At 40.8% G+C, this 115,504-nt stretch overlaps 2 protein-coding genes and 1 long non-coding RNA gene across 4 annotated transcripts; 1 reads left to right on the top strand and 2 right to left on the bottom strand.

Annotated features, from left to right (window-relative positions):
* Positions 1-16,113: 16,113 nt before the first annotated feature.
* Positions 16,114-19,134, bottom strand: LOC143155966 (uncharacterized). Its single transcript, XR_012994526.1, has 2 exons — positions 19,043-19,134; positions 16,114-16,541 (listed from the first exon to the last, which is right to left on the bottom strand). It is a non-coding gene; the product is annotated as an uncharacterized LOC143155966 (long non-coding RNA).
* A 12,805-nt stretch (positions 19,135-31,939) lies between these two features.
* METTL21C (methyltransferase 21C, AARS1 lysine) lies at positions 31,940-40,528 on the top strand. The gene is made up of 5 exons (XM_076361434.1): positions 31,940-31,989; positions 36,281-36,444; positions 37,627-37,769; positions 39,326-39,443; positions 39,722-40,528. Exons 2-5 carry the CDS (start codon positions 36,291-36,293, stop codon positions 40,114-40,116), a joined length of 810 nt encoding a protein of 269 aa, XP_076217549.1. The 5' UTR covers positions 31,940-31,989; positions 36,281-36,290; the 3' UTR covers positions 40,117-40,528.
* A 15-nt stretch (positions 40,529-40,543) lies between these two features.
* On the bottom strand, positions 40,544-97,027 carry TPP2 (tripeptidyl peptidase 2). 2 transcript variants are annotated; one of them, XM_076361424.1, is made up of 30 exons: positions 96,840-97,027; positions 90,219-90,347; positions 88,970-89,065; positions 88,444-88,548; positions 87,657-87,781; positions 86,772-86,935; positions 84,551-84,705; positions 83,425-83,501; positions 82,798-82,925; positions 80,821-80,920; positions 78,501-78,649; positions 78,252-78,367; positions 76,464-76,632; positions 74,344-74,501; positions 72,916-72,992; positions 71,867-71,973; positions 70,898-71,052; positions 69,655-69,771; positions 67,965-68,065; positions 65,837-65,933; positions 65,427-65,564; positions 63,361-63,605; positions 63,084-63,162; positions 61,110-61,148; positions 53,825-53,976; positions 53,638-53,734; positions 52,618-52,748; positions 51,157-51,364; positions 42,043-42,162; positions 40,544-41,391 (listed from the first exon to the last, which is right to left on the bottom strand). In XM_076361424.1, the coding sequence occupies exons 1-30, from the start codon at positions 96,999-97,001 to the stop codon at positions 41,302-41,304; spliced, it is 3,786 nt and encodes a 1,261-aa protein (XP_076217539.1). In that variant the 5' UTR covers positions 97,002-97,027; the 3' UTR covers positions 40,544-41,301. The 2 variants fall into 2 exon arrangements, with proteins under 2 accessions (XP_076217539.1, XP_076217544.1); XM_076361429.1 differs by lacking the exon at positions 61,110-61,148.
* Positions 97,028-115,504: the final 18,477 nt, after the last annotated feature.

Raw genomic sequence — 115,504 nt, forward strand, 5'->3', positions numbered from 1 at the left:
AGATTATATGACACAAATAAGTTTAGAAGAAAGATGAAGCACAGGACTTCATCCATGGAGAGTACTTCAAAGATCCTGTAGCATCACACGACTTTTATTTATGTGAGACTGGTCATCCCAGTTTTAACCTTTGAACTTTGGGACACGCAGCCTTGCCTTGATCACCCGGTTACTTCAACAAGCAAAGCCTAATCATTTACTTTGGAGATTGGATCTAAGATCACAGGTCTCTCACGTGTCTGTTCTGCAATTAATCCCATTAGCTGAAAAGCAACCGCAAAAAAAAAAGCTCATTGCACTTCAGCCTTCTGGGAAAATGCTAAGGATAGTAACATTACACTCAGAAGTTGGAGGACTCGTTTCCACAGGGAATTTGTCGGTCTTTGCCAATGGCAGCAAATCAGACTGAGGGGATGTCTGAGCAGTGACATCAGGCACACCGTCCCTGGAGTCAAGAGGCAAGTTGGTGATAAAGTCAGAAGGAGGCAGGCTTGGCAAACTGCATCACGCCTGTGCCAGCTTGCGCCGGTGCAGACGGCAAGGTTTTGGCCTTGTGCTTTATAGCGTGATGGACAGGGGCAGAGCTAATGAAAGGGGTGGTAAAAAGGGGACCTAGGGAAGGATCATCTGCAGGATGGAATTGATGGTGCTAATTGTTTTGCGGTTTAATTGCAAGGACTGAAAGCAGCAAATTTATACGCTCCAAAGGGAATATTTACTCCCTGTGGGGTTGTTTTGGTTTAGGTTTTGTGGGTTCGGGGTTTTTATTTTCATTTTCCAAAGGGAATGACTGCAGGGTTTCTGGGCAGTGAGTTTAGAATTTTGACCCTTAAGAAAATGAATCACGTCCAGATTAAGGGAGATATATCAGCCCTCAGTTTGGATCAAGATCAGATTTAGTCCAGTGTTGTACTGTGGCCAAATCAGTCTTAGGTGGCCAACTGTGTTTATTAACTTGTCGTTCTCTTGGAAGCTTGGTTCGCTTTGAGCTCTTGGCCTTGTCTAAATGCTGGGCTGAGATTATAGGCCCTCATGGGGTCTGTACCCTGTCTAAACTAGAAGTCAGGTATGAATTTGTGTCAGCAAAGAAGGAGGTCAGTTCAGTTGATTTGTCAAATAAGAGTTGGAAGAAAATAATGATTTTGCATCAATTTTGCATTAATGCATCAAGCTATTAAAATTCTTAAAATCTTTCTTTCACTATATATTAGTGGGATCCCACGGAAGGAGATGCAGCAGAAATGTATCTCAGTAGATGCTTTAACATCACTGCAGTTATGTATCTTGTAAGTGGTAGGGCATTTTCCTGGGACCGTACAAAATAGAGAATCAGAAGGCAGGCATGTCATCTAGTCCTATCCCTGCCAGTGCAACATTGTATGACGTTCACTATGGTAGCTGCTGAGAACTTTTAAGACTACATTATGGCAGCAGTCCTTGTGTTTGCGGTGACACAGCCCCAAATAGGGGAAGGAAGAGGCTGTGCCAGTACAAACACAGCAGGTAATCTGTTTAGTCCCTTTAGCCCTCTCACTCCCTGTAAGCTTATACCTACATTAAAGAATATCATTAACACCAGATGTTTGTCCTCTCCCCCTCTGCCAAGGGGAAGCGTGCAACCAACCACGTATCTTCTTTTGAAACATATTGCTTGTTTTCTGTTTGCACACACAGTGCAGGTTAGTGCATATTTATTTTAATGTTCATATGACAAAGTATTTATGTGCAAAGTCCCAGTTGCAGGGCTTGCCTGTATAATACCGACTACTGTCTCTTAATGTTTGATACTGAACTGCACTTACAGTTTCATACCGTGTTCATTCAACTACTCGCAAGAACGTTTCTCCTTTCTTTTGGCAGGGCAGGCAAATTTTCTGCAGACTGGCACAGTTTGCGGGCACCCCAAGTGGCTTGGCCTGAGCAGATTGTGCTGACTTGAGACTAGGCAGGGCTTTCAGGTAACTACAGGTGAAGCCATCAGGAAGAAGTTGGAGGATGTTACATGCAATTTTGGGACGTTCTCTTTCTGGGCTGACCTCTGTCTGTCCTTCTCTCTGTCCTCTTTCTGACTTTGTTCAGTGGAGGATTGTAGAGGAGAGTTTGTTTTCTACAACTCTACCATTCTTTGACTCTTGCAGACTCACCTCCACATTTTAGGGTAGCAGAGTGGTCAGAAATGCCACATTGTTATCCCTCAGATATGTCCCAAGGAAACTGATGGGCCCCAGTTGTTTGTTACAAAGGTGGTGAAACTGGATAGCCAATAGTTGAACAGTCAGCAGCCGAGAGCAGCCAGCTCTGCTGGATATGCGCATAAGCGTGTGAAACCGAGCGGTGACTTGCAGACCTTGCTGAGAGGTCTCGTCACTAGCCTGCTGGCTAAACACCCAGAGACTCTGGGGAACCTGAAGATGGAGACTTCACAGTTTCATGAAGATGTACTCCTTTAAGTTCCTGTGCTTATGGGTTCTTGTTCTGGCCACCTTTCGCAAGTTTTCTAGTTTATTGTTTGAGGCTGACAGTACCTCAAATACATCAAGTGTTGCTTTTTCTCCTCCAGTAGTTACATCCCTTTCTCTACTTTTCCAAGTACACTCTCCTCAACTTTCCTTCCTTCTTTCCTTCTTTCCTTCTTTCCTTCTTTCCTTCTTTCCTTCTTTCCTTCTTTCCTTCTTTCCTTCTTTCCTTCTTTCCTTCTTTCCTTCTTTCCTTCTTTCCTTCTTTCCTTCTTTCCTTCTTTCCTCCTTCCTTCCGTCCATCCATCCGTCTGTCCGTCCCAGAACTGCAGGGGCCTAGTAAGTGTAGACTTCCTCCTTCTTCATCTTAGAGATGGTGAGAAACTGCTGAGAAAAGCAAGGGAAGAAAATGACAGAAACATTAATGAAAAAGGTGTTCTATTTCCCAGTCCCAAAGCAGCTGTAAAAATAAGACCACATCTTTGGAAGATACATGGGCACTTATTACACCATTTGTATGACAGCAGGCAAGTCTTGACTAACCTACAGGCAATTGATAAAAGGATTTTCCAAGCCACAAGGACTGGTTAGAGCATCTTGAGCCTCAAGGGACCACAGGGATCATCGGTAACACTTTCTGTCCAGTGCACTGTGGGTACACATGGAGACCTGCAATATGTACGCATCAGTGGGCTACGTTCACAGTTTTGGAGCTTCCCATTCTTCATTTGCAGTGCTAATGTGCTTATTGCAGACAATAAAATATAGCAGGAAAAAAACACAGCTCTTCTCATGTTTATATTTGTACCATTTAATCTTTGACTAGAAACTTCATGGGGTGCATTCTCAAATACCAGCACAAGGGAGTACCCACAAAAACATACAGTTACGCATATGCACATGTAAAACAGCACTTTTTACTTATACCAGAGGTGCTTTCAAGTTCATAAATATTAGGCCTGCAGGATGAAATAAACTTCCCTCTGGAAGGTCTATCACAAACTCAGCATTTAAGCCTTGTTAAGGCCTGATTTTGAGAGCTTAAATAGTGTTAAATGTTGCAGGAGCCTCATGCCACGTCTTTGTAAGGGGAGTGGGTAGAGTTCATTCACTGTGAAGTAATGCTTGTGTTAATAGTTACAGGTAGGGTGACTGGGAATCCATGCCTGGAAAACCTGTGATCTTGCTGATTTTAGTGCCCTCTCTGGCATCCTGTGAAAAATCTCACATGACAGCTTTGAGGGTGGCTGGATCCCTTGCCAGTCAGCTGCTCCCTTCAGAAAATTCTCCAGATATTCCCCAGACAGCAGAAATCCCCATCAAAGCACCCATCAGAAGGGAAGGAGCAGCGGTGCTGTGAAAACAGCTTGAGGTATGTATGTCTGTAGTGCCCTCATTTCAGATAAGCCCGTTAAAACCACTTTAGGTCGGTAGCATCAAACCAGTAAAACGTTGCGGCATGGAGCTCGGCTTGAGCTGTTTTGTTCATTTGTGGGGTAGGGTTTGAAGCCTAGACTGAACCCCATGCTGCTGTGGGTAGCTAGCCACCAGTGCTTAGGGTAACGAGCTTGAAGGCGCATCCACGGGGCAGAAACACATACTGAGTATCTCCCTGACATCCCAGTCCTTTGGGATCAATCAGTCAGCAATATATAAATAAGTCTTTGTGCAAAGGACACCACATTTACGAAAGGCGTCTGGTGTGCGGCTTAGGCAAAATGTGCGTGGCTAATGCCACGGGGGTGAGGGCAGCACATCCTCGCATGCACCACGGGGCTTACGAGTAACCTCAGAAAATGCCTGCATCTGGGCAGGGCTGCGCATGTTGGCAGCAGTGTCCTCCTCGCCCTCAGCATTCAGATGCTGCAAGATCAATGTCCCCCGGGGAACATGATTTTCTAGGTGTGCTCCTCAGGCCATGCTTGATACACATAGCGTTAGTAGGCAGCCCATGAGGCAGCTCTGCGAGCAAGAGGTAGGCAGGTCAGTGAGTTCGCTCTGCAGATACAAGACCGTGTCTGAGGCCGTATTTGACACAGCAGTGGTCTGGGTGTAGCACAAAGCTCTTCTCAGGGCCTACTTCCCTAACTGCTTGCAGTGTCTAGCCCTGGAGGAGCCTCCCACCCTACTGTCACCACGTCCCAAACAGTAATTTCAGGCTGCCTGGCCTAGCAGAGACTTCGAAATGATGCCAGGATATGATTAATAAATTGCCAGGTGCCTGCAGGAAGGGCAAGGAAGACGGCGCTGGGAACGATTGTGGAGGAGATTGCCAAAAGCATGAGGTGACCTCCCTCGCGGCTATGCCTGGGTGTCCCCCCAGGCAGCAGAGAGGTACCCGCAAAATCCTGGCTGGATCGTGCCCCACAGCTCCCGTTCCCTGGATGGACTCTCCTTTTCTGGGCAAGTGAGCACCGCTGTCTTGTCCTCACCAGCCCAAAGTCAGGAGAGGTGACAAACCTCTTGGCAGCAGGAGGCAGCCCCGGTATGGCTAGAGGCCACCGGGCCGGACTGTGGAGGAAGAGGTGATGGCTGCTTTTCTCTTTGTTTCAGTCGCTGAGGAGGAAGGACTCTCTGCCTGCACCCTCCTGGGGACCGGGCAGCGAGTTCACGGAGGGGCTGTGAGCAGGGCTGGACTTCCTGCTGCTGAAGCAAGTCTTCAGCGGTTCATCTTCTTTCCGTTTTCTTCTGACTGCCAAAAGTCACAAGCATGTGGTGCAGCCCCTGTTATGAGACAAGATGTCCACATCCCATTGGAAGGTGGACATGTGAGGTTATACTCCCTTTAACTTCGCTCCTTCCCCTGTCAATGTCTGCCTGGCCCTCCTCCCACTCTCCCCTGTATTCCTTCAGTGAGTTCCTTTACGATGCTCCCGTAGAAAGTCTTGCTGCATTCAGGGAACTGAATGGGCAAAAAGCTGGAGAAAATTATTCCCTGTTTTGCCCCTGTAGGGTTAGTTTCCTGCCCACCCTGTTTCCTGCATCAGCTTCCTGCGGGGTGACGGGAGCGGGAGGGAGCAGTGGGAGCGGCCTGGCCCCGCAGGTGGCACTTCGCCATCTCATCGCTGTCGCTGCAAAGGGACCGCACAGCCTCCGCCACCCTTGGGGAGCATGTCTTAAGCATCTCCCAGTTCCTCCCGGGGTGAGGGAAGGAACCGCAGCTCGTCGAGGCAGGGACACCCCAAGCCTGTGTGGGAGAGTGAAGAGAGCAGCTATGTCTGCGGGTACACATGGCAGATGTTCTTTCGTTGCTGCTTATTATGGAAAGTTGGGAAGTGGACTGTTCCCAGGGTGTTTTTGACCATGAAGGCCTTCTCACTCACCAGTAAGCTAATCCCCACAGAGGCAGGGGGATCCTAAATACTAACGTGCAGAGGGTAGTGTCTGGTGCCATTCTTTGCATCAGCCTTTTTAACTCCCATAGCGGCTCGCCACGGACCCTGAAAACAGCAAGCATAAAAACCCATGCCAATGGACATGTAAAATGAACAGAATAAAAATGGAGAAAAGTAAATTGTGTTTCCAAAATTTAGTGAGGTCTCAGATGTTGATCAAGATAACTTTAGTTTTTGATAGTGCTAAACAGTTTAATTTCCCCATTTTCATACATTAGCAAAATCTTTCTGTGTACAACGTCCCTTGTTCTTTGGAAGAATGTCTATGCATTAAAAGAACCCCTTGTTTTCAATTTAATGGAAGCACATTTCACAGTAATATTATTTATTTCATACTTGACAAAAAAAACCCTCTCTCCCAGGAACAAAAATCTCCCAGGACAACGGGAAGGCAGCATCAGTTTTTCCCTTGGTTGCAGAGCTGATCTTTTCCTGTAACTGGATGTTAACACCCCTGATACTATGACAGATATCAGAGGCGACGCTCTGGCACCATCCCGGCGGGTCGGTAGTTGAGGCAATGGCAGGGCTGTAACGTGTGCTTCTGACTTCAGGTTTCAGTTTCCTGGGGAAGGACCATGCCAGGATATTTCCTCTTTCCTCGGAGGTGTGGGGAGCAGAATCAGGAGAGCACGGGCCTGATGGTGCCCGGCCATGTCAGGTATCCAGCTTCAGCGTATTTGCCGGTGACGCAGGGATCCAGCCGCAGAGTTAAAGATCCAGATGTGTTTGGGGCTGCTTGAAGTGAGACGTGTTCACCTGGGTTCAAAAAGCTCCCTGCATGTTTTTAAATAGGTGTGTGTCAAAGGCTTTGTGAGGTCTTTTTTTAAAGAAATGTGTGTATGCATGTATGTGTGTAGAGTCCATGTACACACATATGGATATATGTATTTCAACCTAAACTTAATTTCTCTTAGGTATATGTATAGTCAGGAGCATTGAATGGGATAGCGGGGCTATTCCACGAGGGTTATACATCTTAAGTGCGCTGAGATAAGGGAACAGATTATTACCAACACTTTCAGGATCCTTCTATACAGTAAAGTCAAAGGATTTTAGGAAAAGTTGCTGAGGGAAGCTGGGAAGCTCCAGGATATAAGAATAATTACTTGTGAAGAGTTGCACCCTCTGATAGAAATAAACACTCCCAGGCTCTTTTAAAATAAGAAGTAATCTTAAATATGAAGACCCCTAAATGCATCTGCAGCTTATTAAACAGCTGCTTTCCAGGCCATATTTAACTGAAGAAGGGATTACTTACAACTACATCACATCCACATCAGATCCAAAGGAGTTTGCTGCTGGGGACCAAGGTCAAACATAAGCTCTTAAGCACATCCATAACTTGAGCACGTCATGCATTACTTGAGGCTTAGAGCTACACGTGCCCGAGTGATAAGCCAGATCTGTGCCACCGTGAACTTTATTGAATTAGAATTTGGGGTGCTGGCTTAGTGAAATAAAAACATTGAATTAGGAGGCCTAGTTTGTATAGTGAACTTCATTCTAACAAACAGGATGGTCTTTCCATTCCAGCACAAACGTGTCCCACCACGCTAGGCGGCTTTGAATCAGAGACGTTACAGCACGTGTATATTAAAGTCTGTAATTCAAAGGATTCATCGCCTCCCTATTCTCCTTCCCTGTGTCTGAAGGAGGAGGTGAAATCCCTGTCCAGATGGGACATCTGCAACTGCATGGGACAAAAGGACACCCGGCCGCGGAAAGCTCGCTATGCTGAGTGCTTTATAGGCAAACAGACACGGTCCCCACTCCGGAAAACTCAACACTACTTGAGTCAATAAGAGAAAGTAACTGACTGTAGAAAGGTGAAAATAAATAACGCAATTGCTTAGTTACCAATTCAGCAGGCTTCGAAAGGCCAGAGTCTCTGGTCTGCTGAGGCCATCTTATTGTAGATGCAATAAATACTGCACTTGGGCACTTTTTAGGTGTTTAAATTACTTTTTGACTAGTTCTTGGTCATGGCTTTCCATCAGGGAACCACAGTTCCCTTTCCACAGGGAACCGATAACCCTGATGCCTGGATTCTCAAGCCACCTGACAGAGGTGCCTGGGTAAGGTGGTGTGACCGCTTCTCTCCGTGGCCCGGCAGCCCGGCAGAAAAGGCAGCCTGAGTTACTCACTGTCCTCTTGAACTAGAAATGCCATAATAGCCACGACAACTAATTAGGCACCTGGTCAGAGGTCTAAATGCAGGTCTTTAAAGCAGGGAGAGGACAAGATTAGAAAAGCTCCTACTTCCGTGAAAGGAGTCTTTGCTCATATAAAACTGCCAGTGGACTTTCCTAGCCAAGAAGTGAGGAGAGCGTCCTGGAAACGCAGCAGGGTAAGAGGGAGGATGGGGAAACAAAGGGCGAGAGAGGTGACTTATCAACATCTCTGTTGCTGTCCATGTACAGTGCAAATGTGCTGGATCCGGGTACTCCTGAATCTGGCCGGAGAAGGGGCAGCTGCAGCTCTCCTGCAGAGGACAAGCCCTCAAAACACAGGCTTCATTCCTAGTGTGCGAGTACCCCATTGAATTGATTGAAATGAGTCAGCTGCAGGACTCTTGGCAGGGTGGGAGCCTCCGTGCCAGCACAGGACAGTGTGTGGAAGCGAGAACATGGTTCCTCTTCTTCCTCCTTCATCACAAAACATCCTGCTTCCAGTGAGGGGGAGCTGCCGGCTGGCTGCACCGAGGGTGTCTACTTCTTGATGTGGAGATGGGTGAGCAGGTGGGTGCTACGCTGCCGAGCTCCCCGTGAGCCCTGGCTTGCTGGTGGGCCCCTCCTCGAGAGCTCTTGGGAGCCGGCTCAGGTGCCCGTGCAGGCTGTCCCCTCCCCTCCCGCAGAGGGTTGAGTAGGTCAGATCTAGGATTGAGTGATTGACGTTGTGATGCTTGACTCAGGAGAGTCTCGGGGCTCATTGGAAACTCAGCCTGAGCTAATTAGGCCTTGAAGAAAGCAGGTCAGAAATATCCCGTCTGGCTCTGGGTGGCATGGCCGGAGACCAGGAAAGCTCACCTTTCCCCCTTCTGCGCTTGGGCAGCTCCTCACCTGGCACACACCACGAAGTTTGTGTTAGCCATCTCGAACCCCGTCCAGGTGTTCCCTGCCCAACCCTGCCTTGTCTGCTGAGGGGTGACAGAGGAAGGATTTCCTGGATGCTTTTTCCTAATTTATTTTGACTCTGCCAAAAGGCCTGTTGCTTTGCGTTTGGCTCCTGTCATTGTCCCTCTGGATTAATAACCGGAGCAGGTTCTCCCTGCACGCGCTGGGCACCGTTGGGGTAACCCCACGTGCTCAGCCAAGGTCAGCTCTGGCCGCAAGGGCAGCGCCTGCGAGGGTCATAGCCTCGTCCTTCGTATCACCAATGGGGACGCAAAGCAAGGCACCCCCTGGCCTTTGCTTCTCTTCTGTCCCACCTTTCAGCAATGCTGCAGAGCCCCAAATATATCAAAGGGACCTTTCTAGAGACAGGGGACACCAGTCATTTAAATGTTTCCAATAAATTGGTAAGAACTGGAATGGGAAAAAATGAATACCACATTTGTATTCAGAGATCGGAGCAATGGAACAAGCACAGAAGCTCTCTTATAAAACAATCATCTGCCCAATGTTATAATTGGTATTATATATGTGATATAAAACATTATACATATATATCATTATTTCCCTCTTATACTTAACAGTTAGTTTCTGATTTTTCCTCCCCTGGATGAGGCAGGCTGTTGCTATCATGCTATCTTTATGATTTCTAACTTGGCTTCTGCAATGAAATAAAAAACCAGTCCTCACTTTGCAAACATGTGGTCATGCTTCTTAAATGAAACGGTGTGATGCTCAGAGTACCAAGGCTGTAATTCAAGTTGCTGATCACAAACTGCCAAAGTAATTTTTCTTTCAGGATATTGCCTTGCACTGAACCTGAAGATTGACTTACTTACAATTTGTTGGACCATCCAGGGTATCGGTTACTGTTACGAAGAGTGATTAGCGAACACTGGCAAGGCATTCTCCTAAATAATAGGTCACTATTACTCACTGGTGAATTTAAACGAAAAGATAAATATTACACACGACAAGCTTAGCTGTATGCATGTTTTTCCTCTGTTGTTTATTATGTATTGCTTAGTAGCAGGTAAGAATTTTGATGTTTTGTGAGCTGTAATTTAAACCCAACAAATCGAATCCTTATTAAAGGAGCTTTTGAGCATAGAAGCGGGTCTTCTCCTAATCAGAACAGCATAGCTAGATGTTAAATTAGAAGTGCAGAAGTAAGCCTTTAAAACTCTGTGAGTCAAGTAGTGCGTTTGCAGAAATTGTCCCCTTCAACGGAGGCTATATTGTTTTGTCAATCATTTAAAAAAATAATTGAAAGTGCTATTATTTTTAAGGGCTTTCATGCTGCTTTGGCTACTTCCAGTTGACTCCGATGGCTTTGGCTATTGCTGTCCTTGTCCCGGATAGCAGCTGGCTGAAAAGAGCTGCGCTACGATGCTCAAAATAGTCATGCCAGCACTGCTCTTTGAAGATGCATTTTATCACCGAGAACTAAGGCAATGACCGACTGGTCCCAAATTCTCCCATCAGTCGAGCGGCAGAGAAACGGTTGAGAAATGTTTTTCTGGGCAGACAGCACACAAACCGGTGATCTGGCTTTATACAGGAGAATGGTGGCAGGTGCCACAGAGAATGCTCTTAGGCAAGTCTTCCCGCTTTTACAGGTGCGCTACAGCACATGAGACCCGTTAGATGGCAGCCTTTAGAAAAGAGCACTTGGCAGTTGGGTGTTGAAGGGGAGGGCTTGAAACGATGGAATAGCTTGAGTGTGCGTGGGGGAGTTCACAAGAGGGAGTGGAGGCAACCTTACCCTCATTAGCAACATCTTAAACCACAGAGAGAGAATGTCCTTTCTCATGTTTCCTGCACAGGTGCCGGAGATAATTCTGAGTCTATAAAACTTTTCTGGATATAGCTCCGTTTGCAGGATCTCATTCCAGGTTTGCGGGGTGAGTACAGTCTTGTCCGGTCTTCAGACTGATGCAGTTCGGAAAAAAAACCATGCCAAAGCGAAGTTTCCTTCCCTGTGGTCCTCTGTCAGGATAGATGTCTGCACCAGTGGGTGACAGACACACTTTCCAGTTTAGAAATAGTTTTGAAATTTAGTGGAGGTGGGAGTAGAGTAGTGTTATCTGTCTACCTGTGCTATTTATTCTCTTTAAATGAGCATTTGCCCTGTAATCTCGCCAAGAAGCACACTTTGACTCAGAGGACACTCAACACTTACTGTTCCCTGTGAAACTTGTTGGCTCATAAGGGGTTGGAGCGACTTCTTGCCGTGTAAGTCTCAGCCTAGTGAGGCACCAAGTGATACGGTAAGGTGGCAAGTAATCCCAGCTCACGCTCAAACACATTTGCAGTTGTCGTTCAGCAAAGTGCTTACATATATTTTTCAATTTAATCTTATAGGATTTAATGGGATTTGGAATGTCCTTAATGACTGTGCTACAGCTGAGTGATCTTCTGACTTGGAGCTTCAACCGGAGGCTGTACAAAAACAAACCGTGCAAACCTGCTCTCACCCTTGCACCCAGGCCCTGCATCTGCAATCCACTGCTCATCACACACCTCAGTAAAATGAAGACTGCGTCTTTTTGGTGGTCTTGAAGAGCAAACATCTGCCAGGAATGGTTTAGGTATAGTTGCTCCTGCCTTGGGCTGGAAGAATGGCCTTCTACAAGCAATCGCAACCCAATTTTCTGAGATTTCTAGGAAATTATGCTACATGATGGTTAGATTATTACATGGATGACAAGTACAGCTACTAGTTAGTAGCCAAAATTAAAAAAAAAAATTATATTAATTATGCAGATTTTTCTGTAGCTCTTAAACCTTTTTAAGTTTACCTAGATATCTTCCCCAAGAAGAGGAGATTGGAGGAAAGAGACTGTTTTCCTTTTGGGAAGAGAATTCTTTTCAACTTAACTGATTGAGAGGACATGCTTTCCTTCCCATTTTACCTGTCATTTCTCCCAAGGGTTGACACAGACAGAAAAAAGTCTAAATCATAAATGGCAATCGTAAGCCCCACTTGGGCAGCTAAATCCAAAAATGTATATCCTGTGAATTCCACCCTAAGCTGCCGCTTGGCTCTGGCAAAATCTACCCTGTAGCTCTGTTTCCGTGGTAAAATCTCCATCTCGTCAGTTGCTGGCCATAGTTACAATTAGTCAAATCCAAGTGCTGTTGTCCAAGCGCAAGACCCGATGGATTTCCCAAAAAGATGCTTTCCCATCTATTTCACCTTGCAAGGGGAAGACCTAAGTTTAAGTCTGCCCCTCGCCTCATGTCATACTTTGCGGCTGACTGCCTGGTCGAACGCGTTGGCACCCTTCTCTGGGTAACAGGGGATGATCCGGCCTCTTCATACCAGGGGTACAGTTGCAACAAGAGGGACTGTGAAAAACTCACTTAAAAAGAACCATCAGCCTGTAAGCTGGACCGCTGTTTTGGGAGGTAAGAGAAGGGTGGTACAGAGACCACCCATAAATCATCTAACTGCGGATAAAAAGGGGCTTTCAGTGTCCCAACTCTTGTGATTTTGTCAGTGAGATAGCTTTATTTTGGGGAGTCAGGCTTATATCTTCTCTTAAAATTTAGTATCTTGGCTCCTACTATAATCAGCAGAGATCTGGTTGATACAGTCAAAGGAGCCTGGAGGGCGATTCGGATGGCCTACCAGCACGGATGGACTTTCATTCCCTTAACATTGGCTCCTCGCGCCATTTGATACTCCAGGGCAGATGAGACACACGGGGTTGGCAGACACGACGCGAGGTGGAGGAAGCCCATGTTCTTTTTGGTGCAGCAACAGGATGCCAACCGGGATACTCCACAACACCTAAAATAGCATTAGACACCTGCTTTTAGGCAACTGAATCCCGGTTTTAGAGAGATTAATTACTTCTAGATTCATAGATTATACAGAATATATCTCCGTGGATAGGAGTGAACCAAACTCCCATGTTGATGCCTGAATTTAGGTGTTCTCACCTGGAATCAAATGTCCTCCCCCAGCAGGAATAAGTGGCCGAAATATGGGCGTCTAGTACAATCTCGGGTACCCCACCTGGACTCCAGCCACTGCTGCAGGAGGGTGAGGGTCTCCCAACAGTGCCGTGTCTTCTCTGCCAGACCCACACAATTACTCTGCACATGCCGAAGTGTCTCAGAGGGCTTTGGGCACCCGTATTTAGGCCACTGCATCCTGCCCATAGTGTCTTGAAGATGGCTGGGAGGACGCTGTCAGTATGGTCAGCGCCAGGGGCACTCTGACGTCTCTGGGAAGGGGAGAGCCAAAGTCTGCACTGATGTTGTTCACAAGACTTTTGTCACGTCTGCTGGCTGTGGTGGCTTCACCACCGGCTCGCAGGGGCAGCACCGATTCACTCTGTGCTGATTTTGCACCACTGTCATGGTTTAACCTCAGCCGGCAACTGAGCACCACACAGCTGCTCGCTCACTCTCCCCCGCTCCCCGGTGGGATGGGGGAGAGAATCAGAAGAGTAAAAATGAGAAAACTCGTGGGTTGAGACAAAGACAGTTTAATAATTGAAATAAAATAATAGTAATAATAATAATAATATACAAAGCAAGTGATGCACAATGCAATTCCTCACCACCTGCCGACCGATGCCCAGCCAGTCCCCAAGCAGCGGCCCCCCCGGCCAGCTTTCCCCCAGTTTATGTACTGAGCATGACGTCACATGGTATGGAATGTCCCTTGGGCCAGTTGGGGTCAGCTGTCCTGGCTGTGCCCCCTCCCAGCTTCTTGTGCACCTCCAGCCTTCTCAGTCAGTAGAGCATGGGAAGCTGAAAAGTCCTTGACTAGTGTAAGCACTGCTTAGCAACAACTAAAACATCGGTGTGTTATCAACTTTGTTCTCATGCTAAATCCAAAACACAGCACTGTACCAGCTGCTAGGAAGAAAATTAACTCTATCCCTGCCGAAACCAGGACAACCACGTACCGCTTTGCAGCTTGAAAATGTATTGGAGGCTAATGCTGAAATTTCCATTTTCTGTCCTACAGTTCCCTGACCTGGTGATCCTATCAAAGTAATGCAAGCTGCGCCCTCTCACACTAACAGCGCCCATCACGGATCCCCCAGCGCTTTCCTATTAGCTAGAGCTGCGCTGCTAGGTTTTTGTGTTTTTACTGCCAACCCAGTCTCTCCGGGAGAGATTTGTGAATTTTACTTCAATATTCAGTGGTTTGAAATTCTTTTTTGGTATCAGCATAGACTTTGCAGAGTGGCACCATGTGCACCGAGAGTCTGAGTAATTCAGGTAAAATTTATCATTGGAGTACACAGGCTTTGTCTGCCGGCCTTTCTGGCTGAGAATGAACTCTACTGTGCTTCTGTGCAGCAGGGACAGCAGACAGCGAGAGAAATCTTGACCTGCACTGGAGACGTGGCAGGAGGGACTAGACTGAAGAAATTAATGAGGACTGTCCTCAGGTGGAGGAGAGCATGAATGTCTCGCCATACTTAATTGTTGTTTACGGTGTCTTCTCCGACTTTGCAAAGAGATTGGCTAGCGAATATACAGAATTGTCTTTGCATGTAAGCACTCTTAAACACTCCTGCTTGTGAGCATGTCTTTCCATTGTGAGACAGCAATTCATGTAGTTCCGATCTCTTATTTTATCTCAGTGAGCAGATGTAAGGGTAACAAACTCCCTTCCAATAAACCCCTAATGCCATGTTGCTGTTTCGTGTCAGGCGAGGAGTAGCAGGGAGAAATGGAAACCTCGGTGCCGAGATGATGAAAGGTTTCCATTGTCAGCTCCAGACACAAGCACGTGAGCCATATAGGAGAGCAAAGATGACACCCACGCTCAGACTGGTTTGGGTAAACCTGTTATTTGAGATCCCTGAACCCCATCCCAGCTGTTTCAAAAATGGAAGCTTTAAATTAACAGTGCGCAGGGACAGGCAAGGAACATCTGGAGCATTTTTATATTTGCGGATAAATGCAAACTTATCTTCTCTCTCACTAAAATAATCATTTAACTTAAGGGGATAAATTCTGCTCCCCCTTAGCCAGCTTTCAAACTCAACTCACCATGTGTAAGCCAAGGGATTCCCTGGCATCAAAATTCAGAAGCATCATTAAAAAAAAAAAAAAAAGGCACAGAAACACCCTGCATACATGCAGGCTTTTTGGGACAGCAAATTGTCTTTCCCTGGTACTCGATTCAGTTGAACCAGTTCACTTATCACTGGTTGGGAAAAAAAGAAGCAGCAACTCCTTTAGACAAAAAAAAAAAAAAAAGAAAAATCCTTCATTTGGTGTTTCAGAAACTTTTTATAGCTATAGTGAGATACTTGTAAAGGGCTCCCTTTCCCCTTCAAGTTGTAGAAAGGAGATGGGGACAGAAGGATTTATACACGGATGGTGCAAGGGTACGGATGCTTCCAGAGCCCGAGGCACGAGCCTAGACCATCCTTATTCCCTGGTTCTCTCAGCTTCTCGCCAACACTGAATTATCCATGCTCAGCACATACGTGACTTCCAGCAGGATGAGTCTGCTCACAGTGTTAAGATACTGAATTTCTTTGTTGGTGGCGCTTAAATATAAGTTTAAGATTTAGAGCACCATGTATTGCCCTGAGGCCAATCAGGGTGGTCCCTGAAGAGCATCCAGTTCCTCCTGTCACTGTGAGTTACCAACAAATGCCTAAAAAAAGGCCCTGCCGGAGGGGACATGAGCAGCCACTCCTGTCGCCAACCTGCAAACCTGGCACAGAACCAGCAAGGTGTGAACATCACCGTGCTCTCGCGTCCTCCCCAGCGCCTGCGTGACATTGCAGGATCTGGTCAGCAAGGACTGAAAAAAAATGTCGCAAGTGCCTTTGCAATAGATACCTCTGTGAGCGCACGGCAGGAGGAGCAACAGCTGGGCGAGAATTACGTCCACCAGCAACGGGCAGGCACACCAGGCTGCTCGCCGCCTCCCGAAACCCGCAGGTGGAGGAGGAAGCCTCGGCTTCCAGCAGAGGAGGAGCTTTATTGAAGGACATGCAGGGTCCAGCACTGACCATGTTCAAATCCAAGTGATAGATCAGCGATGCCTCAAGCACCCGCCTACAAACATCTCGCTCAGCATGGGAACAATAGGAGACTGCAGTGAAAGAGGGTAGAGCTGCCTTAACTCACGCAGACACTGGATATACCCACAGTAATTAATATTACAGAAATAATGTATTTAAAAGCCAGTGTTACCACACAGAGTTATGCAAGTTACAATCACACAGTTTGCAAAAAGTTGAGCCATATTAATTACAACAACAAGTCTTGTTCATAGTAGACGATGTCTCTTGTCTCTGTTCCTACTTGTCTCTGCTCCCGTCTTTTCCTTTTGGCTAGATGGTGTTTTGGACAGACTTTGCTGAAGATTGAGCTGCTACCAACTGAACCAAGATGACTGTCTGGAGTTGCTGAAATGTTAGACCAAGGACCTGGGCCTAAGAAGACGTGTTATGATAAACGAGTCCAATACTGCAAAGCTCAGTTCTTGTTTATTCATTTTTTAAAGTCATTGTAGTTGGCAGTCGTTGCAGGGAAAAACGGCTCAGCTCACATGGTACTACCACTAACCACATTCTTTAGAAGAGCTGCATTGCAGAACAGGTGATAATTAAAACCAAAATAAGACTATTATTTTTCTAATTGAATTTCATAACTCATGCATGGATAACTGCATAGGAAAGCATTTACTATATAGCATCCACAGTAACTGTTTCCATATGAAACAGCTGGAGAGCGCTCCTTGCAATCTTAGCAATACATTTCAGTATTTGATCAGGAAGAGAAAGAACATAAAAGCATCCATACAACGGCACAGTGTTCTCGAGGAGATACGTGAATAGTAATTTCCCTGCAGAAAGGCATCACCCAGAGCAGTGACAGAAGAGGAGGTCACCTCTGTTCACGCAGGCATGAGCATCGCTCTCCACCACCCAAGCACGCGGGGGCAGAAAGGCAGCGTGCCTGCCAGCGACAATGAGCTTGCAGACAGGCAGGTTAGAGCTCTGGGACAGAAGAGAGGATGAGTAAGGGACACAAAACCGGGTTTGTAACAGCAGATGTAATTGCCTGGGATTGCTACCGCTGTAGTGCTGGATTAGCCCGTGCTCTGTGGCAGGATACTGTTACTCAGGGCATACATTTCACTTGATGATAATTTCCTACACAGCACGGCCACCCCTCCTCTGAGCTTCTGTCCGTGCTGAAATGCTGCAATCATGGTCCTTCAACAGCTTTTAAAGTAATTGTCTTTTTCCCCAAGTAGGCTCGAATACTGACACCCCGTCTCTCCGTCTGGGACCGCGGAGGGGAGCAGGCCGATAGAGTATTTGCAGGGCCCATTACTGGCTTAAAATGCATGAAGCGACCCCTCGTCTTTTTGGTGGTGCTGGTAGGGAATAGTTTTAACCTTGCCGTAATAGTCATCCCAAAATATCTTTTCTGAACAGCCTTACGAAAGCTGCCAGGCAAATCTTTCATAGCTTTAAGTATTACTGGTACTTTCCAGATAACGTAATTCTGCTTTCTCTGGGCCATTCCTAACATACTTCACGCACACTGCATGACTGCGGAGGCAGCAGGACAACAAAAGGTTTGCCAAGACTGACTACTTCCCTGGAGCCAAGCTCCTGGGACTTCTCGCCTCTCACCTCCACAAAACACACCGATAGGGTAGGTGAAGCTGAGGAAACGTGCCAAGATCCGAGTGTCCCTCTGACAAAAAAAATGCCAAAACTCCCCCTGCAAACAGTCAAACTTTGCTTTATATCCCCAAAAGGCAGCAAAGCCCAACCTGCGTTTCTGCAGACCAAAACCAGGAACTGGTTTTGATGCCCTAAAGAAATCATGAGGGGTACATTGCCAGCAGCTCCCTCTTTAGTGAGCTAGGAAGGGCTTAACGGTGACTTCCGATTGTCAGAGGAAGAAAGCTGTTTCTTAAATATCCAGGTTGTGATCCCTTTAGACTTTTACAGAGCGAAGTCAGCATCCTATTCCTACTCCAGAGACAGCCAGCACAGGTTTGCCTGTGAAGCAGGTGCACAGCAAGATACAGCAGGTAAGTCAGTACTGAATTTACAGCCCATTTATAGCTCTGGAAAGCAGTTACAAAGATGCAATGGTAGATGTAGGAGCTTAATAGATTTTTTAAAAAAATAAACATTAGTAGTGACGCAGGATTAAATTCTGCAGTTCTTGCTTAGACGAGCCTGCTGAGCTTTCAAACATATTGCATACTGCAGCACGCAGACGTTGATTAAATCCAAGTGAAACTGGAGGCTTCAAACTATCCCTTCCGCACCCAAACTCATTCTATAAATGGAAAAAAAAAAGCAAAAAAAAAGGACAATACCAAATGCACAAGAGCCCTCTTACAGCTAAACCTGAGGAAATGATGAAATATTGTATTTCTTGCAGTCCAAGACAAAAATCCCACTGACTCCAATGACATAGAAATTTACCTCATGGTCACAATCTGACATTTTAACTATGGTTTCAATAATGTCATTAAGCCTGAGGACTAATTCAGGCACAGAGCTACTTTGGTTTGCATTAGATTTTTGATCTGCATGCAGAATAGTTAAGGAAACAGACCTTCTATTGCCCTTTGTATTTGTACAGTTAAGCTCACAGAAGGCCAGGTTTGTTAAAAAACATTGCATTAAGGTGGCTGCCAAGTCAATAGACACTCTTCCATACGATGCTTTTTAACGAGGTCAAGTTACTTCTAATAATAGTCTGCAAAGACTAATTTCTAAATAATTCCCGCTGCAAAACTAATTGCTTAGTTGTAAATGTTGCTTGAGCTACTCATTAGTCATTAATCTGAAATTACTTTAAATCCATTTTTATCTTCCTTTTAGAGAAATACCAGATTTTTCACAAGTGGAGGAGAAGCAAGGAGACTCTTCAGTGGGATACCGTTAATCAGATCTTGCATTCTTGTTATTCAGCCATTTGATCATCTCCCACCACAACAAAACTCTCCCTGCCTTCAGCAGAATTTAATCCTAGGCAAATGCTATTACAACAGGGGACAACTAAGTGTCCCACACGAAAAAGGCTGTTAAAAAAGCCCTGCCAGTTTTACCTCTGTGTGGTGGTAACTGCGGTCAACCAAAGCTGTAGCACTGAGTGGCGCGTTCATCCTTAACACAGGCAGCTTAAGTTGGTCCCTCATTTGTGTGTATAGTAACCAGCCCCAAACAGATCAAGTAAAGGCAGCCCTGCTGTAAAACTTCCAGTTCGGTACATTAAGACCATCACAATCTTTGCTCTATAAAAAGCCCCATGGAATTAGTTCAAGTCCTCTTTCCTTGCCATAAGGAAAAAATAGCAGATGGCATCGAGTCCTTCCCCGAGCAACTGGCTGAGAAATGGCAGAGGGACCATGGGAGGTAAGACAACACCCCATGGAAGGGCAGAGGGCTCCTTAGCGAAGAGGTAAAATTCTTCCCAAGCTTTGAGAGACTTCAGATGAAAGTTCAGCTTTAATGACTTCTTTCCCCAGGGAGCAGCGGATCTCCAAACAGGCGGGGTGAAGAAGCAGATGAGGAAGAGGTGGCACCAAGGGAAAAACGTGTCCCTATTAAAAACAGTGCTGTCCAAATACAGACGAGAACGAAGATTAATGAGGAAATTCAAACTAAAACAATCCCTTGAAGGCAAGCAGCTTCACATTTTGAAAAATTAAGTACAGAAGGCTTGAAGACATCCCCGAAACTCATTGCTGAGGGGAGCAGAAGCATGTGGCTTTATAATAAAACAGGAGTTAATCAGCTGCAAAAAAAAATCCATGGGTGTGTTATATTGCCTCTGCTGTCAATATGTGAATATGAGGGCAAAGGATCTGGTTCACCTGTGACTTCACGCAGGCAAACGCACCTTCCACATCCAGCGGTGCCACGTGGTGTGCCTCCCCGTTTCCTCCGCTGCCTTCCCCCTGCAGTTGTACCTCTCTAACCAATCTCCTCATGCAGGTCCATGGTACCTAAATGACCTGTGTTCGTTTACATAACAGGTCTTTGCCGTGATAGGAGACTGTCGTGGTTTAACTTCAGTCGGCAACTAAGCACCACGCAGCCGCTCGCTCACTCCCCCCCACCCGGTGGGATGGGGGAGAGAATTGGAAGAGCACAAGTTAGAAAAACTCGTGGGTTGAGATAAAAACAGTTTAATAATTGAAATAAAATGATAATAATAATAATATGATAATAATAATAATAATACACAAAGCAAGTGATGCACAGTACAATTGCTCACCACCCGCCGACCGATGCCCAGCCAGTCCCCAAGCAGCGGTCCCCCCCGGCCAGCTTTCCCCAGTTTATGTACTGAGCATGACGTCACATGGTATGGAATGTCCCTTGGGCCAGTTTGGCTGTGCCCCCTCCCAGCTTCTTGTGCACCTTCAGCCTTCTCAGTCGGTAGAACATGGGAAGCTGAAAAGTCCTTGGCTAGTGTAAGCATTACCTAGCAACAACTAAAACATCGGTGTGTTATCAACTTTGTTCTCATCCTAAATCCAAAACACTGTACCAGCTACTAGAAAAGAAATTAACTCTATCCCTGCCGAAACCAGGACAATATCCACCCCTTATTCTATACCATCTGCGTCATGCTCAAGTCTCATATTTTCCAGTACATTTTCATTAATCACCACCCCTTTATATATATATATATATATATATACACACACACAGAGATATCATTCCCTTCGTCTGTGGGCCATCCCTCTAAAATGTTCGGTGAGTTCATTTAGTCCATGACTTCGGGCTCCATCTGTCATAATAATCTTTCAGGGCAGGAAAAATGGAGATGGTATGTGGTGTTGGATTGTTCCATGTTGAAGTCAGTTCTGGTACCATCATCACTGTGCTTTGCTCGGTTTCATCAAAGTTGTTCTTCATTAATCTGGGTGATTCTTATTGTAATAACATTAGTATGGCATATAATATTATTAGTATTATTAGTATATCTGTGTATTATTAGTATAACTATTATAACTACAATTAGTACTTAACATCACATAATTCAGATCATTGGTTATTCTCACCCAAAATCAAATCCCCTTGAGGTACACATCGGACTTCCCCATCCTCCCGCATTATCCACCAAGTGCACCCAGGTCCTTGAGCAAAAGCAATCCCATGGATGGGTCTGCCTCTGCCCGAGGCAGGAATAACCCAGACTGTCTTCCCCAGCATATTTTTTATGTGCACTACAGGGACTTTATTCCCATCTACAGTACGTAAAAGTTCTGACTGGGCAGGGCCAGCTCGATTGGCAGATCCCCGAGTGTTGACTAACCAGGTGGCCTTTGCTAAATGCGTATCCCAATGTTTGAACGTCCCACCACCCATTGCTCTCAGTGTAGTCTTTAACAGTCCATTGTATCGTTCAATTTTCCCAGAGGCTGGTGCATGATAGGGGATGTGGTACACCCACTCAATGCCGTGCTCTTTGGCCCAGGTGTCTATGAGGTTGTTTCGGAAATGAGTCCCATTGTCTGACTCAATTCTTTCTGGGGCGCCATGTCGCCATAGGACTTGCTTTTCAAGGCCCAGGATAGTGTTCCGGGCGGTGGCATGGGGCACGGGATATGTTTCCAGCCATCCGGTGGTTGCCTCCACCATTGTAAGCACGTGGCGCTTGCCTTGGCGGGTTTGTGGGAGTGTGATATAATCGATCTGCCAGGCCTCCCCATATTTATGTTTCAACCATCGTCCTCCATACCAAAAAGGCTTTAACCGCTTGGCTTGTTTGATTGCAGCACATGTTTCGCATTTATGGATAACCTGGGCTATAGTGTCCATGGTCAAGTCCACCCCTCGATCACGAGCCCATCTATATGTTGCATCTCTTCCTTGGTGGCCTGAGGTGTCATGGGCCCACCGAGCTAGAAATAATTCACCCTTATGTTGCCAGTCCAGATCCACCTGAGCCACTTCAATCTTAGCAGCCTGATCCACCTGCTGGTTATTTTGATGTTCTTCAGTGGCCCAACTCTTGGGTACGTGAGCATCTACGTGACGGACTTTTACAAGCAGGTTCTCCACCCGGGCAGCAATATCTTGCCACAATGCGGCAGCCCAGATGGGTTTGCCTCTGCGCTGCCAGTTGCTCTGCTTCCATTGCTGCAACCACCCCCACAGGGCATTTGCCACCATCCATGAGTCAGTATAGAGATAGAGCACTGGCCACTTTTCTCGGTCAGCAATGTCTAAAGCCAGCTGGATGGCCTTTACTTCTGCAAATTGGCTCGATTCACCTTCTCCTTCAGCAGTTTCTACAACTTGTCGCATAGGACTCCATACAGCAGCTTTCCACCTCCGATGCTTTCCCACAAGACGACAGGACCCATCAGTGAACAGGGCATATTGCTTCTCATTTTCTGGTAGTTCATTATACATTGGGGCCTCTTCAGCACGCGTTACCTCCTCCTCTGGCAATATTCCAAAATCTTTGCCCTCTGGCCAATCCATGATCACTTCCAGGACCCCTGGGCGATGGGGGTTTCCTATTCGAGCCCGTTGTGTGATCAGTGCGACCCACTTACTCCATGTAGCATCAGTTGCATGATGTGTACAGGGGACCCCCCCTCTGAACATCCAGCCTAGCACCGGCAGTCGGGGTGCCAGGAGGAGCTGTGCTTCAGTGCCGATCACTTCTGAAGCAGTTCGAACCCCTTCATATGCTGCCAATATCTCTTTTTCAGTTGGAGTATAGCGGGCCTCGGATCCTCTGTATCCCCGACTCCAAAACCCTAGGGGTCGACCTCGAGTCTCCCCTGGTGCTTTCTGCCAGAGGCTCCAGGTAGGGCCATTCTACCCGGCTGCGGTATAGAGCACATTTTTTACCTCTTGCCCTGCCCGGACTGGCCCCAGGGCTACTGCATGAACTATCTCCCGTTTAATTTGTTCAAAAGCTTGTCGTTGCTCAGGGCCCCATTTGAAATCGTTCTTCCGGGTCACTTGATAGAGAGGGTTTACAATCAGACTGTAATTTGGAATGTGCATTCTCCAAAAACCCACGACGCCTAAGAAAGCTTGTGTTTCCTTTTTGCTAGTTGGTGGAGACATGGCTGTTATTTTGTTGATCACATCCATTGGGATCTGACGACGTCCATCTTGCCATTTTATTCCTAAAAATTGGATCTCCTGTGCAGGTCCCTTGACCTTACTTTGTTTTATGGCAAAACCGGCCTTCAGCAGGATTTGGACTATTTCCTTCCCTTTTTCAAAAACTTCTGCTGTGTTGCCCCACACGATGATGTCATCAATGTACTGCAGGTGTTCTGGAGCTCCACCCTGTTCTAGTGCAGTCTGGATTAGTCCATGGCAAATGGTAGGGCTGTGTTTCCACCCCTGGGGCAGTCGGTTCCAGGTGCACTGGACGCCCCTCCAAGTGAAAGCAAACTGTGGCCTGCACTCTGCTGCCAAAGGGATTGAGAAAAACGCATTAGCAATATCAACTGTGGCATACCACTTGGCTGCCTTTGACTCCAGTTCGTATTGAAGTTCTAGCATGTCTGGCACAGCAGCACTCAGCGGTGGCGTGACTTCATTTAGGCCACGATAGTCTACTGTTAGTCTCCACTCTCCATTAGACTTCCGCACTGGCCATATGGGACTGTTAAAGGGTGAGCGGGTCTTGCTGATCACTCCTTGGCTCTCCAGTCGACGAATCAGCTTATGGATGGGAATCAGGGAGTCTCGGTTGGTGCAATAATGCCGCTGGTGCACCGTGGTGGTAGTGATTGGCACTTGTTGGTCTTCGACCTTCAGCAACCCCACAACAGAGGGGTCCTCCGAAAGACCGGGCAAGGTGGACAGCTGTTTAATTTCCTCCATCTCCAAGGCAGCTATACCAAAAGCCCACCGGTACCCTTTTGGGTCCTTGAAATACCCTCTCCTGAGGTAGTCTATGCCAAGGATGCACGGAGCCTCTGGGCCAGTCACAATGGGGTGCTTCTGCCACCCGTTCCCAGTTAAACTCACTTCGGCTTCCAATACAGTTAGCTGTTGGGATCCCCCCGTCACCCCAGAAATACAGATGGGTTCTGCCCCTATATAGCTTGATGGCATTAGGGTACACTGTGACCCGGTGTCTACCAGAGCCTTATACTTCTGTGGGTCTGACGTGCCAGGCCACCGAATCCACACAGTCCAGTAAACCCGGTTGTCCCTTTCCTCCCCCTGGCTGGAGGCAGGGCCCCTCTAATCCTCATCACAGTACTCATTTCTCATTTCTTGTACGTACAAGTCAGAAGTTTCTTCATTAAGATCAAGAGTAAGATCAGCCCTTCTACTCTCTCTGGGGAACTGCCCGCTGGAAACTGGAGCAGCAATTTTCCTGGAAGAACCTCTTTCTGTGATTGTTTTCCCTTGCAATTCGCGTACCCGTGCCCCTAGGGCTGCGGTAGGTTTCCCATCCCACTTCCTCATGTCCTCTCCGTGGTCACGCAGATAAAACCATAGGGTGCCCCGTGGTGTGTACCCTTTATATTCTCTCTCTTGAGCAAAAGAACGCTTACTTCTAATAGCCGAGATACTGGTCCGTACAGGTGAGGAGTAGGACCTATCCTCTCTGAGTTGCTGGATCTCCCGGGACAGTTTTTCGGACAGTTTCTCCACAGCCGAGACGATGGAGGAAGAAAGACTTTCCTCGTATTGCCGGAGTTGACTAGCCAATTCATCCACTGTTTGTTCCTCTCCATCTTTCCAGGTCATCACTGCCAATGAATTGGCGTATGACGATGGTGAGCTCCTTATAAACTTCCGCCACATGGGTCGTGTGCACTTGACTTCGTCTGGATCTTTGGATAGTTGTTTATTGTTCAGGTCACCATAAATCACCTCCAGCACAGCTAATTCTCTCAGAAACTGGATACCCTTCTCCATGGTGGCCCACTTGCTTGGGCAACATATGACATCTTCCTTAAAGGGATACCTTTCCTTCACGCTTGACAAGAGTCGCCTCCAAAGGCTGAGGATACGTGTCCCTTTTCCAATTGCTTTATCAATGCCCCCTTCCCTAGAAAGGGATCCCAGCTGCTTGGCTTCCCTACCCTCTAATTCCAGGCTACTGGCCCCATTATCCCAGCATCGGAGCAGCCAGGTGACAATATGCTCACCTGGACGACGGCTGAAATCTTTTCGTATATCTCGCAGCTCACTCAGGGATAGAGATCGGGTGGTCACTGCCTCGTTTATGAGTTCTTCCTCTTCCTCCTCCCCGATCAGCGGCCGGGTCTCCTCCTCCCGTTCTCGTGATGGCCCTTCTCCAGGGTAGTCGTACAGTTCTTCCTCCGGTTCCCTTTTAGAAGAAGCTTCTTCCTCCCTTACTAAACGAGCCGACTTCCGCTTCCAAAATTTCTTCTTGTGTACAGGGGCGACTGATACCGGCACAGGCTGGTTCTTTGGTTCAGCCACAGGGCCTGTTGCCGGGGTTGGAGTGGCCGCAGTGCAAGTGCATGTCACCGGAGTCCGAGTAGCCACAGGGCCTGTTGCCGGGGTTGGAGTGGCCACAGTGCAAGTGCATGTCACCGGAGCCTGAGTGGCCGCAGTGCATGTCGCCGGGGTCTGAGTGGCCTCAGTGCATGTCGCCGGGATTGGAGTGGCCGCAGTGCATGTCGCCAGGGTCTGAGTGGCCGCAGTGCATGTCGCCGGGGTCTGAGTGGCTGCAGTGCATGTCGCCGGGATTGGAGTGGCCGCAGTGCATGTCGCCAGGGTCTGAGTGGCCGCAGTGCATGTCGCCGGGGTCTGAGTGGCTGCAGTGCATGTCGCTGGGGTCTGAGTGTCCGCAGTGCATGTCGCCGGGGTCTGAGTGGCCGTAGTGCATGTCGCTGGGGTTGGAGTGGCCGTAGTGCGTGTTGCCCGGGTTTGAGTGGCCGCAGGGCCTGTTGCCGGGGTCTGAGTGGCTGCACGGCCTGTCGCTGGGGTCGGAGTGGCCGCAGGGCGCGTTGCCCGGGTCTGAGTGGCCGCAGTGCGTGTCGTTTTACTGTCAGAGCCAGAGACCTTCCCTTCCCTTTGAGGGCACTGAATGGTGTTGAACAGGGCTCGGTAGGCATGGGCCAGGCCCCAGCACGTTGCAATGAGCTGCATCTCTCTGGAGTTGCCAGGGTGACAGCATACTTTTTCCAAATATTCTACTAACTTTTCAGGATTCTGCACTTGCTCAGGGGTGAAGTTCCAAAACACTGGGGGTGCCCATTGGCCTAGGTACTTGCCCATCTTGTCCCACACACCCTGCCACTCATAATTATTCAGCCTTGGGGCAGATCTCTGGATGATATTCTTAAATTGCTTACCAACTTTAGACAAAACCGAAACAGTATTCCCAAGAAGTATTAATAGAAGTATCTTAACTGCCCAAGGATGTTCAAAATACTGAAAAATTACTGTAATGAAGGAGGAAACATTATAGAAGAAGGTAGTGACCCTGCCATTCTGTATTTCCTCCGTAAAAAAAATCTCAGAAAAGTTACTGCAATTGCTAGTTGTCTCCACGAAATGGTCTCCGTGGTACAGTAACGGCTTCATTGCGAAGTTTACATACCACACTAACGTCAAGGTCAATGTTCTAAAAACAAACCTCACAAGCGAGACATTACTATTCACTGCAGACCACAGCAAACTGCAAAACCCAACACCAATCTTTAACATGTACAGCAGGAAAAAGAGCGCGATGCAGATTATACAAATCAATATCGAGAACAGAGAAACCAACATTGTGACCCAAAACTACTAACAGATATAAGTTCTTTAATACACTCCGGTTAACCTGTTATTATCTCAAACCCTTCGAGCCCCACGTTGGGCGCCAAAAAGGACTGTCGTGGTTTAACTTCAGTCGGCAACTAAGCACCACGCAGCCGCTCGCTCACTCCCCCCCACCCGGTGGGATGGGGGAGAGAATTGGAAGAGCACAAGTTAGAAAAACTCGTGGGTTGAGATAAAAACAGTTTAATAATTGAAATAAAATGATAATAATAATAATATGATAATAATAATAATAATAATAATAATAATAATAATACACAAAGCAAGTGATGCACAGTACAATTGCTCACCACCCGCCGACCGATGCCCAGCCAGTCCCCGAGCAGCGGCCCCCCCGGCCAGCTTTCCCCAGTTTATGTACTGAGCATGACGTCACATGGTATGGAATGTCCCTTTGGCCAGTTTGGCTGTGCCCCCTCCCAGCTTCTTGTGCACCTTCAGCCTTCTCAGTCAGTAGAACATGGGAAGCTGAAAAGTCCTTGGCTAGTGTAAGCATTACCTAGCAACAACTAAAACATCGGTGCGTTATCAACTTTGTTCTCATCCTAAATCCAAAACACTGTACCAGCTACTAGAAAAGAAATTAACTCTATCCCTGCCGAAACCAGGACAGAGACACATACAGAAGCTGGACAAAAACCTCAACAAGAAGGAAATTACTAGGGAAAAGAAAAAAAAAGCAGAAACTGTTACTTCTGGTATTACAGAGTGTGTGCTTAAATAACGCTCCAGGGCTCTTCGCTTAAAGACAAGTGAAGGGAGGTCCTACTCAGACCACCCAAAGCCAAATTTTGACTCACCTGTCTCCTTGCTTTTCCTGCAAGGCAGGAAGAGCACTTGCTCAACAGATCCCACAGATGGGCACAGAAAGTACAAAACACATCTATTCTCACATAAACGAGGCTCTTTAGCCTAATCCAGAGCAGCCTAAGTCACAGAGGATGGTTAGATGATGGAAATCAACACTCAATTTATAGTCCCATTCCTCACCATCTTGGCTCTTGCAGTGAGCCCAAGTGACACAGCACTCGTTTCCCCAACAGCTTTGCTACCGAGCTGCAGCGCTTGCACTGCCAGGGGAGGACACGGCAGGCATTAAACAAACGACACACGGCTAATGGCAGTCAGGAGCTGCTGGCGAGGCGGGCGCAGCCCGGCGTCCCTCGTCTCAGCATAAAATCTTGGAGCATTACTTCATTCTTCTATGCTCCTGAACATGAAGATCCCCTATGTGATAGCACAGCTTTAAATAATTACTTATCTGGCAATGCTCTGCTTTGCTCCCTTCTTTGAGATGTGTGTCATCTCATTCTATGCGCAAAGAAGGTTAAGCCCGATTAACTTAACATGCAACATTAAATCAATTAAAGAAAAAAAAGAATGCTTTTGTCAAGGATTGGAACAAGCTGCCCAGGGAAGGGGTTGAGTCACCATCCCCGAGTCACCTCAGCTAGGTGAGCAAAAGAAGGCCTGTACCAAGGAGAAAGGATTTCTCATTTTAAAAATAATGAAAACAGTGGGTTTGGTTTGAGGATCATATCCTGTGTTGCTCTACACCTTCGGCTGCCGCTAGTCAGGAAGGCCACCAGTATTACCTTTGGGTATTAGTGACTTTAAGCTGGGGATTCATCCCACAGCCATAAGGAATAGGAAGAAAAAAAAAAACCCAAACACTGAAGATGCTAACCTGGAACAAATTTCACCTTGCAGTTGTTTGTACTTCAGCAAACGGCGCAGGCCCTGTCAACACCATGCTGTAGACATTTAGCTGGCTGCTGACAGCAGTTAAGAAGTCCCTGCCATTTGGAGAATGCAAACATGCTTTCCACATCCAGGAAAGTCCAGCAGATGCCTCCAGCAGTAAGGATGAGGAGAATCTGCTCTAGAACTGGGAGTCTGCCATTATTCGTCAGTCATTCACCAGGCCGCCCAGGACCTGCGGCAAACCCTGCAGGAGCTCTGAGACCCTGAATGTTTTAATCGAAGACTTGAATCACACACTGAACATGCGAGACAAACTCTGAATTCTAGAGTGGAAAAACAGTGTTCCTTTTTTGTTTTGGTTTTTTTGTTTCTTCTTAGACACAACAGTCTCTTTATGTTTTTGATTACTGATATGGTTCACAAAGGTTTTTTTATATAGCTGTCTCTGGTGCCATGAAGATCTCTTTCCTAGGTGGTACTGAGTTAGAGGCTGTCCCTGTGTAATATATTATACTTGTCAGCAACGAATTTCATTTATCATATTATCACCTCTCAAAGTGTCAGAGATCCTTCTGGAACTCTCCAGCTTATTTTTGTTTTCACCATCTTGAATAATTCTACATTATTGTCACCACACTACTTTCTTCATTTCCCATTAGCTTTTAGGAATACACCCAGTAGCCACGGCTCCCCATGGGACATTGTAAACCTGACCATTTATTGCCTCCTTGCTGTTAACAAATTATTGAAACAAAAGATAACTCCCCCTTCTTACCCCAGCAATGCTTCATTTCTGTAGGGATCTTTAGCGAGTGACCTCACCAAAAGCTTGTGGAAATCCACGTACGCTGTATTAACTGGAGGCCCCTGAACCACATGTTTGTAGGCACTTTCAAAGAACAAAACAAATACAAAACCTTCTTCCTTTTCCACACTGTGCCTCATTATTCAGCAGCTAACACTAATGCTACCCCATTCCTCTCAGTTTAACTAGCACAGATGTCAGACTTACTGGCGCACAGTTCCCTAGACCCCTCCCAGGCCCCCTTAGAAATACGCCTCACGTTTGTACAGCCTCCTGCGCTCTGGTATCAAGTCTACTTTCAGCAGCAGGCACCACGCTCTGGTTCGGAGCTGGTAATTTCACTGCAGAGTTCTGGGTAATTACCATCTGGTCCTGGTGATTTGTGACTATTAATTTCATTGATAAGAACACCTTTTAACTTTTCTGGTCTAACTCTGCCTTCTTCTGGCACAAATCTGGCAGGCTTCTTGCTCCTGATGGGTTCAGAGAAGACCTTAATGTTTTCACACCTATTTCTCACAATCTTTTAATGAAGGTTTTAGCAATTTTACACTGAGCTCGCTACTATTAACAGCAGAGGAACTTTTAAATTTTTTTTAAATTTAAATCACTCTAATCTATAATCCAATAATATGAATATAGTTCTACTCTGCCTATACACTGAAGAGGATGCTACTGCTGAGTTCAGTGACAGGCAGAGTTAGGAAGAATACTCTTCCCAGCTTTCCTGGTAGTTTGATAGCACCGAAAAGGAGAGACACCCACATCACCAATTAGATTTCATATAAGCAGACTTAAAAACCCCAAAACCCAAGCCACACGACTCACATTAAAATTAAATACAGTCTAAAAATATTTGAAGTTTGATTTACTTCATCACATTTGGCAGCCTGTTGCGTTTTGTCTTCCACAAATGGTCTAGATCACAAAATTCCCATGAGCATTTACAGAAACAGAAAAGCCAACCGAATAATTCAGAGCTTTGTGGAATTAATAACTGAAAACCACCCTTTTACACACAGAACTGAGGTGCTGTACTCCCCTCAGCCTGCCTATTCACAGAAGCCTAGAGAAATTTTAAGTCCATGGGGCTACACCTCCAGACAACGCTCATTTTCAGCAAAACAAGAAATGCTTGGAGATAGACTGTAGCACAAGAAGCATTTATAGAAACTATATAGTAAATGTGTGTCAACAACAGCTACATTTCAGAGTATCAGTGTTGGTTCCTGTATCACTTATAAACAAGAAACAATACCATACCTACATGATTTGTAAATCAGCTGTAACGCCGTCCCTACAGTTGCCAGCCTTTTCAGTTGCTTACACAAGAGACACAATATAGAGTAAGCCAGTTCCTCTGATCTGATTTAAAAATAAGCTATTTACCTTCAGCATCAATCCCACTGCCAAAGCTTAGGACAGAACTTTTAACAGCAGCACCAGTCTGAGCTACGGTCACCCCCGGTGACAAATACAATAAATATGACAGCGGGAACGTGCCTGCTAAAAAGACCATGTCTTTAAAAAAAGGTATGGCAGTCATCCCAACAGCGGCATATCTGCCTTTTTCTTTCTAATAACAGCTACTGACCTAGCTCAGGACCGCTCATTTGCACTACTTGTAAAGCCAGGTGGACCTGTGAAATGCAACGTTTAGGTATCAACTTAATACAGTTAGTATCTCAATACTAGGTCCCAAGTATATTAAAAAAAAAAAAAAAGCATCTTTTAACTATCAAATTTCAGAGGAAAGAAAAACTGGTGAGCATTTGAATGAGCAGCCAAGTGTTTCCTATAGTTGGTGTGACTGCTAGAGACACGCAGTAGCTAACGTGAAATACGCAGCCAGCCGCAGTGACAGAAAAGGCTCATTTTTTCCTTTGCCACTCTTCAAAAAAGCATTACCTGAATTCAAAAGCTGTTCATCCAAAGATGCAAATGCCTATAAATTGAGTTAAAAATCTACCCCCCCCATCCCCCTTATTTCTACCGCCAACCTTCAGTTGTTCATTAATTAGCCAGGGTTTTTTTTTTTCTAGCTTTATGACTTTTAAAGTTCCTTTTAAATTTTTCTGCCCTCTAGTTGAATTTCTTGCTACAGAATCTTTTCCAAGAAGAAGGGAGGGCAGAAGGGCAGCAAAGCGGTAAATGCATATAAAACTCTCAAATTCTTGAAATGTGTAAGGAATACATATTTGGTTTAGCTCCAACATCTATAATATCCATCTGTTTTAAAACAAGCAACTGCAAGATTTTCTGATGAAAGTGTGATTTTCATGTTTGCACTCTCTCTTTCAGTAGATATAATATTTCCTACGGTTATGAGCTGCACTAAAGACGACGGGAAAGCTGTTATTTCCTCAGGACTGTCGGTTCTCCATACCCTCCCTGACTCGGGGCAGGGGAGGGTACCCAGAGCTGCCCCAGCCAGACGCTCAGCGGGGCAAGGAAGACTTGACCTTCTCCTGTCAGTAGGAGCTTCATGAACTTTTCTCTGTGTTTGGGCTACTGCCAAGTGGCCACACACATTATTTATGCACGAGTTTGCCCACGCTAAGTTGCTTTTTTGGGTCAGCACTGCAGATCGTAAGGTGAACGCAGGGAACACTTAATCTGCAAAAACGGAACAAGAGGTTGGAGGAAGCCAAGATTTTATTTCCGAAGGTTGGTACGCTTGGGACTTCAAAGCCCAAGAGTGTTTTCATTTTGTACTGCAAATGTGGAAGAGTTTAGTGTAACACGGTAAGTTCTTCGAGCGCTGCCTGGTAATGTTACTCTAAATAGCCTGCAATCCGACTGGTCGGAGCAGAGAGTTACTCCTTCCAGGTGCACGCCTGTATAAAAACCTCTGAAGTGTGCATCCACCCACAGGAAACTTCCAGCGCCCTCTGTCACAGCAGGTAACCACACAGCTGTCCAGCTAACCTCGTCTGACTCGTCTTTGTGTTCTCTGCTAACTAACAAAGGAAAGACGTTTGTCTGAATTCTGATATTTCAGGTCAGTGTGTTAGCCAACGAAATCCAGCTTACCTAGCCCCTACTATTTCGTGAGGAGCGACTATCATTGCTGGTTGTCAGTACTTGGATGCATTTACCTTGTGGACTCAAATGTCATATAATAAGTTTACTATAGTGATGTTCCTAGCGCTGATGTTGCCTTTACTTCCTAGCATTTATATTCATCCTTTTATAATACTTTTCTTTATTTAGTGCATGAGAACATGAGAAAACTGCATGAGCTGTAAGATTAAACACGGATGTCTGTGTATGGTATGAGTGCATGGCTAAGCCCTATCTCGCACAGAACACGCTGCAATTGCATTTCCCATGTGAGCACATGGAATTGGCTTTTGCACAAATAATTCAGACTAAAACAGACTATGCTGAGTAACTTTGTGCAGAGGTGAGAGAAACACATTTCAGCAGAGTAGCAGAGTTGTGTTTACAGCTGAAGACCCAGTGACACAGTACTGCTCACTAACCTACTTTTTTTTTTTTGGGGGGGGTGTGGGGTGTGGGGTGGGGTGGTGTCCACATAGCTAGATTTGAAAAGCTCTTTCCAAGCAATGGATTTTGAAAAGCTCTTTCCAAGCAATGGATTTTGGAAGTTAAGAGGCACAAAATTTATTCTTATAGGGGATAAGCTGTTATGTTAAGGTTTATAATCACCTTACAATTTGCCCTTCAGTGTTTAATTACCTTGTTAATTCTATGTGGCATTGTCAAATAGATATAATTTTGTGAATTATTCTTTCTTCCTTAGGTTCTGAAGAAATCAAATGTGATTTTTTAAGTTGTTTTATTCACAACAGTTTAAGACTATTAATGAAGTCAATACGGGTTTAAAAGCTTTGGAAAGCACAGAATTTAATGATTATTTCCCTTCAGGATCATTTTGCAAAGAAATCAGCTGCTAACGTTCAGAAAGAGCCAACATTTTCTAAGGGAACAGATTTTGGTTGCAATATTATTATATTAAATCAAAATGCTTTTAGAGATATACCATTTTCTGTGAAATATGGATCAGAAAAATGTCAAAGTATTAAAGAAATGTCAGTATTTACAATTCTAGAAGCACAGCAGCAACTTGACCATATTACACATAGGGTATGTAATAACGCAAACACCACCTATTTGCAAATAGCTTACTCAACACTCCCTTGTGTCTGTAGTCTTCAGGTACAGTTTGTCATTTAAAATTATAAAATAAAGCTGTGCACCATTAAGGCCAAGATACTAATATACTTGAATTCTTGAAATTATAAGACTAAATCTGTCCTGTAGATTGCAGCTAAAAAAAGCCTTACTTTTTACTCCAGTTTATGATACATATAATTAATAGTTATGGCAGTAGGCTCTCTCTCTATATATATATTAAAAAAACCCAAACCAAAAACCAACTCCACCTTTCTCTTTTGCAAAAACTACACCTACGAAAAGCTATTATTAAAGCATCTAGAAGCCCCAGCCATAAACCAGAGCGCAGTGTGTTAGGTGACATACCAATGCAAAGTGCATAATCTTTATCCCCCCAGTTTACCATCTAGGAACCCGGGCAACTGATGGACTTAAGGGCCACACCAGTCTCACCACAGTACCAGTGTAACCACTAGGCGTCTTCTAGACCTCCTGATCATTTTAAGAAGGGATTTAATAAAAACAACAAAGCATCTTTGTAAATATTTAAGCAGACTCCTCTTTTAGAGGAGCTCAAAGGACAAAGCACAAGAAAGCATAGCAATTTTTATTTTGAAAATTTGATGTAACATGTCTAATTTAATTTAGAATTCACTCTGTACTGAATGCGTGATAATAGGGTATATATCTATTATGATCAGATGCAATTGTATTTACTGCAAGTACTTAACAGTGGTTCAACAAATATATATTTACTAAGCTTGTTTCCAAGCTATTTTGTGGTATGCACTGAAATTTTGACCTGTTGCACTTATCTAAGCAAAGAAAAAAAATACAGAAGGATCGCTTTCTACCCAAACTGACAAGTTGAACAGCTTACTCATTAAAAAAGCTTTTCTGTTTTTTACATATAAGGGTACTGGACAATGCTAAGTTTCCCCCTACTTTGTAATTTCAGGATCAGCCTTTCACTTAAATAGTACAGATTTCATGCTACAAGAGCCTTACCAAATGAAAAAACAAAAAACCCCAAACAAACCCAAACTTCAAAAAGGTAGCGCTTTGCATGTTTAAATGTGAAATGTTCAGAACGCTGGGTCTTCACGTAAGTGTTTTCTGGCTGTAGCCATCACCAGTTCTGACATTCTTCTCTCTTCATTACACACCTTGCCAATTACACAAGTCTCAATATATTTTTCCAGAGATGTCCTAAATCATTAAAACATGACCAGACATTATTCTAGCTGAAGATATAAAAAAGAGGCATTGCTGAAAACTGCAAGTATACTTTTGATTACATGAGATTGCATAGAAACCATTGCTGTTGTAAGGAGGCACACTTTCACATGTGAAATGTGAACACGGATGCATTCACTCGTATGTCAGGGAATGCTTAACTGTAGCACTATCTTCAGTCTCTTACCATCATCATATCTCAAATTATACACAAAAGGTGCATAGCCAGAACTTGTTACCAGCTAGATGGAGGCCCTCTGAGGAAAATAAAATCAGAATTAAAAAGCCCCACATCTGCAGAAATCAGTTTACTTTAAAGCACTCTCTTTTCTGAAACAGTACAAAATCACTGCCGAGACTGAACAAACGCAGTGCGAAAGCAATTAGAACACAAATCCCGTCCTTGTGAATAAACAGAGCAGTAGTAAGGAATGAATCAGTTATCAGTAAAACTGCAATGGTGTCAATATCATGTGTGCAAATCAACCACCCACACAAGTCAGCAGTCACTCTGCTCCTTAAAAAACTACCTGCAGGCATTGCTGAACCTCCCGGCCGCTGCCAAACCTCTCCCCCTTCTGGCCAGGATATCTAGAACAGCCGCCTGCAGTATGATGCAACCCCAATTATACAACACTTTGTCTGCAGCGCATCTGGCTGCAGAGGGCAAACACATATGCATCCTCAAAACCGAATGGAGTAAGGCCAGTCATGGACAACGTAGCACACTCCAGCCATCACAATACGTGGGAAGGGTGAACCGGTACAGCCTCTGGCCAGAGCAAGTTAGGAACCTTTTTTTTTTTTTCTCTTTATACATCTATACATGTGTGAGTACACACACGGATGCGCATATACATAGGTGCTATCACTGAAGAAAACTCTAGTTAAACGAAAAGCTTCACTGGCATATTTCTCCCCAGGCAAATTTAGATCCAGTCCTACTCCTGCTTTTACTGCTTGTTAGCTGCTATCAAGCAGTTCCTTCTTATGTCGGGTGCTGCCCTATACACTGAAGATACAGTCATTCGTAACACACACAGAGTTCTCCAAAAAAGCTTACCGATCCAAACTTCCCACTGCAACGATTTCCTGACCGCAATCTGCATACTCTGCAGTTCACTACATTTCAGGGCAATTCAATTAGCTGTTCTGCAGGAAAAGGCAGAGAAGAGAAGGCAACTGTATACAAGGAGACAAAATCGAGAGTACCGGCTGCAGCAAATTAACCAGTTTTATCATAGGAACGCCAAGTCCCAAGTTCTTTGGGAAATGGTAAATTACACAGATAAGAAGTCACAGACATTAAAAGACAGTTTGTCTTTCTCAGCTGTTGCTCCAACTGATAGGGGTACCATGCAAGTAGCTTACTTTTCGTACCGATTAGTGGCATCCATTTAGTGACATAATGCTAAGATTTTGCAGAAATGATAAAATAAGAACTCTGATAGTATTACTGCGTTACCAGAAAGTGCTCGCATCAACTTCCAGTGGAGTGGGGACGTCACCTCTCATCGTGGCTTCCTGACCTTTCAACCTGTCATTGAAAAAACCCAAAACCAAAGCCTGCCCAAACTACTCACTGTCTTCTTCCAATCATATCTCATACAAGAGAGTGCCCCCAAGCTTTTACAACATTATTTTCCCCCTTCCATTTCAGCTCTTTTGCCATGATCTCTGCACAGCAGCCACCGTTCCCCAACAAAATTCGAAGAGTAATGGACTGCCAAACTGAGGAAGAAGAAACCTGCGAAGAGCAGTACGACTCTGAAAACTGCACTTGCAGCTCCAAGCGTGCATCATCAACAGCAGAATCCAACTCAGGTTTAATCCGACTTAGATACTGCAATTGCCACGGCATGCTAGCATTTCATACTTTCACTTTTCTCAGTCTTCAAGTAGTAGATGTCACCGTGTCACTTTTCTTTTTGATCTCTATTTTTTTCCACCATTTCCCCTTATGTCTGTATTTAGTATCAGACCAAATCTACAAAAAGGACTATCTCCATAATTAAGATGTATGTTTATAAAGGTCTCTGGATTTTATTTAGACAGCTAAGAATTATTTCTCAATTACAATCAGAGATACGACTATAAGATGCGTTAATTGGACTGGCACTGTTGAAGCTGTGGTATTACAAGTTTCAACGGGCGAAGCTGCTCAAACACCTACCGAGGACTCCAGACAGGCATCAATTAAAATCCATGCAAGCCAGAGCACAATTTTTCTTTGCGGTAAAAGACGATTTTGTATCACCTACGCATACCTTGCTAACAGGCTTCCAACAACAGCACAGTCATTCAGAACAGTGTCCTTGTTTTCAGTGAGATCAGATGGAGCAGTTCAGCAGAGCTCTCCTGAAAAATCTCATCCTCAAGCCTGCTCGCTATGATGAGACATGCTAGCACAACTGTAGTACTCACACTTGCTGAACAGCACTGTATATGTCAACGTAAACTTAAAGAGTATCTTACAACCCTCCTTTTGTAGAAGAATGGTTAAAAAATAACCGCTAAAAAGAGCTAGGTTTTCTTCAATGTTAGAGATAAATCCTAAAGCCTTCTTTTGTAAAAAGAAGCTTAATGTTCCAGATCTCTTGGCCCCACAAATGAGAACTACAGCACACACCCCTACATGGCATACTCTGGCATAGTACGAACAACAGCATACCCCAAAATACAAGCTAACTTGGTCCTGAAAGTCTTCTAGCTGTTATTAGCAAAGTTATAACATTTGAATTAGTAGATTTTTCCAAAAGGCTCAAATCTATCTGTAAATTGCCCACGCAAACACTCAGAATGGCAGGAAATGACCATTGCTCCTTTCACGCCCTGGCCAGCCAGATGATCCGCACCTGGACAGCAACCAGTCTCCAGGCTGATGGCCTAACGGCTCTTCTAGTCCACGTGCCTACGTACTATCTTCACAAAATACTTTTTACTCTTTAACAAGTTGCATATAAACACCTGCATATGAAAATACAAATTCTGTCTTTTCTCTCACAGATTCACCAGTAACTCTTAAAATGCTACAGAACTGGGCCCCTAGAGTTTCCCACTACTTTGATAAAGAGCACTACACATATGCTGGCCACCAGATCGTCATTCAGGAGTCCATAGAACACTTTGGAGCCGTGGTATGGCCAGGGGTAAGTACGTGATACGGCACCCAGAAAGCTGACAGGACAGAAGAGAAAACCCTGACAGTGGTACACAAGCGTTAAGGAAGCTTTCTTAGATGACACTTCTGACAGCAGACATTTCCCTATGCAGAATGAAGTTGCGAAGTACTTCAGCAGAAAGCTCTGCCTTATGCTAATTTGCCAGTTCACGCCAAAAGCACTGTGGCACCCAGGTATTTGTAAATTGCATGCAGATATTGAAAAAAAATTAAGAAAGGGAACTGGGGAAGAAGTGTTCAGCTTCTTCCATGTTTCCAGTCAGTCACTGTTGGGAAGCAATCAATCAGCAGTACAAAAAGGAGGCTGAAAAAGAAAATTATGAGAGATTAAATAAAGGAGTTTAAAACAATTAAATATGCTTCTTTTAAAGAACAGGCTGGAACAGTTCCATTGCAGTATGGAAAACCATACTTCCAAACAGTTCTTCTCCAGTCTTTGCTTCTCCTGCTCTTAAAAACAGAATTTTATGTGGACTGAGAAAACTGCCTTTGAGGGAAGAGAGGGTAAACCGACAAAGACATGAAAATTAGGATTTCAAAATTTTTCAGATCCACATTTATTGAAAAAGTTCACAGAAAATGGCAGTCAATTTCAAAACAATAGAGAAAAAGAAAGCGTATGGGTGGGTGAAACAGTATCTTATTTTGAAATGTCAGATCATCAGTTCACACATTAGTCAGGTGTCAGAATGCAGACGGTAAAACTTTCCAAGAAAATCGAGAGGTTGCACAAACTGGACTGGTGATTCATTAGCTGTCAGCTTTCCCAGAGCAGGTAGCCAGTGTTGCATTATGAAAAGCACAAGAGTTAAAACAGTAACAGTAACACAACTCTAAAGAAGAGAAGCAAAAAGGGGGGAAGTTAGTTTCTTTGGCATTGGTTTACGTTGTTTATAAACAGCCGATTTATGTTCTATTGATAAGATCTTTACAAAGGTCTGATAAGCAATGCTTCCATACAGTACAGTTGGGGTTTTTTTTGTTTTTGTTTAAAGTTTACACTATTATCAGTAGACAAGCATTGAGTTGGTAGATAAAAAAAATTTAATACTTCCTTTAAAAAAATTTAAAACAAACCAACAAAAAATTGGTTTTCAAAAAAATCTCTGCTGAAGCTTGAATCTACCTTATGATAGTGATAATAAACCATAACGTTTATGATAATAAACCAGAACATTACTTTTTACATATCGTTAAACCTCGTTTGCTGTTCTAACTGTATGGTTCACATCTAAACACTGACTATCTTGACCTGTCAGAGGACTCACAGTGTACAGAAGTGTGTAGCAAATCCATATCCCATAAACCTAAAACTAAAAATAAGCTGTTTAAATTTTTTTTATATATATATATGTATATATAAAACAAACAGGACACATGATAATTCTTTCCATAGTACATTTTTATGTTACAGCCTTGAGTGTTTTTCATTGTATAAAGAAAAAAAACCTGTATAAAAACATCTAATGAATTTTTGTGCAACTTACCTGTTACCCTTTTATGGATATGTGTGAACTGTTTTAGGCACTGGCTTTATCTCAGTATCTGGAATCAAATCAAGAACAATTCAACCTCAAAGACAAAAAAGTTTTGGAAATTGGCGCTGGAACAGGCTTGGTTTCCATTGTGGCCTGTATCTTAGGTTAGTAAATTCGTATTTCCTTTTGGATTTCTTGTGAAAGATGATCTAGATCTGCCACTGTCACTTTAAGGCAATGAAGCAACAGTTGAAGTAAACTTTGTCACTGTTTTTTTTAAAATGAAAATTATTGGAAAAATACTGTTTTGTTAATAAAGTAACTACCCTAGTTATTGGTGAGGGGGAAGCTGGGGAAGTTATGTAGACAAAGTTTTTTTTTTTATATATATATGCGCTCAACTACATACCTATGAATTGAAACAAAATCATGTTTTCTTTAGGAGCTTACGTTACAGCTACTGATTTGCCTGAAGTTCTTGAAAATCTCTCATTTAATATTTCAAGAAATACACAGAACATGAATACGCACAAACCTGAAGTGAGAAAACTGGTATGGGGAGAAGGCCTCAACGAAGACTTCCCTGTATCAACTTACCATTATGATTTCATACTGGCAACTGATGTGGTATACCATCATACAGCTCTGGACCCCCTGCTAGCAACAATGGTGTATTTTTGTAAGCCAGGAACAGTATTACTATGGGCAAATAAATTCAGATTCAGTACAGACTATGAATTTTTGGAAAAACTTTGCAATATATTTAACACAACCATTCTAGCAGAATTTCCAGAATCAAATGTCAAGCTGCTTAAAGCCACAGTAAGAGAGAATTAAAGAGAAAACTATTACTAATTTTGATTTCATGGCAGCACCTTACAGTTTGGAATGTTTTGCAGCATTACGGTGCACCTTCTGTGCATCCATGTTTGTGAAGTTGCACTTGTATCTGAGTTTTGCATTACAAGTTATGAAAAAACTGGCAAGACAAATGATATAGCAATTTGTCTCTGGTAGATACGTACGACCTGTTCAAACAGACCAATTTCACTCCGCTGAAGGAACACCGTTAGTAGCAATAGCGAAAAGACTTTAACAGAAAGCATTAATCTTCTGGGCTGCACTGAACTTCTGTTGTTTGTAAGGTGTTTTCTTTCAGCAAGTTTCATTTATATACTCTTTCAGAAACCAATACGATTTTCAGCTTCATTATTTGTTTTTATTAATTATAAAATAATCTTTTAAAGTATCAGAGTGCACATGGTGGTTTTTGATCTTCAACTTTGCACATTTATTCTGCTGTGTTTTACATTTTTAACATTATTAAACATATATGTATAGCTTTACAATACCTGATCAAGATTTAACTGTCTGGCACTTTTATACATGTATCAGCCTGTCCTGATACTCAACTTCACATGGATTTTTGAGTTTGCCTGAAATCACTCCAAAATGAAGATTTACAAGAGCACCTATGCATCAGCAATTCTGAGTTACATATTGTAACAGTTTGAGAGGTTGAATTTTTCTTAAAAAAAAATTAAATGTAAACTCTTGCAAACAATACAGGTAATGACGTCCCGTTACTTTAGTCTAGTAAGTAAGATTTTAGCTACTCTTGAAGTAGCTTTAAGGCCTTCATACAATTGAAATTAAGATCAAACATGTTAAAATTCAGTTCACTGTAAAAAATACAGAGCTTTTACAGGTTTGCAGTTAAAAGTAACAGTTAAGAACCTAACATGCATGCAGTAAGCCTTTCCAGCCTAATTTCAAATCCTTGGGTGTTGGCAGTTCTGGCACATCCATTGCCAGCAATGGGATGCACAATAAGGAAACTCCCTGATGACAGGAGTTAGGTTAACAGGTATTAAGCTGTACCCAGGTGCCATTACTGATAAATACACACAATTTAATAATCAGCATTCAGTAATGAAAACATGCGCTCCAATAAAAAGTCAAACTTATCTTTTCATATCCTGCCCCATATAAAATTACTTTAAGTTTACAATTGTTGGTTTTCTAGAATACACAATAATCAGGTGGATACATGACAGGAAGCCAATTTTCAGTGAAAGTTGCACAATGAGTCCATCCAAGCAACTTCATTAGCTGAAGGAAAAAAGCAAACAATAAAAAAAAAAATGAGAAGCTCTAGGGTCTTATTCTTTTGAAAATCTAAATCCTTCCAACAAACACTGCATTGATATCAACATCTTACTAAAGATGTCTATTATCAGAAAGATAACGGGTTGGAGAACTGGTGATCTTTGGTTTTCTTTTTCCCCTTTCAGGACTAAGTAATTAATTCTATATGATCTACAGTCTTTCAACCCAATGCACAAAAATTTTGTCCTAGGAGTTCAGTAATCCCCATTAATTCTCCACCTATATTCTACTAGCAATAACTGTGATTAATAATAGTAAAAATAACAGTGGTTAAACAGCAACATAATGGGATTTTAAATAAGCAGATGATCTTTGGCTAAATTGTCTCTACTTTCTCTATGCCCCAATGTAAGTTTCAGAAAGTAAATCTGCTAAAAATGATAGTTACTCACAAACTAGCTATTCTAGAAAAAGAAAGAGGAAATCACTATTAAAAATGGAGGCCAAGCCACAAAAGCCTGGATGAAGTTAAAATGTTAAGTTTAGCGAGTTTCACAGTGTAAAAGGAATCAAAAATTCAAAAAGACTTGTATCTTACTTTTAAAAGCTTACTCAGCGTGAACATAGCCCATTACTTTACCAAATACACCTTACCTGAATGCAGTTTTTCAAGTTGTCCTTCGTTGGCTTCTCTTCTGCAAGTTTTGTGGCAAACTTGAGACCTCTCCCGTACATTTTATTTACCAATGAGTGCTTATAGGCAAAAGTCAAAACCTACAATGCAAAAACAAAAACAAATTACATATTTTAATATTTTAATCTTACAAGGCTTAACAAGTAATAGCAGATTCTGTTCAGGTAGCAGAAGTGATTTAAACAAAGTAAAACATGTACAGAAGATAGCTTGCATTTTTCTTTGCAGTAAAACAGATGATCCACAGTAGTAGTTACAAACATGAACTTCCTAGAGACTATTTCTGACTTCATGAACATATTTGACTTCGGAACATCTTATGTAACACAGATGTCACTATTCTAATTTTTTATTCAACACATTTCTAGCTGCTTTGGATTTTCAGTCTCTAGAGGCAACTGTATGGTATTAAAATAAAATTTAAAAAAAAAAAAAAAAAAATCGAGAACCAGGCAGGTATATCTTTGACCCACAGAAACAAAGACCCAATTGAGAGTTTTGATTCCTAGGAAGTCACAAACTTACTGCAGAAACAAGTATGAACGTACACAGTGAATGAGAGATATATATATACACACACACACACACAGAGAAATGCACATAATTATAAAGAAGCAATGAAGACAGGTAAGCATGAAGACAAGCCTCAGGTTTTGGGTCAGCTCCTCACTATTGGTAATTTATTAAGAAGAGGTTATTAAAAAAGCTTCCTCTTGATAATACTAATTCTAAAGAGACAGCTTACGGTACTTGTCAATGCTATAACTAACATGCGCAAATGAATGTGTCTGCTTAAGAGCTAATGTAAAATAAATCAGGTTCTTAACACCTAAACACTGACAGCGTTCAGGGTGCTGCAAGATAGTTCATACCATTTCACCAGTTACAGCACTAAGAATTAGTGCAATCAAAACATTGTTTCATATATTCCCTTTGGAACGCTTATAGTAAGTAGCTTTTTTTTATTTTTTACTGAAGAGTGACATAGCAGCAAAGTTGGTGAATATGGTGGTGTTTCTGTTGTTGGCAAAGTTTAGGAAATCTCGTATTAGAGTTTGTTATTCATTTCCCCTCACTCATTACAATATTCTTCCCTTCCTCTGACTCCCCCAACAAAAGTTACATTTTCCCAATGTCCACTTAAAATATCCCATGAAGAAAAGCTAACAAAAACACTTCAAGGATGTTCAGAAATAAATATTTTGCATTACAGCAAAAAAAATTTTAAATATTCCTTAAGAATATAAACATTAAGGAATCCGAGATCCGAATCCTGCAAGGACTGAAGAACCTGCCTAACTTCAGCTGCCTGAACGCTTCCATTGAATGTTAGTCACACGCACAAGTCTTTGCAGGATCAATACTTAAAAGACTGAGCTAAAAAAAAAAAGAAATAACAAGCTTAATTATCAAGCAAGTAAAGGTGTAATTTTGAAGCACTGAAGTATATGCCAAGCACTCAGAGTTGCTCATTCTTCGGTCTTCAAGTACTTATTTTGTTGTGTTGAAGTATTCACTTAAGCTGTTGTAGCTTAAAACACACACATATATGCAACAATGAGCATACAGCACCATTCACACATAGATTTTCCAAATATTGCTATTGGAAAAATACTTTGCATGCTGCATTCTTAATCCAATTATTTTGGATATTTTCATAAAGCAAGACACATTAGCAAACACTTCTGAATAACTGCTCAGTGGATCCATCAGCAGATTTAGTTGGTTAAACTAAACTTAAAAAAAAAATCCCTTCTGTAAAAGATGATAGAACCACAAAACAAAAACAAAACAAAACAAAAAATCAAATGAAAAATGCATTTGAGCTCTCAGCAAATATAACATATCGGAGGCTAACCAGAAATAATGTCACTGCTCTATGAAGAAAGCTCTTACCTGACCCTGTAAGTTTTGAATGGTTATTGAACATCAGTGATAAAGGCAGGAGGAAAGCCACTTGACAGCATTTCTTTCGTAACAGGGCTTCCTAGAGTTTTTGTGGCAAGAAAACAAAGCATTTTACGAAACACCCTTGCTCTGGCCAAATAAAAGTTTGGGTATTTCTAAATGAGAAAAAAGTTCTCTGCTGGACCAAAAGGTTGAAAACAATGCTTCAAGAGCTCTTGATAAAAGATAGTAATTTCTGTCTTAGTGCTTGGAAAAAAAAAAAAACCAATCAACCGTATACAAGTTAAGTAAAACTACTAAAAGTTTGTTAGCACTTCAGAAGTTAAGAATAATGCATGAGATGCTTTAAAATCAGAATAGGTTTACAAACAAAAAATGTTAAATAAGAAATAATACTTTATAGTTTGTATACATATTGGTCAAATTAAGCCTTGTAATTAAAATATTGCAAGCTTTACAAGATCACAGAAGTGAAGATTATGGTTCCTTGATATGTGTAAACAAAATGTAAACTGGAGTGCTGTTAAGATGTAACAGAGGAAACAGCTGCTATCTGAATGTATAACAACAGCAAATAAACCAATTTGTAGTATCTAAAAGCAGTTGCTAGATGAAAGAATAGGAATGAATACTAAGTATTTGATATTATTTTGTAATTTCAATAAATACAATTAAGGCTAGCTTTTACAGAACAAGTGATATGGCCCAGAAATTGGCCAAAGAGTGATAAACAAAGGGTAACAAGAAAAGGCAATGCATACTTCTAGGATACTGGGGGGGTGGGGGAAATCACTGTTAGATACTTTATTCCCCAAACTAATGGCCTGTAATACTAAGTGTGCTAAGAGCCAGACCCATGAAAGTGGTTGGATGTCCATCTCCTAATTAGCTGCCTAACTTGCCATTGGCTACATAAGGATGCATATTCAGGACAGTAAAATGCTTAAACGATTTCTCCCAAGACAGTTGCAGGGCTAAAGTATTTAAAAGCCTGAAAACACTCTTTAAAAAAGAACACTTTTTGAATCCAGCAACACTACACTACCTAATAAAACTTTTCTAGTATTCTAATACTGTTACCTATGAAAAGGCAAACAGACTTGTACAATCAGTTACTTACATTTTAATCAACTGTTTAAATAATGATCTACATTTACAAATAATTAAAATACTCGATTAAGCGATATAATCTATAGATAACACACTCCAACTACTTGTAAGAACATTCAAGTTGTAATGTTTACAATTACCAGCAAACATGTTTTTTCAGGTTCATAACCATCTATGGTAATAAACTAAGGTCTTTTAGCTATGTTTGTTGACTCCTCTCTGCTCTGTCAACTGGCCTGTTACAAATAAAAGCAATATTCACATAAAAAATGACTCGTATTTTCAGGAAAGGGAGGGGAGTTAAGGGAATCAAGTATCAAGCAACAAGTTTTTGGCAGTGACTGAATACAATCAGCTGGAAGAGACAGCTGCATCTGACAGCGCAGACAGTAGTATGAAAAACAATCCAGGCTAAAGATGTTGAAAAGACAAGATGGAAAGGTCTGGGCCTTTTATTTGTTTTTAAACCTATTTTTAAACGTGACTTTTTGCTTATCCCCAACAGCTAATTTAAAGGTTGAGGGGCACTAAATGCTACAGATGAGTCATTCCCAGTGGGGGAACAAACAGGCAACATCCTACTACTCTCCTGTAGCAGTTTTGTTTAAAACTGGGGATTTTGGCCTACAAATTTGAAAGCTATGTTCCAGGTAAAAGAAAAATTGCACAACTTATATTCCATTACTAAAAACCCTAAAGCACTATCACAAATGTGTTAGCATAATCAAACAAATACTTGCTGCATAGAGCGGCCTCAACTGGAGTTTATTTGAAATGCTTCTATGTACACAGGGGACATAAATATTTTCTTTGACATTTCCTTTAAAATAATCCTTCAGAGACAAGTGATCTAACTAGAACAGTTGAAAGCGTGAACAAATTTACTTACTATCAAAAGTCAGCACCAGCTTCCCTACATACTTGCCACAATATGGGGACAAGCACAGTATTTCAATAGAAAACAGGCAATTCAAAGGAACTAACGAATGCCCTGTGGCAACACAGGTGCTACACCTGCAGAGGAGAGGTGAAACAAGTGATAGTACTTTGTTTACTAGAGGGTGAGCAAAAACACACAGAAAAGTGATGATGTTCCTGACTCATCTTTAAAAAGAACAAAGGAGAAAACACAGTCTCTCTTTGTTTTCAAAAATTTACTTAGCCTTTTAATTACTGACATCTGGATGAACTTTGACTTATAGGAAGCTTAGAAGTAAAAACACTTAGAGCAATGTTTCTATCTAAAGCCATTTTTATACTTGAATGATCAGTGCAGTATTCAAGTGCCTGATTTCCATCCTTTCTCACCCATTTTTTCCATCTTTCGAGTGCCAATGCCACAAAGCCATGTCCACGTACAGGAAGAGCTCCACATTTTCGTTTCCAAAATAGTGCTTTAGAATAAGCTGGCTGCCCCTTGAGGACTCTCATTTGAAGGATATTCACACAAGGTCTATCCCTGATCCTGCATCAGTACTCCACTCTACCCTTCCTCCTTCTGAACCTCTTCCATTCCCCAAAAGGCAAATGAGTCATGCAAAGTTAGGTGATAGCGCCAAGTCACAACACTTCGTTTTATCAGTCCAGCCTAAGTCAGTCCAAAGTAGCATCACAGAAAGGCCATTAAAGCCATAATTTCTTGTTTTCTACCAAGGTGGATTTTGCCAAGTGCAAGTCAGCTGGACTGAAGAACGTAATCAATGCTTTTGCCCTTACCCTAGCAAAAATACGACAATCTGTTTTGAAGCCTTAAACACTACTTTGTGTTAATTACAAAATTAAGTCCTCAACATTGTTCCTAAACTCTCCATCTCAAAGGAAGCAAGCTACATGAAGAGTACTGTTCCCCTTAAATGGTCAAAACTCCAAATTTTCCTCTAACAGTCTGTAAAATAAAACTATTTGCACTAAGCCATTCAATTTGTTTTTAAAATAGCAAAATATTCCAGAACTACAACAGCATATTGTATGCAACACCGAGGTGGAGATTTATACAACTGTTTCTTCCAAATAGACAGAAGAAGCTGTAAAGCAGGAAGACCAAAAGGCCACTGTAGATATTTAAAACATTCTATTGGCCCATCTCTAGGGCAGAAGACACTTATTTTTATTCAGACAGGAAGCTGAGAGCGCTTTAAGCACAATCCCACTTACAAAACTTGTCAGCCATTATAAATAAAAATGAATGAATACTGATCAGACAGCTTGAACATAAGATGCAGTTTGGCAGAGGTGGGTGGAATGAAGGAACTGTAAAGTACTAAGTTTTTGAAGAAAAGTTACATCCCATGACACGTGTACAGCTATTCTCACAGTTTACAACAAAGACAGTAGGAATATAACTGCAAATTTTTTTCTTATGCTTTTTTGTGTCAGGCCATAACATAATTATATAGTCTTAGTCATTAATAGTGACCCTTAAAAAAGCTAAATAAAGCATAATTGGATCCTCATCATATGTTTATCATTTTGAACGACCAAAGAACATTCCATCATTGGCTGGAAACTGTAGTGCTAACAACTGAAACAGCCGGTCTGAACAGTGTAATTGCTAACTACAGCCAATTCCTAAGAAAGCTACTAGATGGACATGACACCTGTTAGTAAAGGAAATTAAAGAATATGAACAGCAGCAAGCATGAAACTTCTAGGAAGCAATAAAGGAAAAACAAAGTTTTTCCTCAACTGAAAATAACTCCCTTTGCCCTAGCCCTAGTCCATTTCTCCAAATCTGTTAACAGGGAAAATCATTAGAGTGCTCTACTATCTCCTTTCAAAGCAAAATTCTCAATCCCATCAAGGCCCAAATCACATTATTGTCACTCCTCATCCCTTTTCAAAGAGTTTCCCGAAAAAGAAAACCTCAAAGTATAAAAGTGAACAATTAGAAGTCTCAGTTCCAATAATCACACAAAAGCTTTAAGTAGTAGCATGTATTTCTTTCCCTTCAAACTTTTTTTTTTCCTTTACCTATAGGTACTGCTGGGATTAGAATTACTGAACAGTACCATGGGAGAGATGAGAGGATACATCCATCATGTGATCTTTAGACACATTAAATAGCTAGCAAAACTGACACTACATCATTACTGACCAACATACATGCTCCTAGATCACAAAAAGCATGAAGAAAACCACCACAGAAACTAGTGAGCTACATAAATTACTTGCCAAGCAGTCACTGAATCACAAAATGGTTGAAGGTGGAAGGGAGCTCTGGAGACCATCTAGTCCAACATCCCTGGTCAAAGCAGGGCCACCCATAGCAGGTTGCCCTGGATCACGTCCGATTAAGTTTTGACTACCTCCAAGGACTGAGACTTCACCACCTCTCCAGGCAACCCGTTGTAGCATTTGATCACCCCCACAGTAAGAAAACCGAAACACCAGCCTGCCCCGCCCCCCCCAACCCCCATAGAAAAAACAAAACCCAACTTTTTTTTAAGTAGAAGTTCCTGTGTTTTAGTTTGTACCCACTGCCTCTTGTCCTGTCACTGGGAACCATTGGGAAGAGCCTGGCTCCATCTTCTTTACTCCTCCCATCATATACCTATACACATAGACAAAATCTCCTTGAACTTTTTCTTCTCCAGGGTGAACGCTCTCAGCCTCTCCTCATACAACAGATGCTCCAGTCCCTTAATCATCTTTGTGGCCCTCGTAATACTACTTATACTAGTAATCATAACTGTACTGATATAGAGCAATTTGTCCATCAGCAAGAGAACATTGAAGATAAACTGTATGCGGGCCAGGCAGGGTTGAGTAAGTGAGGGTATGTATGGGTACAGGACAGAAAGGCTGCAGAAAAGCACAGGACAAAGATGTACCCCAGGGGTCATTAGGCTGCAGTATGACAGGTTCATTTTCTCCATTTTCAGAAGCTACCCATTTAAAATACCCAGAGCACTCTAGAATGTTTCTGGGCTAAAAGTATCCTCAGAGTACTGGTTTTGGCTGGGATAGAGTTAATTTTCTTCACAGTAGCTCCTATTATGTTTTGCTCCTAGCTATGTTTTGGATTTGTGACGAAAACAGTGTTGATAACACACCGATGTTTTAGCTATGGCTGAGCAGTGCTTGCACGGTGTCAAGGCCTTTTCTGCTTCTCACACCATCCCACCAGCGAGCAGACTTGGGGCGCGCAAGAAGTTGGGAGGGGACACAGCTGGGACAGCTGACCCCAACTGGCCAAAGGGATATCCCATACCATAAGACGTTGTGCTCAGCAATAAAACATATGGAGAAGAAGAAAGGAGGGACGTTCAGAGTTAAGGCATTTGTCTTCCCAAGTAACCATCATGCGTGATGGAGCCCTGCTTTTCTGGACGTGGCTGAACACCTGCCTGCCGATGGGAAGTAGCGAATGAATTCCTTGTTTTGCTTTGCTTGTGTGTGCGGCTTTTTCTTTACCTATTAAACTGTCTTTATCTCAACCCATGAGTTGTCTCACTTTTACCCTTCTGACTCTCTTCCCCGTTCTGCTGTGGGGGAGTGAGCAACTGGCTGTGTAGGGCTCATGACGGTCAATCAGTTTAGATTTCAATTTGACTAGTAAAACCAAGAGGGAAAAGCAGACAAACACACTGCGTAAACAGGATGGAAGTTATTTCCATATGAAATGCTACAAAAATCTAAAAAGATTTGTTGGCCTTTCAGTACAAATTTAACCACACAGCAGCATCAATTTTCAGAGCAAAACTTGAATATGCACTTAGACAAATCCATGGTTAAGGCAGTCAAAGAGACAGGTTCAATCCCTAATCTGTGCGATTCAAATCAGAGTTACTCATTCCAGGCCCAGAGCACACAGCTCAAGAGTGCCAGGAATCACTATCTGTCTTGAAAAAAACCCACAACAGAGAGTGATAAACTCCCCACAAGATGTCTATATTGGCAGTTTTTCAACTGAAATTATTCCCATCAGCTTTAAAAATCAAAAGACAGAAGTAAACCAGGGGTCACTATACTGGAATACAGTACTGTATTTACAAATAGGCAGCAAGAAAATCATGTTCCAGACAATATGATTAAAGCACAAAGTCTCCTACCACAAGATATTATAATCAGTTAAAGATTAGAAGAGGAATGCTGAAAAGATGTAGGTGTACAAGAATAAATACATTAAAAGAAGTGAGGGTAACCACCATCAACCTTCTTGTTCAGGCCTCTGGCTAAAGCACAAGTTCTTACCGGGAAGATTATTTACTGTCAAGGAAATTAAGCATTTTTTTTTAAATTTCAAAGTTTTCCTTTTGTAACTGAAATGCTTTGGCAATTTAACTGAATTATAAACAAATACATTGGTCACTTTGTCTTCCACTAAAACACAGCCCATATGCAAGAGTTAGGTACAGCAACTAATTAATACTCAATAACTCAACAGTTAAACATACAAAGTCATAAAATCTGTAAATTAAAAGCTACATAACTAATCACCTACAGTGCATTTTTTTTTTTTTCCCTTCTGGAATAGCTGTCTTGAACGAAGCAGACAAACACTTAAATCTCAGGATTAGGAACCTTGAAATGACAGGGAAATGTGTGCTAATAAATATGTAAGTGTAATTATTTCCAAGGGTTTCTTCCTTTACCTCTACAGACATTACTGACAGCAAAACACAAAACTTCTCTTGTCCATAGTGTAGAAGAGGCTACAGAATGCAGGACTGAACAGAGTAGGGATGCTGCACACTTCTGTGTGTGTACAGCTAGAACAGCGCAGAAGTTAATCAAAAATACTTCCTGAAAGGTACAGAAAGAAGCAATTCAATAAAGCAAGCAGCTTTTTCATGGAAACCCGGTACTGTTCTATACCCTTCCCTTAATCTCTACATTCACATGCACAGAAACGGGCTTACCATGGATTTTGACAGGCTTGGCAAAACCTCTGTGGAAAAAGGTCATTAAGGAAGCACAACATATGGGGACAGCATGAAAAAGTAGAAGGGAAGAATGTATGAGGCTGTGCACACAAAGGTTGTGCATAATTCCAGGGGAAACCATCAAAAAAACCCAACATGCAAAAGAAAAAAAAATCTGCTCTGCTCTCTTACCTTGCTGTCAAAAAGATCAGTCCATTTTGTTGTTTCCCAGAATGTCTCTGTCAAAGCTTCTGAGCAGCTCTCATGATCCTCATCTTTGCCTTCTGCATCACTGGAAGCAGCCCCTTCTTGGGCCTGCAGATGAAGAAGTTGGTCAGCCAGTGCACTTCCTTTTCGACAAAGTGCATCCACTAAAGTAGTCTTCTGTTTTTCCATTTCACTAGAAAAAAAACAGTGTGAAAAATCTTAATGAGGTATCTGCAAAAAGTCCTTAATAACAGAATCGGTGCTGTACTAAACTTAGGCTAAAAAGTTTACAGCAGTTAGTACCCACAAAATGAAAATAAGCACAAAGATAATTTTTAAAGCATGGCTATTTACTATAAGTTAAACTAATGGTAAAAATTTACCTAGAGACACTACGCATTAAACAAGCTCAATCATTCTTCTAAGTCTGAAATGCTTCTGATGTCTTAAGGTAAGGGCAGCTCAGGATTCTAAAATTGAATAAGCCAGCATCTAGAAATACAGCTTTACAGTTCTTGGCATTATAAACAGGGAGAGTCAAATCAGATGTTAGCTTCAACCACATAACCTAATGGGTCACCTTACCAAGAAATGTTTAGAATTAAGTTTATTATGTCATAGCTTTCCTTTTATATCAGCAATTCTAGAATTATACACAAATATTCAGGATAGCTAGAACAGACAGACTAGTTTTACAATTGAAATCTGGTATTTTATCTAAAATAATCAACACACATGCGTCTCCCATTTTAAGGACCTAATCTTCAAATCTGCCGCTCTATTTGCAACTAAACCAGCATCACACCACACACTGTGAAATCCACCATTTATTCTCCAGACTAGAATATCACCTTCAAAATACTTTCTTCTAAGGATAAATGGCATATATCCTCGTATATATACTGGTAATTCAGAGGTACAATCTAAAACTAAAGGAAAAAAAACGGGTCTCAAAAATACTCTGAAGCACAAGTATGGTCATCACGATTTCACAAATGAAATCTTTTGCAAGCAGTTACTTCTTAGACTGCTGTCAACTTTGTCTTCAAATACAGATCCAAAGGGTTGCAAAGTATTATGAAAAGGCAGGTAGCATTCAAAACACACCCCTCTATATCGATATTCTAGTGGTCCCCCTGATCTGAGATTAAGCTTGATACAAAAACTTAATACCCCATTTTTCTGACACATTTAAATCCTGAAAGCACCCTTGTTTATTTTATTTAATATTTCTAAGTAAAAATTTGCAGGTTTCGGTGTTCCTGCATTCTGGAGATATAATAAAGAGAACAAAATAATTTTGCAGTCAAGTTTGAAATTACCTGCGCCCCAAAAAATAACACAAGTTACTCAAAAAGGTTATAGTCATTCCATTTCTTATAAGAAGAGACAAAGTACATAGATTACAGAAATAGGATGCAAGAAAATTATTTACTGGGTAGGTACTTTTTTATAGTAGTTGCATCAGGCCTGGGATCACTCTTCATGGCAAAATACACTGCTAATGCTGTCTGATCAATATGAGAGATTACAGTATTTGCAGCTTCAACAATTTCATCAAGTCTTTTCATACGTTCCTAAAAGAAGAATAAAAAAGGTGTTTAGCACTATAAAAATCACACTACTTGATTGTTGATTTTACTAACACTAGGATAACTGCAAAGGTATGCAGAAATAACATTAGATAATTCAACATATCCTTTTCTCCACTTTCTCCAATTTTTGATTCAAAAAAACTGGTAAGAAGTCTGCATTATCAAGATTTCCCACATATGTAGGCCATTTCACTGAAAACAAACTGTAAAATATGAGGTGGGTATATGCAAAATGCAGACTTTACAGAAAGAAAACCACCCTTCAGTACAAATTAATCCTCTTAAATAATGGTGGCAGTTAATTTCAGAAATAAATATGAAATCAGAATAAAACAGAAAAATATTGAAGCTACTGACATATACAGAAAGCTGTTTATCTTAAAGATAAACAAAAAAAGCTGACATATGTAAACTTTTCTGTCCACGGTTCTCATTTTTGAGGACAATGACAGATGGTTGATTCAGCTGTGTCATTTCAAGGGGTTACTGTCCTCAGTTGTCCAAGCAATTCTGCTAGAAGAAAATACCAATCCAGTAGAGGAGCAGAATGGGATGTGTGGTTGTCTCAGTAACCACCATTTAGAGTAATATTGTTGCAGCCTAAAGCAGTAAGGAAACTTATGATGTGTTTAATTTAACAAGGAGTAAATGATAAGCAAACATACTATAGGTAGGCATACTTTCTTTCATTCTGCTGTGGGATTAAATCAGCTAGGGAGGCAGCTGTCAATCTAATTAGGAATTTCTGCTTTATAGTACTGAGTACAGCTACGGCAGTCACTTCAAGACCAAACATGTACGAAGAAAGATTCAGTTGTTTAGGCTACGTGGATGTATGGAGACAAATCAAGTTTAAAAAGTGTTAAATAACCTTTTCAGAATCCAGCTGATGAAGTCTTGCAACGTACAATGGAAGATGATTAGGAAACGCTTCTTTCAACTCATTATACATGTCAGTGGTATCCAGCCTAGAAGAGAGGAGGACATAGCATGAAAGTAGATTCTGGATATTTTTTTACAGCTGCTTCAAGCTTGCGTAGTCATGACAGCAGACATACTTGGTCATCCACTGTATTTTTAGATCTCTTAAAGCTTCAGCAAATTCTTCTTTTACATCTTTTTCTTTTTCCTGTTCTCTTTCTTTCTCTTTGCTGCCATTTTTACCCTTTGATGGTGATGGTATCAGGTGATAGTGAACAGTAAGGACATCCTGGAGGTGGGAAAAGAGACACATACTGAGAGGGATACAGTACACTTTTTTCTGATGCTATACAAAAGCTAAATCATAGCAAGCAACTACTCTGAGCTACGCATACACTGAGTAAGGATTCTGAGAGCAAAAGTATTAGTCATTAAGAATTCAGGAACTGCTTTAACTTTTTATTTTAAGCAATGCAAGGATGTAAATATTAAAACAGCACACTGGGTATAAGACAAGAAAGCCCAAAGTTTAGCAAGTTTGACATTTTTGTATTCATGTAATTTTACATAATATTAGTTAGGGAATCAGAAGGGTGAGGTGGGGTTTTTTTTGTTTGTTTATAAAAAAGCAAATAACTTGGTTAAAAAGCAAAGGAAAAAAAAAATCAGTTAGAGATCCTATCTGACAAATCTGGCAATAAACAAATGCATCAAGATGACTGAATTCTAAAAAATAATACCAGAGTAGCATAAACATGAGTCATGCCATAGGATACACAAGTTTATTCCTCCTGAGACAACATTTCTTCCATGTGCCTACTGAATTAGCTGATGTATCCACAGCCAACTGTTTTCCAGTTTGCTGCTACAGACTTTCCCGTTTCACCTGTATCTGTGCTCAAATTTAAGTAGACGCAACAGCAAGATTTTATTTTTTTTTAAACCCTATATGCTAGCATAGAAATATCACTATAGTTTGAGTTCATGCTACACTAATCAACAATTACCATGAGAAAATCAGCTACAGGTATTTAAAAAAAATCCTAACTGATCTCAGACCATGCTCTGAAGTCCATTTCCTAAGATGACTTACATATAAATTTGGAAATAAGCCAGCATTATATTTCAGTCATTGCTTCTAAAACATTACAATTGCTGGGGGAGGCCATTTTGTTGGTTTTGGTTTTAATGTTGCAATTTTTAAAAAAGCCTCTTCCCAGACAGTGAGGGTACATGTCCCGGTATTTTACATATAGGATATTTTGCAGAGAAGATCACTTAAGTATAAATCCTCTAGATACCATTACTCTGTTGCAACATTGTGCAAAACATTGTGTTGCATGCTCAATTGCTGTGGCAATTTAATTATTCATACCAATTATTCCAAAATACATTTGTGGGAATATGTTTCCCATAAACCAGGTCAGTGTTGCATAATGAAATGAAATCTTGTGCACAAATGGAGTTATTTCAGGTTACTTAAATAGTGAGTAAAAAGGTGACTGTTAGAAACTGCTATGTATAACCTTGGAACAATGGACTTCAACATTACACTTCTGAAACTATTCAAGAACATTGATGCAGAACAATTTTATTTGAATTGATAGTTCAGAGAGACCAGCAGCTTGCTATGGGTTACTGAAAACAATACTGGTAAGAGAAAGTGACATCAATATTCCCTTAAAACAATTTTGCCAGCTACTTAATATGTAATCACAGATGAACCACAAAATTTACATTTACTTTTTTTTTTTTAAAACCTAGTTTAGATCACTAAGCTACATTAAAATGTAGCTTTCACAGGAACTACCCTGCACACGTGCATTTCAAGTATGAAGTGCATGAGCAGGCAGTACATCTAAATAAGACTTCAGCAAGACCTAGGCCAGAGCATGACAGAACAGGGCATGGAGGCAAGCACATGTAGTGGAAGATACAGAAGTCGGGAACATGGTATGGGGCTGGCTAAGGTAGTGAGAACGGTAGAAAGCAACAACATAGTTCATTAAAGCAAACCAAACATTTTAAGATGCCTAAGAAGTTAGTTGAGCACAAAAATCTGAATAAGTAATTTACAGTGTTTTTTAAAAGACGTCCTCTATTGAGACATACTTTCCTAAGAAAGAAACCTGCCTTACTAGAAATATTCTTCTAATATTTCAGAATTTCTGTCTTGAAAGTCCTCTTCAGTCTTACTTGGCAACATATGTTTGGAGTTATGTATCTAAATGGCCTCTGCATTCTCAAGCCTTGTCTATACAAGAAGGCTCTACTATGCTGGTTTAAGTTTCAAACTTAGCGCGATTACATTAACAAAATCCCACTTATGTGGATGAACACTTTCATTTAAGAGACCAATTCTAAGTAGCTAAACCATCAACAGTAAAATGTCATCTCCCCATTCTCTCAGCTAGGTACTTTTGGTCTCATGAGACTCTGCAAGCATCACAAGCTATGACTATTGAAAGGAAAACGATGAGCTTCAGACCTAGGCACCCTCCTTTTTCCAAAGAGCTTACAGAACAAGAGGTGCACTCTTCTCTACAGACATCAGACATTTCATGGGATAAATAAGGTTTAGGTGCTTATCACATTTAACTAGACTATCACAAGACCCTAAGATGGACTGAAGGCTTCTTTCTTCTCTTTATTCTGTCTGTAAACACCAGCATAATTTATAAAACTTGGCAAACCCCTAGATACCAGAAGATCCCAGAATGACACTGTCATTGCCATTACAGAAACATTCATCATTAGAGATTAAGGAGAAGAAAGGCAACTCTTCACAATTCAGCACTTTAATCTGTTTTCTTATTCAAATTTCACTCTAACTGTTCCACAGCAACAGAACTGCTAGAGTAGTGTACTGGATTTGATTTTATATATACACCTATAAAAAGACAGAGCTATAAACAGAGAAAGGCAGCGAGCAAGCATGTTATCCACTGAAAAAATTACTTTAAGGAAACTTCCAAATTAATGAGAAAGTTGCCTTTGTTTATCCTTTAAAAAAAAATTAAGCAATGTTAAAAACTTTGGAAGCATATAGGAAATGCACTTTGGTCTGTGCACTCTGTGCATAGTTTGATAAGCTTCAGTGAGCTTACTTTTAACTAGAACTACAAACTGCATACATCAACAGTATGTACAATGCCCTCAAAACAGTCACCTCTTAAAAGAGCTTAATTAACAGTTAACTTTGTTTAAAGATTAAAATTTAGATTTTTGTCCAATGATTCAACATCTGGTACTTTATGTGGAAAAGACATATGAACTATTGTTATTTGTACTTTAAAGCATTCACAGTAAAACTAACCACATCCCAGGTCTCATTTTCCATTTAATAGATATCATGCACATCTGCATGCACACACAGTTGACTGTGCATATGGAATTTGTATCTACTTTAAGATGCATACAATTTGTGCAACGTTGCTTATTTTTACAGCAATACTCTTACTTAATTGAAAATGAATGAAGTTTCTTGAAGTCACCAGCCAGGCTTACACAAAATTAAATCAGACATGTACTTCATCGTATTTTTGAAGGCCTCCTGATTAAACAGGGACAGTGTCTTAATGCTGAAAGGAAGTCATCCTTTTACATTTGACTTCACAATGGTATTTATTAGTCTTCCACTAGTACTTATCAATATCTCCATAATGCATTTTTTGCTTCAAACTGGAGGAAAGGATGGCAGAGTAGGGAGAAAGATGTAGAAAATTTCTATCTCTTAGCTACTTGTTACATATGGCTGTTCAAAAGCTGCATTATGTAAAACAACAAAAAAATTCTTCTTACAGACCAGAAAAAAGTCAATGATCTGTTTTCATTCTAACTATGTTCAGGAGAAAACTTGGAGACAAGGGGGGGAAAAATAATCAGATGTAACTGCATTACAAAAGTTAGGTTGTAAAAGAAGAAAAGTACATAGAACCAATTTGTTTTTCACATGGTTGTTTAGCACGTGCCTCCCCATTAAAGACCAAGGGCACTTCTAAGGGTACATCAGCTTCCCAAGCCACGACAGTAGGGTACTCTACTTCAGTGGGGATCAGTTCAAAGGAAAAACATCACTGAATTCTGAACTTCATACATATCACAGGTTCAGTAGTCAGAGAGAAAGGCTTTTCTTTTTTTTTTTTGTTTTTAAGTCCAGACACACTGAAAACAGGAAGACATTCAGTAAAAACCCATGCCCAAGGGTTGTTTTGGGTTTTTTTTTCTATAAAATTAAGTTCCCCAGAATAGCTCTTTGAGCAGAAAATTATAGATTAGGCATACGATTCTGCTGTATATGTCTAGTAAAACAAAGACACCTGCTTATTCTGTGGAAAGAACCCACTGACATTTTAGTCCAGTTATAAAAGAATTAACTATGCGCTTTGAAAAATTAGGCTGCTATTTCCTGGCATAACCTCAAACTGCTCTCATGCAAAACAGAGAAGCTGTTGAAGTATGGGCTGGATGAGCAGTCAGGTGGATTGAAACCTGCTGAGTGGCCAGGCCCAGAGGGTGGTGATCAGCAGCACACAGTTGGAGGCCAGTAACTAGCAATGTACTCCAGGGATCAATACTGGATCAAATCCTGTTCAACATCTTCATTAATGATCTGGATGATGGGGCAGAGCGCACCCTCAGCAAGTTTGCAGATGACACCAAGTGGCTGATACAGCAGAGGGTTGTGCTGCCGTCCAGAGGGACCTTAACAGACTGCAGAAATGGGCTGTCAGGAACCTCATACAGTTCAACAAGGAGAACTGCAAAGTCTTGCACCTGGAGAAGAATAAACCCAGGCACCAGTACATGCTGGGGGCCACCCAGCTGGAAAGCAGCTTGGCAGGAAAGGACCTCGAGGTCCTGGTGGACACCAGCTTGAACATAAGCCAGCAATGTGCCCTTTCGACAAAGAAGGCTAATGGTATCCTGGGCTGCATTAGACATACTACCAGCAGGTCAAGGGAGGTGATCCTTCTCCTCTACTCTGCACTGGTGAGGCCACACCTGGAGTACTGTGTCCAGTTCTGTGCTCCCCAGTATACGAGACATGGATGTACTAGAGAGTGTCCAGTGAAGGTCCACAAAGATGAGGGACTGGAGCATCTCTCCGATGAGGAAAGGCTGAGAAAGCTGGGACTGAGAAGAGAAAGCATTTGGGGACTGATCTCATCAATCTGTGTAAATATCTGTAGGGAGGGTGACAGAGAAATCCAGACTCTTTTCAGTGGTGCACAGTGACAGGACAAGAGGCAATGGCCACAAACAGAAACACAGGAGGTTCCCTCTGGACATCAGGAAATACTTTTTCACAGTGGGAGTGACTGAACACTGGGCACAAGTTGCCAGAGAGGTTGCGTAGTCTCCACCCTTGGAGATATTCAAAAGCTGTCTGGGCATGGTCCTGGGAAACTAGTTCTAGGAGGCCCTGCTCAAGCAGGGGGATTAGACCAGATGACCTCCAGAGGTCCCTTCCAGCCTCAGCCATTCTGTGATTCTGTGAAAATAAAAGTACTTTCAAACAACCAGAAATGCCCACCCTGGATTTCTGGTAGTGTCATGCACATAGGTGCAAGCTAACAAGTTCCTCCCTCCTCAACTGAAAAATAAATAATTAAAAAAAAAAAAAAAAAGAAAAAAGAGGCGCTTTCCACAGACTAGTCACCAGTATCAGAGCAAAACACAAACATAAAATAAAAATGGGACTTGTAAATTAACACTCCTGATCCTACAAGAGGGCCTGGACTTGTCTGTGGAAAATACGAAAAATCCACACACACCTTTTCGACTGACTGGGTCACAAAAGAAATATGTAAACGGGTTTTCCATGCTGGAAAACATCTTAACCACATGTAAACTTATGACAGGGCAGGGTAAATATTCAAAACTTGTAAACTAGGAGGCCCTCAAAGTTGGATTCTCAGAAAAATATATTCATTAATGGAGCTCTTATGGATTAATGCTCTCAAATACACTATGTTTTATTTATTTGCTGCTAGTACACTGATGCCTCTTATGAATAATAGGTGGAAGTATCAAGAAAAACAGTTTTTATTTTGGCTTGGGTGGGTATACTGCTGAGATCTGAACACAAAACTCTGTTCTAAAAACAAAAGAAAAAAACAGAACATGCAACCTCTTGGATCTGTTTAATAGGTTTTATTATGCAAATTAAATTATGATTAGAGTTTAACTCCCTTGTTAGAGATTCACTTAGTGAAGATTTTATACCCCTATTCATCAGGAAGCCGTGCATTCACATGGGATTTTAAATCATCTTTCTAAAAGTGATCTGCATAATTTTCAGACGCAGTATGAAAATAAAATTGCAGCAACACGCATTAAAATCCTTCTTGTAAAGCCTAATCACATTCCCACAGTTGTTACACCAAGACCAGAGTAAGTTAGCAGGCTCAGTTACCAGCTCACTATTAACAAAGTAACTGATTACAGCAATAAACTGTGTTATTCATGATTCTCATGCCTTATTTCTAACAAGAATCCTGACTAATTTGCATGTCACTCCAGAACACTGTACCTTGAAAACAAAAGAATGTAAATAGCCTCACAACTTAAGAACAAAACAAGAAAAATAAACCAGTAGCCTTATAAAGGTAGCCTATTAAAATAGTTCTTTGGGGTTTTTTGTTGGGTTTTTTGTTGTTTGTTGGTTTTTTTTTTTAATAAAGGCTGTTTCAATCTCTGACTGCTGGCAGAAATTGTATTAACCTAATGTAAAAATATGAGAAAGCACAATATTAAACACTGCTATGTTAAAAGTCACTCACTCCCTACCTGAAATATCTTATACACACTCCAAAATTACTTCTGTAAATTCTACTACCTGCTCCATCACTGTATAAACTCTAGCCTATAACAAGTTATATTCAATTTGAGTAGGATGATGAATTGAGAGACTTTTCAATCAAGTCCATCCCTCTAAGAAAAAAAACTTCTTGCTACAGTATGTTTTTTATGACTGTAATAAAGCCAGCTCTCAATTCAGTAGACTTGGTATACAGTTAGATATTCAATTCTACATCAAAGTGTTAGGTTTGTATTCAGTTCTCAATTTCCAGACAGAATAGAATAGGCAGAAACACTTGCCACAGAAAATCTTGACCACAAACACTGAAGATTCCTGAGTATTTCATAAAAAGAAAAATTACAGACCACTAATCACCACATGCATTTTTACAGCACTTATTGCAGAAGTATCCAGATGCTCACATGCCTCTCAGCTTTGTATTACAGTAGTGTTTTGTCATTCTACCAGTAGACATACTTAAGGTGCTGAAGTAAATAGCTCAGGACTAAGCAGGTAGATGAGGGAGACAAATCAAAAAACAATACTGGTAGACAAATTCTTTAAGTCATATGCAAAAAGACTTAAGTATATCTTTTTCAAAAACTAACATTCAGTACCTTTTTAAATTTTCCTTGTCGCTTTGCTGCAGACTGCCCCTGGGAGTTAGAATAACATACTGTAAGAAAACATGCACACACCACACAGGATGGAGACACCTTCTCTGTACAATTATGGTTATACTTACAACCTACAGACTTTTAAACTTTTAGAGTCACATCTATGATCAAACATGCTCTTAAAGCATGCTCTTTCAGGTTTTTAAAATTAATAAAACAATGCATTATTGTGTATACAGTCCATTATTCCTGTAAGACAAGCAAGTGTTGTTAACCACTTAGCTTAAATTAATAAATTACAGAAATTCAGCCTCAAAAGTGTAGATTTTAGATTTTGACTGTTTAGTGGCATTGTTCTATTTCATAACAAATATACAGAAATTAGATAGATTTTTCCCTCACGTTGCATCCACTTGCTGACCTAGAGACAACTTTGCTGCCTAGTTCTCCTTTTTTGTCTCCTGGTACATACTGAGGTTCACTAAAGGCAGTAGAAAGTATCTGATGCTATTTGATACCATCCTTTTTCCAGTGAAATATGACCATAACAGTAATGCCTTAGACTATGACATGAGACACGCCTCAGCTAGGATTTCTCTCCGTGTAAGCTCTTAAGTATTCTTCATCACATGAAATTTGACTGGCAATACCTACCTACCTCCTACTTCCCATGCCAGAAATCACTGTATATAACCACTTAGTCTGGTTTTAAAATGAGATAGACGAAAATTACAACCGATAGTTCAAGGAAGTGGTGCAGAATTCAAGTTAGGGAAACTATACTACGCTACTGTAATGGATTTACCATGGGTTTCATAAAAGTATACTTGCAACCTTGCCGGAATCACAAAGAAATAAAAGTATTTTATTATAAAACTAAGTATTTTAGAGTTCTTAGTTACTGGGTTTTTCCTCATTGATACATAAATTCTCCTGACAGACATTATCTAACCTGCAGTTACATGCAATCTGCCCCAAAAGTATTACCTACAACCAAATCAGATTGAATGAACTAAACTTTTCTACTCAACAAGATCTAAAAAGGTATGTGCCCACCTAATCACAGAAACTTATTTTCTATGAAAACATACTCTAGTTTTATACATGTTGTTCAGTCACATCTAGTGATATATGGACATAGATAAACTACCTCTAAATACTAACAATCACCAGCATTGATTCAAATTTATTCTCAGCTTTGCCATCTATTTAAAAATAGCTAAGGGAACCTCCTAAATTCCTTAGCACCAGATACACACAAGAGCGATCTGGTTACTCTAATCACTGTTGCACTACAGATTCATGCAAGTTAGAAACCAGTTTCTACAGGATGCTACATTATGAGCAAAAAAACCCTACAGCTTTTTTCTAGCATCACATACAGAGATCTTACATCATTCTGTTGGAGCATACAGTCATATTAGTGGTTGACAACATCAGTGTGCAGCAGGTAAGAATATCTGCTTATGCATTTGAGTCAGCAAAATTCCTACTACTTTGTAACAGTAACATGTAGGTGTTAAGAAAGTACATATTTTTGCTGAAAATTGTATGCATGCAAGGAAGAGTATAGCTGTTTATTAGAGAACCAACATGCACAGAACAATATATATGGACATATTTTTCATTCAAAAATTATACTAAGCTAGGCAATTACACAAAATCACTTTTAAAGGCTTCACACCAACAAAAAAGCAGTTGCTTCTAGAAACACAAGGATTCAGAGTGAAAGAATTAGAACTCAAAATTTAGAAAACGCAATTAAATTTGAAAAGATAAGATGGAAATAAAAATAGAACTACTTCAAAGTTACTCTGACTTTATAATGAAACAACTGCTTCTAAAATATGTTATCTTACTAAACCTAGTGCTCTTTAAAATACTAAAACCATGAAATACAGCACTTCCTGGCATGCCATTTACTCGCTTCAAAAGTTTCAGAAAAAGAAGCCATCGTCCATCTCAAATACTCACAGCTTTCTTTCCAAGTTCTGTTTTAGACAGTGTAAGAGCTCCTGCAAGATAACATCCTGGTCCTGCTCCTTTAGGTATTCTATTCAAAGAAAGAAAGTTCAATGTTAAAACCAGGTTAATGTTCCATGGGGACTACAATAAAGAACCCAGAGTGAAAGAGCAACACAAGAGGAATTACCAAGCCTAAACAGGTAGACACTATCAAAGTATCATTTTAGCTAGGTGCAGAGGCAGCTGGTTAGATGTAGATGAGAAAAACAGGACTTCAGTAACTTACTTGTCATCAGGCAGAGATGTAACAAAGAATGGCTGACTGTGTTTTGGTGGTAATGTCAAACTGTTGGATTTCTTCTTCCCTAAGAGAGCAAGGCTATGGTTTTCATAAATATCTAAGCTCAAGGTACTAGACAACCTGTGAGAAACAATAAATGGAAGGTCTTTGATGCGATCCAGCTCACTGTTCTGTTCATGACGAATTTGTAACCGAATAGTGTAATCTCCTTTTTCCAGTTTCACAGAATACTGAAAGAAAGAAGTTCTCATAAATATCAAGATTAAATACTTCACCATTCACAAAGAAACCCAGAAATAAGACTGTCATGTTCTTCTTGATCCATATAGCTCTAGCCATTTAAAATATGCTAGATGGCTTAGTTTTGGAATCTCCTGAAAACAGAGTGCTTTCAAGACTTGATAGCAGCCAAAACACATTTCGGATTGACTGAAAAAAAATTAAGTTTTCAGACCACAAAATAGGCTGACATAATTTGTTCCCATTCTAACACTGTATCAACTGCTCAAATAACATCAGATTCTTGCTAGACTATCAGTTCAAAACTTCTAGCAGGTTTGCCTTGATACACTTTCAGTTTACTATGTAACTTTGGGTGCTCTGTGGTTTAGATCACAGGATTATCTTCTACTGTATCAAACATTGTACCAGCTTTCACACTGAGGGACCCAGTATTCCTGTGAGATTTAAGGCTGCAGTTTAAAGAGCTGACAGACTCTTCAGTTATTTATTACATTTATTATCCTATTCAGTTAGGAATATGCAGATAACAATCTCCATTTATAAAAAAAAAAGCTCCCCCCCCAACCCCAAGCCCCAGACTCTCAAATTTTTAGTTTTGAAAACATTCTTTTGTTTCTATCAACCTAAAGGGGCACCGTGTGGATGTTTTGAGCAGTAGCATGCTAAGTTTCCTTTCTGCTGCTGCTGTTATAATACAAAAGGCAGCCCTAAGTAAAAAGGGATACTAATTCAGAACTACCCTGCTCCCAGAATCTCCCTCTCCTGGGTCAGGGAGTCATGCTTCCTGTTGGTATTTCTTGCTGGACTAAATAATTTTGAATTGCTTTAGAATCGTTCTATGATGCACAACACCAGATATTTACAGCGTGGTGGTCCACCAGGCGTAGGTAACAGACTACTCTGGTGATTTTTAGATTTTATAGCACCTTAAAAATGCAGGTTAAGGAATAGAAGTTAAAATGAAGCAATTTCTGAAATTCATTTATAAGATTCAAAAGACATGCTTTAAAGTTGATCTTTTGTACACTTCCAGAATGATCAATCTATCAAAATAAACATTCCATTGATGAAGTTCAACTGTGATTTTGGATTGGTAAAAAATAGTTTCAAAACAAAAAACTATGGAAAACGTTTCTCTTATGCTTTTTTTTTTCTTTTTTATCCCCCTCCATCATGATCTAGACACACAGTCTGTTCCAGCAGAAAGAGATTCCCACAGAGGGTACAGTATCTACAAGTCTTGTGCAAAAAAACTCCCTTTGAAAGACAGCAACAGGAAGTAAACCAAGCTATAGCATTTAAAAGGCTGTCTGAAGACATCAACAGCACAGAAGACAGCCTTCATGGATACAGAAGCCTCTGATCTATCAGTGGACAAGTCAGGCTACAGAAAAAATAATGGATCCTTTCCACCTTAAATAGAAAAGTTCAAGGTATCATCTTTGTAAAAAACCCAAACATAAAGACAACAAGAACTTGAATTCACTTCTTGAGAAGCACCAGTCAAAATCACAAGAAATCACAAGTTAACAGCTTTTTGTAGAAATAAAACACACCATAACTCTTTCTCCTTCCTTGGAAGAGAAAAAAAAACCAACAATGTTCTATTTCATGGAAACAAACCTGTCACTACTTTTTTTCATACAAATATATCACCATTGAACCTGTCTTCTTGTGAAGATATAAGAACATTATACCTATGCATCAGGAAATGTTAGGAGCTAACAGCAGACCTGGGAAGTCAAAAAGAATGAAAATTTTCACACTGTGCAGAAAACAGAATGTAAAATAAATACATTACTCTGTACCTGATGTGGATAGGCATCTCCTGAACCCATTTGTCTTTTGTTCTGGTCAAAAATAATCCACAGTTGACTATCAAATTCAGATTCGTACAACAATTCACAAAGAAGTGGACAGCTTGGAGTTACTTCTCCACTCTTAGGCTATTAAAAGAAAGGTCAAAACATTTAATCCACTACTGAATAAAACAAGTACAATCCTTACACGCATATTCAAAAGGATACCTGAACTAAAGCCCATTTCAAGCAACAGTAGCTCCTGAAGAGAACCAAATTAGAATTTTGTCTGTAGAGAGTCTAGAGTGTGAATCTAGACCCTGTTTCCGACAGAAAGCTAGTTAAAGTTAAAATCTGGTTTTAGAAAACATGCTATATTTATTAACAACTTTTAAAAAAAAACAATGCATAACCCTTACCTGGTGGAAGTTATAGGTCAAAATCATCTCATACAGTTGACGATTATTTGGTAAAATATCTCTGGAGCCCAAAGGTTTTATTTTTGCACTCACTGGTCTGCAGTTAAACAACAAACAACAACAGAAGGTACTCTTGAACATGTATCCTTTATCAAAATTTGTCTTGCTTAAATGGAAGCATATTCTGAAGTACAGTTAAATTCAGCACATGCAATAACATCTCTTAAAATATTGTAACTATCCAGGCAGCATAAATTCCCCAGTTAAAATGAATGGCAGTTCAAAAACAAGGTTTAGTGACATTACAGACACTGCCAAAGAAAGAAGCCAACAGAACTTAGCAAGCACGTCTAAATGCTCAAAATTAAAGGCCATTTAAAAAAAAAAAAAAAAAAGGAAAACCAAGAGACTTCAGGATTAGGAAGTAAATCAGGTTACTTTACATCTCTAGTATCCACGCTGCAATCAGCACTTTTATTCATAGATTGAAAGATTAATGGCACAGTAATTAGAGGACAGAATAAACAGTTGATAATCGTTTGTTATAGAAGGTTATACCAGAAGAGAATCTGTAAGAGGCCTTACAGAAATCAGAGTAGTAACAGAAGAATGTTAACATGGACTACATAGGTAGTGTATGTTAACTCAGATACAGTTAGGACAAACTATTGTTCAGAGCAGCACAAACACTTTAGACCTTAAGCATCAAAGAATATAGGCTAAATAATAATAATATAGGAAAATCAGGGCTTTGGAAATAAAGAATAGCAGAATGAGGGTGGCCTGGCATCATTTAAGTTTACATTTAATTCATTCTGACAACCTTTTATTACATGATCAAGATTTTCCTGTAAGATTCTGTCAGCTCTTTCATTGCCAAGAGCACAGACTAATCACCCAGTAAAATACCTGTGCCGGGTCAGACCACAGGTCCATTTAACCCAGGTTTCCTAGTCTGGCAGACACCAGATAGACTGCTGACAGAAGACTTAAGAACTGAGTAATACCACACATGATATGTCTCCCTAATACTCACCCTGCCTCCAAGCATTTGAAACTCAAGAGACAGAATGTGAAACTATTAAGTGCTTTTTTCCCCTCTGTGTTATGACTCATTACTTCATTCAAGAGACACTATTCATGCCTTAATTTAAATACATAAATATTTCTCATTAGTCTACTTAACTGCAGTTCATTTACTGTCAGATTAGTGCCTCAAATATTACAAGGAGATAAGAGCATCTCCATTTTACAAACCAAGAATGAGGCAAAGATATATTAGGGGACTGTTTTAGTTCCTCACTTAAGACATATCAAATTGGATATTTCTGAATCTAACATTAGGTGGCATGTTCATTAAACAATAAACTCCTAGCAACCTCAATTCCAGTTACAGGTATCCAAAAGCCCCCGACAGAGCCCAAGGTCTCCACTGAGAGGTCCAAATAATGGAAAACTTTGGATTACTGACCACTGTGAAATTGTCTGGCCCAAGTCTTAAAAGTACTGCTTAAACTGTATGGCATTTCTTTTTCCTCCTGAAATGATCGACTTTAGTAATTGCTGCACTGGTTAGGAATTTTCCAACAAAGCTTTTCCTCCAAATCAGCATGTGTCAAACTGACAACAGGATAAACACAACCTTCCACACAAAATTCTGCACCAGATCCTACAAAAACACTTCCAATCAAGCAAGAGAGAGAAGACAGCCTTCCCAGATCAAAACTGGGCAGGGTCTGAAGCAGCTGCTTAAAAAAAACCCGCAAAACAACAAAACAGTAGCACCAAATAACTCTACAATTTGTTTCTTTAGATATTAAAGTGCCTTTTACCTCCAAGTGTCTCCTTTGGAAGCAATGGAATATTTCTGTAAATGTTTTTTTTAAAAAACTAGCTTAAGGAAAATAATTTGTATGGAAAAAGTCACTATAATTCTCAAATTTTGTTGAAGTTAAAAGGAACCAAAAAAGAGAATGCTGAGAAATTTTATTAATTGATGCTTCCAAACCTACTTAAAATTTGACAAGAATATTGTTGTTATCCTAAATTTCACAGTTAACTTGTTACTGTTTTAACTATATACGAATAGTTTTTCCACTTTCCCAATACATTTCCCCAGAAACTCTACCTGAGCGTTTGAACCCAGCTTTTCAGATTTATGCATGGAGCAATATCTTCATACTTCAACAGGGACTGAACATCAAATCGTACGATGCCTTCTGAAGCATGCTGAAGAAAGAGTATATAACAATTATGCTTCTGTGCACTTATAACGTCAGGTGTGGACCATCTGATATGTCCCTCAAAAATACAATGCAAGCTGTATTTATCTATACTATAAGAAGTAATACTGCGTGAGTTTGAAAGTGTCACAAGCTTATCTCTATTTTACAACAGCAGATATACTGGGACTTGCAAGACTTTAGCAATTGGAACTAAAGTCTTATTTACACTTTTTTTTCCCCCTTAATTTAAGCACTTTGTACAGAACTATACAAGTCACACTTCGTGCAGGGCTGGGTTTTATTTGTGCATTTGTGATGATTTTCTTTGAATGTGTATTCAATAAATACAAGCGTTATTCATCTAGAATCTTAAAACAAGAATTTTATGGTGCTTCTGCTTAGAATTATTATTACAGAATAGTTTAACTCTGCAAAAAAGAAACGATACTACATACACAGGCTAGTGATAGGCAAAATTATTTGAAAACTTTTTTTCTAGCAGTATCCCATGACAAAGCCACCAGTATATCAGCACTACTAAAATTTATTTTATGAAAGTTACAGGTGCTCCAGAAGGAAGGGCAAAACTGTTTGTATTCTCTCATTTTTAACTCTCCATTATTCAGTTGATGTAACCCTGCTGGGGTGGGGGGAGCTGCTGTGCACACCACCACCGCCAGCTCTTTCTTTTCTTGCCCTACTGGTTCAAGACCTGGTACCGTAGCACAATGCACCCACTCTTTTTTCCCCAGTTTATTCAGCTCTTAGAGCCTGAATACACCCAAATTCACCTGTGGGACAGCTATAATTTGCTCTGGCCCTTAGTTGAAAAAAAGGGAGGAGCCAGGATAAATTAGTATGGTGCTGCTTCATGTAGGTATTGCCATCTCAGCTCTCAGAGAGCCCGCTTCTGAGGGAGGCAAAGTCAAGCCAAGCCGGGTTGCACAGGACAGCAAAGAACATAGGAGCAAGACAAAGTACTGTAAATATTATGATACTAATGCTTTTAGCAACTTTTCCAACCTTTTAGTATCACAGAGCCTTAGGAATTATGACACTGCCCATCCACCGTGCCTTCAACTGCCCTAAACAATGAACCTCAAGCCAATCGGCACATCTCAATAAAACACTGAACAGAAAATAAATTTTAATGACATTTTATTCTGAAAACAGTATGCAGAGTATTGTCTTTTAGCAATGGTAGTCTAGATATTCAAGTTCAAGAACTGTGGTCCCAGCAAAGTTTATTCACACGAACACTTGCTAGTGTAAGTATAGTTACAATTTCAGTCTTTTAGTATGTCCTTTCTGTTGGTGCTGGGTTTGGGGTTTTTGTTTTGTTTTTTTTCCCTTTCTATTTTTTTCCCCTACTGATTTATAATGAAAAGGCATAGAAAAAATCCTAAATAATGGTAATGGCCATTTCTGTGGGAGTGAACTCTATTTACCTATTTTTAAGAGAAAACATGAACATCTTGTATAAAGATACTTTTAGTCTTTCTAAATACAGGCAGGAATGAAGACAAGCTTTTTTTATTCTGAGATACCACAGGACTTCAGAATAATTAAAAAAAAACACTCTAGAAAACTTACCATGTTTAGCTGAGGAGTAGCACAAAGTACACCATGGAAAGAAATTGTGTAATTAATGCTAACATCGCTAAGGCTTGCCCACCATCGAGCAACACAGAATTCAATGGTTTTTCCAGCCTGGATAACAAAAGCACAAAGTTGGACTCAAGCTCCCATCTTCCCCTTCTATTGACCCCAGCCTCCCTCATCCCAAGCCAAAAAATTTGGAGTATAGCTCAAAAAAGACCCTGTTATGTCCCGTTTACTCCAATTGTGTAGGTTTGTACTTGGTACAAGTATACTATACAAGACAGCTCCAACATAATAGGATGACTGATGACCGCATCAAAACAAAAAGTGCCAGGGTATACCCTACAAAGAAAGGTACAGCTTTTAAATGTTACGTCTTCCTTTCCTATCCTTCAAACTAGGCAGACAGGTTAGTTCATAGATGAGTTTAATATGTGTGCCCTAGAAAATGTGTATCAGAAAGAGATCCTACTCTCTGCCTAAATAAGATGACATGAAGCTTGGGAGGTTTGGGGTTTTTTTTTGTTGTAGTTTGGTTGGGGTTTTACTGTTGTTTGTTTTTAATTAACATGATAAAATTCACAACATGTCAGTGGGACAAACTTAGCTTAGGGTCCCCCACCTGACACTTTCACAGAGGGTAAGGGACTGAATAGCACAGAAATCATAACCACTCTTACGCTTTAGAGCTATACAACTAAATTAAGCAAGGCAGGAGACAAACTTGAGAAGTGGACTCTGTGATCCAGACCCCTGAACTGTTAGCTCACTCCCTGGTTCTGTTTTGGACTCTTGAGCTAGCATTATTCAAGCTAAGCCTGCTGTATCTAAGCAGTATGAATGTAAGCCAGTCAGTTATCACCTGGCTTCAATATCAAGGAGATGTCCCAGACTACCACATTAAGCACTAAAGGCAAAATATGCTGAACTCAATCTATCCAACAAGTCATAGCCACTATTTGAAAGGGAAACAAACTGGTTTGTATAAACAAGTACCAACAAATTGAAGAGATTAACACATATTATAAGGGCATGACCAAATAATTAAGAAACACTAGCAAGCTATTAGAGATCTTTTCAAAACTGAAAACCAGATACATTCACTACTGTAACAAATGTATAATTTCTTGGGTTTTGTTTTTTCTTTGGCAAAAAAGTCCAGAATGAGTTATGTTATACTGCACTGACATATGAGTTTCTCTCTCTTCCCCCACACCATCCTAAGGTAACTTACTAAGACAGGAAATGCTTCAGTCACTGATCCTTTTTCTGGTAAGGATGAAAATTTGTAGAACTCATGACTTCTATATGCTTTTTGTTTCACTAGCTGAACAGCATGAAGCACAAACTTGGCAGTCACATCAGCTGAACATGAACATACTGTCACTTCTAGATTAAAGAAAAAAATTAAGTTTAGTTTCAAGAGGCAAGAATTTGAGAAGGAAAGCAGAGATTCACCAGGAAAACACTGGTTTCAACAAGTAATTTGTAATTTAAGAAGTTATGCAGTACCCCAAGTGGCTCCATATGTGAATAATGCTTATATATTAGTTATTTACAAAGACCCTTTCAGATGAAGGACAACTAGCTAAATTCAGAGATCAGTTAAGAGAAACATGACTCAACTAAATGGTGAAAATTAATCAGACAGTACAGATGTATAATCTGTACAGGACAGACTGCTGCTGAATTCCAAATTAAGAGTTTTATTACTAACTTCAGCCTAAATGAAAGATTCTTGAAAGGATTATTATTTAGTAATCTCACACAGGAAGACAAGAAAAAAAAAACACCCTTTTTCTCCTCCTTGCAGAATCATGAGCTACTTGCCCGTTATGAAAATCACATTTTCTTCAGTTAAGACATCTTTCGAGACTATATCCATATACCTTAAAAACTAGGCAAACCTCAGACAGCAATACTTTTCCATAAACATGCAGTATTCCTCTAGTTATGGGCAATCACTTCAGATTGTATTTGCTGGTTTCTAGAAGACTGAGAATCAGGGTTCTACTATACCAGAAACCATGAGATAATTCAAAATCACTCCTCTCAGAACTTAAAATCAAATAAATATTTTACGTATTCATGAGTCAAATCCTTCAGTTCTTATTCAGGCAGAACTCAAAATGATTTCAAAACAACTTTGTCAAGTCTGACAGATGGGATGTTTTTATTCAATTAACGTGGTCATTTCCCTTACCAGCCCACGTAGCTCCCTGTGGAACATCAATGAAGTGCCTTCGGATTTGACCAGGTTTAAAATGAACATCTGTATATGTCAGGTCATAGCTTGATGATTCATCTACTCTGTATGTCAAAAAGAAAACACAAACAGTAATCAAACAAGATGTGAAGCCTTTTCTTTCCTAAAGTATTTTTAAATGCAAAAGTATTCTCAGAAAACAGTGTACAATGAAGATATTTAGTCCTCAGCACCAGTTATTTTAATCCCTACTAGTACAGAATCTGACAGCACAATGTATCGAAAAGATTTAAAACATCAGTTCCACCACATTATGTAGACACCCTCCCTGAAGTTACTGTGATTAAATGTAAATATCAAAGAATCCTAGCTTTCAGTGGATCTGCTTTTCCTGGCTGACTGACTTTCCACTAAAGTAAGCTAAGTTATATAAGTAGTAATATTTCTATGAATGAGTTAGAGAAAAGTTACTTTTTTTTTTTTCCTCTTCAGGGCAGATTGTCCACTGAATAGGTTTAATAAGATACTCTGCTTCCTTATCAACACCACTGAAGCCATATGTTTAAATCAATGATGAGCACAATACTAACTCTCTAAATTCGCTGTATTAAAGTCATGATGGAAGTTTATCCCAATGTTCACCTGCCAAATAACGCCCCCTGCCTTTGTGTACTCTAGTCCACCACTTAGAAATGAAAAAACAAACTCTAGTTGACCTAAACCTATGAGTATATTGATTGATACTTTGCTCAACAAGCCAGAAGTCATCTGTATCCTGATGGACCAGGAAGCTGCTGCCCCGGTGGCTAAACCCACCAGAACACACTGCCTCCTGGCTGCCGGGACCAAAACTACAAAAAAGCCACTGCTGTGCAAGTCTGCCGCGAGAATCTTTTCAGATCTCTGCTCCCTTATCAATGTTAGTAGTAAGTTCAAGAACTCCCAGAGAAAGAAGGTGGTGAAATAAATGACAACAAGTAAAGTGGGTACAGAAAACTAAACTAAACTAAACTTAAAAAATGAAGATAAAGCCTGGTTTTACTGACCTTGTTGGTATAACAACTGTTATTGGAACTCTGAACAGGGGGCCTGCATTAGGCATTGCTATATCATATCCACACACCTAACAAAATAAAACACAGTCACTTAAAATCTTTGGTCAAAATGGAATTATAGAAGACAACATTAAACTTAAACTAGTTGCAGAGTATTTTGAATCTTTGTAGTTATCACTGAGAAAGAAAGATCTTCATTTGACCACTGTCACTCTAGAAACAGTAAAACAGCAATATTCACCAAGAAAAAAAATAAATTAGCTTTCACACTTATACTCATTTCAGTCTTTCCCCAGAAGTTTTCAAGCTTTCAACCCACATTTGACAGTCCCTGTATCAAAAGCTCAACCTAGTTTCAACTCAGAATTTGTCCCAAACAGCCTTATTATTTTATTTCAGCTATTCTTGTTGTATTAAAAATATTTTAATCCTTGTTCTCCAGGATTATGTTTGAGAAAATACAATTCGATTTACCATGCCATTCATGGCCAAGCTTTAAATACTATCTCTAAAAATTTGTTCCATCATAACTTTGCTAAAATGTTCTCAGCAGTAGCACAGAAGACTTGCAACTCTAAGCATCTTAAGCAAGTCACTTCTAAACAGCAAGTTGATATCACCTTCATTATGATAAACTACAATGCAATGGAAACATTTCAATGTTAATATAAATTTTGGGATGAGGATGGAGAGGGATGAAAAATATTTTTTTTAGCAGGTTTCTTTTGCCAGAGTGAAAGAGGATGGTTGGGAGAGAAAATGAGAAATGTAATGGCTTTTGTATTAAATTTGTCCAAATTTGAACGTAGCCTCTAAAAGTCAGCAAAATGCTTCTGCTGTACAGAGCCATTACCACACATTCTTCTCATTCACATTCCAAAATGGGATGGGGTAGAGGTGAGGAAACAAGAAAATAGGTTGCATCACTGTACCCAAGCAACTCCTCAAGGAAAAGCAAAATCTTGGGTGCATATAAGACTGCATGGCAACACCGCAAAAGCTAGGCCAGTCCTTAAGCCACCACAGAAAGGGAGAAATATTTAAGACCTCATAAAAACACAAATCTCCATCCTCAGTAATAATACAGGACTGAGCCAGGTAGTCAAAGGTGAAAATATACCCAGAGAAAGAACCTTAATGAATGGTTATTTATTTGGTTTATATTTTCTATATGCTTTTATTTTTTTTAAACACAGATACTCAAAGTCCCATTGGCATGTGCTATACAATGCTGTATAGCGTAACTATTGCTGAACCCTGGATTCAGCCTGTCTAGTGAAATGGACTGTGGCAGTATTTTCTGGTCTGTACAGCGCACAGCTTTTATCTCCTTAAAAATTACTTCTATAAAAAGCTGATAGAGACCACATGAAAAGGAAAGGGCACACAATCTTGCTTAGAACACTAATACTTCAATACCTCTGTATAATGTAGTCCTTCTCTCAGGCCACGTGGATCCACACGAATATTTATGTGTCGACACTGGTTCATAAGCTCTAAATGACTAGGACACTGGACCCACGGTGCATTTGAAGTTAAAGCTAAATGAAGCTGGAGAGATATTCTTTCAGTGTTTTCTGTCAAGAAACAAATTTTTAAACCAGTTCAATAAGACAAATATGTGATCATATTCTACTATAACACAGTATTTACCATTAAAACGTACACATCAATAAAATGTAATAGGAACCAATTCCTTAGGGCCCCTGGATGTCAGATCCTCCACAAAGGACAGTGTTCTATGTTATTTCTTTTAACTTGAGAAAAATAGATTAGCAGCAGTGTACGGTAAAATAAAGGTTGTACCCGACTTTGAAATTTCCCCCCACTGAAACAGTCAAACCTGACAAAGTCAAAGGTACGCTAGTAAGCAACGCTTCAGTTACCCACAACAGCAGCAGTTACCCACAACAGACCGGAAGCAGGCATAAACTTTCTTGTAGAGATACAAAGTCTTGCCTAATGCAGAGAAATACAATAAAAAGCAATTGCACTGATTCTGAAGGTTATGCTAATTACCAAATTACATTATAGAGCAACCTAAGCAAGAGGTAAAGTCTATTAAAAAATTACTATGATAATCTAATCTGACTTTGCAAACAGTCAATTTAGCTCATTCCGCAAATTAGCTTCCATGTCAAAAAAGCTACGGGTTAAAGCACAGCTTCCAGAAAAACATCCAACCCTAATTAAAATGTTTTAGTGATTAAGAACCAGCTTTCTCCTGCTCTAAAGATTAATGACACTTTGAAAAAAAATTTCCACGTTTCCTAGTCCTAATTAACCGTAGCTTAATTTTCAGACATTTCATTACATCTTTGTTAAGTAAAGAGCACTATTATCAGTTGTAATTCCCTCATAGGCACATGAGAAGCAATAAAAGCTCAAAGAGAACTTCAAAGACAGACTGAGCAGACCAGCCTCCCTTAATCTCTTACTACAGTTTCTCAAACTCAGTCTTGTTGAAGACACCAGACAGCACAGAAATAACAACTGGACAGGTACTAGGGAAACATCATCATGCTACAAGCCAGTCAACCATTATAAATGTCTAACTGTTTTCAGATTGTTTGCTTCCTGCAGAAGAGTCTATCGTACAATTATTTTATTTCTCTGTGTCACATGGTAAATTTAAAAAGCACCAATTGCAATGTAACCTGTCAAACAACTAAGTTACTCTGAGTCAGTAACCTGTCCTGATTCATATGCTTTCTTTCCCTAAAGAAACTCACCCCTTTGTCACATACCAACCTTCGCGGGGAACACTGGTTTTAGGAAAGGAATTAATCTCAGTAACAATCTCTTACATGCATCATTTTTTGAATACAAGTTAATTCAGTCCCTCAGTGAGTTCCAATTTGTATTTAATAAAGTAAAGCAGGGCAAAATGGTTTATGGAGAAAAAATGTCAAACCTTATTTTGATTTGCACAAGTTACTTTTACCCTGTTAGTAAGTAACTCAAACCTGTATCAATTCCTGTATTGCCTTCAGATATATTTATGTTTATCCATTATTAGATACTGAATGTAAGTCTAGTTTGTTAAACTAGCATTTTTCTCAGGTTGTGGAAACTTAAAGTCCAAATATAGAATTTATAGTCTTTAAATAATTGAGAAACTAATTTCTGGCTAAGTTCTTTCATCTTTAGAACAGTAATCATTCTTTGTCAAGAGTTATCTACAACAAAAACCCTGAAGTTCTACAATTTCATGAAACATTAGGGATATTTGATTATTTTTCCGTATTATTCCCTGGCTCCACAACTTTGCTTTAAATTTCTTCAGAACAAAGAGAGATCCCTTTTTTCAGTGAGAGGAAGCATGAAGCAACAGACTTCCCCAAAACATGGAAGTGCTGCAGTTTTAAGTCTGAGGTTAGAATGGAAAAGTTGTTTAGCTGCATGCCTTCATTTACCATAAAATTTAGAGTTGCACTTGCTCCTTTTACAGTACAGATTCCTATCATTCCTTATCATCACAGGTTTTTGTTTAAAGATTACACTTTATCCCCCCCCCCCCCCCAAAAGCTCTTTCCTACCTGTATTCTCAGGAAACACAGGTTCTATGCCAACCCCATGATCAGAAGGTGCAGCTATCTGGGCAGGATCTCTGAGGTAGATTCCACGGTTGCTGCCAACAGTAACCGTAAAGCCTATGTTACTTGTGAATGATGAATTCTGAATGAGGTAGTCATAGGCTTTATCAACCTGTTAGAAAGAACACATTCTAAATTAACAACTTTCAACTTAATAGTAATTTATGTGTATTATCTTTAGTATGAAGTGCTCAGCAAGCACAGCAACAAAGAGTGAAGTAACTCACATGCTACCTGAGCCACACTGATTGCACCTTACACGATACTCAGTATAGAAAATGAGGCAACATTTTCAGTCTGCAACAGCCACACAGAGCACAAAGTCAAGAACATTAAAAAAAAGACAGACAAATCTCCTTTGCTATAAACCCATCAAAAGATGCATAACCAAAGTTTTCAGAGATGACTTCAAAGACAAAGAAGACTTCAAAGCCCAGACCTACTATACTAATTTAGGTGCCTTTCTCATATGTGGAGCAACACTAGTTAAACATTTAAACCTTTTATACAATCCAAGAAGTTGAGCAGTTCAGAAGAGACAAGCAATATGGGATGCCCATATAAGTTTTATATATTGATACGAAATAAGAGAATCAGGTCATGAAATCCAGCCCTGGATTTAAGTAAATGAGCTGTCACAGTAAACTCAGATGACAAGCTCACCTTTCTGTTTTAAAGAGACACCCTTCTATCTCGCTTTCTATTCTACTGACTCCAAAAAATGTTACATTCTCTTCTACTTCACAGTGAGCTACCTTCACCAGCTGAGATTAGGGCACTCTCCTTTGAGACAAGTGGACATCCAACAGCCTCGGTCTCCCAGATCAGAGTTTTAACACATGCTTTTAATCACAGACTACTAAATCATAAGTTATGACTGGTACATTTCATTTTTCTGTGGCAATGTTTTTTATTTGATATGGCTACCACCATTGTTGCTTTCTGTATCAAACTCAGTGTTACAGATGTGCTTAGTGGACATTACCTACTAGGTTCTAGCACCCCCAGAACGTGAGTTTAGGGCTAAGCATTTAATATCTAGCATGTTTAAGCATGAGAGCAAAATCTCAGTACCTCTATTTGGCTAGGATGGGAGTGACTGTAGGCAAGAAACAGCAGCAGCTCTTTAAGAACCTAAGTTCATGCACTGGGAGACTGTCATTCACTATGCCTTCATCATAAAAAGGATCACATCACATTTCCAAGCTACTTAGAAGTCCACAGGACACAATGAACACTCAGACTTTTCAGTGCAGGCCCAGAGCAGTCATTGCACAACTGCAGCTGTACTGCTTTGTGAACCAGCGTGGGTATCTGTATTTTCACTGCCCAGAACTTACAGTTCCAGCTTTTGTCTGCATCAAACAAGTTCAGCTCTCTCTGACAATAGCATAAAAACATTTTTGGACATTAGGACAGAATTTAGGCACCCAAATCCACATGTGGGTGATAAAAACCCACATCCCACTTATGTCCACATACCTTTTTGATCAGTCTAAGAATGTGTCTGGTTAACACATCTATTCTACAGTAACTGCATGCTGAAACTAAAAGAACCATCTCATTCCTCCTCCCCTCCCACTACTTTCCCTTATTTTCCCCTCAATCAGATCTGAGAATCAAGTAGCATGGGAGCAAACTGAGTTTGCTCTAGAAAGTTGCTCTTTTTTTGTGGGTTAGTTTTCCACTGGCAGTTATTTATATTATGTTGGGTTTTTTGCTAGCAAGTACCTGAATAATACCATGTCCTTGTGCAAATACTTCTATGTTTTCAGCTTTCACCGCAGTATTTTCTAAAGCTCTTCTGACAGAATGAACAGTGTAATGAATATCATTAGCTTTGAGGCCTGAAATTAAAAATAAAGGGTATTATTGGCTACAACAAAAAATTCGAAAGTTACAGCATTTTTTTTTTTTAGAGGAAAAAGTATCTAATTTCTTTTAGGCTATGCATCTATACTTAACATTGTAGCACATTACCTGACAATACTAATGCAATGCCTCCACATGCATTGGGAGAAGACATGGATGTGCCATTCATGAGTTGTGTTCCTCGCAGAGTCCAGTTTGGAACAGAAGCAATAGCACCTCCTGGGGCACTGATACTTACTCCAAGGGCTCCATCAGTGCTAGTGTTAAAACAGAATGGTTTAAAAACAAACATTTTTTTCTGCACACTTTATCTTGAAGTTATCCATGCACTTAAAAAAATAATTTTATCTTTAGGGAACATTCACAAGTATAACTTCACTAAATCCATTAACCTCAAGAAAAAGCATGCCACTAAGTAGCAATTTAAAATGTCACATCCATCATCAGCTATGCCTGTTTTACAGTGGAAGTTCTCTGAACTTCCACTCCTTCAATACTCTTCACCAGGCTTCAGTTTAGTAAGCAGAATATCTTCTGGGATTTGAATTAAATGATGCATGCAAACAAACCTATTAAACACTTCAATACATAAATTAGTATTCTACATAGCCTATTTAACAGTCATTATTTTTAAAGAAAAATAGTAAAAGGGAGAGGAAAACTAGAAAAGATCCAAAATCCAGATCTCTAATTTTGCATGTTGCCACTTCACTACCAGGTCAAATTCCAAATTACAATACAGAACCTGAGACAAGGAGAGCAAGGGGAGAAGACAAAAAAAGGAATGTCAAGAGGTGGATCAGGATCAGCTGGGCCTAAGCCACCATTCTTTCTTGCCCAAGCATATTTAAGAACAGAGTGAGTACCTATGGCACAGTTAAAGCAGCATCTAGTTTTCAACTGTATGAGCCAGATATACTCTGTCTTCCTTGCTCTGGGTAGACAAAAATTGCACCACTTGAATAAGGACAGCACTGTACCCGAGGTATTAAGTTCTGTGGAGAGGCAGGGTGTTTTAGGGTATTTATATCCCACACTAACAGCTTCATATGTCTAAAATGTGTGTCAAATCAAAGTACTCTCAGTATGATACTGCAATGTAACATTTGGACATATTTTATGACAGCCCTATGTAAATAACAGGTTCTGTTTCATGACACTTCTGGCCAAGCAGTGCACAGCGTATCTGCCTGAAAGCCTCTACTGCCTACTCAGACAGACTGATCCCCTGTCCCACGCCTGCTCTAGCAAAGCTTTAGGAACTCTCCAGTCACCTGTGTGTTGCACCCTACACAAGAGGAATCCTCCTTTGGCCAGACTTGGGCCTTTCAGCTGACATATGCTCATTCTGACTATTTTAGAATGCAAAATGACAAAGCACACAAAATGTAGTTTATATACATATGTGTGCACGTGTGTATGTATATCAATATTAATTACAAATCTTTCTCCCTTTCTCAGCTGAAGGCAGAGACCACATTTCTCTTTTCCCTACATGAAACATGACAATTCTACATAATAAGGTTCTTGGAACAATATACTTGCCTGTAAATATAAAAACACCGTGACAGTTAACTTTAAAGACCAATGCTAATAGGGAAGCATTTGCTATGTAACCAGCAAATAAACCAAGAACCAACCTCAAGCTACATTTTTTATTTTTTCCTTCACCCAATGTTATTGTAGGCTAAACTATAAAAGACAGTATACAGTTACTCCACAACTCGCAAGAACAATTCCAAAGTCTAAACACAGGCAAGAACTCGGGAAGAGATGCTATTCTTTTTTTCTTCTTTTGGCTACCACATTACTATCAAATGCTTCTGAGACATGAAATAAAAACTGAAGTTTTCATTGCCTCTAAATTTTCTTTTATAGATCTTTGAGAAAATTTTCTATAACGTGAGGTAGAAAAGCATTTTTTTCTGCCTACTCACACCTCTACTGGACTCAAGCAAAACCCTTGAGTAAGTCATGCCATCACAGCAGAGTCACTGAAGCCAGAAGTAACACCACTGCAGTAATAGTATTTCTTTTAATCTTCAACACTAACAGAACAGTTAACTTCATCACACTAACTTAATGAAATAAATGCTATGGAAAAAGTCCTCTGAGAAAATAAATTTCAGAAAAAGAACAAATTTCCAAACAACTTTTCAACAACTTTTATCATCTCTGAATAGGTTCGCACTCATCAAATACACTTTCCTGAAACATACAGGTTGTGCTGAGGCTGTTCAGTGGTCTTCCCCCTGCCCCAGGAGTCCTAGAACCCGACATACAAAGGCCTTCCAAGAACAGCAGGCTACCTATGCACTTCCCATGGGAAATAAATACTTTTATTCTGCTATTAATGACCAATTTTTAGATTTTGAATTACATAATATGAACCCCAAAGTAATGAATTTGTTCTTTTAGTATAACCTACCTAGGCCCTCTGGATGACCAAGTATATTGATTTGCTGGCAGTTTTTCTCTTAAAGAATATTCAGCAACCATCATGTCAGGTGATACATAGGCACCAACACCTGTAAAAAAACATTCAAGCATTTTAGATGTCCAATGAATTTTTATTAAAAGCAAAAATAAAATATTTCTATGTTTTAAATTCATTATGAGAATTTTTGCTTGACATTTAAAAATGGAAACACATATTTTCCATCTCATTAAATCCAGATATTTTTACAAAGCAAGTGTAAAGCAGCATGCTATGCAGTAACAATGCTGATGGTCACACTGTATATAGTATTAAAAAATTAAGTAAACTTCAAAGTTTCATTTTTATTCAACTGGAATAGAATGTATTCACCTTCTACATTTCTTTCACAACCAATCACTTTTACATGTTTCCACTCTCTCCCGCACCCCTTTGTCTGTGTTTACACTTTTACAAACTACACCAACCATACCTCAAAGCAACCTATGTGAATTGGTTCATGTTCACGTGGCTCACAGCTACACCACCTGGAGCAGATGGCCACATCCACACAGCTCAAACACAGTGATAAGACAGTCATTACTTTCCTGTATATCAGTTCAAAGTGCCCAGAGCACATAAATGACTATGTCAAAGCCTGTGAAAGTTGTATTTTTAGAACACGATGTCAAGGATGCACATTGCATTGTGTACCTATTCTAAAGTGTACACTCCATTTTCTTTATGGCACAAGCACTATCAGGGTGGTAGAAAATTACCATACCAAGCTAACAAACAAACTTGGCAAGGTCCACGTCCATATTGTCTGTGTGAACCAAGCCAACCTGTCGACTGTATTTTGCTTTACCCTCAAAAAACAAAAAACCCTATCTAGTTCACTCCAGATGGAGGACAAGAAGCAAGCTACTTTGCATGCAGAGTGAATGATCACCCAGTCTCTAAAGTGATACAACAAGTAAGCTGAATTGACAGAGTAGATGCACTGTAAAAGCAAAGCCAATGCAGACCTGAAAAGAGCTTGTTAGTTCCAGTTCCAACCCCCAGTCCCAGTAGCGGAGTAATTGCAGATTAACTTTTAGAAAGTAATCGGCATTAATTCTACTAGCTGTCCTAAAATAGTCTCTCTCCAACTTTCAAGTCTACATGCTAGTCTCCTTGCATGAGAATTCTGAGATTTAACAAGCAGTAATGCAGTATCAGAGCATTTATATAAAAATTAAGACTAGGGAAGTTACCCCTGAATGCTAGACATTTTGCTAAGTCTTATACATCAATCTTTCACTGAAATATCAAAAAAATACACTAGCCTATCAGAAAAAAACAATTCTTATGCCAGTAATAGACTTGCACAGAAGTGGTACTGCAGTTGCAAGAATTCTTCCCCTAGAAGGACTTGTCTAGGTCATGTCATGGGATTATTTTATATCCAAATTAAAAAGCTTCGTTGCACTACAAATAGAAATTAGATTATCTGATGAAGACAGATGATCTAAAACTGTGGTTCTGACAATTCAGAATGCATTACAAGACTTTTCAAAAGAATAATTAGAATCCAACTTGCTTATATTTTTTACAAGTTGCACTTACCAGCAGCTAATGGTCTGAGTGAAGCGGTGTGCTCAGACGGTTAGTTAAAAAAATAATCTTGGAATCTTCAAATAGGTCAGACCACAAAGATTTCTTTTGCAAATTCTATGCAAAGCCACATCAAATCAAGACATCAAATCATCCACCTCCTACCTGTTTTCTACATAAGGTCTCGAATTGAAAGAAGATAATCTAAATTTTTATACCTAAGCATACAGCAAGTGCCTCCCTCAGAATTAATCTTGTAGCCCAGTAGTCTTTGATATTTTTTTAGATTTACTTCAGCAATCAGCCAGTGATCTCAAACATGTAACACAAGTACAAAGCTTGCTAAGACAGAAACTGAATACTGTCAAATTTTTTTCTAAACAAATTATTTACCTATTACACTAGATGTAGTTCCACCAGGACATCCTACTGTAGAAAGGCAAGGGCCATTATTTCCTGCACTTGAAACATAGATTACGTTGTGTTTCCACACTGCTTCATTAATTACTTCACAAATTCTCCTGATGTAAGAGAAAACAAGTAAGTCATTTAATCAACAATATTGCTTTCTTCCCACAGGGCAAAACTCCCATCTCTAGTAGAATCCCTATGACCAGTCACAGAACAAGGAATATTATGCGGCCTGCTTCCCACACCTAGCAGAGGCAGTTCCAGTACAGAAGCCGACCACAAAAAATATCTTACGGCTTTAAAAAGGACTAACAGTTATGTAGTAATATTAGGTCTTCAAAAAAACCCCATAGATCATGTGGTGTTTCAACTACAAAAATTCTTTGTTATTCAAAAATATTCTTTGCATTATAAATCAATAACACTTTCGATAGGTTTACTTAACTTTGGAAGACAGTTAAAAATGTAAACTGCAACAGTTTAATGTATATGAATCATTTGGGCCTGGACAATTCATTCTTACTGACAGTTCATTTACACAAAGCTCAACAAATGTAATTCCACTTCTGAGACAGTAAAATACTTCATATTAACCACAGTAGTACTTACCCAGAATTTGGCCAATGTGTTGCCTCTCCATAGCTATAGTTGACAAGATCACATTTGTATTTTATTGCTTCTATCATCTGATAAAGTAAAAATAAAAGCCAAAATACATACTAGTCATAGAATAAGTCACTTAAAGAATGGCAAGAAACATCTGCTTAAACTGATCTGCTACAGATCAAAGAAAAAGGGATAAATTTCTTTTGACTCAACAAAAGAAAATAATTTAATTTACTTCAATCAGTTATTTAAGTGGTATTTTCCCAGTGAAAAACAGAATAAAAAAAACAACCACCCCCTGAACAGTCTTATTCTTGCCATGTTCCAAGCTATAAATTAAGACATTACCTTAAGAGAAAACTGCAGACATCATTAGTATTGTCTCAAACGCCTGTCCTCAACAACATAAAATTCTCCTTTCCTATGCAGTTTGGTTAAATTCCAAAAAGTCACAAAAACATTATTGTACATCTTCATGTTGCTATAGCAAGATATTCTATGTGCCACAAATATAATTTTCTATTTTCAGTTCCTTTTCTTTTTCCCCATCAACTCACTATATGGAAAAGGTCTTGGGCCTTTCATCACTAAAAAGGAGTAATATTTTTCCTCACTCTTAAGAAACAGTTAAGAAGAGTTAAAACAAATTCAGCCACATGGGTAGATACTAGTCTCTATTCCAGATTTATTTAAGTATTTTAGTATTCTAGTTATCTAAGTAACTATAAAAAAAATACACTTACAACACAGAATAAGGAATTTTAAATAAGCATACGAGTAACTTAGCCCATGTGTCAAGCTAGCCAGACACACTGCAACTCTATCAGTCTGAAAAACCCTGTAAGTGCTCTACGCAACATTAGTCTTGTTTTAATATAAAACATTAGTCCTAAGACATGTTTTAAAATATATTCTGGTTGGTTTTGTGGGGTTTTTTGTTGGGTTATTTTTGTTTGTTTTGGATTTTTTTTTGGGGGGTGGAGGTGCTTGGTTGTGGGGGTTTTTTTGTTAGAAATATTCTAGAACCATAAAAACACAGCTTATAAGCAAGTAGAGCAGAAAGTGTTCCATATGTTCTACAATTAAGTCACACTGTTGAGATTAATCGTTTATTCAGTGAAATACCCACAGCTCTTATTAGACCAGTGCCAGTTTCCATTGTACTTAGTCTCGTATCGCCAATCTTGATTGCAAGAACCTGAGCTCCAGGAGCCACACCATTTCTTTCTGGTTCTTCTGGAAAGTATCCAGCTGCAATACTAGCCACGTGTGTTCCATGTGCTCCTGAGCAAATGAAAAATTTTATCACTGTATGTTTAGTGAACTTCATTCATACCAATTCAATACACTACAGCTCAATTTTCACTTATTGAGCTGCAAGTATATAAATCCAGTTGGCAGACAGTCACAAGTGGTGTTCCCCAGGGCTCAGTATTGGGGCCAGTTCTGTTTAATATCTTTATCAATGATCTGGATGAAGGCATCGAGTGCACCCTCAGTAAGTTTGCAGACAACACCAAGCTGGGCAGGAGTGTTGATCTGCTTGAACAAAGGCTCTACAGAGGGACCTGGACAGGCTGGATTGATGGGCCGAGGCCAACTGTATGAGGTTCAACAAGGCCAAGTGCCAGGTCCTGCACTTGGGTCACAACAACCCCATGCAGCACTACAGGCTTGGGGAAGAGTGGCTGGAAAGCTGTCCAGCAGAAAAGGACCTGGGGGTGCTGGTCGACAGCCGGCTGAATATGAGCCGGCAGCGTGCCCAGGTGGCCAAGAAGGCCACTGGCATCCTGGCTTGTTTCAGAAATAGTGTGGCCAGCAGGAGTAGGGAAGTGATTGTCCCCCTGTACTCGGCACTGGTGAGGCCGCACCTCCAATACTGTGTTCAGTTTTGGGCCCCTCACTACAAGAAGGACATTGAGGTGCTGGAGCGTGTCCAGAGAAGGGCAACGAGGCTGGTGAGGGGTCTGGAGAACAAGTCTTACTAGGAGCGGCTGAGGGAACTGGGGTTGTTTAGCCTGGAGAAAAGGAGGCTGAGGGGAGACCTCATCACGCTCTACAGCTACCTGAAAGGAGGTTGTAGCGAGGTGGGTGTCGGTCTCTTCTCCCAAGTAACTAGTGATAGGACGAGAGGAAATGGCCTCAAGTTGCACCATGGGAGGTTTAGATTAGATATTAGGACAAATTTCTTCACTGAAAGGGTTGTCAAGCATTGGAACAGGCTGCCCAGGGAAATGGTTGAGTCACCATCCCTGGAGGTATGTGGCACTTAGGGACATGGTTCAGTGGTGGACTTGGCAGTGTTAGGTTTATGGTTGGACTCGATCTTAAGGGTCTTTTCCAACCTAAATGATTCTGTGATTCTATAAAATGAGACCAGGGTTCAAATCACTTTAATAAATGTCATATTATACTAAGGGAAAAAAAAAGCAAGTATACAGCAGTAATCTGCAAAATAAAACAGCTTTTTGAGGGGAGAAAGGAGGCAGCAGGTGGAGAGAAAGGAAGTATTAACTTAATTCCACTAACAAAAGTCACTTAAAAGGCTCAACACTTCTTTCTCAAAGTTATGAAAATTATACCTGAGATGACTCAGATAGTGGGGATTAAGAAAAAAATTAGAAATAAAACTGCACAGAAGTATAAAAAGGAATCTCTCAAAAAATTACCATCAATTCAGAACCAAGAACTGCTTCTGTAGTTCTACTGACATGGGATAGTTTCATGAGAAATTAAGAGCTTTTTTCAAATCAAATACATCCATACCACCTTAACCACTAAGGATGCTTCCAAAACAAAACATGATTATATAAAGAACACACAAATATGAGTTCAGAGTGGTTGGAGCTACAGCTATAGTGACACCTACCATCACAAAAAAATTTGGATAAACTAAAATAAAGATTAATACCCCTTTTGCTGATGGATGTCTTATTTAAGATTCTTAAATTATACAAGCACAAAGGACAGCAGCTAAAAATCAATCACCACCCTATATTTAAGAAACAAAACAAAAAAGCACTTTGAAAGAAGGTTCTCTCTATTTTAGGCTTTAAGATGCAGGAACATCTTAAAGAGTACCTAAGCATACACATTCTATGTATACATCCATAGGAACACAAAGTTGACAATATCTCAGACAAAAATGCAAACAAGTTTGGTAATGAGCTGCCATTATAGGTTTAGGTCAGGAAGTCTGAATATTGATCTTGATCGCCATAGTAATGAATGCTGTCTTAAGACAGCTACCTTGAGCAATCCCAAGTATCAGAATCAGGACCCAAGACTAATTGCTGCTTCACGTGATACCTACTCAGCAGCAAAATTTTCTTAAGATTACTTTCATTTACCTCCACTTGTCACAATGGAAAGAAGGTTTCCATCATCATATATATTCACAGAATAATTCAACATCTCAGATGTTCCGAAAGATCCATATTCCTGAGCCTCTTTGTAGGTTCTCAGCACTGTACAGCTAGTTAAGTCACCACTCTCACTTGTATCTATGCAGGCTCTGTTGACAAAAAACAAAAAAAGGCAATTTTCCAGCAGCTGTCAACTTTCAGTTATCCCCCCCCCTCAGCAAGGGTACCATAAAGACTTCAAGAAGTCTGGTTCTGTGTTTATGGTATCTTACTTCAAGTCAATATTTTTAAACCTGTTTTTTTACACTTAGATTCAGAAACTACAAAGATCTCTAAATAAACTGATTTTCAAACACTACTAAATTCAAACAAATCTGTCTTTGAAAAGCAAGCATATGGAAATTCAGGCAATTTCTTCAAGGAAGAAATTTTACTAAAGCTAGCTGTTCAGTGCTGGTACACAAACATTTGAAGTCTTACCCACTGTTCTGTATGATGCACATTATCAGTCAAGAAAAGTGCCACAGTACATCCTGAAGTTTGTGCAAAGACTTCTGTTTTGGTTTTGTTTTGGTTTTTTTTTTCCTTATCACCAATGGATACTCAAAGCAATTTTACTCTGCCTCAGAATAAAATCCCACAAGCTTATACTTTATATCATGCTGTCTTTAATAAGACTTCATTCTACCCCATCTTCGTTTAGGATCAGAACTTTGTCACGCAACTCAAGTGATACAGCAGGGTTATTTTAAAGCAAATAATATTTAAGACCTCTATAAAGAGGGTAAATTGAAAAGTTAACACAGTCTTCAATGCAAGCTGCTGTTTTATGTGCAGAACAAGACATTTTAGATAAGTTTAGGCATTTACCTCCAGGTCTCACCGTCATTCCATACTAGACAATCATATACTGGGCCAGGATCACTATATTTTTTCTCAAAAGAATTCAACAGTTCCACTTGATTTTGAAGTTCTTCCTTTATTAGCTTATTTACCTAATAAGGCAACAAAAATACAGTTAGAGTATTTCTAAAATTATTACAAGATAGGTAATCCTATATAACTTTCTGATGCTATACATTTGTTCCATTACTTCATCAAGAAAGTAAGACTATACTAGGACTCACAAACATCTAGAATTTCAATGGTCTTCAACAGTGCACTATTAATTTTTGGCCTATTATGTATAACTATTTCCAATTTCTGTAACTGTAACATTTAAAGCCCTCATTTCTTTTACAGATTGTTAAATGATACAGAAGTGACCTGAGGCATTTCTGGTACTTATAGTACCTAGTTTACAAAAGAAAGGATATGTTTAGAAGATTCCAACTTCGAACACAGCAAGGATGACAGCCTCAAAAAAGAGCATATTAAATTAAAAATAAAACTTACTAAAAATATGCTACAAAGTATTTGAAGTAATACCCTTTTCATATTTGACAACAAGTTTAGAACGTTAACAACACTAAGCAAATCAAACCACCATCCATACACAGACTTTTTAAATTAATCAGAAGACACACTGGTAAGTTATCTGCCAAAATAATCACAAGTATCATTCCTTCACTCATCTAATAAAATATTACAATCCTCTCAACCAGTAACAAATTGTTGCAAGCAACAAGTTTACAAATTTATTTAGACTTATACAAACCTGGGAGGGAGAGCTATGAGCAGCATCAAATTCTTCTTGTTTCCTACAGGCCTCTGCTAGAGCCAGTCTGTGAACAGGATCCCAGAGCTTTTCCTTGCGTTCTTTCTGTAAAATAAAACCGGGTTCCTCAATATATTGACAAATACATATGTCAAAGTATGAAGACTACAATAATAATTTAAAAGTTCTGATTTGAGACACAATGGCTAAAAAAATTCAATACAATACTATAAATAAACATCAATTGCTACACAGAAAGAAGAAACAGGGGTCAGTAATTTCTAGACTTTTTGCCTCAATGGACCACTCTAAGGAAGTCTACTGGGCCACCTCCTGTTGTTCTGAAAAATCACAGAAGAAATGGATCATGTCAAAACTAAACAAAAATCAGTGAGAGAATAGCTCTCAAGCACTGGCTAGCAGCCTACGTGTGTTAGCAAATCATATACTGTAGTTTCCTAGAAAAACTTAAGAATCAGAACAGTGAAATATGATTATACACCAGAAGCAAAATGTAGTTCTTTACCTGAATCCTCTCCTTAAGAGCTTTAGGATAGATATCATAGCCGTTTTTTATGCCAATGTGATATTTGCCTGAAGGATTTACCCAGTTCGCTGGAATCTACAGAAAAGTATATTCAAAAAGAGGTTAACCAGTGGCGTAAAAAAAAAAAAATCAACACTGTGTAAGAGAGCTTAGCAGAACAGACTTGCAGATATCTAATTCCCTGTCCCCATGACAGTAACTACTGCACTAAGCTTCAGCAACATGAAATGGCAATTTCAATCCAGTTCCAAAGAAATCAGTATCAATTCATGTGACACTGCCATTGAACACCTTTAGTTATCAGTTGCCCTGATACTCTACTTTTAAAACATCCAGCCCTAGTAGTGATTTTATTGGGTAGAGGTCTGGGGAAATAATAGTACTATGATTGAAAAGAGGCACCCTAGCATGAAGGGGTATTATGAGTAGAGGTCATGACAAACATCTAAATGTCTAATTTTATATCTTGCTGCAGTTTAGACAGTATATCAGATCCACTATTCCTAGTAACAACAGCAAAAGAGAGCAACAGATTCATCCTTACAATCACATTCTGCGCAAAATTCAGAAGAAAGCTGATAGCATGGAGAGATCCAAAGATTTGATGCCCCCATATCACCTCATCAATCTAACCAGCCAATCAAGAACATGTCAGTAAATCACCAGTTCTACATAGCCGAGACCTCTACTAGATCTCATTGTATCCTTTCTGAAAAGCCTACACCATTTCTGTTCTAGTCATAGTGAGAATGCAGTGAGCCTACAACTAAGTCCTCACAGATTTTTCAGTCTCTAGAACTATTTACCACATGAGCTTAACATGATTCCTCTTGTAGTTTATACAAATGTGGAAAATACCAGCACTTTTAAAGACAGAATCATGTCTGATATTTTTAAAGCATGTTAGCATGTTTTCTTCAGCCAACTTCCAAAACTATATCAGATACTGATCTGAACAGAGAGTAATTAAATAATTATCAAGCCTGCAACAAAACTCTGTACACTCCCCCATTCAGCTATAGAGAATATTCAATATAAAGACACATGAAAAGTAAAAGAAATGTCAGGCAATCTGTATGACAATGAACAAATGCAGTAGTAGTTTTGGATAAGATCTGGTTAAAAGGAAGTAAGTTCTGCAGAAACCAAAATAGGTGCTAAATTTGTTGTTAAACAAGAAAGAAAGAAAAAGATGCCCAGTGGTGTCTCTGTACCACCAAATACTCACCTTTAAAGTTCTTCCAGAAAGACCAGTAATTTCTCCATCTTTAGGTTCTACAATGGTACATGTAGTTACATCACCACTGCCTGTTGTATCAATTATATCAATTATCTTAGGTTTCCCATCAGTTGTAATCTGAAAATATGAGCACAGAAAAATTGAAAATGTAGTTGATTACCCTTTAGCATACAAACCAGGAAATTTTTCATTTTTGTTAACAAAAATATCAACTAACTTTCTTAAGCACCCAACCTTTAACTGAAGGACATAAAACCAACTTGAAATGAGTTAAATTTTCAGTGAACTAAGAGCAACGTGTCCATCTTTCTGGTTTATACAAATTCACTAACTCATTTGTAAAAAGGATTTAGAGGAGAAAGAAGTAAAAATATTGTATTAATAAAGCACAGGAGCCTCAATTTAAAACCAAGCCTAAATTTGCAAAACCATTTGCAAAAACTACTATTCGTATTCAAATGATTTGCTGCATTGCTTCCATCTCTCCATTCTGGCCAATTTTTACAGTAATGAGTGCACAACTCTAACAAAATGAAAGGTGCTGAAGTATATGCACTCACAAGCTTGAGTCTCTTAACTGAGCTTAAATCTAAAAGGAACACAAGTTACTATCATATTTTTCCTGTTTCAAGGATTCTGCTTCATGTTTTAATCAATCTGAAGTGTTAGGAGCTATGGCTATATATACACCTAATACTGTATAAAGAGCATTTTTACCAGGGTGAGGAGAAAGAGAGCTGACTAGCTAAGAAGAGTTTACGAGCATAAATTTAAAGCCTCCTCAAATTAAATGAAAACTAGCCCTGATAGACTTTACAGTAGTTGCAGGCAACTAAACAACATCAAAAACGAAACCACTAACCCACTTAAAGTTCCTTTTACCTAAAGGAACCTTCTACACTATTACCAAGAGTATGATTAAGTTTTTTTTTTTTTTAAACATTCAGCAAAAATATTCAATGTTATCTTCTTGTAATAACATGCTTCATCTAGTAGGTATTGTATGAGTTTATTCAGCAAAAACTATACTCCATATACAGTAGTATTTGCTTGAAGGGAAATATGAATTCAGAGGGCTGGAACACCTCTCCCATGAAGAAAGGCTGAGAGAGTTGGGGTTGTTCAGCCTGGAGAAGAGAAGACTCCGGGGAGACCTTATTGCAGCCTATCAGTACTTAAAGGGGGCTTATAAGAAAGATGGCAGCAAACTTTTTAGCAGGGCTTGTTGCGACAGGCCAAGGTGGAATGGTTTTAAACTAAAGGGGGGTAGATTTAGACTAGATATAAGGAAGAAATTTTTTACGCTGAGGGTGGTGAAGCACTGGCACAGGTTGCCCAGAGAGGTGGTGGATGCCCCATCCCTGGAAACATTCCAGGTCAGGTTGGACGGGGCTCTGAGCAACCTGATCTAGTTGAAGATGTCCCTGCCCACGGCAGGGGGGTTGGACTAGATGACCTTTAAAGGTCCCTTCTAACCCAAACCATTCTATGATTTTATGAATCATAAATTTGGCCATATGGACCTATTTTTACAGTTCTACATTAAAGATTGCTTTTTAAAAAAAGAAAAAAAAATTAATAATCTTCCCAACACCTCCTCTACACTAACTACACTGAAAGTGAAAAAAGCTTCTTGTTCAGAAAAGCAGCAACATTTGCTGTTTTCTATCATTTAAATATTTGGTATTGTTGCCTTTATTCTCTAACAATAATTTTGATGCTAGACATAACATATGGCAGATAGTTTTGCTCAAATCATGTTCTGGAATTGTGAATTCAGCTGCTAGAAGTTAACAACATGATCAAGGTGTTTCATAAAAGCCACCCTGTTGCTGCCAAAAAGACAATAAGGGTCAAGCTTTTACCACACCTCAACAAATAAGGATAAATAATTCCAAGGTCTCAAATTCTTAAGGTTTAAAAAAACCCCAACAAACCACAAATGAAAACCACAACCCAACCCTACCCCGCAAACAAAAAAAACCCAAACAGAAAAATAACAAGCACCCCCCCCCCCTCAATAAACACAGGTTTAAACAGCTGAAAAAAAAGAACCAAACCCAAAAATCCCAAACCCATAGCAACCATAAAAAGAACATTCATTTCATTTCCCAGAAGGTAACAAGTACTGCTTTTGAAGAGGCTTGCTAAGGAAGAACTTCCAATACAGAAACCAACACTGTTACTCTGTTCATACAAATTCATGTTCAGTTAAGAAAATTGTTAAGGCATGTTAAGGTGGTAAAACATCTACTGAACAACAGTTACACAGTAGTGAAAATTTACTTGGGAAACACAGTACATAGGCACTCAAACCATATAATTTTCTAGCCTTTGTAATTAATGCCTTCAAATGCCAGCCTCCACTCGCAGAAAAGTCAAGAGCTGCTCCAATAATAAAGCAACTGCAAGCCAAACCTGAGATTACCAGAATCGAACATTTTGCAATATGCCTCTAATCAAAGTGAATTATTCAGTGATCAAAGCACAAGAAAACAAGAATGAAAATGTAATCCAAGGTGACTTGTTTGAAGTAGACAAGTTACACTGCAACAGGTGGCCATAACACAGATTTATGCCATAGCAAGCTTGGGTAATTTTAAAAGTTGTTTCCTAGCCAGGAAGGCAATGTGCAATTCCTACACTATACGGCTCTTTGCCTCCTAACTGAATAGCAGGTCCACACATGCACGTGAGTTTGTACAGTTAGAATCAACAAATTGGAGTCTTTCAGTCACACACAAGAAACTCAGAGTTTCAGGTGCAAAGGTCCGAGGTTCAATTCCTAATGGCAGCGATCCAGACAGGTTCACGGTCATTTAGTGCAAGTAACCGATATGGCTGCTTCTGCTGACGTGAACCGTAGTTTGGCACACTGCCTACCAGTAGTAATGCTACAGCGAAACCCAGAGTTCAACTGGGTTTTCCTTTTCAAGTCTTGTAATTCTGGGGGGGGGGGCGGGGGGGGAAATCACGTGAATTTGATCAATTCCCTTGTGTGAACAGAAAAATCCTGAAGTAATGAATTTATTAGAGACAGAAGGTACATTTTAGTACCTTTTGCAGTAAAATTCAAAAAATGAAGAACTTGTATACAATTAAAAATATTGTATAGTGTATTTACAACAAAATCCCCAATCCTACCTTTAATATCATGGTTTGCCTACAGCCATTTGAAAAACTAAATAGTCTACTAGCTTATAACTGAAAATTATTTTGTTGTTTATACATTTTAGTTTGAAAAACATACTTTCACATTAGGTCTGACTTTGTAAAACAAATAAATTAGTAAGTTGATCACATTAAAAATAATCTATCTGCATAATCCTGGCAGCTGATCAGTATAATAGAAGTAGAGAAGCACCAGTATCTGTGACAATCCCAAATTAAAAGGCAAAGCCAGATGCATTTGAGCATGTTTTTGCCAGACCATACAAAATTACTGATTCCAACTGACAGCTATTACAGCAACAAGAGATGAACAAGTTCTTCAGCACTTTGGTCACGGGACAGCTGATCATCATCACAAATAAAATAATTTTCAAGATTTTTTTTTTTTAACTCAGTGCTGAAAAGCAAGCCAAACCAAACTAGCTGCTACTGCTAAAAGGTTGTCTCATAAAAGTACAAGCTAATTTTAGTAAATAATAATTTCAACAGGCACTTCACAAAATAATCAAAATTGCAAGAAGCAGATGAACTGACTTACCTATCGTGAACATAACAAGAAGTGACAACAGCAACAGGGAAAGGACAGGGTGGAGTTGAACAAAGACTATACATACACAACCACAACGCTCCATTAAACGTACCTTATCTGCCCACCTAAAATTTCATCAGTCACTGGGCCTTAATGAGGAATTACAAGCCATGACTTGGCAGATAACAAGAGGAAATAGATTCTACCAAGAGGGCTGAGAGGGGAAAAAACTAGCATGAAAGAAGCAGACAAACTGAACTTTACAGTTGGCATCAGCAGGTGGAGCGTAAAGCAATGAAAGACAAGGTGAAAAGAGTTCCCTAGAGGGCAGTGGCTACAAAAGATTCAGAAAGAAAAGGAAAGTAAGTACAAGTTAGATTAACATTTTGTGTGGCAAAACAAGCCAACCAATAGAAAAATGAAATCGATATAAGAAGGTCTGTTAAGCCCAGTAACTATTCTCTCTATAGCAGCAAGTGTCCAGGGAAGCATATAAAAGTAATGGTACTTCCCTGTTATACTCTGTCCCCAAATCTTTTCGTCCCTCAGCAAGCGATCATATGCCATACACTTAAGGTATCAGTGTTTACAAACCAAAGTATAACATCAACAAGCAAAGGAACCCTACCCAGGAATGAGGCGCTAGGGAGCAGCAAAACATAAACTGTTTTGTTTTGACTAAAACCCACTATACTCAAAACAGGGTAGCTCATTTTGGCCTGTAATCATTATTGACATTAACCTGAACTCGAAGTTGTAATACCCATTAACCTTGCTACATATGCCTTCTCTTCCCTCTAAGCAACTGAGCCAATTCTCATAGTTCTAACTCCATGCCAGGCCAAGAACTGACAATAAGACTGACAGTAAGAAAAAGCAGCAACAGAGAAGACAGGGGCATTAAAAAAAAAAAATTGTCCCAAGGTTAGAAACTACTTGTCGCAGCGCAGCCACGCTGTGTTGCTGTCTGTACCCAGGACACTGTCTTATTCCGTGGACACAAAATGTAAACTGCCCGATACTCCACAGAGTGAGGACATCCTCTTGCTGAAAAAGCACTTACAAAGCTATTCTACAGACTGTGCACGGCCTACATCTCCTTTATAATTCCCTGTACAATAAGCCTCCCCCTTCTGTAGTTAGCAAGTAGCCTAAGTCAGATGTATTAAGTGGTCAGTGTGGAAAGAGCACACAGCTTCTTTTCATGTTTCTCTAACATCCCTGCAAACTCACTCTCAACCATTGCAAGATTAATTCCACCCCCCCAAAGTTCTATAGAAATCTTTTACTTCACTACCTGAAATTTTATCCTCCACATAAAGAAAAAAAGTTGAAGAAAATTGGTGTGGTCAACACTGAGATCATGAGGGTTCGTAAGTATCCCTTTTATCCCTTATAAGCCTCGATATGAGTATCCCTTATCCCTTATGATAGCCCTCACCTATCTCAGAACAAAGCTTCCCTCTACTGCCCATAAACTCATGCTTTTTTTTTTTGGTTGACCACTCGTCATTTATAATCTCTAGAGATTTAGGTTTTTTGCTTTCATATGTGAAGCTTCAGAACTATTGACATCCCATTTATATTCACATCTTCCTAATTGTCTTTTACGGCTTTCTGGTCTGCTGACTGTATTATCTTGTTTGCTTTTTGGCTAGCTTTCTTTAAGCTTCCTAATTACTATTCCACTTACCCACAACTTCTCGCCAAAAGCACCAGTTTCATTCCAGCTTAAATCTATCGAAGCTACAGCTGTCCAGTCCCTCCCTCCACCCTACCTGTCCTCTTCACTCACCCTTTCACTTACCTGAACCCCGTAAGGAGTCATTTCAAAACACTGAACTAAAGATCTGCCAGGGTTAAGTCCCTGAACTAGGTCACTTAGGAGTAAAATCTGTGCCTGTGCCAAAGAAAGGGCAGAAACCAGCACAGGCCCTGCTTAGTTAAAAAAATAAAGGATGCAGTATCCAAGTGAGTTGCATACAACTCTCTGAATCATTTCTCAAGGCTTCCTTTGCCACATCTCAGAGAAAACATGTTGACAAGAAATTGGAAGCAGTAGTGACATAAAAGGCCACATACAAACTTACATGATAAAGAAATGTTGAGACACAAGAGTTAAAAGAAATAAGGAAGCGCTGAGAAATGCCAAAATTAAAATTACATACACAGAAATTTACAAAACTGAGATCGAGATCATAATGGCAATCACTGTGCGATCTGAGCCACAAAGCTAGCAGATCCAAAAAAAGCTGGCAGAACCAAATTTGATACAGATTGTTATTGCAATAGAACGCACGAAAAATACACTGAGAAAGAGAGGTATGCAAATTTTGCCAGAAATACACTTTTCATGTAAAAGATCTAAGCGGCTGTTTGCAGCCTCTAGCTACCTACTGTTGAAGTAATGCTAAGGCTTAACAAAAACACAAAGCGTTCTTTTATAATGAGTTCTACGTGAAAGAAGACAGCCAAAGAGATTTAAGTACCACAAAACGCCTGTGAGTGGCTTAAAAGGAGGATCCTTACACAAACAGCCGAAGCGACTGGTGCGGAGCCCCTGTCTACAGGATTCCTCCGCCCTCCCGTACCAGAGCCCACGCTTACGCGAAGGGATACTCAGCGGGAACTGTAAGCAAACAAACAAGGACAAGTCCCCAGGACAGCTCTTCAGGGGCCTCCCCTGCTCCCGCCGACGCCTCGGGCCGCCCAGAGGCCATGGCCGCTCCCGGACGAACGCCCCGGCCCCGCACTCGTCCCCGGCCCCTCGGCCCGCACAACGCCACGGGGGCAGTCCGGCAGGGCCCGGGTGCTCCCCCCGCCGCCCCCCGAGGGCCCGCCCGCCGCCGCTCCCCGCGGCCGTGACTCAGGGCCGCCGCCGGGGACGGCTCCTCCCCACCGCCCGTTACCTGCATGCCCGGCGCCCCCGGGTCCACGCCGGTGTCCAGCACAGCCAACAGCACCCCCCGCCCGTCGAAGTCGGGGAAGCGGGCGAGGAAGGCGGCGGCGCCGGTCTCCTTCTTGGGCAGGAGGCCGTGGAAGGGGAACGGCTCCTCCGCGGCGGCCGCCATGGCGGGAGGGGGGGGGACGGGGCCGCGCGAGACCAGAGCGCGGCCGCCGCCGGCGGCTGCGGGGGGAGGATGGGCGAGGCCAAGAGGAGGCGCATGCGCCGTGCCGACCCACCAATCCGCGGGAAGGCGCACCCTCTCGCGGCCCGCGGCGCGAGAGCGCCGGGGCTAAACCGACCAATAGGGCCGCGCGGTGGGCTGGCGCTCGCGCCGGAGCTGGCGGGGCCTACGGTGGAGGCAGCCAATCAGAGAAGGGACGTGCTCCACGCGCCGGAACCCGGGGCGAGCTGCCGGGCCAGAGGGGCGGCCGCGGAAGCGGGGCGTGACGCGCGCGGCGGGGCGGGGCGGGGCGCCCGAGGCCGGAGGCGGCCACGTACCGCGGCGGCGGGGGAGCCGCCTCCCGGAGTCGCCGTCCCAGGGCACCTTCGGGCCCCGCTTCCCCGCGGGCGGGGTGGCTGCGGCCTCCTCGGGGGGTCGGCCCCGCCTCAGGGCCGCTGCCCGCCTGCGGCGGTGGCGGGTGGCCTCCCTCCCTCCCTCCCTCAGGCACCGCTGAGGGGACGCGCCAGTGCTGCAGCGCGGGGGAGCGCGAAATCCCCCGAATCGGAAACAGAACCGATGTGCGAACATTTACTTCTAACTTTTTTTTTTTTTTTTTTTTTTGTGATTCATTGTCCGGGATAAAAACACGTTCCGTGGTCGCAGTGCCTGCAGGAGCGCTGCGTCTCCGTTACTGTGGGTTGGCACAGGTGCTGCAATGTGTTGCGCGGCAGTTTGATGCCTGTGCAACTGTTTAGCAAAGAGAAGAACAAAAAAGGCTACCTAAAGGCTGTGGTGAGCTCCAAATGAAATTTTTGTTGAAGTAGTTAAGGGAAACTCTCAACTTTGAAGAGGGGTTTTAAAGTTAGTTTCTAGCCTTCATGGTCACATACAAACTTGCAAAGAAAGCTGAACTGTCGAGTATCTGAAACCAAATATACAGAGAACTGTTTTTAAAAAGATGTCTTACTTGTAGTGTCTGACACGTGGCTTTTTAGCCATTTTAACCGGCAATAAGGGTACAAAGTGGTTGGTTACTTGGGTATCACTTTGCTTTCTTCAGGCAAGTTTCTGTTCAGAGAGTTACGTTGGGGGGAAAAAGGTAAAATTTGTCTGGATACATTAATATGTTCATCGTAAAGCAAAGGGGATTTTGACTTTTGAGAATTTTTCATTTTGTGTAATTTTTTTGTTTCATGGGTCTGTTGAGATTATTACTGAATGTTTGTCACACATTAATTTTCATTGAGCTAAATTTGGCATTTGTTCTTTTTTAGCAGAAATGGGGGGGGGGGGGTGCTAGCAAATAGTAGTACATTATGCATTTTCCCCATTTTGTGGGCTACCATCTGCAATGTCTTCCAGCTCATCAATGGCTTTAGAGATTTACAGAATTTTTTGCAAGTAAAGTACTAAAATAAACCTGAAGAGCACTGCCTTAAAAATACATATGATAAAAAAAAAAAAATCAAAGCTGTACCGTATGTACTCACTGTGTAACTCAATCTGCTTCCCTCTTTGGCTTTCAATCATAAGTCAAAATTTTACATTTTGACGTCTAGATACCATGTGCTTGACTTTCTTAGAATACTGCTGGTGTCTGACAGCCATATTCAGATTTTTTTAGAATTACATAAAACCTTGACTGATCTTACTTCAGGGGAGAGAATTATTCTGACAGAGTGGTTATTCACTTGTTTAATACCTAATTCACTGCCCATTTGAGTTTAGTTTTCCTTCTGTGTGTCATTGCTAATGCATCTCAATGGGAGATGCTTGTCTTTCTGGCAGCACGTTCAGATCAACAGAAGTCTAATATATCCTATTCCTAGTATATTCTGAGACATTAAACTACACCGAATTCTCAAAATGTTTCATATTCCATTCAATAAACAAGCTGTATGTTACAATTTGGAAACATTTATTACTAACCCTGAAAATTTCTGCTCTGTTCTGTTGCCTTGGTCTTAGAATTATACCACAAACAACTCATCTAATTAGCAGGTACATTAATTGTACAGATATGTACAACTCAGTGATGTGCACTGCCAAGTAGCAGGGCAGGTTCTGCAGGAAAAAATCAGGATTTGAGGAAGGTGTGCCAGACACCTTTTAACAGACTTAATACCATGAGAGAAGAAAGAAAACCTAATTTTGGTTACAGTCTTTAAAACATAACTGTATTGTATTAATTGTATGAGTACAATTGCTGTGTTAGAACACAGGGTTAGGGTTGTGCATCTTACTGAGCCTTTGCGGATCTGAACATATTGAGATTTTTTGAATTTTACATTTAATTCTGAGCTTCTCAGGTTTCTGATGTTTAGTTTGCTTATAGAGCTTGTTACAATAATTCTGCAATATATTTATTTTATAATGATAATACGCACAGTCAACATTGATTCCCCTTACTGTATCTAAGTTTCTGAATTGTAGAAAATAGAGCTTTATTTTGCTCTGAGTAATACTGTTGCTGCTCCACAAAAGTAAAGGCAAAAGTAAAGTTGCCATGTTGAAAACTTAGAAGAAGAGTTTGTCCCAAAACTTCTTGAGACAGTATGGTTTGGTCATTACAGTAATGATTTAGCTTCTCTTGGGATCTAAGTTTGTACAGCAGTTCATCTGGGTTTGCTGTGTTAAATAGATTCACATCTCCGTATTAGGAACCTTTTCAGCTGTTTGGCTCCGAATCTGGGGCCTGAGCCAAAGTGAAAGAGTAAGCAACTGCTGCCGCATCCCAGGACTCTGATTTTCAAAGGTGCACATGATTTGCAGATCCCTTTGAAAGCGTTGAAAACCAGGGCTGTCCATTTTCCCTAAGGATCATTCCTCTGCTGTGAAATAAGGTTTTAGGCCTGGCAACATCTACGTGTCTACAGGTGGCTAGATTTCCATGGGAAATGTCCATATAATTTTCCGTCATTTCCATATGATGCTCCATCCAGATTCAGCTCTGAATATTCCCGATGCGGATGTGCTTCTAGGTCTGCTTCTGAGAACCATCAAAGCTGCTTCAGTCTTGACAGCACTGCGCAATTCCCCACCTTGCTCATGTGTTAGGCCTGTCAGGATCCAGAGCCGAGCCAACGATCCCCTTTGATGTCACACGCAGCCCTAACGCACTTCAGAGAAGAAGGTTGAGGATACTTGCTGCGTCTTCTGCCCGATGTTACACCCAGAAGTCGGATGCTGGGATTCAAATCTCTTCTCTGTCTAAGCTTGCATCTTTCTGCAAACTAAATGCTCTAGCTGCTGCAGGGTTCTCTCTGAGTCAGGTGTTTCTGTTTTGCATGGAAGCATCCCAAAGTGAACAGGAGACAACATGACCTAATATCTTACTAGTGCAGGCATTGACATGGGTGGAGAAGTACTGGCGTTTTCATTCTTTCTCTAATTAACACCAAATTATTATATGCAAAGTATCAATTGGAGTTGAGCACAAGAACTCTTTAAATTTCAGTTGCAAGCAATTACCTTAGTCACCATGTTACAGATCTCACCCACTCATGTCTTCTTTCAACCCTGCCTCAGTTACAACACGTTGGGAGGAGGAATGAGCCTACCAGTTAGACCGGGAGAGGAGGTGTTTGATCAAATCACATTAGGCAAGGGAGGCACTTCAGTATTTTGAGTGAGTTCATTAATTACCGCGGTGTTCGGTAGAGACTCCTCCTCATTCCCACTTGATGAGAGAGGGTTAGCTTCGGTATTTAACTTTTAGGTTATAATGGGGATAGATGGTCCTTGAATGAGGTGGACATCAAGATGTACTTAATTCCTGCCATTGACTTTTGTCTCCCTTCCCTTCACACTGGCTCTCGTTACTCCCGTTAAGTGTAAATCAACACAAGTCCTCCAGAAGGAACAGTTTCCCACTCCCTCCCAGCCTGATCCTTGGCCATTCACTCTTGTTGTTCTGCTTCCCCAGTGTCGTGGTTTAATTTCAGTCGGCAACTAAGTACCACGCAGCCGCTCGCTCACTCCCCCACACCTGGTGGGATGGGGGAGAGAATTGGAAGAGCACAAGTTAGAAAAACTCGTGGGTTGAGATAAAAACAGTTTAATAATTGAAATAAAATGATAATAATATGATGATAATAATAATAATACACAAAACAAGTGATGCACAGTACAATTGCTCACCACCCGCCAACCGATGCCCAGCCAGTCCCCGAGCAGCGGCCCCCCTGGCCAGCTTTCCCAGTTTATGTACTGAGCATGATGTCACATGGTATGGAATGTCCCTTTGGCCAGTTTGGGTCAGCTGTCCTGGCTGTGCCCCCTCCCAGCTTCTTGTGCCCCTCCAGCCTTCTCAGTCAGTAGAGCATGGGAAGCTGAAAAGTCCTTGGCTAGTGTAAGCATTACCTAGCAACAACTAAAACATCGGTGCGTTATCAACTTTGTTCTCATCCTAAATCCAAAACACTGTACCAGCTACTAGAAAGGAAATTAACTCTATCCCTGCCGAAACCAGGACACCCAGTCACTTGTGCTGGTGTGGCTTCATGGTGGAGCAGCTCAAGGAATAAATGTGGCTGAAAACTGTCCCACGAAAGCAGTTGGGAGCATTTACCTGAGACGGGCTCCTGTGCCACCTCTGTCATGCTTGAGCTGGTGCAGAGCGGAGATGGTCCCTCACAGCACGGCACACCCCGGTTAAACAGGCCATGGGACTACGGCGCTGCATGGGGAGCCCTGGCCGCTGCACATGGTCCGCAGCACACGCTGGCAGGGAAGCTGGGTTTACAGGATTTAGATTTTGTTTACCAGGCCCTATACTGAGACTTCCACAAAGTGCTTGGGTAGCTACAAGCCTGTGTAAGTATTTTGGTGGGTCTATTTCATAAAGATTTTCAGAGAAGGTTAAATCCTAGTACTTTTTTCTTTGATTAGTACAGAACAGTTCAGCGTGGACAAAGGTATCAGATCTGTGCAGTGAGCACTTTGACACTCTTTCCTCATAGAGAGAAAAACATGCCTATCTTTTAGTTTTGATAACAAATCTTCCTTCCTGGACAATGTATCATCAGCTTTGTCTTCATGAAGTTACTTACCTGGTTGGGTCAGTTTGCCATGCTCGTCCCTTGATAAATATAAAACAAGAAGATCATTGTACACACATAAAATTATGAGATCATTAGTCAACAACAGCTGGCTGTTACTCTCCAACATAATCGTGTTTCAGATATGCCTGTAAGAGTTAGCAGAAGCTAAAATTAATGAATTCTTACTGTTCTCTGTCACAGACTCTTGAGGCCCATCTAATGGTTTTAGGCTGTATTGTCATTTACAAAATTGTTAAAAATTGTCTGAAATTATATCTGTATGTTCATATACTGCTTTAAACACTTTCTCAATAATGCTGCTCAAAGAACTGATTAGTCCTGTAAATTTAAGAAGGTAGGGTTCATTTAGCAAGACACTGGCCTCAGGAAAAAGCTGCAGCTGAAGTTCAGTACCAGTTGAACCTCAAACATCTAGTGGTCTTCTGTGGCAAAATTATTAGTAGGGTTGCTTTTTAAAAACATGTCCTTGAGAATAGAGGCACAAAACCAAATGCCATACTCACTTTTTATCTTCAGTGTAACTAACGAATGTTTTTCAAGTTTGTTTTTCTTGGTATAAAAAGAAAGAAGGAAGAGAATCGCACCCTGTGACAACACCTACAACAAAAGAAGGCTCAGAGAAGATGGGCAAGAATGATGAGCTCAGGGAAGAGTATAAGGAATGGCCACCAATCATTGTAAGGAAAGCTGAACTTAGCACAAAGGGTGTTGAGGGTGACCTTTGTTTTAGATATCCAGCTGTACCAGTGGGGTTTTGAGTTGTGTAAACAGCCTTGCCTGAGATAATTAGGGGAGAGAAACAGCATGGGTGGAGAAGCGTGTGGGCGACTCAGCCAAACCTAAAAGTATAAAAGCTGAACAACCAAGAAAATGAACTTTGAAGAGAGCAACTGACTTGAGCTGGTTTCAACTCACGTATTCCTCCCCGGAGACTGGGATGCCCAGTGTTGTAACGGTGAGCATACAGGGACTGGTAATGGCAATCGGCTTTGTGTTGTGACCCAACTGTGTATTGCAATTGCTATATTGCACTTGGGATTTTAGTACATTGCTGTATCACTCTGCTAAGTCAAAATCCTGTGTAACATCAAATATCTACAAATAAGGAAATTTGGTATTAAAGATGAGGCCCTCCTCCTGTGGAACACCTCAAAGAACCTGCTCAGAGAGTATTGGGCTCTGACACATCCCCAGTCGTAAGAGCTTTGAGGGCCACCACAGGCCCTCAACACAGCTGGCAGTTGACCCTATAGGAAGCATTCCTTCTCTGAATTCCTAATTCAGAATCACCTGAATCATTGGAGGTTGTGTTCCAATTGCAGAGTGACTTTCTAGAAACTTGCCTTCCCTAAGAAAATTAGACATATATTTTTTGCCCCACATGGGGGAGATGAGACAGACATTTAAAGGAATGAGAGAATGTAATTCCCTCATTAACCTACAGCTGAGTTTTGCAATGGTGTAACACAGAATGATGAGCAAATGTGACCTCCACGATCCTTTTTTAGCTGGAGAGCATTCAAAGCCAAGGTAATACGTTCTGTTTAAGAACATGAATGAACTGAGACAGCCATGCCTTCGTCAGTGGAGGACAGATGCAAGAAGGCCTGTGGGGTCTTATTTATGCTGCAGAAATGAGCAAAGAAATTGCTGGATATATACTTGCTATTTCTAGAGCTGAACATGTGGATTAATTTTTCAGGTTTCTCTGAAGCTCAAAATAGAGTTGAGCCTTTTTCCCAGACTTGGCCTTGCATAACATGCAGAGGTTTGTAATATAAACACAAAGATAAGTAGAATGAATTACAGAGGAAATGTATGTATGTAAAAGCACCAGAAGAAACAATACCAAGCAAAGGTTGAAGAACATCATATGCTGATAACCAAGGACATGGTTAACATCAGTCAAAGGGCTGGACACCAAGGAGTGTGCTGTTTACAGCAAGACCAGAAGGCCTGAGCTCTGATAGGGCCACAGCATGATGGTGCTTAAGCAGAAGACTTGAACTGTGATACAGGCGGATGGCAGCAAGGTTGTAGCCACAAAGATGCCCAAATGAGAGGATACACAGACCATGGGTAGCAGCCTTCCCAAAAGTTTATGGAGGAGGAACCTTTAAGCAAGATTCTGACGCAAAAGTTCATGCCATAATAACTAACTCGCAAAGTGAATAAAACCTATGTCTAAAACCCATTGTCAGCAAGAGGAATCCAAGAGGTTTAGTTAGGAGTTGATAGCTGATGTCCCTTGTCCCCTGTGTCATGTATAAGTGAAATTAGCCAGGCCGCTGGGACACAGACATCTTGCTGCAGGTGAACGTACAAGGGCAGGAGAACAATCTGTGAGGTAATGAATGTAAATGACCAAAACTGGTTTTGTTTAACATAGGTGTCACCTTCTTCCTCCATGTGGTTTCACACTATTTTTGTTGTATTAAATTTCTGCAATCACAGGAATACTGTATAATAGGGTGATTGCCAAAGCAGTCAGCATTGCAACAGTGTTTGTTCTGTTACATCAAAGTCAATTTGGGGTTTTTAAGCTTTTAATTAGTCAAATTTTGTAAGACACCACAGCTTTGTTTCTTTTTAAATTTATGAATGCAAATACTCTTGTGCAAGTTACACTATGTTGTGGTTTAACCCCAGCCGGCAACTAAGCACCACACAGTCGCTTGCTCATTTCCCTCTGCTGGGATGGGGGAGAGAATCAGAAGGGTAAAAGTGAGAAAACTCGTAGGTTGAGATAAAGACAGTTTAGGTAAAGCAAAAGCCGTGCACACAAGCAAAGCAAAACAAGGTATTCATTCACAACTTCCCATGGGCAGGCAGGTGTTCAGCCATCTCCGGGAAAGCAGGGCTCCATCACGCCTAATGGACGTCCCCCCCTTCCTTCTTCTTCCCCCAGCTTTACATGCTGAGCATGACGTCATATGGTGTGGAATATCCCTTTGGTCAGTTGGGGTCAGCTGTCCCAGCTGTGTTCCCTCCCAATTTCTCATGCACCCCCAGCCTACTCGCTGGTGGGGTGGGGTGAGAAGCAGAAAAGGCCTTGACTCTGTGTCAGCACTGCTCAGCAACAACTAAAACATCCCTGTGTTATCAACACTGTTTTCATCACAAATCCAAAACACAGCCCCATACTAGCTACTGTGAAGAAAATTAACTCTATCCCAGCCAATTCATGCTTATTTATCATAGAATCATTGAATGGTTTGGGTTGGAAGGGACCTTAAAGATCATCTAGTTCCAACCCCTCTGCCACGGGCAGGGACATATTCAACTAGACCAGGTTGCTCAAAGCTCCATCCAACCTGGCTTTGAACACTTCTGGGGATGGGGCATCCACAACTTCTCTGGGCAACCTGTTCCAGTGTCTCCCCACCCTCACAGTGAAGAATGTCTTCCTTATATCTAATCTAAATCTACCCTCTTTCAGTTTAAAACCATTACCCCTTGTCCTATCTCTACATGCCCTTGTAAAAAGTCCCTCTCCAGCTTTCTTGTAGGCCCCCTTCAGGTACTGGAAGGCTGCTGTAAGGTCTCCCTGGAGCCTTCTCTTCTCCAGGCTGAACAACCCCAACTCTCTCAGCCTGTCTTCGTAGGAGAGGTGCTCCAGCCCTCTGATCATCTTCGTGTCCCTCCTCTGGACTCGCTCCAACAGATCCATGTCCTTCTTGTGCTGAGGGCTCCAGAGTTGGACACAGTACTCCGGGTGGGGTCTCACAGGAGTGGAGTAGAGGGGGAGAATTGCCTCCCTCGACCTGCTGGCCACGCTTCTTTTGATGCAGCCCAGGATATGGTTGGCCTTCTGGGCTGCGAGCGCACATTGCCAGGTCATGTTGAGCTTCTTGTCAGCCAACACCCCCAAGTCCTTCTCCTCAGGGCTGCTCTCAACCCATTCTCTGCCCAGCCTGTATTTGTGCTTGGGATTGCCCTGATCCATGTATGATGGAATGTAAATCATTCATCCTTACAAGCTGGTTCTGAAGATTTCCTATATCTGCTTAAACTCTAAAGCTCCACCTTAGAAAGGCTGAAAAATGTATCATGTATCTGCATACATATATGAAACATACACATATTCCCTATAATGGAACTCAGGAGCTTCTGTCTGAGAAATGCTTTGTTCATTTAGAAGTAAATATACAAGGCGTTTGAAACTATATTTTCTTAGTCAGAAACTACACAATAAGCCAACTAGGACTATTTCCAGATTTTCCTGTAACCACTTTTACAAGATCATTTGGCAATGCTTTTTATTATTGATAAGCCTGAACTAAAATGGAGACATGATCTGAGCTCTAAAGTTCTAGTTCTTGTCTCTAAGGGACAAAGCTGAGCACCAGGTATCTTTCTTTGGCTTACACGAATAGGAAATGGGCAGCAGCTATTGGATTCCAGTCATCAGGATAGAGGAATGTGCTTTAAGTACCAGCTTGTCCTGAAAGAAAAGAAGAAGAAATCTGCATCAAGGTAAGAGAAGTTACTGTGAATTTCCTTTAATGTAAGGGGTGTCTTTTGTGAGAAATCTCTCCAAACAGGAGCAGCTCTTTCCTTGAAAATAGTGACGTCCATATCCCCCACTTAAATCTTTCTTTGTTGTTGTGCACCATGCAGTGGCACAAATACTGTGAAAGTTTACCTCCATTTTAAAACAGAGGCAGCTACAACACTCATACAAACTAGTTACAACATGTAGCAACTTTTTACATCTTGTAAGTAATTCTCTTTTTTTTTTTAATGACTACTTGAACACATTAGTAGCCCTCAGCAGGGATATTGCTGTCTCTCTTCAGGGTCATAGAGGCAGTTACGTGACAACCTGGACTGACAAGAGAAAAGGAAGCACAGGAGAAAATTACAAGGTCCTGTACAAGGTAACGGCCTTTTGTTTTCTGTTTTCCAGCGGGTGACAAAGAACAGCATAACCTATGCTGTTCTTGACTTATGGTACTGTTGTCTCAACCTCCAGTGTTCTATATGCAGGTGCAGACATCTGGGACAACATTTTCTGTTGAGATCCCCATCAGCTAAACAGTATCACAGGCACACTCTCTGTGCTAACTGTATATGGCATATAAGCCTTTAACATAATTTCTTGAGCAGCACAAGGCTAAAAGAACATCTAGCAATTAAGGAAAGTATTTCATAAAAGAAGGCTTGAACGATACCTGAAACTATTTAGATTGCTTTTGAGCTTAAATACTCAAACTATTTCTTTTTTTTGTGGTTTTTTTTTTTCTTAAGTTGCTCTCTAATTCCGTTTTTTTTTGTTACTCTTCAATTTTCCCAGAAAGGCAAAGATGTGACTAAACAGGAATTTCAAAGAAATTTGTAAATCCAGTTTTGCTAAAAGAACAAACTACCAAGAATCTCCTGGACAGTTTTTGACTGCTTCCAGGAAATACCTTTTCTGAAGAGCTGCACAGCTCCTTTCAGGAGATAATGAGGACACTGGGCTCCTCAGAGGCATCTCCTGGATTACTTAACCAATACCTGAAGACTATATTTCAGAACTTAAGAGTGGCTGATGGGTCTATCTGATCCAGTATCCTGTCTCCCAGTGAAGCACAGTAGCAGACACCAAGGGAGGAGTAAGATCTGGGCAAACATAAATTATATTTGTGAGTAATCTAAACTTCTACTATTTTCAGCTCAGGGGACTTCCTGAACCTGATGAGGCTTGTCTATTTAGTAACCTTACATGGATCTGTCTTCCAAATACATATTTAATCTCCATTTGAAACTATATGTTGTCAGTGGAGGGGTTACAGCTATCTAGTATATGTTTTTTCTTTTTATCTGATTTAAAAATATGAATAACTCTAAGTGTTTCAGATTGTGCAAACTCTTGAAAGACATAGTCGGCTGGAGATGTAATGACTGGGATGTGTTTTTGTTTTGCGAAACATAAAAACAACACCCCTCAGTCATTGCTTTTAATAGAGTAATGTCATGGATTAGATATTTGTTAAAAGTTCTCCTCTTGAGGGCAGCAAACATTCAGAACTAAAAGTTGTTCATGTTTCTTAATGGTGTGATAAAGAATATCCTGAATTTGAGATAGGCCAGGCTTAGCTTGCCTGGTGGCCCCCATGGTTCAGAGTACAGCTCTACTTACAGCTCTACAGCTCTTATACTAAAGGACAAAGCCTGAAAGCTTAAGTGAAAAATACAGCGTATGAAACCAAGGCTTCACCTTATGAACCAACTGAGAACAGAGTAACTGAGAAGTAGAAACATATCCTACACTTCAGAATCTCTCCACTGTTTGTTTGTAAGGTCAGGTGAAAAAATGTGGACATCCACTAAAAATTAAGCAGTTTTCTTTTTCTGTGCATTGTTGCAACTAATGCCAATCATGTGTGATAAAGTTCAAAATGAGCTTTTAAAATATGGCTTCATAATAATGGAGCTCAACCAAAGGCTGTGTGAGAAGCTCGGGTGCCTTGGACAGCTCTGCTGATTCATGAGCATATTCACACGTGCCCAGCCAAGACGAATGACAACTCTGGCTATGTTCTGTCTACTGTGTCTTTATCATGGATGTAGTGCTATGCCTTCAAACAGAGAAAAGGAAACAACTACAAACAAGATAGCAAAAACTACTAGCATATGTGCTGGGTCTGCCTATATATTGTTTATGTGCGTCGCATGCGGCTTCATTCTTCAGTGCAGTCTCACTCTGCAGAACAAGTAAATGCAAATGATTGCAGCGGTCAGTAGGTCTGCCACAGGTTTCAGGAAGTATTTCTGCACCTCAACACAACACCTGCTGTTGCTACTTCTTGTATCGGTGCAACGTGCTGCACCAACGGTGGGCAAACTCTCTTAACTGTCGTTATCAAATTCAGTGCAAGCCTAAAAGGAACAATCTTTCTTTCCTCATTCATTAATTAAGAAAAGAGCTATCAAGAACAGTTTGAACTAGCGCTCTATTTACTACTGAAGATAACTGTGACTTCTGCGTAATCTTTGAATGCAGCTAGGTAAAAGAGTAAATTAGACAAGTTTAAGTGTAACCTTTCATGCTGGCAGCGCTGCACATTGGCATGTCTCATTTTACTGTTACATTGATCTTATTAGTAGAAACTCTGTGATTCGGAACTTTTCTCTTTGCTTTTGACTCAGTAAGTATGCCTGACCCAGGAATGACCTGCTTCCCTTGAATTTACTTCATGTACTGGAAAACATAATGCCCTCAAACTTGGAGAGTGATGCAGAGCTCCCGGGAACAATGGAAGGAGTTTGATTGTCCTCTGCTTGTTCTGTGGCTTATTTCCAGCTCCCAGGAAAGTTGGATATCATTCTCAGTGGGGTGTAGCTGGTTTGTACCAAACTGCACTCCGCAGGACTACTTGCAGTCTTGTAGCAAGAAGATATACTCTGGATGTGTTATCCAAATCCCATACCTCAAATCCCCAAGTAGTTTACATATACTTAGATTCTTCACTCGCAGTGATATTGATCAGTTCATCATAAGGCAGAGGAAATCTGGGGAAGGGATCTTCAAGGAATATCATGTAGACCAAAAGAATGAAACTTATAATGATGTGAAAGGCAGTGGGTGTTGCATGCCCATGCAGGCTTACGAAGGAGACCTGACCGTGCAGGGTTGCTCTGTACAGTGTGCAGGGTGAACTGCCTCTAGGTTGGTGAGAGAGCATATGATTAATGCTCCATCTATCTGTATGGCTGGACTTACTCCCATCACTTTCTGGGATGGTTGACTTGTTAGCAGCTGTGTCAGCTTGTTTCTTGCCCATCTGTAAGACTCTGTGGTTGGATCATGTGGAGCCCCCTCCTGCCTGTGTCATCCTTGAAGAGAGGCCAGAGGACAAGATCAGCATCAGATGAAGCACCAGTTCATCCTGCATAGGGCTGGGCTGGGGAGAAGAGCTATCCCTTGTCCATACGTAGTGCCATATCCCCTCTTTTAGTTGGGGAACTCAAGGACTGGATGTTGCTGATCAGTCCTCATTGGCAATTAAGGCACCGGTGGCCCTGCATGGAGCAGTCAGGAAGGCCAGGTGCTGTGGTAAGTGGCTGCGCTGGGGGAGCCGGGGAAATCAGTGTAGCTTCCCTGAAGTCCTTCAGAGTGGTGGCGATGGAGGCCCCGTCTGATCTCTGGGAAGGTTTCCTTTTCTTTTCCCAGGCAGATCTCTCTTCTGCCAGAAGAGCAACTTATCTGGGCTAGCCAAGAGAGGAAAGGTTTTTGTCTGTGTGCTCTAGCGTGCCCTGAAAGATTAGTTTAATAAAACGTTGTAAATGTCTGCTTGCTGTCATATATGGCAAGCCTCAGGATGGTCCTTCTGCTTTCAAGGGAATAAAAACCTCAAATCCTTGATAATTCTGGCTATATTACCATTTTACATATTACATTTGACTGGATTCATAAATGGCATCATCCCATGCCAAAATCAAAACGGTTTCTTTACCCATATGAGTACCTTTAAATGCCTTCTGAATTTCTTCTTCTTCTCTCTGTTAGTGTTGTAGCATTTTTTGCTCTAACATAATTCAGAATTATAAAGTATATATTTGTACACAGATATATGTGTGTCTTCCTTATATGGGTATTCAAATTTTATTAAGAGGCATACAATGTAAATAGAAAATAATAGCTTCTGATATTCAATATAAAAAATGTCTTTCAGATTAGCCATGCAAAGTGTATAGAAATAATTAACTTTGTGACCACTAGATGTGACTGTTGCTCTATGTAAACCTAGTTGAAGCATCATTCATTGCTCTAAGTTGTAGTCACTTAGAAAAAAATTGTAGGATAACTCTATAGCTTTCTAGTGCTCTGTCCTTAATTCTATACATTGAATATTCAGCATTTCTGTTAAAAATTACACTTTAGAAGTTGTAGAGCAATGCAAATACATTATTTCATTATTCTGAAGTCTTAACAATTAGATCTTTCTATTAGAAGAAAAACATTCTTTCTAGAAAAATAAATTGGTAGTAGAAAAATAAATTAGTAAATCTTCACATGGAAGATCTGTTAGATGCTCTTTGATTCTTTGATTTGATTAGATGCTCAAAATATTTTACGGTTCAGATAGAACTGGAAAATTGGAAAACATGCCTTTTCAATTGCTAATTTATTTCCTCCAACTCCAAAATAACCCTTAGGCCTAATTAATAATAAATTCAACAAATCTATAAATTTTTTTCCATATCACACCAATGGGATGCCTAACACCTGTTTGTCCTGTCCGGATAACTAGCCCCAAATGTCTCCTGGAGTCTGTCTTCTACTTATCCTTGCCCATTAATTTGTGAGGAATACAAATATGATCAGGAAAGTGGAATCACAAAGGGGAATTGCAAGTCACTGTGAGGTGAAAAACAGTTCAGAATGGGACTCCAAGACTTTTGAATCCTCAAACATAAAGGAGTTATTTTCTGTGAGCCTTAAAAGACCGTGAGGCATGGGCATAACACACTGGTTTTTAAGTCAGTGCAGACAGTCTACCGGTTTTAAAATGTTTTTGGTTGACAGGAAAGGTGAAACTTCAGAGAAGATTAAATTTATGCCAATTGTCTCTTATCCTCCCACCGCACACCACATTGGAGAGTCTGACTCCCATCTCCTTGACGACCTCCCTGTAGGCACTGGGGTAGCTGTGAGGTGTCCCCAGAGCCAGCTCTGCCCCAGGCTGGACAAGGCCCCTGCCCCAGGCTCTCCTCAAGGGCACTGCTCCAGCCCTGACCATCACTGAACTCGCTGCAGTTTAGCAATGTCTTTCCTGTGTTGGGGGGGACCCAAACTGGCCACAGTGTCTAGACGTGGTCTGGTGACTGCTGAGCAGGAGGGGGTAACCAGTGCTTCCTGATCTCCTGGCTGTGCTCCTGCTGATGCAGCCCCGGATGCTGTTGGCTGTCTCTGCTGCCAGGGGATGCTGGTGGCTCATGTTCAAGTAATTGGTTGGAATAGGAAACGCAGCACAGAAGTAAGTTTTCAGCTCTTTAAATGGGAAGAAGTCATAAGTGAGTTCTGCATGGATCTATGCTGGCACATGTGCATGCGCCTGGAGAAGGGGATGTGGCAAGGTAAGACGTTTCAGATAACGCTAAATCATTCAGGAAAATGAGGGCAGAGGAAGATTGTAGCTTATATATGATACATCATTATACATATATATGTATTTATACATGTACTCAGAAATGCCATTTTGGCTTATTGTGGATGTTTTGATGAAAACATCGAATTAGCGCCTGAGAGGTCAAAAACCCAAATGAAATACTAAGAGTTATTAGCAGAAGGTACAGAGAATAAGACAGAACGTCATTATGCCACAGCTCCATGGTTCATTACATGCAGTTCTGCTTGTTCCTCTCAAAAAGGGAAGAACACAAAAAGTCTCCAGACAGGAGAAATAAGAAAACAGAACTGGAAGAACTTCAGAGAAGAGCTACAAGGATGAGCAAGTTCATAGATTTCACAGTAAACTGGGACTAAACGTAGATCCACTGGCTGCCTTATAATTAACATTTGCGTAGCCATGAGTACTGGAAGATTGCAATGGAGAGTGGGAGACATCAGAGACTACGTACTAGAATGTGGCTTCCAAGATGATTTGCAGGATGCCTTATAGGAAAATATGTAATTCTACTGGTTCTCCACCAAACAAAGAGTTTTTTGGTCTATGAGTTGGAAACGACTGCTTGATCCAATTCTCCTTCCTCTCCCTTCCTCTCCCTTTTAGTGTTTTGACTGCAGTCAAAGTTTTTATATATTTTTCTTAGAATGTTTAATTTGTCCTTTAAAAAAGAAATATTCCACATGTTCACATCAATGTTTGTTTCTTTGTTTGCAGTTTTTTACAGTATTTACTAATCTTTACCACTGCATGCCCTCGCATATCAGAACTTGCATCGTCTACTGTCCTAAGGGAGTCACTCCCTTTCAGACTTCTGTCAGATGTTATAGTTATTAGATTTCTTTGTCTCATAATCTTCTTGTATTTCAGTTTATCCGGCTAGAACATGAACCAAATACCAAAACCTATGTTATTTTACCAACAAAGTATCGTCCACCTCAGAACCGATTTTTTCTCATGAGAAATAATTGTTTGCCCCAGCTTTTGCTTTAAGCTCTATGTTTGTTATTTGTGCCTGTTATAAAATTACACTAATATGTTATTTGATATGAAATGGAGTTCAATCAAATGGCAAAACCATTACTAGCATGCTGAAAATATTTGAGTCGTTATGGTAGTTTTGTCATAAAATAAAAAAAAAAAAATACATGGCTCAATGTGTTAATAGTACTTCAAGTAAAGATTGCTGGAACAGGTTGTGACAGGTTAGTGTATTGATGAAAACAGAGAGAGAAACATAAAAAAAAAGTAGATCTCGCTTCTTCTCACTGCTCTGGGAGATCAGTATTCTCAGTGCCAATTTCATTACAGCTTTAATACAAGTTTCAAAATTTATGAGCGGACCCTAGGCTTCAAACAGCGAAATATCAGGCTCTGTTTCTGAAGCACACGTAAGCCTGTAGTCTCACACCTTGCAGAGAAGGTTACTGTTCATCTCCCTTCATGAAGAGAGGGAGGTGTCCAGCTGGTCTTGTAAAGTCCTGATGAACTGCAAGTAGGGAAGGAAGCAGGGATCAGCCTTTACTGGAGGAGTTTTATTGACTGGGTCACCTAGGACTTATTTTCCACGCAATTAAGTAATAGTTTAGGACATTTTCCTAAAATATGCCTCATATATATATCTATGCCCATATATATAGACATATATACACATACCATTTCTACATATATACACACCATTTTGTATATATACACATACACACCATATATATACTCCATTTATACACCAATTATATGTATACACCATTTATAGATACAAGTTTATATATATAAATATATGTATACATACATATAGTGACGAGTCATACATTTATGTTGTTATTTGAAAATATCTGAATGAGAGAATTACGGTAAAAATGTCTAGGGGAAGGAGCCACCAGAGTTAGCTGCTGTGGCCTTGAAAGTGAAGTGGAACAAAAATAGGCTATCAAAGGCTGTCTCCCTTTTTGTGGCAAAGGTGCAGACAGGAGCTGTACTGCAGTTATTTCTAAAATAAAATAAATCATTTTGAAAGTGATGGCATTCGTGGATGATGCCTTTGACAAAGAGGAGACTTCTGGCAATTGGAGGAGCGCAGGCAGCCAGCAGCAGCGAAGTGGTGGCGGCAGAAATAGTTGTTAATTGGGGACACGGCCACTTACTGCAGGAAGCCTCCTGGTGGGAATCCCTACCGTGCGGCAGAGCCACAACAGACACCAGAGCTACCCGGGAAGGTAAGGGGGCCCCTACACATTGTCCATTCGGCAGGAACGAGAGACAGAGCTTCTCAATATTTGGAGTCCAGGTTTCAGTGAGTATAAGCATGGAGGAAGGTGGTACCTGGCAATTCAACAGCAGTTTACAACAGAAGGACTGAAGGGGAGAGAGGGTTGCTGCCTTCTGTCCGGAGGCGATGGCAGTCCCACGGACTAGTAACCGTTTGGGTTTCCTAGGCTGGTGCTACAGTAGGTTTGCCAGCCTTGTCTTCCCCACGTACCTCCCCCAAAGAAAGTCCTGTTGATGCGAAACCCTTTGTTTAAACTCACTCAAGTTGTTGCCCAGGTGGTGCAATTTGATCTGACAGGATTCTGGCTGGCAGCTTGAGCTGCTGATACATTGGTATTCTTAGATGTCTAAAAACGAAACCCTGACGTTCATAGGGTTAAATAGTGTCCTGCAGGAGAGAGAAGTAGTTACATCGCAACAGCCGTACCCAAAAGGGGCAGGAGTCACTCCTTTCCTCATCGTATAGGCTCCAGTGTTCACTGCTGCTCAGAAGTGTGGGCAAAAAGAAATGCTGTTATTTACCTGTTGATAAAATCAATAGTTACTTTGTCCATTTTATGAGCTTGCTCAAAACTGATTTTTTTTCCAAGTGTCCCATTGAGAATCTTCCAACCTTGTGTGCTGTGAAGTCTGCTCTGTCACCGGGTTGGGATTTTTTCCTTTCCTGCCAGCAAGAGCACTAGCTATAATCCCACCGCTTCCCGTAGCATTTCTCAGTCCTGTGACTAGACCCTTTGAAGGCCTACGGGAACTGAAGTGATTCACCACCCAGGGCACCTTCCTATCTGTGAACAGTGTTAAAAGGCCCGAATGAATTATTTAAGCGCTACTGGACATTTAAAATATCCAGGGCTCATCACCTGGAGCAGTAAAATTTGGGTGGGTGGGCGGAGTGGCTCAGGAAGAAAAGCGAGGCACCGGCCGGCTGCATTGCAGAGGCTGGGGACCGCAACCTTCCCGTACAAACACGCTCAGATTTCAGCCTGCGGACTCATGGCTCGAAGCTGAAGCATGGGCATGTGGC

The sequence above is a fragment of the Aptenodytes patagonicus genome, chromosome 1 (assembly GCF_965638725.1).
Source record: "Aptenodytes patagonicus chromosome 1, bAptPat1.pri.cur, whole genome shotgun sequence".
Taxonomy (NCBI): Eukaryota; Metazoa; Chordata; class Aves; order Sphenisciformes; family Spheniscidae; genus Aptenodytes; species Aptenodytes patagonicus.

Coding starts and splice junctions, on each gene's coding strand:
- METTL21C (XM_076361434.1), top strand. CDS start 36,291: ATGATCTCTGCACAGCAGCCACCGTTCCCCAACAAAATTCGAAGAGTA. Junction 37,770..39,325: donor GAGCCGTGGTATGGCCAGGG/GTAAGTACGTGA, acceptor GAACTGTTTTAG/GCACTGGCTTTATCTCAGTA. Junction 39,444..39,721: donor CATTGTGGCCTGTATCTTAG/GTTAGTAAATTC, acceptor TGTTTTCTTTAG/GAGCTTACGTTACAGCTACT.
- TPP2 (XM_076361424.1), bottom strand. CDS start 97,001: ATGGCGGCCGCCGCGGAGGAGCCGTTCCCCTTCCACGGCCTCCTGCCC. Junction 90,348..96,839: donor CGGGGGCGCCGGGCATGCAG/GTAACGGGCGGT, acceptor TCATATTTTCAG/ATTACAACTGATGGGAAACC. Junction 78,368..78,500: donor CATTGCATTAGTATTGTCAG/GTAATGTGCTAC, acceptor TTTTAATTTCAG/GCCTCAAAGCTAATGATATT.